The sequence below is a fragment of the Cyclopterus lumpus genome, chromosome 21 (assembly GCF_009769545.1).
Source record: "Cyclopterus lumpus isolate fCycLum1 chromosome 21, fCycLum1.pri, whole genome shotgun sequence".
Lineage (NCBI taxonomy): Eukaryota > Metazoa > Chordata > Actinopteri > Perciformes > Cyclopteridae > Cyclopterus > Cyclopterus lumpus.
Window position 1 is genome coordinate 18,020,630 of NC_046986.1, and position 144,179 is coordinate 18,164,808.

Consider the following 144,179-nt stretch of genomic DNA (forward strand, 5'->3'; position numbering starts at 1 on the left):
ACTATAACCAAATGGAAAGATTAACATCACCCTAAAGGACATTTCACAACCCCAAGTTTGCTTTCATTGATGACTTGGATTATTTTACAACCTATAAACCATCTATTAATTGTGTCATGGCTGATATTTATTTTAAAAGTACGATTGCTGGGGAATCCTAGTGACCTTTGGGGCCCCTGTTGTTGCACATAATCCTCTCATCTCTCTCTCTGTCCTCGTTTCCTGTCATCTCACTATTGTCTTGAAAATAAAAGGCATAAAAGGCCCCAACATATCTTTGTATTTTATGTCTCTGTGGACCTAAATAAAAGCAAACGCACTTTAATTCTTCAACTATGGCAAATTCCAAAGCCTCACTAGTGCATTTCGAACCAGCACAATCAAAGAAAGAATCGTTTTTTCAACAGAAGCAGTTATTTTTAGCGAACTTCGTTGCTGCAATTCACCTCGGCACCCGGGGGTGAGATTCTGGGCACCCCCTGATACCTGCATGCGGACGAGAAAACAATCTTGCTCGGAGTCTGGGAGTGGGAACATTTAATGGGAGATTGCAGACGATTTCACCGCTGAGGGAACTCGCCGCGGTATACGGTCGTGGGTGGATGGCGGTGAGCAGTTGCCTAGGCCACAGCTCCGAGTCCCCGGGCCCCACAACAGTGCCATCCGAATCCAATCCACGGTCTGACGGATTGGGAGGCAAATTGACAGTGTCAGATTTCATATCACATCAAGCTGCAGAGGGGCCAGGAGCAGGGATGTGGTCTAATAAAGAGAGGACAGAGTGTCTTAAAGTGATGGGGGAGCATGTGTGTGTGTGTGTGTGTGTGTGTGTGTGTGTGTGTGTGTGTGTGTGTGTGTGTGTGTGTGTGTGTGTGTGTGTGAGTGTGTGTGTGTGTGTGTGTGTGTGTGTGTGTGTGTGTGCAGTTGAATGCAGATGTATGGACGCTGACAGGAAATGGATAAAAACAGAAACCCCTGCACCACCGGGCCGCATGCAGGTGCAGTTACACAACCTTTGTGCAGACTGGGAAGCGGATGCAGTCAGAGCCTCGCAGCGTGGTAATACAAAGTGGTTGCAGTGACTAAGCCCGGTGTGTCAATCAGGGATTGTACCAGCCTCTGGCTACGAGCGCTCAGACGGGAGTGATGAGCGCAACGTGAGTGCCATATGTCAACCAGCACAACCAGCCTGGAGACAACATGACTAACCCCTGTTAAGGATTAATGTGACAGCGAAGCCTTCCTGCGCTGCGTCATGTGTGTTTGTGTGCACGTCATCAGCAATTAGCAACAAATAAGGGAATCGGGAGGAATATTTATACCAAAACACACACAACGTTGTGTGCGTGGGTGACAGTATTTCTCGTTTGCACAGCAGTCTGTACTCAGTGTGCATCGATGGTTGTCATCTGCCCCCTCGTGGATGCGCGGTAGACAGCGCCGCTTCAGACGCACGCGCACAGGAGCGGCGCGTTACCTCACCGTCGACGTCCCGATGCTGGCGCACAATGATGATCCATATTGATTTTACAATTCTGGAATTTATTGTGAATGGTCCCGCGGCGAGGAGCTCAAAGGGGGAGATTCGATTAAATACAGGAGAGATGAAAGAGGATCGGTCCTGGCAGGAAGCCACACACGCACACACACGCGCACACACGCACACGCACACAGAGTGCGGAGACTAAACTAAAGCTACAGGTTTTTAGTCTCAGAGAGAAGATCATCTGGGTGGACTAGGGTGAAAGGTCACATGGAGATTGACTTTCCTGACACAGGGATTGTTGGCTCTCTCCACGGCCCTGCTGCTTCACTTTGGTCTCCAAAGACACCGACTCCTGATCTGAACATCAGCTCTTTTGGGTTTGTTTGCCAGAAAGTTTGATGGCCTTCAGTTAATGCACATGTGCACACATACAGCAACTCTGTACACGGGGTCTCTCAGTGAGGCTGGAGGGACGTTAAAATTACACTAAATGAGTCCAATGTAAATCACTTATCCATCTGTCTTAATAACCTTTGGCTGCAGCTTTTCCACTACGACCCACTTCTGGCGATTTATCGTCTACCAGCTGCTTGTTGGCTGCTCTGTAAATTATACAACACTGCTCATAAAGAAAGGCTATAAAGTGTAATACGGCCACAAAGAACTCGGCACTAGAGAGGTCTCCTGATCGATGTCCAGCTTGAAATATATCAGCGACTATTGGATGGATCGACACAGAATGCTGAGCGGATATTTATGGTCCCCAGAGGATGAACCCGCTCTTTCCGGTAGTTTTTAGACGTGCATAAAAGTTATGAATATTCTCAGCTTTCAGTCACATTGCTCGTTAATGTCACACTCGGCTCAGTCCACCAATCAAATAAAGCAAGCTTTTCTACTTTACCATTTCCTTCCCGTTTTGATGTTATAAAAAGAATAATGAGCCTGTATGTTTTGGTTTAAATTAAAACATTGTTTATCCAGTTTGGTCAAGTTTGCATTCGAAGCAGAAATGGAACATATGTATGTTGTAATAAGTCTAAAATCACCTGAAACTAAGCAGTTAGAACGAGCCCTTCATATCTACATATGGGTTCACTCACAGAGTCCACCATGTTGCACCGCCATTTTCCTACAGGAGCCCAGAACGGACAAACCTGGATCTAGACGGAGCCTTTCTGAAGGTTTACGCTCAATGTGTTGTTAGTTGCATTTTGCAACACAAACAAAATGAACTGTGAAGAATAAAAAAGACAACGAATGTAACCGACAAAAAGCCATAAACCAACTTCCTCAATGGCGAGGAGTAACTGTGACTATAAACTTACTTAATTGCCTTTGTACAAGCCCTGTAAAGAAACAAGTCATTACATGCGTTATGAAGAAACGAAGGTCGAAGGTTACATCCTCGGTTGGTGGGAGGTGAATCCTGTGGAGTCAGCGTATTGTTACTGATCATTGCAACAATAAATATACTAAAAATCAGCCTCTCATCCAGTTCTACTCTTATTTCTGTAACTATATTTGTCTTTTTAGCTTATCATGACTTTTTACTTCTGTAATAAACTGAACTACTCCATAAATCTTTGCACAAGAACTGCAGTACTTTCACCACCTGATTGGGAATCAAGTGTACAGAACACATAATGATGCCCCCCACCCCAGAAAGACACAAAATGATGTTCGGTTCAAGACGAGTCATTTTAGTAGATTTATTTCACATTTTTATCAAGAGCTTTGTTTTGAGGAATCAAAGACATCAAATAACGGGGGTCACAGGAAGAGTCTCGAATGCACGGGGACGGAGGACCGGTCTCGGGTTCTCCACAAAAGAATTGAAGACGGATCGGATGCATTGTGTCGGCTGATGGCGCCGTAGTCCGGACGGACTGCGTTTGTTCACTGAAGTCAGAAACATTTCAGAGAAAATGTTTTCAAATGTGAGCGTATGTGCATGTGCTGGGATAAAGGGAGTGGGGGGGGGGGGGGGGGGGGAGACACATAGTGAAGCACTGCAATCACAATACAAAATACACACACACAGACTTGGCTTCACTGGAGATAAGCAGTTGGATCAACTCAACAGTCTGAGCTCCATTATTCACGTCTGACACCGTGTTCACACGCCTGGCTTTACCTGAGTCGAGTTTATACTGAGGACGTAACTCAGGTAATACAGGGGGATGCTTAGACATGGAGGGGTTATATTTTGGGAACACGAGGACAAAGAGGGACACGGGGTCGTCTTGCTCATCCCCGTGTATCGGTGGTTACGAGGATCAACCCGATGACCACGGTCAATCTGACCTCCGATCTCCAGTGCAGAGTCACACAGGCACTTGAGAGAAATGACAAAAAACACTTGGACTTCCATTAAGGCACGACAGAAAACGACAGACACACACACACACACACTGAAATCTAAGTGCAACTCATGGTGGATTGCTGTTGAAGCAACGTGGCCAACAATTACCATTTAGTGCAAGTAGTCTGTCGTGTTTTTTAAAATTGTGTTGCAAGAATTCCGTTTCTACAAAATGTCTGCATAATCTTTCTGAGAATGATCATCCGGTCCTTTTCTAAATGCCAAGAGGCTAATTTTCTGTGCTCGTTAACAAATTTTGAAATGTACTCGCACAGCTACATGAGCTACATCTTGCATGCTTTAAACTCGTTGTAAGTGGGACAGTGAAGCATCTGTTAGGCGCAATAATGTAAGTGTTAGTAACACTGTTATTTTTGAAGGCCTTCAGAGTGCTCGAAAATATCTTCCAATAATAAGATTTGAAACAAACGTAGCATTGTGCTGTTTAGATAGCTACAACACCCTCCACTGTGTTACTGTAATTATGAGAATGAGAAAAAGCAATGTTAGATAATGTTATCTAGTTTGAATAAAATACATTCGAATGCCTCCATTACATTTACGAAAAGATAACAGAGCAGCTTGGTAGAACTACATTACCCATAAATACAAGTTTTAATGAAAGGACAAGGCTTTTAGTGCATTTCTCTTATTCTTTTTCTCACTGCCAACAAATCCCATGTAAACTACAAATGAATTGTTTCCGTCCCTAAATACTTTCCAACATCCTGACCCTATCCGCCCCTCCTGAAGAAAAAACTGTTTTTGTACAGTCACTTCGGCTGTTGGGGGCGAATAAACACAACATTTGCATAAACTTTGCATTCCGAGTATTTACCACGGATACTGATTTGGGGGCATTATTGAGTATTTACGTGTGCGGGATTGACATAAAATAGTGCTCATGTTCATGTTCGTCACGATGTGCAACAGTGTGGGTCATTTATGTGCAATTAAAAAAGAAACTGAGCTCTGAGGCCCAGATGAAGAAGATAAAATCCGGTTTTGGATACACAGATGATACTGATGGGATTAGTTGACAAAAAGAAAAATATAGAAAAATCACCACCTTTTCATTCGCCCTCGTCTTTGATTTTGTGATGGGCAACAGCACCAGCCTCTTCTAGTCTGATGTTACTGGACCTCAACAACCAGCTACAGCTGCTCGGACAGAAGGAAGTAGCACCCATAACCAGCAGAGGTAGACACACCACACAGACACATACACACACACACACACACACACACACACACACACACACACACACACACACTTTGTACACAACTGAAACTCTCACTCGCAAATGCATGCTCACCAAAGCATGTGCGCATGCAAAGCTCACACACACAGAGAAAGCATGACGAGTCATTAAACTCACATGTAATCAGGAATGTGAATGTCATTGGCAATGTATGGAATAATCACTGTGCTGTGAGATATATATATATATATATATATATATATCCTTTTTAAAATTGATTCTGTTCTTTTTCCTTGATTGGTTTCACAAAAGCTGAATCTCAGATTATTTGTAGATTTAAACTGAAGTTCGGTCTTCTTTTCTCCTCTCTCTTAACTCTTAATCAGCACATCACTTTGTCTCACTCTCTCTTTCTTTTGAGAACAGACAGCGCACAGAGCGTTGGTGCATTAGTGTTACGTACGTGTGACCAGTGTTTCTTAAAGAACACAACCTATACTGGACATAGTTCACTGCTTTGAAGTGTGGGCCGTAAAGTAGTGCACTAGAGGTACAGGAGTGTCTGTGGAGATGTGCACCCTTGGAGATGCAGAGGAGTGAGAAGACGTCTGTGGGCCGTTTAACTCCGGGGGAGGAGGCCCTTCTTGTAGGCCACCAGGCCGGCTGCAGCGGCCACAGACAGGAAGCTGGAGAATCCCACGAGCTTGAGCAAGCCGCCGACTGAAGGCAAGTTTCTTTCCCAGAAGCTGGTGTCGAAGGGCAGCGCCGGGACTTCCTGTTGGAGGGGCGGAGGGAGGAGAAGAGTGTGAGTTACAATCGTTTGACTTTTGAGTTTAGTTTGGTCCCAACGACTATTCTTCAGAAAGATTTCCTCTCACCAGAGACTCAGGCTCCGTCTGCCAGATCTGACTCTGGTGAATTATATTCATAGCACACAGGACCTGCAACAGAGCACATTGCTTGTTCAGTCAGAGTCCTAAATATCGGTGGCTCTTTCCGGGTGTTTTGCGGTGACCTCTGACCTCTCTGGCTGCTCTCTCTCCGGCCTCCACGGCACCCTCCATGTAGCCACTCCACTCAGTGGCCGTCTCCGTGCCTGCAAAGTACAACCTACCGACCGGCTCCCTCAGCACCCTGCAGACAGGAAAAGACCGAGAGCATGAGAGGTTATCGAGTTTCAGACTATCTTTACTGTTTGAAAGTGGTCTTTCATTAAATTAGTCTCCACAGAGCACAACTACTGAATGAAACCAGATGCAAATACATTTTATTACAGCATTGAACTGTTTTGTGTGAATTAATCTTTCAGTCAAAGCCGCAGTTTCTTCTATCGGAACAAATGTGATGATGGATCAGCTGATTAAAAAACAAATAAAAAGCTTTAAACCCTGACTGAGTTTCATTGCTATGGGTTTTATTTTATTTTTTCATGGTCTTAAATCGCTCCACAACAACTTTTTTAAAAGATGAATGAAATTGCCATTTTTGAAAAAGACTTTAATTGGACAGAATAAACAATCTTTCAGTTTATCTGAAAACATGAAAATAAGTACACTTGAGGATTAAAGTTATCGGGACACACCACATCTGTGCGACTCACCTGCCGTACTGGGTCAGGATCCCTGGGGGGAAGTAGGCCGTGTAGCAGCCCCCGGAGTACTCCTCTTCACACCAGTTCTTCTCCACGTAGTGCACCGGCTGACGGACACAAGCGGACACGTGAAACGGTTAAACTAGACAACGCAGTTCCAGCGTGGGACGGTTTACTGGTCTGTATCCAGACTCACATGCAGAGCCTCCTCTGAGTCCAGCACTCTGGCGTAGATCTCGCAGATCTTCTTCAACCTAAAACGCAACACAGATTTGGAGGAAAGCCGCTCCCGCAGGTGGTGGGAGGGGATGAAAAGCTGCTGCGTTCACCTACCTCTCCTCTTTGGTCAGCACTGAAAGCTTTCTGCACTTGCGGGCGAGGATAAATCTGGAGGAGAGGGAGGTTGAGAAATATTATCCTTTAAAAATATATACGCCGGTGAAGTAGTGAATACACACTTCTAGTTACACACTGCGGATGCCACATGGCCAGATGTGGGCACACTGTCCTCTGTCTCTGTTCTTTTTGTTGTGTTCTATTGAAAGGAAGTCTTAACACAGCATAACGCCACATATTACATAGGTGTCGTGTTCAGGTGTCGACATACTTTTGGCCATGTGGTCCTTGGAGCGCAGTGATAACATTATCCTATTTGATATGATCACCCCATAATGCAGGGTTTGGTCCCATCAGCCTTGGTGTCGTCCAGGGTCAGGCCAATAGGAGCGTCTTCCTCTTCTATCGCCATGGTGCCACAGTAACCTGGTGACACCCGGGCGGAGAACAAAGAGTGTAAAACATAAAACACGTACTTCAGGGGTTTCCCTATTCTCCGTTCTCCTGCGTACCCTTATTCCTCCAGAAGTTCTCTTTGTAGTAGACCATGCACTTGATGACGGAGCCCATGGGGACGCGTTGGATCAGCTGGTTCCTCAGCGGGGGCAGCTCGGGGTTGAAGTGCATCTTCATGTTCAGGGAGGGAGGCGTGGCCAGGATCACGTACTTGGCCTGAGACAAAGACACACCCCAGAGAGAGGGAGGCGATGCAAACACAAACGGGAGAGGGAAGTGTGGGCTTGATCACATGGATGCAGGTTGGCAAGCAACCAGTAGATGGCAGCACAGCATAATATTGCCAGACTGCAGGTTGTGATTCAGACTGTTGGTGGAAGATCACTTAAATTCCTTCTCGCCTCTAAGGACTACATTATGTAGCGTGCAAAAACTGCATGTGTTATTACACCAATAAGTTTACAATGGTAGCAAATAAGTACCGTTACATTAATGTAAAAACATACAGTACAACATGTTCTTAAAGCATCAAAAGGAGAATGAAATATTTTGATATTCATGGTTAGTTGATACTGATTCAACTATGCATAAGTTTGGTTTTAGTTTAAACTGTTGAGAAGCTTTGTCCAGTGGTTCCCAACCTGAAGGTCAGGCCCCTCCAAAGGGCCACCACTTTAAATCTGAAAGGCCATAAAACGATGGAGGTGGTAGAAAAAACATAGTTCCATCCATCCATCCATTTTCAATACCGCTTATCCTCATTAGGGTCGCGGGGCGCTGGAGCCCATCCCAGCTGAAATAGGGCGAAGGCAGGGGACACCCTGGACAGGCCGCCAGTCCATCGAGGGCACATGTAGGGACATACAACCATTCACTCTCACATTCACACCTATGGGACATTTAGAGATCAATTAACCTGCAGCATGTCTTTGGACTGTGGGAGGAAGCCGGAGAGCCCGGAGAGAACCCACGCTGCCACGGGGAGAACATGCAAACTCCACACAGAAGGACCGCTCCGACCGGGAATTGAACCCGCGGCCCTCTTGCTGTGAGGCGACAGTGCTAGCCAGTGTAGTGAAAACATAGTTTTACTTTACAAATCTGTTTGGGGATTTTTCCTCAAATGTTTGCTTCATTGTGAAAGAATGGATTAAATGAGACGTTTAGAGAAAAAAGAGCTGACAACTGAAACGTTGGCAAGGGGGCCAAAACTAGTCTAAGACTTATGTTGTAAGAAATCACAAGGCAAACAAGTTGGTTCCTCCCCAACTCAAACATGGGTTTGGTGCTCGCTTTCGCTCGAGAGCCAACCCCATGTTCACTTTTTTTTAAATTATTATTTTTGTGTGCTCGCCATCTAGGAGGTGGATGCTCAGACACGCCCCCAAACTGAGCAACATGGGAAATATACACACACAGTGAGGATTGAGAGGGATCCTTTTTGTGCGAGTCTATATACAATGTTTTTCCAATAGAATCCTTCTCATTGTGACTTTAACAAAGTGTTGTATTTCATAACTGTACTATACGCTTTAAAAGTTGTATGTAAAATCTTGAAGTTAAGTAGAAGAATAAAGTAGCACAAAAAGGAAATACTGCAGTTCCTCTCCCGTCACATGCTTACTGTGTAGGTCTGCTTGTCCAGCGTCTCCACCACCACCACGTCTCCGCTCTGGTCGATCCGGTAGACCGGAGACTGCAGCTTCACTCGGTCTCCCAGCTCTCTGGCCATTCCCTCGCTGATCTGACCGGAGCCGCCGTTAAACTTCCTCTCCTGCAGAGGTGGACGGAGAGAGCAGCTTTTTTATATGCTCTACTTGCAAGTTTCATATTATATATTGGGTCAAATTGCTTCTATCCAGTATGATCAGACTAATACAAACTACATTTAGGATTAAAGCTGATAAGATCTATCGATTCATCCTTCTGTTTCATGCCGGTTAACCTCTATCCACACTCTCGCTCTCTCTTACGCTGCACATTTAAAACATCTGAAACCAAACGGGGGAAAAATGTGTTTTCAAAGCTGAGGCCAGCAACTGCTGAATGATGGAGAGGATCGAGGGGGTGGAGAGTAAGTGCTGCCAAAGCTCTGAAACAAAATGAAATAGACGGTGACCTTTCCCATATGGTTAGTGTCAACATCTCTCTGCTTTCCCTGGTTAGAAACACATTGTGCGCGCCACTGTGTGATTTGGATGAATCTGCCTGCCAGTCGCCATTGAACAGCCTGAGCTCAACACAAATGGGTCTTGGCAGTGAAACAAGGTGAGTCTGTGTTTGTCTCGTTTGATTAGAAAAGGGAGAGTTTTTCTTTTTTTTCTTTCAGCCTCAGAGGAAAATGTCTGGTTCGCCTGACACATATGTGTCGTGGCACGTTTTGTAATTGTACTCTGACAACAACAACAAAAAAACTCTCACAATATTGTCGCACTTTTTGATGAGGATGGTACTCAGGCCAAGGGGGTCAGTTTGAAATGTGCAACATGAAGGGTGCTCCCCTCTGGGTGCTTCTTTCTGCTCATTTCCTATCTTGCGTGTTTGTCTTCAACAGATGAAGGGGTTCATTAGTCTTTTTGATCAACCTCAGCTAACATTGTTTTAGTTTAGACAATCAGGCCGAGATCCATTCAGTCAAAGGATCGACCATAAGGGACTATAACTAACATGATTACACTATGCATTATCAGAGGATATCTCTAAAGTTGGTGTGCTAGCAATCGGGAAATGAGTGGTTTACCTCAACACAATCCAGAGCTCTGCACTCTTAGAAAGTAGGAAGACAGAATGTGCTGCCCCGAAAACAGCTTTTGTTCGGCTCATAACTATGCGAGGTTGATCGGCAGCAAACCGAGGTAAACTAAGCTAATAAAATGTTAGTGCTGACTTATGCTCAACGCCTCGGTTTGCATGAGTGAATGTAAGTCTGCAATGGCCTCTGATCACCTGGGATGTGTGTTGTTTTTTTGCAGATGTATTTTCTGGAAAGCTGACAGCTTAGTGGGTAATAAATTAAGAATGCTAATTGTGTGATCCAGTTTTTCCGCAAAAGCTGCATCTCGCATAAATGTCAGAAGCGACGTGGAACACAGTGCATGCACACAAAAGAGATACCTGTCCTCCGTTACTGGTGGAAAAGATCCTCATGGTTCCTCCGCACTGCTTCACGTACCAGAGGAACCACAGAGCCGACACCTCGTGGGGTTCAGAGGTCACGTTCACGTTGACAAACAGCTTGGCAAAGTTGAGAACGGATCTTAAGAGAGAGAGAGAGAGAGAGAGGGATTAAACCAACAATCATACACAAGTTTTTGATTCATAAACCATTAAATCTAGTTTGGAGCAAGTCCTTACTTACAATGTTGCACTATGTGAAACGTCTTTTTAAAGAGACAGCACCTCTTAAATCATTTCATATACACAGTAAACGTTGGAGATGAATTTGACTTTCTATAGAGATCGCTATAATATCGTTATCTTGAAATATTTTGGCCACAGTGGTCGTCAGGCATTATTATTATAATTATTGGTCGAGGAAGGTTCATCTGGTAGATGTTTTTCTGACTGAGGTATGTGCACCTGTGTGAACTGGGATGTGATGACTTGAGTCTTAGTTTTGGTTTTACTAATTTTTTATCGTCTGACACTTTGTTAAATGTGCTTTTGCTGTCTTGGCCAGGACACTCTTGTAAAGGAGATTTGTAATCTCAATGAGGCTTTTCCTGGTTAAATAAATGTAAATAAAAATAAATAAAATATGTAGGGGAGCGTAATATAATTCCGTCTTTTCTCTGCTACCTGGTCCAGCAAATCTTCTGAAACAGCTCCAGCATGGTCATCTTGTCCCACTCCTCAGCATGGGGAGCTCTCCAGGGGGCCTCTCTGGGAATCTGAAACACAGGAGGAAGAGGAGACTCAACACAAGTTGAGACTTAACGACTGGAGAGTAAAAGCAATAAACAACAAAAAGGGTGATTCTTGTTTACCTCCCTGCCCATGTCGTCCATTGTCCTCCACAGGTTGTTGAAGTCCAACAAGACGATGGGGTTATACACGGTAGGGAAGGAGCCTTTGTATGGGTAAGACTTCCCCTGTTGGACACAAGTCATCATCAATATAGGTGCTGTATATATATGTTCAAAGATAATCTTATAATCAGTTGAGTACATATGGAATCCACTGTTGGACACCTTTTGACGTCAGCGTTCGGCTTATATTGGCCTTTTAAGTTGGGTTTTGATGTTGGCAGTTACAGACGTTTCTTTCTGATTACAAGCAGTTCATAATAGGCAGGTTACACTTCTCAAAAGCATCTTTAAATATTTGTTTATTTGAAAGGCAGCATTGTAACCCTGAGTTCCTTATCCCACTAAATATGTAATATCAACGACCATCCAGCATTACAGAGCTGCCAACTCTGAAACTGAATGGTTTTCATGCTCTTATGTGGTTTTAAGGTCAAGCTGAGGACAAAACCTCAAACTTTAAAATATAGAAAAAAATGAAACTATTGCTATTTGCGCTTGGATACACCCTTAGCTGGTCTCCGGTGTGCTTAGTCAGCGTGACTGTGGACAGATTTTAAAGAGAGATGTGAAGAAAGGAATTGAACAGCTCATTCTAGTTGTGCAACATAATACAACCGATTAAAATATTTGTCAAGTCAACCACACGATTGATTTACAACTGCAGCAGTTCCAAAAGGACCAAGTTTACATCCAACTCTCAGATATGGACGTGCAGAACCGAGTTAGAGGTTGTTTTTTTTGGGGTTGCCGTGTAGCAATTATCTCGGACAATATCTGTTGAAGTACCCATGCATATTCTCTCTGGCCTTACATCACTGACATTTAGCTCGACAAGTACATTTGTTTCAAATCCCACTAAAGAACCAGACATCGGCTCCATATGGTGAGGCCTTTGTGCGAGTGCTCTCAGCCTCAAAGTGGAGCACTATTCTGCTGGAGCTGCAGGCCCGGAGCACGGGACGTCTGGTCACACTCTCATGCAGTTCTAATGGATCGGGCTGCACCAGTATTGAGCCAATAACGGCCTCTTATTGGATGCAATAAACTACTCTCCAACTATCGTAATCGACACTAAACTCAAGTCAAAGACAGCGGGAGAAAGATCAAGTGTCTCACAACGTACAGGCTCGCCCTGTGTAGCAACAGGTTTGTCACCATGGTGACGTCGGCCAAGGGGATGCAGAAACGGGAGGAGGAGGACGAGGAGGAGGCAGCATCTGTTTCCTCAGCGAGCAGTGCATCAGCCTCACAGAGGAGAAAGTACACACCAGATGCTGCGTGGAGACGCAGGTAACTGTGCTGCAGAATAGATCTGGAAGAACTGACACTCGTCTCCTTCCATGGGATTCCCACTCCAACCATATGCGCTGTGAACAAACATCTGTGTTGATCTGAAACGTATCATTGCGTATCATCCGGCAGACTTTCTTTGCCAGCTGGAACATTGTTTATTTGCACACACCACCCACACTGCAGCGATACGAGGTCCCCGTTGACCTGCGCTACGCGAGCTGCTCGGCAGCAGGCTGACAAAGCATCTGGTCAACAGTTGGTGGGGACCAAAACAGAGCTCAAATGAGAGTGAATATTCGACTTGCATTCATCATAAACACAGAACACTACTTCTCATGAATGCTTCTGTTGCCACATCATATTTTTTTAGAGATGATTTTAGTGCACAAACATTAATGAAGAAATAGAAAGTCTCCCTGGCTGATGGATGTTGGTGTGCTGGGTTTCATATTCCGATATTCGAGCACGAAAAGAACCAGAGAGAGAAATGGCGTTCTAAATTAATCTGCTTCTGATATCTCTAATGATGAATGTTATCTTTCTGAATTAAGATGACAGGCCACATGGAAACAGATAAGCGACCTACGTTCTACGCAACCACTGTTTTCTCCATCAGGGAGTATCATACACAGCACAGTCATCTGCCATTTCCCTCAGTGGTCCTGTGGATGTGTAAACATGCACGGCGAGCACGACATCCACACGGCTGCAGGAGCAATGGGACAATCCCACGCTCCCTTTCTCAATCTCTGATAACCAGGGAGAGTATTTAATCAAAGTCCGTTTCCCCATCTCTGATAGCAGTAGCTCATTAATAAATCCTGTGCTGAGAGCTGCAGTTTGCTGATAAGGGAAACCAGCACTGGCCTTCTGGATTACAATCTGCCAGAGAAAAGCTGATTAGCTACACAGTTTGCTTGAAAGCTAGCCCTTACACAATGGCTTGGCTCACATGCTGGTTTACTACTACTACTCTGCTGTCCTGTGAAGTGACGCTTTGTAATATCTATATTTAATCCAGCGTGTTTCCTCTGTTATTAACTTCAGATTTGCGCAGTGATCGGGACACTTGTACATGCTGCTTTGAGTTTATTCATCTGAATTGCTTCTTGGCTAATCCAAAAATAATCCAATCAAAAGACAGTGCAGTTACACTCACAGCAGCAACACACATGTTTAAAACCCATGTGGTGGAGTGCACGTAACGGCTGGATTTATTCTGTAATGCCGATGAGGACAAAAGATGCACAAATCAAAAGGTTGCATCTCCATGTGAACCAGCAGAACGGCCAGTTGCAGGATAACAGATTCAATAAGAAAGTATTGTTGCAGTTCTCTCACGTTTTACTGTCGCCTTCTTTTAAAAAATGTCTTATTTAACTATTAAACACAGACACAATTCGTAGAATATCAGCAGCCTCATTCTCTTCGTACTGCAGTGGGGATTACATAATGTATAATTGTTGCAACATTTTTGCTGACTCAGCTGTGAGATCAGTGGCTCCAGAAACATGAATGCACAGACAGGCAGGCAGGTAGACAAAAAGACAGACAGACAGGCAGACAGACAGACAGACAGACAGACAGCTATACCATCTGACACTGATAGAGGTGAGCAGCTTTTGATGAAGCATGCTTCCATGGAAACCAGCCAGGAAGCTACGAGTGTGTGTGTGTGTGTGTGTGTGTGTGTGTGTGTGTGTGTGTGTCTGTGTGTGCCTTTGAGTGGATCTTACAGCGATAGTAGCTAAGGAGATAGGAGCTGTGGACGGATTCAGAGCTCACGTAGTCGCTTCACATCACCGGGGCTTTGCAGTCGAGCCCTTCACTAAACCGCACAGTTTCTCGAATTTGCTGTCGGAGTCAAATGTCATGCAGCTGAAATTTCACAGCACTGCTGAAGTAGGTCAAGTCTAAAACACATCAGTGCTAAAAGACACAGTGGGGAGGTGACCTGCACACAATGAAACCAAGCTTCATCTGGATTGGACAGACGAATTAGGGAAGCCATAACAGAGATATTACTTTGTTATTAAGAAATGCATCTCCTAACCTGAGCAGTGCGCAGAGGTTTGTTGTGATCTGGTAACCTGCCTGTTGCTGTGGAGCTGGACTCCTTCACTGAGTGGACACAAAGTGTCACCTGCTTCACTTGGATGAGGTTGAATGACATCCATTTTATAGTCTACCTTCTATTGTATCAATTTAAGATTTCACTAAGTATATCGTTGATTTCTGTTAATGTATGGGGCAGTATGTTGTATGTAGTTCTGCTGAGTTGAATTATTTAGTATTTATAATACTCTGGTCCTTTCATGCACGTTGATGGAAGTCAGGGCGGTGCAACAGGCTTCTATGTAACGGAGTTAAAGGTGTAAGTTTGTGCCCTACACCCTCAGGAAAGAAGCTCAAAGTCCATGTCTAAAGTTACGATTGAATTACTTTAACACAGTCTATGCTGAGATAAGCTCTGATTATCTCTCTCACATGCACGCACACACACCCACACGCACGATTTACAGTAAGTTTGACCAGAGTACAAGGCTGCAGCGGCAAATCAAATCAGGTAGAAGAACACAACTGTGTTAAGGACATTGGTGCGCCAGCACACTAATGGGATATGGAGCAAAGAATAACAACGAAAAAGATGGCCTCTGCGTCTCTTCCTTCCTTTGTTCCTTCCTTCCTTTTTTTTTTTTTCCTTTGCTTTGCTGTCCATTCAACCACTCAGAGAAATGATGAACTGCATTACAGAAATCCCTCAGGCAAAGATGAGCATCTCCAGTCACTAATGCTGGAGAGAAGAGACGTTTGGTTTTCTTCTGCCAATACCTGTGTAGTCTCTGAGCTCCACGGGAGATGGTTTGAGCAGATGAGATTTGATAGACACATTTCTATTTTAGGTAGAGTCTAAGATTGGTGTAGTGGGTATTCACACTCGATGCGAACACACATTCAGTTGCCAGTTAAACCAACGCAGTTTAATATCACAGTCCTGCAATAATCCTAATGATGAAGGTTTTATTATTCAATTGTTGTTGGTAAGTGAGTGTATAGGAGTCACTAAAAATCAAACTAAAGGACACGGTTAGTGTGAACAGATATGGCATCAGCCAAAGCTGGGAGGAGAATATTATCCGCCATCCTAGAAAGACGCACACAAACGTTGCACTCACGTTGACATAATGCACCAGACTCTCCTCCTCGTTGACTTTGTAGGTGTCAATGCCGTACTCCTTGGCCAATCGGAGGATGCGGTTCTGAGTTGGTCCGACGTAAGCTCCGCCCACGTCAACCCACTTAACCTCCTTATTCTGAAAAAGATAAAAACACATCGGAACATAAACAGATGAATAAGAAAAGTTATCACAAAGGTTTTACTGATGTAAATGTATTTTACGAAGCTTTTTGTAACACCTCAGACTTTGACTACAGGGTTTTATATGCAGTGTCCCTTCTCAAATAAACTGAACTAAAGGTAGCCAATTAGACCACATCTTTTCTTTTGTCTCAATAACATAGATTCTCCTCACAAAGAACGGAGACTCTACATGGAGTACCACAAGGCTCTGGCCTGATTCCACTACTTCTCAGTCTTTATTTGTTGACACTATACTATAATCATCCATAAACCCATTAGCTATTTAACTGCTATGCAGGTGACACCTGACTCTACATAGCTGTTGATGCTGATAACTTGTCTCCCTTTTTACTCTTCCTTTCCTTTGTCAACAAGTTATCCATCACCCACACATTTGTCAAGTTGAACCAGGACAGAACAATGGTCCTTGTTGTCGGTCCAAAAGAGCAAAGTTCAGACATATGTATTACAGTACTCCAGCACATTACACCACCAGGCTGGAAATCTGAGGGTTATCTCAGATAAATTGCCAATGTCAGACCGTTTCTTCCTCCCAGAGAAGTAGAGCAGTTTGTGGCAGCTTTTATTATAAGTAGGCTCAACTACTGCGATGCACTTTAGAAATCAATTACAGCTTCTTAAATGTATATTTACATTCTAATCATTATTGTCTACATTTTGTGTATGAAAGGTGCAATAGTAATAGAATTTATTATAATCGTTGTTATTATTAATCATTTTAATAATAACAACTGAGGCACAACAGAATCCTACTGCACCAATACTGTGTTTTAATAGCAGCATCTGGAGTAGTGTTAGCTCTCCTGGTCTCACCCGCACAGTGAAGGTGCGACCGCCAACCCGATCCCTGGCCTCCAGGACCACAGGGCTCAGTCCATTGGCTTGCAACAGCTTGGCTGCACTCAAACCTGCAGACAGAGAAACAGAGATGTGAGGAAGGGCCCATGCAATGCACTCCCTGCACCACACACAAGCAACGTTACACTCGTGCATGATTGTCAAGTGCTGCTGTACAATGGTGTCTATTTGGAATGTGAAATATGTGGGACTGTGGGGAAGGTGCTACTCTTTTCGTTAGTCTTAAGTCCCTGTGTAGTGTTTTCACAGGTGCCGGTTACGGTCTGTACACTTTTATGACAGATTGGCGAAGTGCCACAAAATTGGAGAACATTGTTGTAGAGAAACAAATAGTGTAAGTCAGCCCACCATGTTACCACTGAGAGTTCAATATGTCGGTTTGATTTGCGTTCTTTCTTAATGTATAGAGTGAATCTTTTTAACTTCTCTTGTCTCTTGTGAAAAAGAAATGATTAGAGATAAAGAGGGGGAGAAACACTTTAACAACAAATGACCTGTTGATCATGTGAAGACTGACCCACAACAGAGTCTAAGAGAGAACAACAGCGTTTCACACACTGACCTCAGGCTATTCCTACCATAACTTAAATGCAATAGGACATGACGTAAACACACTTTGGCATGCGCACACACACACACACACGCAGAGGATCGGCGTGCAGCACATGGCTCCGGCGCGCTGGACCACGTCTGTGCTACAGATGTCTAAAAAGCACAGAAACCGCATAGAGCGATTTATAATGGATGAAGATGAGCGGTTACTTACCGGATGCCACTCACTGGTAATTTAATACATCAAATCATGGGCGTTAAATATGCAGCAATAACAGCCGTCACTCTTTTGGGAACGCTTTCTACAGCAGGGGTTTGATCCCAGGAGGCCCAGCTCGCAGTCAGAGATGCAACAGAGGTCGCGAGTGGGAGGAGCTGTTTGAACATTAAATGTTTCCTTCAATGCGACTGGAAATATAAACACAAGAGTTTCCTGGCTTATGTAAAAAACTTTAAAAGGTGTATATTATGGCCACCGCTTCTAATTACTTAAACTTAGTACGTCCTCGCTGAGGAGAAGAAGCCAGTCAGAGGGGAAGATAGTAGCTGAATTCATCCTAAATGCCAGCTTTTAGCACATGTTGTGTCCTTGTGGTTTAAATAACTCTGTTCAGTCTTCTTGACTGTTTAATAAGTAGCCACTGAACTGATTGCTAACTGGACTCTGACACAAAACATGTGATCCTTCTGATTTGTATCTTCCCAAGATACAATTCTTGCCTCTAATCTACTTAAAGTAACAGTGGTTTAATAAATCACTGATGCTTAGGCCTGGTGAGGCGTCAACTTAGGCCAAAGCACACAGGAAGAGTGAGGCCTCAACCTTCATTCCAGACTAGACTCTGTTATAACAGAGTTCCTGTATTCAGTTTCACAACAACCGACTCATTGTTAATTTCCCAGAGCACCCCCACACACTCGATGACAGACAAAGAGAATCTCTCTGAAACGTCTTCACTAACAGGCCTGGAGAGCTAAGTTCAAAGTATTTATACTTTTGCCTTGGTTTCCGCTGACCTTTCAAAGCGCAACCAATGAGATAACATTTGTTGGTATTATAGCTGCCATGCGCTTTGCCTGTTATTTAAAGGCGTATATATATATATATATATATATATATATATATATATATATATATATATATATATATATATACACATATGCAGAATTATGGAAATAAAACAGTTTCCTTCAACAATATTGATATATATTATTATTATTATATATATATATACACACATACATATAAACTGATTATAATAAGGTTATGCATAAGTATGTAAATATAACAGTTTCCTTCAATAATATTGATATTGTTAATAATGATGGGGCTACCACATCTGCAAGCAACCACATCTGTGCAAATATTTGCCTGAATTCCTTTCTTACCGTCCCCTCTCCTTTCAAATCGTGCTAAGATCTGCAAGCAAGTTTGTTTGAGTTTAAACAGTTTGTCCCGCATCGTCCAGCTTCAACCTGGGCCCGGTTTCTCATATGTGGTTCAACTAAGTCAATCAAATGTCCTATTATCCAGCTTAAATTAAGTCAGGCTATCTGGGTTTCTCAAAGTCTGATCCGACATATCAGACAAGTTAAATTAGTAATGCTGCGTTCACATGAATATTCACAAGGCCTTACTCACGTGAGTTTACGCTCAGACTATTTGTGGTTTATTCATTCAATTCATTCACTTCACTCGTGATGGAGAGGGGGCGTGGCTTATCTCTGTGGAAACGGTTTAACTTCCGCCATCCACCATGGAAGAAATAACCACTATTTCTGCTTTATTCTTGTTGTGGAAATCCCACAAACATTGGGACATCAAATGTCCTTGTGTTACCATTAATATCATATATATATATATATATATATATATATGTATACATAACATCACCCGTAGGCTCACACAGCTCGGTAACTTTCACCGACTATGTCTGAATAACTGGATGAAAATCCTCTTTATTCGCATCCATTCTACTCTCAACGCTTTTGGTGTGAACGCAGTTTAAGTGTTGGAAAATGTATCGGCAAATTTTAAGTGCCTCATCACCCCAATCCAGACAATTATATTTCTTTAAATGTGCCTGCTGGCAGTCGGCTTAATGGCATGCATCATCCAATGAGATCTAAAATAACTATTTCAACTCATTCAGAACAATTAGATAAAAACAAGCCCAAAGACTCTCTAATTAATACACATTAATAGATACTTATGAGGATATATGTACTGTATGCGCTTATGTATCCTGTACTATATATGTGTATATGTATGTGTAGATGACCATATAGAACTAGGAGTTTGAATATGTGTGTGCGAATCTGTGTATGGGCGGATCAGTATGTACAGTATGTATTATTCATAATCAGAAATTCAATCAATTGAAGCAGTGAAAATAAATTGTGTGTGATTCTCTCTCTTCTTCTCATGAGTCACCGTAATAATTTTCTACAATATTCTGGAGTCGTGGACGGAGCCTCAACATTTGTTATGAGACAGGTGGAGTCACAGATCATCTAAGATGTCATGAGTATTATACAGTACATGAGTATTGTACAGTACGTGAGTATTATACAGTACATGAGTATTGTACACATGGGTATTGTACAGTACATGGGTATTGTACAGTACATGGGTATTGTACACTACATGAGTATTGTACAGTACATGAATATTGTACAGTACATGGGTATTGTACACTACATGAGTATTGTACAGTACATGGGTATTGTACAGTACATGGGTATTGTACACTACATGAGTATTGTACAGTACATGAATATTGTACAGTACATGGGTATTGTACACTACATGAGTATTGTACAGTACATGGGTATTGTACAGTACATGGGTATTGTACACTACATGAGTATTGTACAGTACGTGATTAGCCGACAGCAAGCAATTGCGAGGTCCATGACCCCTATAGTCAAAGACATATGATTGTTTTTATAGCAATGTAATTTGAGGAAAATGATGTCATAAGTACCTGCACATTGATGCTATGAAAGCCTTTTCGATTGACAACATCTGAGAACTCTCTCCCTATGAAACGCTAATCTAACTAATATCGCTCCTTCATCAATGAGATCTCTGAGGAAGGGAGCTGCCAGCTTATCCAGCTAACTTCAGTTAGTCTGCACTGGAGCAGGTTCAAGTTTTTCGATGTGTTGCTATGGTGATTTTGCCAAACTTGCTTCGTGGAACCGAAAAGCCTGACTTATGTAATCTTATCTTAACTCAGTTAGCCAGTTACGAGGAACGGGGCCCTGCTCTCCTTGTACCAACACACCTTCCCCGGCAGGCTTTGGAGAAAGCATTAGCTTACCTGCACTCAGCTCCAAAGGTCAGTCTCTGACTTGGAAAAACAAAGAGCATCTGTCTGCATCTCTTGTTTATGCCCAGAGCAATCACAATCATATCAAGTAGCATCCTGTTGGGATAGCGCTTTGATCATAAAGCTGGTTTTGTCTTAATGGATACATAATTTAAAAAATGAAAGAAAAGAAATCTTGTATAAAAATGACAAATAGATTGGTATAAAGCTTTCATCACTTCAAAGACTTCGGACCAAGCTCCCTCTGGACTGTTTCTCTTGCTGCCGCTAGAAGAACTGCACAACGCCCTGTTCCTCTAAAAAAGGGTTTACGAGCAATGACAAATATGCCTGGGGGTTTACAAATATAAATTTTAAAAAAGCAGTCTTTGTTGGAAACCCCAGAGAATCAAGAGGGAGAACACCGACGTCTCCTCTTCCTCCCTATATGAGCCATATTTCCTATGCTGTCCAAGGCTTTCTGCACCTTAAAACAAGCTTGATATTTCATCTATGTCATCGTAGGCGCGGCTCGTGTGCATTCATGGACGTCTCCCTCCGTTGTACATCTGCATTAAGGAGGGGTCAGACAGCAGAAGGCAGGAGATATGATGAGCGAGGTCGGTCGCGCTGCACGTCTGCGGGTCACTAGTCTCATTGGTGCAGGTGCCTGTGAGTCTCAAGTGAAAGCCGGCCGACAAAAAAGTGTATATGAGAGAGTGAGAGTAAGACTCATGAAACATGAAGTTCACTGAGCTGCTAATAATGCAGCTTTTGTGGGTCCGTTTATATCTTAACATCTCATTTTCATTTCCGTAAAAGTGTGTTCAATGAGTTTTTTAAATTTCTGAACAGGAACGTATGGCCTGTGTAAATGTTGCTTCGTCAGCGGGTACGTCGGTAATTTCAGCTCCGATGTGGTCTCGTTTCTTCCCTGTTATCTCTTTCTTTATCTCTCCTTCTTCTCTTCCGATCCCCCCCCCCACACACACACACACACACACACTGCTCCCCTCCTCTCCTCTCCACCACAGCACCTTGGGGCTCTAGTTGACCTGATTGTCAAGTCTTTGACAGGAAAAAATAAATAAAACCATCCTGTAAAACTGTAATAAATTTCTTTTATTTAATTTTCAGAAACGCTTGGTTATTTATGCAGTTGTGAGTGAAGCTAGACACACTGCTTTCCACTTTCCGCCCCATGTGCTGGAAAAATAAAGAGGGGCAGACACCGTTTCCTTGACAACGGTAATTGATAAGATGGAGCCACTTGACAGGAACACACTCCATTTGCTTACTGTCTGTGTGTGTGTGTGTGTGTGTGTGTCTGCACTGAATCTCTGCTATCTTTGAATATATAATGATAACGCAATATGAACACACACATAGTTGCAGACGCTCAAACACTGTGGCGTCAAAATCTGCGGCGTCAAAATCTGCGAGCGTCCCCCGCTCAAACATTTATCAATAGAATTATTAGCTGACATTGATTATTGGCTCTATCGACCTATGAACCGAGTGATCACAGAGGAAGTCAGAGGCCAAAGAGAGTTGGATTTAGGTGGCGATGCATCAGACACACGTGCTGTTGTTGTGTGAAGATGATTTTAAATATGTTTAAATGAATGATTTAGTTTTTGAGGTTCCAGTTTTACAGAAGCGGTTCATCTGGAGCCGAGCTCTTGGAGAGCCTTTAAAAAAAATAGTGTTTGAATTTGGCCAAGTTAAATGTTTGATGTTCACAATCTGTGTCTGTGCTGTACATGTATGCAAGAGTGTGTTACATGCATTAGTTTCACCCAGTGCATGCTGGGAAACGAAACTGGATGTGCTCCCGGCTCCTGCGACCCTCAACAGAATACAGAAGAATGGCTGTATTGGGTGTTTGCATGAAATGTGGGTGTTATCAGTGTTTACATCTGCAGCAGTCTGGCTCCCCCGGTTTGTTGTTTTCTGATTGTCAGCCCCGATCATGTCATAACATAAATGTGTCTAACCGTGTAAAATGTAAGAATTTATCTCTTCACTGCCGCTCGGTTCCCTCGGTTTTCTCCCCGTTCCACGTCTGGCTTCCCACCTGCCATTCGTCTTTTCACTCCCAATGGCTCGTGCCATGTTTTGTCCCCCAGCGTTTCCCACTTGCGAGAGTGTCAATCACACGAGCGGCTTCACTGACAGCAGACCAGCGCTGACCTCCAACTTCAGCTCAGAATGCGCCACCAAATCCACAGATGGAAAGGCACTTATTCGTCATGCCTGTCCTTGAATCAAGGAGGCAAAACTTTGGATTTATTTTTGGACCAATACGCAACCTTTTTATAACCGACATGACTGACAGCAGCAACGCTAAATGCATCATCAGCTGCAGTGAATGCGTTTAAAAAGCTTTTCAACTTGTATTCAAGCTATACAAATCTTTTTAACAGTGGATTTCAAACTTTACATAGAACTCCTACTTAAAATAAAGGCTATCTTGGCTCAAGCTGACATCCCTACAACACTGTACCTTCCATGTGTCATACAGAGATGAGAAAACAAACAAGCACATGTCAAACTATTCCTACAAATGAATTTCAGGTCATGCAATCTGATAACAGCTGAAAAGTCATTTTGTCCGACAAACACTGAACAGAAATAGGAAAACAGGAACATTTCCCACGAAGAGACGAGGACTTTGCAAACATCCGTCAGCTTCGTGTGGTTTTTCACCACCATCAGTGTCATCCTTTATCATTTTAACCCAGATGAGATTATAGCTGCACAGTTCTCATGGCTTTACCTGCCACACACAAACACACACACAAACGACAAATACTGAGGCCTAGGCACGCAAAAATAATTAGAAATGGAAACAAACACAAGAGGTTCATCTAACGATTATATGTGGCAGCTCAGCAAACAGGTTCCCGTGTTTGCACAGCTGGCTAGAGAAAGTGGTGTTCTAGGTTGCAGACATGTTGATGGTGTCTGAGGAGGTGAGTTCAGCTTAACCTACAGGGATGTTGGATTTGAGTTTGGTTTTCCGGGTACCTCCAGTGGTTATTTGAGTGGGTTCCCAATAAAATGTGTGCTGTTTTACTGAAAATAAGGAACAACGCTGATCCTGTAAAGCCGAGTAGGTCTTTATTCTCTGTTAGAATCATTAAAAAGCGAGAGCAGCATGCGTGTACCTGTGCTCGATTACAAGAAGCTCACTAATTCGAGATATAAGTGTGTCATTCGCTTCATTTGTAGAAATGCGCAAGCCATGAGGGCAAGAAGTTGACAAGTAACAATGCTGTTGATTTCTGGAAAGAAGTGAGAGTTCTTAACAACTGTAAATCATCTTTGCACTGTTGATGGAATTTCAGGAACAGACAATATTGCTGAGTTATGGCGACAGCATTATAGTACCTTATTCAACTGTATCAAAAGTGACTTACATAAAGGTGGACGATATTGAGAGTAATGTGCCAATGACGATTATGTCTCATGAGTTATAAATGAGCTATAAATAAGATGGCTGATGGCAAAGCAAGTGGTTTATACCATATTACTGCTGAACACCTTAAATACGCTCGTCCGAGGATAGCTCCTCTTCTTGCCATTTGTTTTACCGGCTTTGTGACACATGGCTTGTTACCAGACTCAATGCTGTCTGTTCTGTTAGTGCCCGTCATTAAAAACAGAGCCGGTAAAGTAGGGAGCCTAGATAATTACGGGCCCATTGCTTTGGCCAACATCCTGTCAAAGTCCTAGAAAGAATCCTGTTGAACAGAATAAATGAGTTTATTCACTCCTCATATAACCAGTTTGGCTTCCAAGCCAAACATGGTAAGGAAATTGTCAACAAATATAACTCATGTGTTTTATTGATGCCTCCAAGCTTTTGATCGTGTTAATCATGGAAAGTTGTTTGTAAAATTGAGTCAAAGAGGTGTCCCCCAACACATTGTGAGAGTTCTGGCTTCCTGGTATGCCCACCAGACTATGCAAGTTAAATGGGGCCAAAGTGTTTCAGCCCCATTTGAGGTCAGCAATGGGGTCCGACAAGAGGGGATCTTGTCCCCAGTTCTGTTTAATCTATATATTGATGATCCGTCAAATCAGTTGAAAGCCTGTAATACTGGGTGCATGTTTGGTAATACTTTAGTTAATCATATTATGTATGCAGATGAACTTGATTGAACGTGATTCTTAGTGCTCGTCTCCAGTAGCTCATTACTGTATGTACTGTCTATGGTGTGGAACAGGATATAAAATACAAAAGCCAGTAAGAGTGTCATGTTGATCTGTAGAACCAAAGAGGACAAAAGTCTTAAATTCCCTGACTTAAAATGGTCTGATAATTACCTTGGTGTCAGTGATAAGGTAAACATATCTTGGACATTTTAATACAGAACAGGTTTTCAATAGGCAATGTCGTAGGATGTATGCATAAGCAAACATCCCAGTTTAGTATGGGTACAGATGGAGTGAAGATGTCTGTAGGCAATGTCGTAGGATGTATGCATAAGCAAACATTCTCTCACGCAGGTTTAGTATGGGTACAGATGTCTTTTTTTAGAGCATATTGCACACCTCTCTATACAAAGACTTGTGGTCTAATTACAAAAAAACAAGCTTCCAGAGACTCCATGAGAATATTACTGAAGTGCCAGTGAAATGTTTGTGGCTGCAGGAGTTAATACTTTCCAAACTGTTTTAAGAAAGCTTATCTATACATTTATATGCCGGGTTATTGACTCAGAAAATGAAATAATCATGGTTTTATCAAACATAAAGTTTAGTTCTACAGACATTGGTACAGCTGTCTCTTTATAAGGCATTCGTAGGTCTATTTTACCTGTGATTGTGTATGTATTTGATTCTGTTTAATGTTTTGTAATATCTGGACCTTGAGTCTGAAATAAAAGTTTGATTGATTGATTGTACATAAAGTAGGAGCCATCAGAAGCTAGCATAGCAAAAGCTATTTAATGATGTGCTACATTCTCTGCTAACGTTAGCTCCAGAGGTTTTTTTAAGTAACGTAGACGTCTTTCTCCTCTCCAGGTAACGGGGATCACTGTTACACAACGTTGAACCATGGCGTCCTCCAGAAATCCACAAAACCATCCTGAAAATAAAGAAAATCTGACACCACTGCAAGAGAGGCCGCGGCGCGGAGCCCGGTAGCCGTTGGACCCTCGTCAGACCTGGCCAATGCTACGCTACGATTGGCCAGTCTGCATATGAGGGGGTGGGACAGAATTCTGTGTCCATGTCCTGGGAGCAACGCCCTGTTATCTTCCTGTACAAACAACTCTGAACAAAGTTAATAAAAAGGCCAGTGCAGAGCAGGCAGCGCCTCAGTGCTCACATGCCACAGAAAAGCAACAGTTTTACAACGTTCACTCCACCGCCACTACTTCATGTGCTTGTATAGGCACCGAGTCAACCTTAAATTATGTAAATCAAGTTTTAATCTTGTGATTGTGCTGCCTTAATTAAGTTGTAATTATGATTTTATATTAGTGGTCATTTTCTCGACATGGATGCTATGCACAGTCCCTGTCAAATAAATAAAAGAGAAATAAAAAAGGTGTGGACACCAAAGTTAAGACTACATGCCCTTGTCTTTGCACAATACATTTGGTTCACAAATGTAATTTGTCACTGCATGCATGGAAAATGTCCTCCAGAGAACTTGCCCTTCATTTCCATTAAGCATGTCCTAATTTAATAGACTATTAACTTTACGGCCGACGTATCAGGCTGATGGTCTGTGGAGAGGAGGAATCCAGCAGAGCTTATAAAAGGCCCAGCAAGTCTGGCCAAGTTCTCTAAATAATCTGCTGCACAGTTCATTGGGGATAAATACATTATGGGCCCAATCAAGTCGGGACAAAAAGTCCCAGCAGCCACTAACTTTTTGCACTGCACTGAATAGATCCTCTTCCCATTTCCTTAATTACTCTCCTTGCGAGCACTCATTTATTTTTTTCTCTTCCCGCAATCATCAGACACTCTTTCCCTTTCCTCCTATCTTTGCCTTATTCAATTTCCCACATTCACAGCTGCTGGGTCATAAAAGGAAGAAGTGGTTTCCTCCTTCTCTTCGCCATGTTTTCACCCCCGGTTTTCCGCACTCTCGCCTTCCCCCCCCTCTTCCTCTCTGCTGCTGGTTTGATAACAGAAGTTGTCAGAAGTGTTTAATGTTTTCTCAGAAAAGTGCCGGTTGCCCCTCCAGGGCCACAGTCCTGCTGGGGGGGCGGCTGGCAGGCGGGAAAATTACAATTGCATTTCCAGGCCGACGGAGAAACAAAGCTCTCAGGAGAGAGGGTGATTCATAGGGAAGCATAGGGAGGAGAGAGCTCTCCCTCTCCCCCATGTTTCATCCGTCCTCTGATTGGACAGTGATTGTTATATGTGGACCTCATTGCGGGCCAGTAAAGGGCAGCAGTATAAACAAATGGTGTAATTACAAGACCCTAATGTGACACGGGGGAGGGGGAGGAGGGGCAGAGGGGGGCTGTCTGCCGGTTTTATTCAATTAACTCTTTTTTCTGTATTTGTTTGGCCTGTTTGACTCTTATTTGAACTGACACTGAGCTACATTCTTCACCGTCTGACACACAGCCGGACGTGCAGGCAGGCCAGCAGTCAATTGATCCGTCAGTCGAATAAAAAGGAGGACAGCGGCCCAGCATGGGGGGGGGGTGACGATAGGACAGGACAGGGGGCGACTCCTCTGGTTGCAAAAAGAAGTCTGATTGTATAAAACGATTGCACTTCTCAGTAAACCTTATAAACATGAGTTTATGGTCTCAATTGCTAGTTTCAAGTCTTCTTCAAGACATGATGTTCATTTTGACCATAAAGCAGGTTATGCTTTAGGGCGGGGCTAACTTGTGATTGACAGGTTGCCACCTCTACAACTTGAACCCTTTCCCAGTGCATTTTCAGTTCATGAAAGTTAATTGTAGTATTTTAGAAGTCTAAAAATGTCTTATTCAGCGTTCTGTATTTGGCTCCACCCGCTCATGACACTTCTTTTTGCAAAAAAGAAATAAGAAATAAGATGCACAAAAATACAAACTCTAGGCTTCAAAACGGAAGTTCACAAACCAATGGGTGACGTAACGGGGGACTACTTCCACTTCTAAAATAAAGTCTATGCTTGTATTCAACACAATCTTCATGCTTCATTTATTCTGCAAACCAATATTCTCTACACACCAAGTTGACAGGCTTTAAATCCTCCTGCTGCCCGTTGACCCTAAAAGACTGACTGCTTATCGTAACTTGAGTTGTCGAGCTATAAAGGGAGTGTAGCTGCCTGTATAGCTCTAACTTGATAAGATCAAGTTATGCAAGACCACATTGCAACTCTGTGATCCAACACACAGATTCTTAATCCCACAGCTGCAACACGTTAACCTTATTATTCTGTTGCAGGCCTCCTGCTCAGATTTTGTCACAAGTGTCATGAGAAATAAGAAAAAACATCACACTAAACCAAAGAGAAAGACAAAATGTTGCACAGGGAAAAACTAAAACACAAAACTGAAGTATTGCAAATATGAATTTTTGCTTATGCGGCATTTTGACTATGAAAGCTGTGAAATAACAGGAACAATTATGTTGCATTCTGTGATCTATTATAAAAAAACAGAGAGACAATCTGTAATTTAGACAATGGGGACATTCATACAGTTTGTTAATATTTCCATTCCAGGATGTTAAATAAAATCAGCATGCTTTCAAATAGGCCATGGATAGTATATTAATATTGACTAGATATCGTCCTACGTGCCGTAATCTCGTCATGTGGCATTTCTGTTGTTTTTGCATGGTTTTAACGGCTGCATTACAGTAAAGAATAATGTAGTTTAGACTCCTTAGACTAATCGCTGTTATATTATTTGCCTCTACTTAGCCATGATATCCTCTTTACTGACATCAAATCACAATCGCATTGCGCACATCTTTTGTGAACGGTCTACCCAACAAATATCACTGCATTATTGATTTCACTGCATTTGGCTGTAAATATTATGATGTTTGATTGGTATTCACACCAGAAACCAGAGGGCACATTAGCACCAATAGTGTTATTGTTGGGGGATAATACAGCCATGGTGAGCTTGTTATTAGCATCTACCAACTCAATAGCCTATTATACATATGACATGTTATTGTGAGGAAGAAGAAGAAGTGGGACAGGCAGCATCATCAGCAATGTGTGCAGCCCATGCATTAAACATATCGGCAGCTGAAAGTAGAACCGATGATGCTGCAGCAGCTGCAGCTCACGTCTCTATTGGGCTCAGAGGCTAAATACAAACAAGCATGGAGCTGTTATGAGAAGCACACATACAAGTGAAGTCATGTCCGATTTACAGATACAAAGAATCATGCATCAGACCCCCCTCCCTCCTCCTCCTCCTCCTCCTCCTCCTCCTCTTATGTAATACAAAGTATGCTGTCTGATTAGCCGTTACTAACGTGCACCGCTGCGCTGGTACACGGTGCGGAGGAGAGGAGAGGAGGACGCCTCACGGACGCGAACGCGGAGAAAATGGATGTCACGCCGGGGGAGAAGAACGAAAGGAAACAAACAAAAAAAATAAACCTCTGTAAATGTAACGTCTCGCCTCGCCGACCAACGCACGAGCAGCCCTTGTGCAACAGTTGTCCCGGGTCACCTCACGCGAAAACGAAAGGCGGGGGGCTCGTTTAGATGCGAGCAGCTCTACTTTGACTCCATCGCACGCCGCGCATGGCGCGCCACTAAAGTTGACCTACCCGATAACCCTCCGCCGACCACGATCACGTCGTAGGTGTTGCCCGGTGCCGTCATGGTGCTGTTTGGTCCGTGTCTTCCCCCCGCACTGCAGTGTCGGGAGCGCATGGAGGTGCGCATCTGTATTAAAAGCGCCGGGCAGGCCCACTCCCTCCGGACTCCGCCCACCGATAGTAGAGCAGCTCACCGCCTCACAGGGAGGTGCCCAATGATTATTGTTTTTTTTTTACAGGGGCGTAAATATAGGACGTGCAGGCAGTGCGGTGGGGGGCTCGGAGAGGGGACACTGCAACAATGTGTTGGACGGGAATTGGTAGTTGTTGGTGGGTTAGTATAATCATCGCGGGTATAAGACAGATTTATTTTGCAAATTTTTTTTCTAATACAATCAGTCGCAATCTAGAAAGAAATTATCCAAATTATATAATAAACTATAAATATCCTTTTAACAATGTCTTATGCTGCATTCACACCAAAAGCGTTGCAAATTTTTTTCGGGCAAAGTCAATGCATATACGCGAATGGATGCTAATAAATTTCCGCCATGATAGCGTGCACTGGGCCGCTATGATAGCGTGCACTGGGCCGCCATGATAGCGTGCACTAGGGCCCTTCAAAACTACCTTTCACCTCAGTTATTCAGCCTTTTCCAGTGGAGGACACCGACTTTGTCCCTACTGTTGGTGATATAATTGTCTGGCTCCGGGTATTCTCTTATCAATTAGATAGTATTCAGTAGTAAAAGCCCGTCCTGCCTCCGAGTTCTGGCTCTCAATAACCAGGCCTGTACAGCACAGTACAAACAAAGTCGATACAGAGTAGCCTATTAAAAAACAACAACATCTGATGCCAAAACAATAAGAATGAAAGAACGGTCCCTCCTGAGAGTTACAGCCACACTCAGTCACCATATCAGTGATGTAGTTTAGGAAACACGAGCACCTTACATACGGGATAATAGAAGTCTCAAGCCCAATTCACGCGATCTATTTCTCCAGTCGCTCACTTGTTAAGTCCTGACTGTGCAGGCAATAACTCAAAGGCTTTGTCCTCCTCCTCTCATAATATTCTCAGCATGAACCGGCTGCACTTTTGGATTCTTCAGTTTCTGCTGCCCTCTTGTGGTAGGTGAGTTAAAGCCAGTTAAGAGCTGATCTTTGCACGTGCTGAATGATGTACAGTATATATACTTGACATAACTATTCAAAGCCACATTAGACACATTTGCAACATGTTCCTAACTGCACAGTCTGCATGTTATCCACCTGGTTGATTTATTACCCCATACATATGTGTTTTGCTCTTTGCTTCTTTGTAACATGATCTGATTCAATAACGTATTCAGGAACGTCTTCTGATCTTGAGCGTCAGCAATAAAACGTGATTTACGAACATCTTTTTTCCGATGCAAACGTTCAGGTGGGCTGACAGTGAATGGAGAGACCACTAGTGGATTAATCTAACCATGATTGTGGTTAACTCTAATCCTCATTTGATCCAATTTATGGAATAAGCCACTAAAGTCCCACGCTAGCACATCCCCGTCCTTACTGGGACGAGGGCAGCGTGGAAGAGAGGGGAGGTAAGGGTGCCAATGATTACACACTCCACGTTACCAGTTAGACACCAGTACGGTCTAATGTAATCCCACACAACGGGCTCTGTTATAAATCCTATCTTTGTCAAGTACTTCGTGTCAGAGAGACGTTACTGTAATGCCCCGCTGTGGTCATTTATAAGGCTGTGTACTTGCTTTGTATATATTATTTATATATAATAACTAAACATGTCTTGGTCTGGAATCAGTTTTAAGAGCTCATGTCAGGAGGAAAATACATTGTAGTGTAATTACGATAATGTGCTGCAGACATTATTGTGGTGATGTACCGAGGATGATGTGTGACAGCAGTTAATAGCACAAACAAGACTTTAAAGTATTTATTAATGTTAATACTTACTTAACCTCCTCCCTTCCACGTGTTTCCTCATTGGAGGCGTATCTTCTTTTTGTCTGACGCAAGAAATAATCTAATGTGTGTCATTATTATATGTCAGTAAGGACAGAAGCAAATACAATATTTATCTATTGTAAAGTATCAGGTAAGGCACACCTTTAAACAGGATGTATCAGGTTCATTGGACCTGGCTGTGTCTGAAGCTGGTCCTGGCTCCTGGGTCCTGACTCCTTGCCCCTGCTTCCTGCATCCAGCCCCTGGCCTGGGCCTGGCCTCCTTCCCAATGGCCCTGCCTCCTTCTTTGTGCCTCCTGCCTCAAAGGCCTGGCCTCATTGGTCCGGCCTCCTTTGCGATGCCTCGTGCCTGGTGTGCCGGCCTCCTGCCTCCGTGGCAATATGTGTGCAATACGATTGTGAATGTGTTGTAACTATGTAACGCTGTTCATCTGTACACATGACATCTATTGCTTCTGTCCATCCGGGGAGAGGGATCCTCCTCTGTTGCTCTCCTGAAGGTTGTGGCAGGTGGGTGTGGTTAGACTCAGGTGTAGAGTGGGTGGAGCGGGGGTGTGGTTCAGGGAACAGTGCCGGGATGATGTCTAATCAGTCTCAGCTGGGGCTGAGGGTTAATCAGGCTGAGGGTTAATCAGCCTCAGCTGGGGTTGATCTGGGTGTCTCTCCCCAAATAGGAGGAGGAGGGAAAGAGCGAGAAGCGTGACCGAGCCTGTATGTGTGTTTGTCGGTAATAAAAGCATTTTGAACTACCTCAAGCTGTGTGCTGCCTCTGTGCAAGTCCGAGACTCACCGGGTGACAGGGAAACCTGTTACAAAGGTTTCTTTCCTTTTTTCCCTGTGAAAGTTTTTTTCCCATTTTTTTGAGGGAGTTTTTCCTGATCCGATGTGAGGTCCTGGGACAGGGATGTCGTATGTGTACAGATTGCCCTCTGAGGCGAGTTTGTAATTTGTGATTTTTGTGCTATATAATATAATAAACTGAATTGAATTGAATCGTGAAACTGAAAAGGACCAACAGCGCTTCCTGTTCTCTGCAGCCTGGAGCGAGATAGGCTGGTCCCAGTTTCTTAAGAGCATTCTGAAACGTAGTGAAATGGTGTTTGACATTTCTCACTCAGCTAGATTTGATAATGTCAATTAGTTTAATGTGTTTTAAAAGTGTTTTACAGTGTTTGCATGTACAGTATGTTGTCTGGAATGATGTGTGTTTATTTTACCTGTTTGAACTGTTTGCTTATGAATCATTTAATACACTGCATTGCTGAATAAAGGTTTATTAATAATAACAATATATCTAGATAGATAGATAGATAGATAGATAAAGACACCCAATCTGGCTTCGTTATTATTGCCCAATGCTTCCACAAAAAGGTTATCACCAATTTTGTGTTTGGGGATTTTGTTTGTCGTGCTTCTTCTCATATGACCGTCTTTAACATGCTATAATAAGACACTTTGCACACATTACCGACGACACTGCAAGATGATTCTGCTTTATTACCAAATCCCAAGAATGTGCATGTTTGCATCTTCAACCGGCCTCTTGAGGCTCAACAGAGCGTTATTATCTTTATCAGGGGAGGAGGTGCAGATGTGGAGGCTGACAGCTGGTGTGATGGTGAACAGGTGAACAGCTGGACTGGTGGACAGGTGGACGCTCACAAACACTGGAGACCGAGGGGGCGGGCGCAGACGTCGTCAAGACAACGTGTTGTATGTTTGTGTAGGAGGTGAAGCTCAGAAACCTAGTTTAGAATCAACAAGAGAGCACATTGTTTGGTTTGGTGCTGGGTTTTTATCCAAGACTCAGCGGGAGACCAACACCCAGCGTCACAGAGTATATGAGTGGGTAGAGGAAGGGATACTGGTCCTGTACACTCCCCCATCAGCAGAGATTCCTCTCACTGGGAGATAGACACTACTGTGGCTTGTCAGCAGAGGGCAGCAAAAGCCTGGACTTCACAACACGTTGTGGTCTCTTAGACAAATGTTTTTCTTTTCCAGGTAGTATTGTTATATTCTCTGGATAAACGAAAAAAGAAAGTTCACTCTCATAAAAAGTGTTGTGTGTTTGTGGGGTAAAAAAGAAAAAGAGAAGCTTTTAAAAGAGTTAATAAGTGGAAGATATTTCTAAGTGATCACCGAGGTTTTTGCTCCTCGACAATGTGAGCAAAACACCATGTTTTCCCGCTGCTTACAAACACTGACAGATAATTACATCAGATGATTAGGCCCGATGTTTAAGTTGTGATGCGGAGACGCAGTCTAGAGAGAGAGAGAGAGAGATATTCATGAATATTTGTCCTTCCATCGTTGATATGCAGAAGCTCCGGTTCAAAATGAGACCGAACATATACATGGAAGTCAGATTTTGAGCCGCAACATAGAGCCAAAATGTGGCCTGCAAAAGACGAGTGAAGGCCATGCAGCTTCATTCGCCCTTTGGCCACTGAAGCAGTCGCTGATCAGTTGCACCACAAATTGAGACAACGTTGTCCTCTTCGTCCTCTTCGTCATCGATGGGCCGGAGAGCAATCATCTGAAAAATGCACTTTTTTGAGAATAAAACCAACATGCTGTTTTCTTGCAGAATGCTATTTGTTAAGGATACCCAACACAAAAACAATAAGAAAGATACAGAGAGTGCAGTAAAGGAGGTTTTTCACTTTGCCCGTCTGTTAATTGTTATCTCAGAAGTACAGATTTTACATTCCATATTGACGTTTCACTGTCAATCAAAGAACACGCACACACACACACACACACACACACGCACACGCACACGCACACGCACACGCACACGCACACGCACACACACGCACACACACACACACACACACGTCTATATACAGTTTACTGTATCAAATAAAAAACATGAACAATGTTCCTGCCGAGGAGTTTTATTGTGTGAGTGACCGTTCAGACTGTTGAAGCCCCACTGACATTATTGGACAGTAAAGTACGTGCTGACAGCTCGATCTAAAACCTCAGCGCCACACAAACAAGGAGCCGGTGAATAGTCGTATAGCCAACCCTCCTTTCACGTCTGGCACTTTAATGGAAGGCCAAAACTCACAGATGTCAGTTTCTCCTGAACAAGGAGGCGCCTATATAAGGCCGTCCAATTTTCTAAGATTTCTATTCAAGGCCTGGATGGTTCTGATTAGCATTTAGGACGAAGAAACGTGTGTGTGAAGTCTGCTGTTGTGAAGGGGTATAAAAATAAAAAAAGGCCACATGTGTCTGTTTACACCTGGAAATAATAATACACCTCCTGCTTCATGTCACAAAAGGCCTCCTCTCCACTAATGTGTGTGTGTGTGTGTGTGTGTGTGTGTGAGTGTGTGTTGACGAAGGAGAGACGCAGTGAGAGGAGACGGCAGAGAAAGTCAGATTAATCTCTGGAGTGGAAAGGGAACCCGTTTTTTGTGTGTGTGTTTTTTAAATGTTTTTTGAACTGGGTTCACGTGTGAAGCAGCCGGCCGTGCTGTCAGTCGTAGTCGGGATTGAAACGTCCACGGAGGAGCATATTGTGCTGTTTTCACATGGAGTGGGTGGGTGGGGGGAGTGGGGGTCACGTTTCAGCTCCCAACACAACAACAAAGACATCTGTGCAGGGTTTTATAGAGAGCATGTGAGAGCCATAAAGAGCTCTCTGCACTGCTGGCTGTGTCACGCGCTCACATACATTGTGAGAAGGTTTGTTTTTTAATGGGTTACTTAATTAATCCACACAGGGAAAGACAGTTTTTTCAAATCCTCCTCAGGGTCGACAGCATCTGATTCCGTGTCTCCCTCACTTTAGATTCTGGATTCATCACTTTTACGAGGTCTTATCTCCAATTTTCTTTATTTCTTTACTTCTTTTGTCAGTGAAGGACTGGTTTTAAATTAGTCGTCCACGATTTCAAAACTGCCACGCTCATTAGCCCGAAATCATATAAGAATGGTCTCCTGCTGATCTACTTTATTTTTATAGCTTTATTTTCTCATGCTTGGTTGGCTCCGGTGAAAACCCTACGGATGAGAAAAAAAAAGAAAAAAACACAGCTGTATTTACAAAGTTTTAACTACTACTTCTAATCCCAAAGATTTTCATGAAATCAAACCTCACTCGCCCGCTCAATGTATTTTCATTAAACATTAGCTGGAGTGCACACATGCCTTCACATGCACAAGGTGGTCTCAGGAAATGATGCATGTTGTAATGACTTAAAGAATTTAGACTCTACTCAGAGTCAGGAAACCAGGCAGGGAAATAAAGAAGTATAGTCCAGTGTAAACTTGTTGTGTTCCTCTTTCTCTCTGTTTACTGTTCACCTTTGAGTTGAGCTGCTTCAAGCTGCATGTAGCACCGATTGCATTGAAATATCATGTTTTTTAAAACACATATGTATATGGTTTGCACTCTCTTCGTTTGGTGTTTAATTTTTTCCCTGGCTCACACATTCAGAAAATTCAAAGTTTCTGACACTTTGAGTCGAATCTGAACTTTTGTTTCATGGGTCACTTTTTGCTTGGTTCGAGTCATCCAGATTTTCTTTGACCTTTCAGTTGAATTTTTAGATCAGAATTTGAGCAATTTGAAAATATATATATATTTAAATATATATAGCGAAATTTGAAATTGACGTTCAATCCCCCATAAAATCTGTAAGTTATTTCAGTGGTATTTAAATTTCAACATTAAATGGTAGTGGTTCAATAAAAAAAAGGCATTCAGTTTCTGATAAAGTCAAAGTTATTGCTTCCATAAAATCTCCCACTATTTTGATCAAATAAAAAAAATATATGCACATTTTTGTGGTGAGAGAAGAAACCACAACTGGTACAACGTGACCGAGCTGTTCACTTTTTAATTCAGATTAACTGACCACAAGCACTGATGGAGCATTAGACGTGTTCAAGCCTGACACACACACACACACACACACACACACACACACACACACACACACACACACACACACAAATCCCTTGTGAGTTTGAAGGTCTGTATTCAGACGTACGCAGAGCAACCGTAGCGCAGTTTTGACAGGAGGCAAAACACAAGTAACAATACACGACAGGCAAAAGCGGCACTTTTTCCTAAAATCCGGCGGCTGCCGTTTTCAATAATGTTGACGGGAGCGTCACGAAGAATTCAAATATGATAGATTACATTTAAACCGAAACACTGAGGGCCTTGATGGTCCATTGACAGCCCACACGACCACCCAGGCGCTGGCTGAGCCTTCACCCTCCCCGGAGCTCCTCTCACACACGTCTTCCTCCACTCTGATGCAGTTCACCTGATGAGCCCTGCTGTCAGCATCGCTCATGTTCAACACAGCTAGATGAAAGTCCGCGGGGAGTGCGTAAAATGTTATTGGGTGGATAAGCACGACGCGGGTGCCTCTCTATAGGTCTGCCACATGTCGAGCCTCGTCCTTTCCCATGCCGCTTTTCAACGAGGCGTGTTGTTTTGTTGTCAAATGCACGGTGGAAGTTTATTTTTATATATATATATATTTTTTTTTTTATGGAGCTGACAGAAAGCTGTTACAGATATTCTTAACGAGCTCTCGTACTGTGGTCCGTGAGCATGTGTGTTATGAATTACGCAGGCCTGTAATGAGTGCAGTGCGTCTCCTCAGCGAGGAGGCGCTCCAAGTGGCCCATGGGAGCAGCAGTTTGTGGTGTCTGGCCTCGTGTGCTGGAGAAATGCACGGTTTGTACTGATTGAATGCACATAATGGAGCGGGTATAGTATGATCTGTCCCAGAGGCTGCGGGTCAATTTCTGTGTGAGGGTGGTACGATCGCTCCAAACTATCACTCCCAAGATAACAACGAGCGTCTCGAGCCGCTGTCCTCCCGGGGAAATCCTCCGATCCAATAATCAACCAAAATTCTCTGGACAGCTTGAGAGTCAGGCCCGAGGCCAAGAGGATCTCGAGAGTCTTGAGGCTGCGGGAGGATGCCGCTCCCCGCTCAGCTGCACTCCTCACAGTTGCAGGCGAGGATGTATCTGTAAGTGGCCGTGATGCGGGTCCCGCCGGCGCAGCGCAGCCTCACCGCCTTCAGCTTGGAGGTGTGCGGCCGGCAGCAGGAGCAGGTGCTCTTGAAGGGCTGTTTGAGCACCGAGCTGAAGGAGATGAGGGGGTCGGAGCGGGTCGTGTGGCTGCAGTGGCCCTCGCAGCGCGCCAGCAGCACCATCTGGAACACAGCGTGCAGAAGAAGACAAAAGGAAAAAAAGAAAAACGCTTTAAGAGTTAAGAAAGCACAGACAGATTCACGACGTCCGGGCCGCAGCGAGCGGTCTGTCTGTCTCCTCCCAGCCTCGGCCTTGCACCTGCAAACTGGGAGATAGCAAAGAGACCAGTCGCTCACTCCTCACACCTGCAGCCGCTCGGAGCTCAGGGTCAAAAACCACTGTATCAAGCTTTCGCCAAGTCAGATCACACACACACACACGCGCACACACACACATCACTGGCCTGATTAGTGTGCTGACCGTCCGACTGGCATTCCTCTGTGGGTCACCACATTCCTGTCGCCTCCCTAAACAGACTCCTGTGTCATGTCCTTCTGTCAGCTGCTGTGTGTCGCCACCCATGTACCCACTTTGACAAAAGCCTGTCTGGGGCCATGGCAGGGTGACACACACACACACACACACACACACACACACACACACACTCAGGAGCGTTGTCGCCACTTTAAGACCACTTGTCTTTATACTAGCTGAGGATCAAGCTGTCAAACAGCGACAATTCCTCTCCCGTGATGCCCCTTTGCTCCTCCACACTTCTTTCCTGCTCCTCCTTTCATTCATGACCAGCTGGATGAAAAACATTTAAAAAGCTGATACAGCGGTTATCTAATCACGGGACATAAAGTGGTTTCCCCTACAGCTAGTGTCAGGTTGAGGCGTTAATACAATAATCAGATTGTGGATACATTTTAGATGAGTTGAACTGCACGTTGTTATTATTAGTTTTAATGTCACATTATTTTTCATACATACATATTGTTGCTTTTTATCTATCTTTTAATGTTTTCGCAGATTGTTATTATTATTATTATCATTGTTATACTCTTCCTAATTATACAATTAATACTTACTATTACTCTTGTCATCACAATTATTATTTATCTAAATACTTTTCCTTTCTGTATGTGTACATTTATTTTATTTCCATGGTGTGTACAATCCTGGACGAGGGACTTTGCCGCTGAGGCTCATGGGTATTTAAGAGACATTCCTCATAAGTCTCTAACAGACATTTGTTAAACATCAAGATACAATAAAAACTCCTGCACACAGTCAGTTTATTGAACAATAATGTTTTGGAGCTTTGTTATTCTTGTTCCTTCATATAGGATTGATTGTTATTCTTTTTAATGATGTACTATATATATATATATATATGAGCTTATTTAGTGGTGGAATGTAGCTAAGTACTTTTATTTAAGTACAGTTATTATATGTATTTATGCTACTTTCTACTTTATTTAGGAAGAACATATTGTCCTTTTTACTCCACTGCATTTATTTTAAATGATTAATAGAAAATATGAATCATCTCATAATGATGATTATACTGTTACAGGTTAAACTACCCAGCGTTATATAAAGTTGGTCAAATCAGCCTGAACGTGACCAGCTGCAACATTAATGTAACACATTAATACAATAAATAATTGTGATCCAATAGTATTATATAACATTAATTATTCTTAAATTCTGCTCAATGAGCACTTCTACTTTTGGTATATAAAGTTTATTTTGATGCTTGTGTACTTTTACTGAAGCGCATTCTGTTCTGAAACACACGTCGTCGATACAAATATTGTCTGAGTTGAGATGATTTGTGTCGCTTATTCTCCTGAAGAGACACACACACACACACGCACACGCACAAACACACACACACACACACACACACACACATTGCAGGTGGATTCTGTGTGACCTGGACATACTGAGGTGTAACAGGAGCACATGCTCTCTGTACTGTAATAGAAAGCCTCGCTCATGCTGTGAGTGAGTTCAGGCCTGACTTCCCCCGAGCGGAGCTGTGGTTTGGCCACCTGCTCGGCGCACTCAGAGTCAGAATATTAAAAAAAGACCAAAGAACCGGGCTGCTTACGCAAGCTGCAACACATGCACGACAAAAGGAGAGTGGACATTTGACCGCCACGTGATTCAACGGGTCATCGGCCTCTCAACATAAAGGGGATGCGTCTGAGTCACTTAAGGAGAAAAGGAAAAAGGAAATGCCGCATAACTTTTCTTTTTTCTCTCCACAGCCCATCGCTCTCCTTTGCAGAGGCCGGAGAGAGCCGACTGACGGGGAGGCGACCACTTCAGCCAAATCTGCGTCCCAGCTGAGGTGCAGGATATGTCTGCAGCGTGGCCCGCGTCCAGCACCACACACACACACACCCACACACACACACACACACACACACACACACACTGAGAAACGAGGCGAGACCCGTCTAAATGAAGGAGAGGTGGAGATAAAGTGAGAGGAGGAGATGGCTAAATGGAGGAGGCTTTTGAGGGGCAACAAGAGTAATGCTCGTAGAAAGAGACATGTGAGTCCGAGACAAATTGAGTTTGGGGTTTTTGACCGGTGCTCTGTGGGTTTTCTTTGTGTCTCCGAGGCATTGTTTTTGGAGCAAATTGTTCCGTAACAAATGAGTTAATTTGTCAGGTGACAACTGGCCCGGTTATCTTAAACAACTTGCTACCAAAAGAAAGCGCGTGGGTCACGTCTCACCTTGGAGTTGCACTTGTAAATCGGGTGCGTGATGGTCTCCACGAAGTGGTGCCTCATGCAGCGCTCTGGGTCGGCGTCTCCCAGGTGTGGGTGTCCCTTATCGCTGGCCTTGTTGCTGCTGGCGGACTGGACCAAGCCCAGCAGCGGGCAGCACATCAGGACCAGCAGCAGGCCAGAGGGGGGGCCCGCAGAGATGAAAGGTTTCATGATAGGACCACCCCGAGGCTGTTGATCTCCTTTTTATTCCTCTCTCTTACTGTCTTTCTTGACAGTTCTTTCCGCCTTGCATCCGAGTTCTCTTTTTCTCAGCGGTCTCTCTCTTGGTCCTGCTAGTGCAGCGGCGGCTCAAGGTCAGCGAGTTGTAGGGAGAAAGGTGGGAGGAGGGTCGCTCCGTCGGGCCGCTCCATCCCCCACTGTCTGGATCCACCACAGTCTGTGAGAGGGAGACAGGAAAGCATGCACTGATAAAGAAACAATATTGTGTGTGCGTGTGTGTGGGCAGTATGTTTTGTCTATTTGTACATCCCAGGGAGTTACTTTAAGCGCTGTAGAAAAGATCACATGACTCCCCGTGGCGGATGGAGCTGCCTCCAGACTGATTCTCATAGATATTTTTGCCAGTTGTCGGGTGATTGACTGATTGATGAGCGTGCGTGTGTGCGTGCGTGTGAGTCTCCGAACCTGGCTGCCTACTTTGTCTCCTTTATTCCACGGTCTCCCCTGCACACCCACACAGTGCACACACACAGTGCACACACACACACACGTCCCGGTGCTTTTATTACACAGGAGAAACTTAAGCCATGCACAAACAGCCTGCAGCCCGGCCCTTTCCTCTCCCCAGGAATGACTTTTTCATTAAAAACAAATCGCTCTCCCAACAAGCCCTCTCATGACTGCAAACCCTCTGCCAGTCCCGCAGCATATTTTCACATGTATTTACTTCATAGTTTTATTGTGCTCCTGACAATAGGGTTCGTGTTAAGAGGGAGCTCGGTGCTGGCTGAGGCAGGTTCGCTAACAGGCAATGTGCTGTGAATTAGGTGTGTGCGTGTGCGTGTGTGTGTGTGTGTGTGTGTGTGTGTGTGTGTGTGCGTCTGTGTCGGGGGTCACGGTGTGAGAAAGGAGTGTAATGATCGTGGTTTAAAGTTCAAGATTTATTTCACACTGTTCACCCAATATTTATATAAATATGCGATCAAGGCTTTTTATGTTGCGTGGTCTGTAAATGTAAGTTCTTAAGCTTGATTACTACTTGGCCGCTAAGTAGTTTACATTCGGACTCTGTTGCGCCAGTAAAACTCAAGACTTATATTTCAGTTGTGTGTCAACATCTACAGGGATGTCCAACTAAAAAAAATGTCACTTGAGCATAACTTCCCTGTAATATTACAATTTTAAGGTGGAAAGCTGCTATAATTTATCGGCCGACACTTCATCAATGTGGATATTATTTTGTTTTCTTAAGAAGCGCATCCAAGGAGAAATGTGTTTTTCGGAGTAAGTGTTCACACAGCTTACGGCGAGCAGGAAATATCACATTGTGCTAAACCCATCTGACCTGTTTTGGTCATTCTGTCTGATGTTGGTGACGTGCAGTTTTTGTAATTTGAGATATTTGTGTTATTTCTCTTGCCTGATGTCCAGACCTTTGAATCTGCCCCCTCTTCAGTCCAGTTGACTGAAGATGGAAACGGAGCGTAACCAGTTGACGTTCCAAAAATATATAGCAACAGGTTACACATTATTAACAGCATTAAATAACATTTTGGGTCAGACGTGTCGACCACATGAAGAAAAATCCTCACGTAAGAACTAGTTTTATTATTATTAATCTGCGATTAGTGAACGGTTACACTATCACTAGGCCGAGTTAGGAAGATGTGTCTATAAGTGTCTCAAGTGGTTACCCGTGCTAGAACATGAGAGGGTGCATGTGAACGTGGATGTGAACGTGGCAGTCACTACACTCCTGAGCGGGACTCTTGCTCAGTGAACGCAGAGGAAATGAGTAAAATACTGCGTTCTATCAAAGTTCCCTCTTTAAACTGAAATCACAGAGATGCATCAAGTTCCCCCCCCCCCCCCCCCATCCCCCTCCTCCGCCCCCCGATTCCAGACCCAATGTTTTTCTTTCTAAGGGGAATCATTTAACCTTAACAGTCCTCTTGAGAGAAGGTATCATTTGGCCTGTTAAAATAAATACTCCCCGAGATGTTTTGTTGGCCCGCTGAACATGAGCTGCAGGGTTTACGTACAGGCCTTCCTCCCACAGCCAGCACCCATCAGCACGGAGCTGGCGGGGACTGTTATCCCCATCATTCATGCTGCTGCTGCTGTTATCAGTATGTGCATCTTCTCTGCTGTTGTTATCAGCATCTGCATCTTCTCTGCTGTTGTTATCAGCATCTGCATCTTCTCTGCTGTTGTTATCAGCATCTGCATCTTCTCTGCTGTTGTTATCAGCATCTGCATCATCCGCGTGATCTTCGTGAGGACAATTTTAGTTTTTTTTTACATGTATCTACATGTTCACCGCCACCTCTTTGAGGACATGGAGGCACGGCACGAGTAGCTCATTCCAAGCCACTAAATAAGCTTGTCGAGCATTGTTGAATTATAATTGTTTTTAACTCTAAAAAGGCCAAATGAATGACTTTCATGCTTTCTGTTCATCACCCACCAAACGGTCTCAACACTATGGCACTCATTGAGAGAGGGGTACCTCTTACACAAACCTATATGGTTTATATTTATATATACATACCGGTATATTTTTTTTGAGCAGTAAAATAAATCTCTCTATATTTATACATATATGTATATATAAATATAAATAAATGTATATATGTATATATATATATATACATATATATATATATTTATTTTACTGCTCAAAAAGATGATGCCAAAGTATCTTTGTGTGCGTATTAGACGATGGTGATGTATTTTATATACATGCATCTTGTAGTCTATCATGCTGCCTTTGCGGTTGGTAACTGGTGAAAGCTTCTGTGCACATCAATGTGAGTAATATGAAATGATTCAATGGACTTTATTGTGTTTAAAGAGAAAAAACTGAAATGTTTTGTTAGAAAAGCGTTACTGGGTAAATCAATGCACATATCCAGTTGAGTCCAGAATGTCACACTAACATGTTTAGTATGAAAACACTACTATAAAATTGTGAAATATTACATTATGCAAACACTGAATACTACATTGGCATCAATATCCAACAATGCATTGCGGTAGTGATGACAATGGACAGTTCTGTATGGTATATGTAAGTTTAAGTATAAGTATAAAAAAGTATATATATCATTCTGCAAACAACACACGGCAGCTTCATTATATGCCAAGAGACCCAGTGCTGCTATTTCTGATGGTCAGTTTAGTCTGGTACACAATATGAATATGCACCATGTGAGCATATTATAGGCCGAAGCAATGAAAACAAGATTAAGAAGAACAGTGTTTTAACATTGAAATGAGAAAAAGCTCTAAAGACCCACTGTCCACTACCTGCTCTGCACCAAACAGGAGACAGAACATCACGCTATCTTTCCTTCAGGAGTTGGTGGTGACCAAAACAGAGCTCAAAGGAGAGTGAATATTGGACTTACATTCGCCAGGCGGTCAGAGACGAGACTACAAACGAATGCCAACGTTGCTGCATGTCGGAGTTTGGGTTCGTGAAACACACTGGGATTTCACTTCCGGGTGCAAATTGTCTCTCAACTCTGCACATGCCGTGAATTTAGGAATTCTGGCGCTCAGCGGCAGTTGCCCAGATGGTAATCCAGCTTTGCCGGGAGGTTCAGACGATATGTGCGATCGTAGTATCCTCTGAACTTTAAACGCCTGCAAGGGTTTCATAAAGTGAAAACATGTTAAATCAATTCAGATCAAACGCGGGAATGGAACGGTGTTCACGGGCACACAGGAAAAGCATCCTCAGCATTTCCTCGTAAATCACCAGTCGCCCACTAGAACATGTGTTTTTGTCCTCCAGTCGGGCCAGGACAACAGGTCCTGGCCCGACTGGAGGAAAGCAAACAAAGACAGTGACAGGAGTGATCCGCCGAGTAAACGCCACGACAAGCCAAATAAACTGGATTTGACCGCAAATGTTGTACATTTGGTCGACAGCCAGCGCTGTCCTCCCTGATTAACGATTAGTGGAGCGAGCCAATCATTCCCACTATGTCATCTTTTTATGTACCCCAAAGTGATTATTTTCTATTGATTGCCGTCTGCCCGTTGAGCAGCCAGCTGAAAGCGGCTCCGCTCTCACTGCATTGCAATGCAAACAGGGGATGTCCCTCACTACAAGGTGACTACCCATCATAATTACTGTCTCTTCTGGAGACTCGCTGCTTGAGCTTTGAAAGCTGGTGATATCAATACATGGCTATGAATGGCAGCTGAGTCAGATAATGGGGGCTTTCGGGATTAATAGATGGAGACACTATCTGTGTGAGTGAGCTCATTACTGCCCGTGAGCGCTTAATCGTGTGTGTCTGCGATGCCTGCCGGCCTCCCGGCTGGAGCAGAAGTGAAGCAAAGGTCAGGAGGTGTGGGGCAGGGTAGAGGCCCGGTGTGGCCTCCTCTCCCCCAGCTCACCCACACCTGCCCTGGACTGAGATTTATAGAGCCCTGGGTGTTCACAAACAGCAGCTGGATCCACCCATCCACTCCCCCCCCCCCCCCCCCCCCTTTCCCCCCCACGCCCATCTCATCAAAGTATAATAGCAAAAACCCTGAATTGTTACGCTCCGTGTCTCTCCTGGATCTGTCGTTTGGAATCGACCACATCGACCCAAGGTTGTCTTTCTGATACAAATACAAAAACTAATCCCCCATTGAGCTCCACTTATACGTGCAGCCTTCCTCCTCTACTGGTGTCCTCCCCATGTTTCGGCTGCCATCCCTTCCTCCTTTATCCCCAACACCGCTCTGTTGCAACCCTCAGGTCTGATCTATGTTTGGGAGTGTTGGATTAAAACGCACCACGTCGCCTTGAGGCTTTGCTGTTTTCATAACAAATAGCAGCTCCGTTGGCAGCGGAGCTCCATCAAACACAACGAGTTGATTCATTCCGAATTACCCGTGAAGTTTCCGCTCAATCAAAGTGAATAAGTCGAAGGCTATTGTAGAAAACCTGGTGCGAGGCCAGGCTCCAACCAGTAGAACTATACGGAGAAAATCACATTTTCTGTCTGACAAGGAGAGGGATTTTTGGGAAAGCAAAGCCGTATCTCTGTTAAAACACATTCAGGGATCGTATGTGGACTGGGACAAGAAAGTGAGGTCATGGTTATAACTTTAGATAGTCTGTTGTGCGGAGGCCCGAGGAGTAACGAGACATCCAGAAATTAGCAATCACAGCCTTCCCATAATTGTGTTGTGCATCCAACCGAATTGGTGCCTTTATTTATCAGAGGGGAGGGATAAGGCCGTAGGGGACTGGAGAAACGCCATAAAAGACCAAAAAACTGGACCTATAGAAGTTTGATTCTATAAGAGCTGCAACAAAAAATATGTATTTTATTAGCATTAATTATCCACATGAGTTCTTCCCTTCAGACAGATCCAGGCTTCTCATTTCTAGCCGACAATCGCTGAATTTTCCGCCTGAAATGACAAACTGTCACTCGCAGATTGATAAGCTCGGGACCCCGAGGAAGATGCTAAATAAAGAGCCTTGTTCTTTCGCTGCAGCGTAGAGCTAGTTGGTATTAAAAGTATCAGTTAATACTGAAGACTGTAAGCTAGTTAGCCGGACATGTTAACAAATGTGTCTCTAAATACTGTGTTACATTTTTGCTCTTGTATTTCTTTGTTTTGGAAAGGTAAACAAAAAAGACAACGGTAAACTCTTTAATTGCAGAGTATCATGCACCCTGCTCTGAAAGTAGAGAAACCAAAGAGCTCAACAAGCACATAACTTCAATAATTAGGCTCGACGACCCAAAAACCAGAGTTCCTGGTCCTCAAAAACTAATTAGAGAGCCAAAGCTGGAGGCCCGCGGGTGGATGAAATCATTAAACAACATGCATTATATGTAACTACACACATATTAAGAGTGGAGTGTACTGGTTATTAAAAGACATATCGTATGTCATAGGGCAAATCAAATTGAGTAAATTCCACTTGTTTTTTGTAGATACAGCTTTAGCAGCATCGCCATGGGGCCGATCGCTAAAGAAGGGCCTAATATCTGAGAATATCTGGGGAGCCAAACCGCACAACCACAATACAATCCCTCTTTACGTCCCACAATCCTCTCTGCTTTGGAGCTTTAGGACTTTGGGAGTTATGCAGATATTGTGATGTTTCTCTTTGAGGCTACGGTGGGAAAGATGCCCCCCCCCCCCCCCCCCCCCCCCCACACACACACACACACACACACCACTGTGTTACTTAATAATTCTACAGCTCAGAAGGAAATATTGTATTTCTTTATACTACAATTATTGTAAATCTATAATTATTAGTTACTTTGTGGATAATTATGTGATGATATAAATATAATATGACATATAATCAAACAACACTGAAGAGGGCCATTCTAGTGCATAATATCGACTTTTATTGTTGACTGCTGAAATATGTTTTTGAATTGTTGTATTGCTCCATTTACTTAAGAAAATAATCTGAATAATTCTTCCACCACTGGGAAAAGTGAAAGTTTAATAATGAATTGTTGCTCCGGGCGCTGAAATAATAAGTTGATTTATCAATATGTATGTCCATCAACATGCAAGGAATTGACAATTATTGTGATCCCAAATTAAATATGAGTAATATAAATATTATTTAATAAATCCGGAAACATTAATTTGTTCAAGCTTTTAAAAGGGTTTTCTCGTGAATTAAATATCTTTGGATTTTCTTAACTGTCGGTCAGACAGAAGAAGTCGTTTGGAGACTTCCCCTTTGGACTGGACAGTTATGATTTTTAACAGTTCAATAATGGAAATAGCACACTGAAGCTAATGCCCAAAAGATCGGAGGAGCACAAATAAGTCATAATGAGGGCTTTTGTTCAAGAGGTAAAAGTGAAACAGTGACATCATCTCAGAATCTGTTATGAGAAGTGACACCACAAAGCCTCCCAACTGTTCCAGCCATATGTTGCGCAGAACAGAATTTCTCGACCCGCCTCGCCACGTCTTGTTCTGAGCAGTGGGGCGCATGTATAAATACCCCCCGCCCACCTCTCAGTTCTCAGACACGTACACGTGTGCAGATACACAGCACGTGGAGGCCTGATGGTGCTGACGCTCTGGGGCCCGAAATTGCTGGGATGCTGGTGTGTGTGTGTGTGTGTGTGTGTGTGTGTGTGTGGACCGTGGCAGAGGAGCCAGATCTTCAGAGGGATCCTCCGCTTTGTCACCCGGGCCAGCCGGCAGCTGAGTACACAGTTGTTGTCCAGAGACGGGTCTGTCTGCGGTAGCGGCGGGCCGCTGTGGAGCCCCCCCAGAAAACAGGTGCATCAAACGACACCAGAGGAGGGGGGTATTAGGGAGAAATGACAGGTACAGAAGGGGGGGGAGTATAATGTTTTGAGCCCTCATGAATACCTCTCTCTATCTCTTCCCCTCCCTCTCTTCATCTTTCTAACTACATCATCGCGCTGCGTTCTGATTTGCTCCAGTGCTTCACCGTGGCTCCCCTCCTCCTCAACCTCACCACCCTCCATTGTTTCACCAGCTTTTAATAAACTAAAGGGCAGATTCCTGACTGGAGTGTGTGTGTGTGCGTGTGTGTGTGGGAGTGTATGTGTAGAGGGCGCAGACTCACAGACCTGTCCTCCAACCACACACACATATACAGTACATGCACACACACACACGCACGCACGCACGCACGCACGCACGCACGCACGCACGCACGCACACACACACACACACACACACACACACACACACACACACACACACACACAGTTTGGCATGCAGCATGCCAATCTCTTCCCCTGTCTACTGACGCCAGCTCCTGAAACACACACACAAATGTACCCTTTCCTCTCTCTCACACACACACACACGCACACACACGCACACACACACACACACACACACACACACAGACACTCACTCACACACACACACACACACATACACAAACACACACACTCTCTCTCTCTCTTTTACCCTCCCCACGTGCCAGCCTCCTAAAAGCTAAGCTCCCCACTAAATATATCCCCCCCAGTAAAGATAAGACAAACAGTGTGGATTTGAGAGCAGTGTTCAGCCAATGACAGGCAGCCATGTGAGCCGCGGCTAAGCTCGTGTTAGCTTTACAATTTGGGCTTCTCTGAAACGGTGGTGCGATGGAGACAGAGCGGGAAGACACAGAGGACATATATGCATGAATATTCTCCGATTTCTATTTCTTTCTGACTAATGTTCAGTGTGTGTTACATGTGCTTTCATGTGTGACCCCCCCCCCCCCCACCAACCTGGCAGGGTCACACATGCACTTCAAATCCTAAATCGGCCTCCTCTGTTTTCTCCATCCTCGTCAGAAAAAGAAGAAGAAAAAAACAAACAACCGACGAGCTTCAGGCTAAAACCAGTGCTCGAAAACCAGATCAATCCTCCAGTCAACCGCGAGCCTTAAGGCGCTCTCGGAAAAACAGAGCGAACGAAAGGAGTCGTGGGCGTGTTGGTTTTATCGCGTTGGACCCGGTTTCCGCGGGCAGCCGAGATCTGTCACATGCTTGTCTGGCGGGGCGGCGTTAAGGATCTTCCCGATGGCCTGCGGTTCGTACGGAGCATCCATTTGTCAGAAGCGCATTCCTGCGGCGGTGAGACATTGTGAACTGCCTATTGAAAGCTTCAACACTGTCCAAATAAACACACTCACAATGGGCCCCTGTGTGTGTGTGTGTGTGTGTGTGTGTGTGTGTGTGTGTGTGTGTATGTGTGTGCGTGTGTGTGTGTGTGCGTGTTTGCATGTGTGAGAATATGAAACACGAGAGCAGAGACACAAAACCAGCCACACACTGCTCTGCCAGAGCATTGCTGTCTATCTGCACCTGGCTGAATGTGCGAATGCTTCAAACACACCACCTACTCCTCTTCCTCACCTTCCTCCCTCTCTCTCTTCCTCTCTCTCTCTCTCTCTCTCTCTCTCTCTCTCTGAACGGATCAAAAGGTGACTCTTTGGTCGGCGCACGCAAGAAACAATTTCCTCGCCGCGCAAACCGTTTCTCATCTGGCGTCAGTGGAAGTGGAGAGAGGCGTCTGGAGGTGATGTTTGCCTCGCACTCTCGATCTCTTTTTTTTCTTCCCCTCCCATTGTGTCAGACTGTCTGTCACTCTCACCTCTCTCTCTGCTCTTTCCTCCCTCTCTCACACATCTCAGTTTCATTCTGTTTCTCCTATTTATTGTGTCCTTCTCTGGCACCGCCTGTCCTCCAAAGGGTTCCCGGTTCCCGTCTCTTCCTCAGATGTTTTTTTTTTCTTTCTTTTTCCTCCCACTTGGACGTCCTTCTCTTGCCCCTCTCATTATCCCCCACTCTTTCGTAGCCACTTCGTTTTTCATTTAAACACCTTCCCCGCCTCTCTCTTTCCCACGTACGCCTCTGTTTCTCGGCTAGATGGAAGTGGTAGCTCGTCGTTGTCTCCTCCTCCTCCTCCTCCTCCTCCTCTTCCTCTTTCTACCTACCACAGAGCCTATTATATCTGTCATCATCTCCTTCTAGCATAAGCCAGCAGCCTCGGGGTCCAACGGACCAGGCCAAGTCAATCATACACTCACGGACATAAACGCACGCACCTGTAAAACATATATCCACATATCCAAAGTTATTCACGCTGCTATTAACCTTGTATACACACACACACACACACACATGCACACACACACACACACACACACACATGCACACACACACACACACACACACATGCACACACACACACACATACGCGCGCACACACACACACACACACACACACACTCTGCTATATCCTTACAGCATCACTGTCACTGCCTGATTAGCGAATCCACCGGCGCCAACACAAACATGTTTCCTCCTATTACACATCATGTCACGCTGTTTCCTAATCACAACCACTTGCAGTCTCCGGACACGTGCGGGAGCCCCCGAAAAACCTGCACTAAAAGAGGAATGTGCACCTGAGCTTTCAGTGTGCGGCAGAGGAAAAGTGTGCGGAAGTTAGGCTGGAACTCGCTCGTGGCCGTGGATCACGCACGCACTGCGGTGTAATAATGCATGTGAACACATCCCGAGGTAGGTCACACTGAATTATTCTCTCGCCTGTCAAAGAGTAGCGAGGGAATAGAATAAATCCTTGACAAATTCGGACGTTAAAAACAGTAAGACGGGATCCCCCTGTGGCTGTGAGTGTGCTGATCCTGATCGGTGACACCGCGGCCGGTGGTCTTACCTTCAAGCGCCCGGCAGCAGAACGACAGCAGAGGTATCCAGAGGGAGGCTGAGATCAACAACACTGGATTTGTTGTTCAACTATTGTTTCCCAGCCAGCTCCTCTCTCCTCCTGTTTCTACCTCTCTCTCTCTCTCTCACACAGATTGTCTGAGCGCTATTCTCTCCTCCCTCTGTCTCTCTTACCTCCCCTCTGTCTTCTCTCTCTCTCTCCTCTCCTTTCTCTCTCTCTCTCTCTCTCTCCTGTCCCACAGTCGCACTCTCTCACTTTCTCTTCAGCAGGGAAATCACCAGAACGAGGGAGCAGCCTGGATGCTCTAGCTGTGAGGACGGTCGTCACATGTGGATCGTGACACAGCAATCGTAAATCATACGCCCTTTCTCGCTCTCTGTCGCTGTCTTTCTCTCGCACAAACACACACACACACACACACGCACACACACACACACACACCAGCTGACGTACCGACACGCTCCACAGCGGCAAATGAGAATTCCAGCCCTGGTCCCATCAGGAGAGAGCTGACCAAAAGCTGCAGCCAGTTTTACGAGGTCAGGGTTATAAAACTGTTAGCAGATTTGGCTTATTTAAAAACAACTGGCCCCCGTGGCCTTCCTCTTCACGCGCTTTCTTCAACCATGACATGAGGGGCTGGGGGTGCGCGCAGGTGGGGTGCGTGGGGAAAAAAGGAGAGGAGTTAAATAACTCACCTCGGCAATCTCCTCCTGATGGGAGCATCTGTGCTTTAAGTAGTTAACGCAGTTGAGGCCGTGACATCCTCCACCTGCAAGTTACAGTATTTACACGTTAAATACATCGGCGTAGGGAAAGCAAACGGCGTGCGGCATGTTCAACTTCACTCGTCATTAAAGTTTTACAAATGTCCAAAATTACTTACAAATGTCCAGGTCATTTCTCAAACACTATAAAGAAGAAGAAGAAAAAAGAAGCTCTCACTTTTTAAAAAACATACAGGACCCAGCGGGTCAACTGTTAGTACAACAATCACTCTGCGGATATTTCATTTGGGAGTATTTGTCTTCATCTGTAAACAATTACATGATGATGCTCTCTGCCTGTACGATTGGAAACGGCGACGGAGCCCCAAACTGCAGCGTCCTTATCCATCTTTCTCCCGTGGCTCAACGTCCCCTCTCTATTCTCTCTCAGCATTTCTGGAATCTTAACGGATTTTGTGGGTTTATTCTGAACAGTTTGAGTTACCAAAATGAGCTGAGTGCGTTCAGGAAAGCGACACTGATGGCGAAGGTGTCATCCAAAAGGAAAGAAGAACACGCAGCCGGTGCCTGAGCTGCATTCTTTCAACATGCCTCACACAGACGAGGAGGGGTGGGGGAGGTAGGGGGGTTGGGGGTGTGGGGGTGTAGGGGGGGGGGGGGGGGGGGGGGGGGGCAGTAGCAGGTTACTAACGTATCTTTATAGCCTGATTAAATTAGGAAAGTACAGTCAAACTCTGTGGGTAGGACAATGAGTGCCGTGCCAAAATAGGTGAAAAAGAACAACACGAGCTGTGTGAGGCTGACCGCATATGTTCAGACACTATGTGTGTGTATCAAAAACACACACACATAAACACACACACAAACACACACACACACACACACACATGTCCTGGTATGCAGAGTCAAAACTCTCGGGGGAAATAAGGGGAGCAAGCACCACACTAAGTAGGGCTTAGTGGGTCAAAAGTTTAAGAAGCACAATTACCTGAAAGACCTCGGCTGACCCCCAAATTTCTCACCTTCTGTTCCCTCTCTCTCACACACACACACACACACACACACACACACACACACACACACACACACACACACACACACACACCTTCGACAGCAGCGATTTACAGCCAGCAGCAGGAGAGGTTGAGCACGTATACGCCACCAACAGGCTCCTAAAGAGAAGAGAGAGAGCACAGTTTGAGTTTTGAGGACCCTTTCAGACGTTGTAAATGATCACCACTGCGAACAGTGTCAAATGAAACAGCCATTACTCACCTGCACAGAATCTGACCGCCCCTCCTTGGCTTACTCAGCTTGTGTCCACAAGAAGGGTGGTGACAGGGAGTAAATGGCTTCAGATAATGTATCATAATATCACATTAAGGAAATGGTCAGCGCGGCCAAATGTGAATCCCATATGCGGCGGGAGGAGGGTGGGAAGGGAGGCACAGAGCGGGGGAAGAGAAAAGAAAAAGCCAGGAGACAGAAGACATATTGAGCGAAAGGAGGGGATTCACTCAGATGACATACCACCGCAAAAGCAGCTCCCGGACAACTTGTAGAGGCGCGTTCACTTTCTGGGTAAATGGACAGCAACACAATGCAAAGTAGTGTCGTCCCCGTACGTGACTGCTGCCGAAAGGTTCCGTCAGATTACGATAAACCCTTTACTTCCTCTATCCCACATTTCAACCAGGATACAAGTCTGACTGCCTAGTTAGCATTTTGGAGCCAGCGTCCATTCGCGCGAGGGGTCAGGCCAAAGGTCAGGTCGGGTTGCCGCCCTCGTTTCATCAGCGCGTATAAGCCGGCGACTATAAAAAGTGCGCTGTGGCAGTTGCCCCCCCCCCGTCTCGATCGAGTCCCACCTTGGCTGTAGGCAGTCGAACATAATATGCGCCGGCAACGGAGATGTGACTGGACCTGACGTGACACGAGTCATCAACTCATCAGAAGATTAGCGAGGGCGGGGTCAAAAGCACACCTGAGCTGCACGCTCTGCCGGCCTCTCGGCACGGGCGGTGCGACACCAGCCACGTTGAGCTTTAGTTTTCCATTTGGGCTGACCCAATAGTAGTAACTCTGGAGAGTTAAATATCTCTCTCTGTCAGTTTTTAACTAAAGCACTCTGTTCTCTCCTTTAGCGCAGCAAAGCCTAAATACTGACCGATGGTGCACCGGACATATTCCGTCTTCATTTGGATGATTGATCACTAGATTTATTTTAAGCAACATGAAAAAAAGGGGCTATAGTTTTGGAAGATTTATGTAAAGAAAAACACCGTGTTTGCCTCAAAAATGGTCTCCGCCGGGAGCCAAAAGCCTGACAGAAAAAAGTCCCATAGTTGTAATTTACAACCGGTGTAGAATAACTTTCTCTTTCCTTGACCAGGTAAAGTATTGTCACAGCAGCTGCCAAAGACAACGGATGTTTGATGAGTGTACCAGGTCTGTTTCTGGAGTTGAGGGGGGAGGGGAACACAGATAGCCAGTGCAAGGGCTCAGAATCAGGGGATAATGTCTAGTGCGGGATAAAACACCGGCATCAAAGAGAGGCGGAGCTTGTCGAGACGGCGCTGAGGACACGGTGCGGATCACAGTGTAGCTGATGACCGTAACACTCGTTTTATGACGAGAGAAAGGGATGAAAGAGAGAAAGTGAAACAATTCAGAGACGGAGATAGAGGGAGATATGGAATAATGAGAGAGCAGCTAAGTGGTTCCCCATGTGCACCTGGGGCAGTGGCTGACCCTGTAAAGCGGGGTAAGCCTTAGCCCTCTCTCCCTCCACCCCCCTGCTCAGTGCCAATGCCCCATAGGCACTGAGGAATCACTGGAATGACGGAGAGCGGCCAAAAACAGTCTGCTAAACTCTCTTCATGTCTATAAGTAAGTACGTGCCGTTACGGAGGGCCTCCAGTTGCAGACGGAGAACACTTAGCGGGCTGCTCCATCTCTTCAACAGCCCTCCTGGGACACTGACGGTCTCCGACTGACTGACTTCTCCATGTGAGACGCCAACAGGTAGGTAGACGCCAATGTATTCAAGACTTTGTGTCAGCCAAAATCAAGACATCAATTGGAACCAGTTTTCACCCCCAGATTGATTGACAGGTTTTCATCTCATTGGCAAACACAACTAAAAGTAAAGTAAGTAATATTGATGCTGTTAAATTTGTGTTGCCAGGCCGATATCTTCGAATTAAGTTACTCCTGGTTTTCCCTGCGTTTTCCCACGAAAGCCAGCAACACAAGTTAATTTCCGCTCGTCACACGAGTACACTCTTTCAAAATAAACTTCCGCCTTCACAGGAAACAACTCCGTTGGGTTTAGGCAACAAAACGACTTCCTTAGGTTTAGGAAAGAAATTGCGGTTTGGGTTTAAATATCCACTGAAGTTCTGGTCTCCTGCCTGAAAAATGTGTGTTTGTTGGACCCAGCCACCATCTCTCCATCCACCATCTCTCCCGCTCGCCCTGTGTGGGCTTTTTTGGTGGACTTTATACTTCCTCATTCATGATTACGTGGATAATAAACGAGATCATTTCGTGGGATATCTATGAATTACGGCACTTTTATTTTTCGTAGGTGTGGCTACGAACGCTGGAGGAGACCATCCTGCTTTTGTCCGGAGTTAAATACTACTACGACTATCGGATTGATTCCCATTAAATCTTGTTGAGATTATTCATGGTTTCCAGAGGATGAATCCCACTGACTTTGTTCTTTTCATCTAGCATCATGGTCAAAATTACAATTTGGTTTGTGGCCAAAATGAATGACATAAGCTTCAGCTTGTCCTTTGTGTCGGTGGCAATTATCAAATGTTAGCATTTGAAAATGCAAAACTAAGATGTTAAACATCACACCTGCTCCACACCAGTATTGTAGCATCGCCATTGTGAGCATATGGTTGGTTGTTGGATGTGCACGGACAGGTGACACCCCAGTGAACTACGTGACGTCAGCGAATGCGGCAAGCAAACATCTTGCTTCAGTCTGGTCAATTATTCATCAATCCTTTCTGTTTTGAAGGAGGAAATGCATCGCAGATATAGACCCCGAAAACAATCCCAAATGAGGGTTTCAAATTGTGTAACAATCAACTGAAGCAGCCAAATTAAACCATGAGACTTACACCGTGATATCAACTGACAGAAGCTTATTCAGAGTGAACCGTAGGGCCAAAAACTGCTGCTCTGGGGGAACAGTTCTGAGAAAACCCTCTGAACGCAGGTGCTCGGTGTGTGTGTGTGTGTTTGTGTGTCTGCGTGCTTCCAGCTTTAGGATTTGTTGTCATGAGACAAGTAAGGCACGCAGCCAGTAAACAGACGTTTCCCCTCTTGTTCTCAGATATCTGTTTAGACTTCATAGATTAGCCAGGTCTCCATCAGACTTGCATTAGGTGCTCACACGCCTGCACACACACACTCACACACATTCACACACACACACACACACTCTCGCAAGTGTACACGAAACACACCCAGACCCTCTTGACCCCCAGAGACATATATGAACTTCCCGTGTATCAGCTTTTAACGTGCGGTGGTCCCGCGCAAGACAGCAGTAAAGTGGAACGAGGAGAAAACAAGAGAAGCTTTAAAACAAGCCTCCGTGTTCTGCTTCTGCCGAGTAGAGACAGCAGAGAGCAGGAAAAAAGCGTGAAAGGCTGAGAGACGTCATCAGGGAGGGTGATTCATGACAGCTTTATCCCCTCGTTGGGTGCAAAGTTCGATTCCCAAGTCAGTCAACGTGGTGGTTGAGTTTTCGACAAATTACTTCTGTAAATTACGCTGACAGAAGATGCCAATGGCCTGTCTGGCAGCATGTAGGCCGGTATCAATTACAAGCAAATGAAAGCAATGAAATGTTGTACCACAATTGTTGAAGGTCTTTCCCTTCTTCTTCACATTATAAAATATACACATGAATATTATGCATGGCATTTTTTCCACCCGTGCAAATATTCATCTTGTTTTTTAAAGGGCCGATCATCTGCATTCTGTTCCGAGTTTTTTCCAAATAAAAAACGTCCACTCTGCAATTTGCAAAAAGCAGCGACGCGGGGTTATTAAAGTATGCCCGTCAATAAGTGAATAATGTGAAGGCTAGCCCTTGCTGAGTCAGCGTTAGGGAGCTAAACTGGTAAATAACAGAAAGGGTTAGTTTGGATTTTTGTATGTATGAGAGGAGAAGGTACTTTTCTTTTGTCATTGGAGTCTAGTGCCTGGGGGTTCAGTTTCTTGCTCAAGGACACTTCGACATGCAACTATGGGGAGAGCGGGGATCGAACCGGCTACCTTGTGGTTACGGGACGACCGTGAGCTACAGCCAACCCGACACCTATGTCAGGTCAGGTGGTAAAACGTTTTTAGAAGGGCTAAGGAAAACTGCATTTAGATGAAAAGGGAACACCACTGGGAAGCTATAGAATTATATTTGTAAATATTTTTTTTAAATGAATACAAAATTAAGCCACCATTTAATAAAGACCAAAAGAGGGTCCAAAACTAAAAGTATTGTGTATGTATCAAAGCTTGACATATTGTATTCCTCTGTGCCATTTGGAACTCCATTGATGTCTAAAAACTATTTGAAAACCCATCCGTGAGTCACACTGCTGCACCGTCTGGCCTTGATCGGTGTTTTTTTAAATGGGATTTCGTGACCTTTTAACACCATATATGAAAATCAATATACTATTTGTCTGAACCTGAAGGATGCTCTGTACATGACACCTTAAGGACCATAATCAAAAACCGATGACGAGGTTGCAAACTCATTCAGTCTGCTGTTGCTGTGCCACAGAGCATGACGGTGCAGAAAATGGGATGTGTGGGCGCAAGGAGACGGCTGACAGGAGGAAAAGGAGCGGTGGACGAGGAGGTGTCGAAGTTCCTCCCTCGCTGTCCTCCCTCTCCCGCCACATGCTCCACAGGGCAACAAAAAGGCCAAGTACGCACTGCAGAAGCTCCCTGCCACCCCCGATCGCACCGACGTCACCCTCTGTGTTTTGGCAGTGGGTGACTGGGGAAGCTAATATGTTAGTATGTGCGAGAGCAGACAGAGAAGACCTGATAATGCCCGCGGTGATGTAATGCATTGTTTCTGGGCTCCGTGTGAAGGGGGAGAGGCTGGACGGGTGCGCGTGAGGGATGTGTGTGCCGGTTACAGAGAGAGGACCGGCTGGTTGATTACCTAATGTTTGACTCATCCCATTACAACGCAGGCTCTGATTACAGTGGCGCCTGAACCTGACCAACCTGTGCCTTTTTATAGTCGAACACTGCCACACACAGATAGCCAAGCACATACCGGGGGTTGTAGTTCCTTATGAATTAGACCCAGTTAGTAGGAATCATAGGAAATAGTAGGAATCCAAAAAGGACATAAAAAAACTTTTTCGACCTTAACATGTCAGATTTAGCCCTGATGATGAGGCCTGGAAACACTTCCTGCTGCCCGTCGTCTGTATGGTTCCTCAACTATTGGCTTCTGTCTTGTTGGTGGAGCCATCGTAAAGTCACCATGTAGCACTGATCATGCATTCCAAGGACCCCCCCCCCCCCACCCATCTACACTCAGCACAGTGTTGGAGGATACAGCAGAACACTGTGTCATCATAATGTGTGTGTGTGTGCGCACGCTGCCCAGAGCGGAAATATGGTTCTGCTTTAACACCACCTGTCTTCCGCCATGTCTCACAGGGATTCACGCCAACTCGTGTAAACACAAAAACACGTCACAGAAGCGTCTCGGAAAGTGTTCTCAGAACTCAGAAATGTTCCAGTTTTGTGTCAGCCAACGCTTGAGGAGACCATTACCGCCAAATTATTCACATACAAGAGAACAAAACAATTCAGCTTCATCACGGCACACAGTGAAAACACAGACGCTGGTTAGCAGACACACCGTGATCTTTAATTACCGGAACAAGCAGTGTGTGTGTGTGTGTGTGTGTGTGTGTGTGTGTGTGTGTGTGTGTGTGTGTGCGTGTGTGTGTGTTCGAAAGGCAGAATCGTTTCACCTCCCAGCTTGTGCCTAGGTTGTGGTGGAGATTGTTGGGTCAGCGCTGTTGGAGGGAAAGCTGAATACATCCCTCAGAAGGGAAGAGTAGTTGACGTTTCTCCCTGCAGCCTCACCGGCGCCAGACCTCGCGTTCACATCCAACTGGAGACGACAGGAGTACACAAGTCACTGCACAACTCTGGCTACATTCAAATGTTTTGTTAGTCAGTGTTGCCAATCCTTTATTCTTTCATACTCCACTTTTGTTTCACAATTGGTTGCTCTCCTTTTTTTTTATTGCTTCTATGTGATAAATATCTCCTTTATTTTGCCTACTGTGTTTTATGTCCTTTATACCACTTGAAAAGCACCTGAAGCTGTGGCTGTGTAACGAACGTGCTGTGTAATTAACACTGTTTTGCTTAAAGTTTCAGGAATTAGGATTTGGAACCAAAACAACTTTTTTTTAATGTATTACAGAACAAATGCAATTTAGCTATTTCTTTTGAGCAGGCTTTTTTTTAATTGCTCCCAAGATTGTTGGATGTATTGAATAAGGTTAAAAAAAGGAAACAATAGATGTAGTAATGAGAGGTAGTAAGCCTTAGGATTGCAGCAAAGGCCAGAAAGGCAAAAAGAAAAAAGGGAAGGCAAAGAGCAGCTGGACACCGTGACAGAGGAAAATGGAGATTTAAGTAAGCACTGCATCGGCATCGACACACACTCACACAGCCAAACACACACGCACACACACACACATAGTCCACTGTGCAAGCAGGCCTCCCTTTGTTGTCGTGCCACGGTGGATATCTCTCCTGCTCACCTGTTTCTGCTTAGATGTGGCTGTGGCAAAGCATGCTAAATCAGCATTACATCGGAAAGATACAAATGCAAGAGAGAAGAACAAAGGAGCTACTTCCTTCCTTTTTGGAACACCTCTGTGTGTGTGTGTGTGTGTGTGTGTGTGTGTGTGTGTGTACGTGTCTCTCCTTCAAGTCATTTTCTGTGCACAATAAACTGTCCATTTGAACATTCCTTCCCACTCACTTGATTCTGCTTTTGGCTCACTTATCCATCGCAGGTAGGGGTAAAATGTAGATTGATTTTCAATAACAACTATTTAAGAATCCGTGCACACGCTGAGAAAGCACAGACTGTGCACTTTCATCCAAAAAGCACACACACACACACACTTTCTGCTGCTCTTGTTTTGTATGTTCTGCGGCCGCTCTGCTCTCTTACCTTTAACGCGTCTTCGGGCATGACCGGGGGAGCGAGGTGCTCTACCCAATTAATGCCAGCCAGGAAGGCATGGTAGTCAATCTCGTCCCCCTCTGCAAACCTGCAGCAGATTTGAGACAGGTGCGTACTATTTAGAGCTTCCGCTTGAATTAAATGAAGCCATTTTGCTCCACTTCCAATACATCATCTTTTAGTGGTATTCTGACTAAATGCTGATTCAGAGATTTTTCAACTAAGCCAAGAAACAGTTCTTCACATTACAACGAATGACTTCTTCGTTCTGAAAATGCAGTGTAACCTTGAACAGTTCTACCCTGAATTCTGCTGTGATCGGTGGGCTCTTACTTGCTGAGCAGACCCCCCAGCAGCTTCTCGGGCAGGGGAAGGTGGAAGGCCTTACAGATGGTCCTCGTCTCTTTGGTGGAGAGACGGCCGCTCCTGGAGACACAAAGAGAAGCAGAGACATCGGTATCAAACTGGGGGTTTGGACCATAGACTGTATATAAAGGATGACGTTGCTTCACTTATGCACTCATAAACGTCATCCATGTGTACATACAGTCAATGTTTGGATCCGCATCTGGCCACTGGCCTACTTGTAGTAGGTTACTTGAATAAAGCTCCAGAAAAAGGCTTGAGTCTCACATAAGAACAGAGCAAATAGGTCATCAGCGGCAGATGAGTTGACCCTTGTTGTGCTTTTGAAAAAGCTATAATCCTTTATATAAATACATTATTGAGATAAAGAAATGCTCAAACTGAATTTGGATGAAAACCGTGTGTGTGTGTGTGTGTGTGTGAAACAGAAGTTGCTTGTCCTCTATGACCAGAGGTTTTTTTGTACACGCAGCCACATGAACATACAAGTCACCTTAACCTTGTGGCACTGTTGGCCATCCATTTCAGCTGACCTCGCCCAAGTTAGATAGATAGATAGATAGATAGATAGATAGATAGATAGATAGATAGATAGATAGATAGATAGATAGATAGATAGATAGATAGATAGTTACTTTCTATCTATCGTGTGTGTGTGTTAAAGGTCTACTACGTATGGATGGCTGGGTCCATGGAGCATACGGGCATTAAACATGTGATTTTGGCCACAAATAAAGAAGGAAGGCACAAAGGCAGCAAGTGTGTGTGTGTGTGTGTCCTCTGGTTTGCAGGGCTACGTGCCATACAGGTCTTCGGGGTCCATCTGGTTCCAATGCTCCAATCTCACACTACTGGAACTAATCGTTGCTCTGAGATATGGGGCCACTGACTGCACGATTGATGTCTTGTTGTGACGCTGCCTGTGTGTGTGTTTCTGCTACAGTATTTTGTCTTGAGCTAAGATCTGTGTGTGTGTGTGTGTGTGTGTGTGTGTGTTCTTGTGTGTGTGCGACCACCTACTTGTGTTGGTCGCGGTATGTGAAGGCTCTGTCCATGTCAGGGAACTCTACAAAGTGCTTCTTCTTGAGGAAGTCCTGGGCCACAGCCAGCATCAGGCCCACGTCCGCCTCAGGCTGCTTGCGCTCCGAGAAGTTTCGGCCCAGCACCAGCACCTCGTGCTCCGACAGTCCGCAGCCTAGACCGGTTAGCAGGCCCCTGTGGTGCACACAGGCTCATAAATATATTGACACACAAAAACCAATAGGACATAACCACATCTCACAGTCCTAACTTTAAACAAAGAACATATAGAATTTCTCTTTGCTTCCTTTTGTCACTTCCTCTCGTAATATTAAGATAAGATAAGAGATAAGATAAGATAAAATAATCCTTTATTAGTCCCTCAGTGGGGAAATTACAGGATTACAGCAGCATTGCTCACAGTAATAAGTAAAAAACAAGTAGTATAATAACAGAATTAAGATAAGAGTAAAAACAAGAAGAATATTATATATACAGACGGAGTAGAAATAGAATAAAGTGAATAAAGTGTATAAAAAAATTAAAAAAAATTAAAAAAGTACTTAAACGTATTAGTATTGCACAACTGGGCAACTGGGCTAAAGTGCTGTTCAGTGCGAAGTCCAAAGTGTTCAAGTGTTTGTGGCCTACTGGGAGCTCAGCTCAGCTTGTTTTATTCAGCTCAGCTTGTTGTGCAGCATGACAGCATTAACATCCTTTATTGTAATCCCCAGATATTATTTGTATCTCAGCAAGTATAACACTATCTAAGCTTCCTGACACCTGTTCTATTTGTTCTTTCTGGTTATACACAGGATCGTTACCATTATAATGTTCACAGGATTTACACTTCATGATCAGATCTTACATATCTACAGGTGGCCTTACATTTGAGTTATTGCTCTATTTCAGTAGACTCATATTACTGCAACGTGGTGGGTACTGCACACATTGGCTGTATTACTGTACCTGAACGACTCATAGGAAATGAAGCCGGTGTTGCTGGGGTCACTAAGAGTCAGAAACCTCCTGATCTCACTCTGTTTCTCCTCCGGAATAGATCGTAGTTTGCTGAGGATGTTTCCCACGTTGGCTTTGGGGAACTATAGACAGTCACACACAAACATGCAACAAGGTATAGCATTACGTAACAGCGCGGATCAAGGGCTATGTAATCATGGTTGCTCTTGCAACCCGCTCTGAAGACCACCACTGTTTGTACCAAAACCTTTGATACAAAACCCCGCATGAAGCTTCGCAAACCACAGGAAAGCAATAGCCCTGCTGCAGTTCCCTTCTTACCTCCTCAGCATGCTGCTCCATGTAGTTGAAGGTGCATTCATCCGCATCCAGAACCTGGAAGTGGTTACCGCCGAGGCACAGGGTAGCGCCAACGTACAGATCCTGAGCTTTATAGTACTCGGACAGCTCTATCTTAAACAGCTCCTGGCCGGGCTTTTTTACACGGCCACGCTTCAGGAACTTTCCACCGAGCACACCTGGTGCACGATGTGTGAGAGAGGGAAGGGAGATGTTAAAACGTTACTCATTTTATCGTCTTCACTGACGATCAACTTGACAAGTAACTTGATCCTTGGGCCACAGTTTGAATGCTTTGGCCTTTATTTTTCATGTTGCTTTGGTACTTTTAAAATCAAATTCAAATTTAAATTGAATCACGACTCACAATGTTGCATCAAGTTACATCATGTCCACGGTTGGATAACTCATTTTGGAGCCAGGCTGAACAGTCCTTGAACCCATGACTCAAAAAATACTGTCAAATACTGATTTACAATGATGGGAATCTCCATCCCTGAAAGAAATAGGTCTATAATCTACACGTCACGTTTGGAAATGAGTCTGACAAACCTAATGTTTACCACAAGAGTCATAGATGTGTATCTGAAGTCCTGGGAGCAGTTGTGGTGCAGCTCTGGGTCAAACTTCTTTTTTATTTTACCTGAGTTCTTCTGTGGCTGTTCAAACACACAGATGGAGTCATCGCAGAGATAGAAGTAGATGATGAACACTCTGTCTCTGTCAACTGGATCGGTGGTGACCATCTTGGCACGCAAATTCAGCACGCTGATGACGTCGCATCTGGGGGGAAATAGGGGGGTGGGGGGCAGATAGAAAGCAGAGTTGAGGACTGCCACTAACACACACAGTGTGTAATTTGATTGTCCGGACCTGTCGTTCTCCATAAACTTGTGGAAATCTTTCTGTGGGGGCTTGGGCAGCAGGCCCTGGCAGGAGCATAGTGAGTCCTCCTCTGAGCCAAAGCCAGTGTAGGGGGGCATGACCCTCGGGGGCTTAGGGGCTGGGGGAGCTTTGTACACCACTGGGGGGAAGTCCTCTGAATGGAGGAAGGAGAAATAAAAGATAAAACACTTAAAAGAAGAAAGGAACCCAGGAGGAGCGCTGAAATGATCAGAGGGCAGCAGGTAATCCATCCATGCAGGAGCACAGCAGCCCGGGTCCGACTGTAACCCTGAGCTGACCTCTAACTGCTCAGAGTCAGACAGGACCCTCCATCACAGTGGCCTGTCACTGGGGGCTCTGCCTGGTTTACTACCGTGACTAATGCAGCAAGCCCTGAAACCTGCCCAGGGTGGCAGACACATCCAGGTCCAGCTTGGGTTTCTCCTGCTGGGGAGCTATTGTGGTCCCCAGTGCCTTTAACTGTGGAGGCATGGAGAAACAGTATCTGATGACACTAGAATTGACTCTTACATATCCTTTGAACCAAGTAGTGACCGAAATAATATTATATAGGTGTGAGCTCATTCAGTTATTAAAGGACAAATCTAAATATTTGAGTTGCACTGACTATACAGATACAAATACTTCATCCTCTGAACAAGAGTCTGCCATTAGTCGCAGGAATCAATATTGTAGGAAGGTAACAGCTCTTGATGGTGTTTGCTCTTACTGCCCCTGAGTGTTCAGATTAATGTATTGCAGGCATGAGCAACAAATAACGGAAGATTAAATCCTTTCAAACGTATGACTACTTGAAATACCATAGTGTCATTTGAAAAGGAAAAGCCAGAGTGAATGCATATAATATTCAATTAAGTACCTAAGATCAGGTTCTTGTTGGACAGACCAAACACTTTGCCAACAATCAATCTATTTGAATAATAATTTAGTCCCTAAAAATAACACAATATGCCCTTTAAAATAGTGTTTTAAGCTATTTCACCTGAAACAGTTCACACGTTTGAAGCACAACTGAAAAAACCACAACAATACCCTCGGTTACCTATGCTGTATTTGGAGCGGTAGTAGTCTTTGGTGAAGTTGTCACAGTCAGTGACGATCACTCTCCTGCCCCATACATTCACCTCAGAGCCCAGAGTCAGATCGCAGTCCTTATAAAACTCATCATGGACAGCTCCTGTCTGCAAGAGAGAGAGAGCGGAGAATGAGATGACGGAACGACCACAAATGGGCCATTACTTTTTGAATGGAGCTAAAAATTGTACATTTAGCACCGTTCAGACTAGTTCATGAACCCGGTGGAGTCACACTGGCCACCGTTTAGTGTCAGTCAGAATGGTGTTTAGGTACAAGCTCATATAATTCTACACCAAACGCAGAAAAACATTACTTTATGGATTCATGTTTTTTTGCACAGGGGAAGCAATTTGCTGAAACAGGAAAGGCCCTTCCCCGAACTGTTAAAATATCATTATATGCACTAGCGTTAAAAGATGTCAGTGCTGCAACCTCTTGGTTACAGTCTGCCTCACTGCAGGCCGCTTTGTGCGTATTCAACTTTTCAACTCTTCTTTCTACTTCTTATTGTCATATCAGCGTGGTTGTGATGTGAGTGTGGCCGAGGCAGGACGTACTTTGAGGCTGTCCAGCATGTAGCGCTTCTTCTGACTCGTGGGGGCGAACACATTGAGCACTGTGCGGTCCGTGATCTGTCCGGGCAGCTTCATTTGGGCTGAATGCTACGGAGAAATAAAAAGAGCGACACTCTGAATGCAAATATCGATGCACACATCTGAGGAGACAGCTAGAGAGAGAGAGGTGGTGAGGGGGGTGGGGGGGAGGCGGGAGGGAGTCTAATAGAATTAAGAGACAGAGGAAAGAAGGGATCTGTCTTAATGGACGTGGTGGAATCCCATTGGATGGGGGATTCTGGTCCACCTTTAGGGCTGACATTTAATAAAAGGCATCAGGACAAACAAAATTACTGGACTGAAAAAAAACACACACACACACACACACACACACACACACATGATTGAGGCCTGGCTGTCTTTCAAGATGAATTAGGCTTCAGTCAGTAACTGGAGGAGAAAGCCAAAATGCTTGAGGGAGACTGGAGGCTGCAGCAGTCCTGTCAGACTGAATGAGGTCTGGGTGAATGAAGGGACGGTGGGAGAAAGACGCAAAGAAGCCACCCAACCAGGAAAAGAAGTCACTGCAAGCCTGTAGTTTTGAAATAACTAGCTATACGTAAAACATGCAGATGGACATGGACATTTAACACACTAAATGCACGAGACAAACTGTGAGACACAATCTGTTACATTTATGTACTCCCTAAATGTTCCCTTGAGAATTTCTCAATTTCTCTGAAATTTCTCAATTTCTCTGTCTATATTAAAGAAAATTCTGCAATTTCCATTATCCTGTGGGATCTGTTTTTTTTTTCTTCTTTTTTCCTCTGACAGCGAATGTAGCCCTTGTCTCCTCTCCCACGGCCACTTGATGAACATATAGTATCCCACGCCTCACCTTGGGTAGTTTGCCGCGGCGTAGGAACTTGGGCACAGTATCCCTCCCAGAGTTTGGGGAAATGACCTCCAGGATCTCGATGGTGTCGTCAGCCAGGTAGTAGTGCAGCAGGAGCTCCCGCTGGTCTCCGAACACATTCTCCGTGTCGTCCCAGAGGCAGTTGAAGCGCAGGACATCGCGGTCGTGGTCCAGGAACTGCTTCAGTGTGTCGCACCTCTCGTATGGACGAAGTGGCTTCATGCTTTTCTCAATCTGGACGAGGGACCATGTGGTATAAAAACAATCAATACATATTATCACATGTGCAAGGGGGATATTTTAGTTTTGTCAAGTAAATTCTTCAAGGGTGAGTATCAGTGATTTGTAATTGGGAACCAGCACCATCAACTGGGCAGCAGTGTTGAGTACATGATTACTTAATCCCAATAATATGAAGTGCAAACACATATGTAACAGCCCTCCATGCAATACTGGATTTTATCATTATTATTTTCAAAAGTCAAACTCAAAGTCAGCTTTATTTTCACTTCTTCCATTTGTGCAAACATACAGAAGATGTGAAAGTACGTTTCTATCTCGTCCAACATGAAGTGATTGTAGTAATAATAATAATAAAGTAAAGTAATAAAGTTCAAAACAGATAACAACAACAAATAACACGTAGACAACATATTAATTAAGAACTATGAAAAACTATAAAAAATGTTAAGTTTGTATTATAACAGCAGTCAGACATGGAGTGTTAGCAGCATTTCATTTTGTGTCTAAAAGAGGAGTGGGAGAGTTTTGTATAAATTTCTTAAAGAAAATTAAGAACCTGAGTCCTACCTCTTCCCGGTGTTTGCTGTAGGGGTCATCGGGTACACTGGCAGGGTTATTGAGGCGCACCCCAAGCTTGGAGAGAAAGTTTTGTGTAAAAGAATCACAGTTGGTCACAGTGAACGTGCGTGAGTACAGCACCATCTGTTGGTTGATGTTGAAATGATAAACGTGGTAGAACTGGTCATCATTTGGGGCAGGCAGTGAGACACGTTGGCGACGAATGAGTGTTCCTGTCACAGGAAACAACAACACAGCATTACTCATCACATGTCAGTGAGGTGCATTGTCTGTTGGCCTTGTGTCATGGATCCTTTGGCCAAATGGAGTCTTGAATGCATAAAATGAAAACATTTTCACTTGAGCTACGTTGACATGACCTTTCCTGTGACACACACCTTGAGGGATGCCGCTGTTCTTGTACTCTGGCTCCACCACCTGGATGGTATCATCTTCCAGGTAGAAGTAGATCTTACACCTCCGGATCCTGTACGTCTCGTCTTGTGCCTCAGGCACAGCTTCCTGGAAGAATGCTTCAAAACACAGAGCCTGGAGGAGCAAAATGGCATTTTGTGAATGAGGTTCATAAAATCATGTCTCTTTGCGACATAACTGATCGTTTTCTTTAATGATGTAACAGAAGTGTACAAATTCAAGTGAAGCATTGGTAAAAAATGCTATAAACTAAACAATCAATACTAATAGCCAATAGAAGTGTTGTACTATACTAAGAGACACAATAAACAATAGAGAACATTAGCTGTGCTTTATGCAACATATTCCCTTGTAAAGCCACTGCTGAAATTGTTTAATATGACCTCCATGTAACCAGTCAACTATTAGGGACAATACTATATGTATGTATAACTGGATAAAACTGATCAAGTAACCTGTTTGTCAAAGGCTATCCATGATGGTAATTCACTGCCCTGTCCTTTGGGGTAGACAGAGTACTTTGGTTTGATGGTCTGGCCCACGAGCGGCTCTCCTCCGATGCCCGGTTTCTCAGATCCCGCCAGCATTGGGAATTGATTGTAATATTCAAAATGTTGGGATTTGTGGAACCTCTCCTTCCCCAGCTGTAGTACACGAAAGAGAGAAAGTGTCTCTACTCAGCTGTCCACCTTAAAATAATCACTGTAATATGGCGGTACTATGGTACACAATCATGACATCACACTAATTACTTGATGTATATATAATGATAATCTATGAACAGGTCAAGTGCACACAAAGCAGGCATTTATGTAGAGCTAATTTTAAAAGGATTTTCTGCTGCATACAATAAAGTGTAATTTGCACAAAGGTAGCCTGGAGTGATATATTTAGGTTACTGGAAATTACACTTCTGATATTACATAGTAAGTGGTGCATTAGTATCAAGCTCAAAAAATTAAAAGAGTGTGGATAAAGTTAAATTCCACTACAGCCTGAGTACAACTTATTGTATTGTTTACTAGCTAGTTCTTCAATGTGGAAAGTAACAAGTAACGTTAGCTAACTATAACTGTCAAAGAAATGCAGTTTCCCTCTGAACTGAAGATGAAATATAAAGTAGCTTGAATGGTAATACTCAAGTAGCTAAAGTAGCGTTACAATACTTAACGTTACTACTTAAGCTAACAGTTAAAGTAAATAAAATAAAACTATATTTATGTATCCTAACGGGTATGCGTGTGACTTCAACTTACATCTCAAAGTATTCGTAGAATCAGCCAGCTGCCCACATAACTAGGTTAGCTAACGTTAGTTAACTAGCTTACATTAAGGCAGTTGGTTACATTGCTGAGCGCACCATTAGCTCGTTACAGCTAACCTCTGGCTCACTAATGGAGTAAAGTTACCCAAACTAGAGCTAAAGTGAAGCCGTGTGTGCGAGGTCCGAGGTCCACTGAATGCAGCACTCTTACTTGTTTATTGGGAGAATTCCCAGGTAGAAAAGGTAACGTCATGGTTTGATTAGTTATCGATCTCCTTCGTGGAGCGGTGGCTTTTCAACGGGCTGTTGCTGTTGGTTACCGCGTCTTGTTTCGGTAGTTGCGTTTCTTAGCGACGTTCACGGGACAATGTTGAGACCCACGTTATATTTTATACTCCTTTAAAACCTCCACTCCATTGCATTGTGCAGGCAGATACAGCTATTTGACATTAGTTAATGGATACTTTGTGGATACATATTACAAATTAAAAATACAAACCAACAAATAAGATTATAAGAGGTTATTATAGGTGAATATATTAAGTAATTAAAAGCACCCTCACTTTTACCAGCTGCAACATTAAAGTAATTTAGGCCATTGTGCATTAAGAGTACTGATACTATTGTTGTACTTCTACTTAATTACCATGTATGCAGTTTGTTCACACTTTAATATTGTTAAACGATCTGAATACTAATTTCACCACTGCTGTAAACTAGAGGCATGTATACTTTCACTAACTCTTTCATTATGGCCACAGAAATATGTAGTACACTGCAAGCTAAAGTAAAACCAAGTTCAGATAATAAACACTTAACAAATGACTCTCTCATCCAACACTCACGGTGAGAGTGAAAAGGCATACTTGTATCATTGTAAAGAAATTGTCATAAAATACAAGAGAGAAAGAATTTCAACCGAGTGTGTCATTTTTATTTGTCCATCAAACTTACATAATATACACACCATATACTTCTGTACTTAAAGCATCAATGTATTGCTACACAAATTACATTTAAAAAAAGAGATGCAGGGGAGGCAGACATAACCCATCAAACATGTGGCACCTCTCAGTAAAGGCAGAACAATCTCTTATCCATCAGCAAGATGATTAAGCACAATGTCTGGAATTGAAAAATATAACACTGGCATCCAGTGGACACCACCTGCCGTGTGAAGGTGAAGGTTGAAATCTACTTGCACTCAGCCGCACCATGCTTGGCTTAATTGTGCGCAACAAGGCAAAGATAACGATACATATTCATTCATTGTTTCACAATGACAGTTTGGTAAAAATAAATACATAAAAAACATTCTGATAGCCTTTACACTTTCTTTTTAAAAATAATGTAATATTTGAAGAGGGTCATTCATCCAAAGATCGGATCAACCATTGTGGATCTGGGAAGAAAGCCTGATGGCCAAAAACATCATCTGAATAAAATAGAAATGCATATGACGCCAGAGTGTGCAACACCTACTTTACTTCCTGTGATCAGCACCTCATTACAACTCTTGGTGTGCGTTACTTTTCCAGAGCTCTATCCCAGAAGTCCCGCATAGGAATCGACAGTGCTAGTCACATGTACAATATTAAAGTAGACAAAAGGATGTGCGGCTTGTGTAGAAACAGGGAGCTACAAGCTAATCTTAAATAGGACGCTCGCTGTTGAAACCCTTTAACACCCTCCAGCAATGACTTGTAATGTCTCCCTATAGTTTCTCACGACACCAATAGGAACACAGACCCTAGGACACCAGGCCTATCAGGAATCCTCCAATGAAACCACTTGTGACAACAATGTTTTTCTTCACGAACACTGTGGACTGAAGAAGACAGAAAATGTGTTGCAGTATATAATAAGTACAGTTACAAACTGACATTCATTTTCAAAAGCAGGGACAGCGTGAGTTAGGAAAATATGTTTTTCATAACAAGTATAAACAAGTATAACATTAAAAAGCAGCATGTTTATCTTACTGCAAATGTTTCTGTAACTCATCATTTGAAGGAGAGTACACACATTTTTCAATCGAATTTGACAGTGAGTAAATTGGTTACTTGTTGTTTTAAAAGATACTTCTTACATTTTTTATTGTAATTAATGTAGATACTGATAGGAAATAGGAAACATGGTGAAAAAGACAAAAGGGGTACGACATGCTATTAGGGTCGAGCCTTTTGACGATAAAGCCGCCACAACGTCCCAACTGTAATCTATATTCCCCGGCCAGATAATGGAAGTTCTGATCTCCATTTGTGTGACAATCAAAACTAAAAACAGCACACGAAAGTCTTACCTTCTCAACAAACGTGTTTATCTCTGGGCCCGCTTTATCGGTGCCCTTCTTTAAATGCTTCTTCGCTTTGTTGACATCCTTCTCCACCCTCTTCCAGTCCACTTGGATGTAGCCACTATTGTTGGCTATCTAAAGAGAAAGATTTGCAGCAAAATGAAACATAGGTGAGTGGCAGATTCACCATAAAGATTTATTTATTCATAGTGTTGCAAGAATACCTGCAACAGCAGAAGACCTCCTCCTACGGATGTAGCAGCAACTTTTCCGACCTTCTGGAAGAGATATCCTGCACACCTAAAATTAATTGTGACAGACACATGATGATTAATCTAAATAATTACTCCAACAGCCTTTAAATGAATCATGAGCATTCTGTACTAAACACAAAATCTTAATACTGTACAAACAACCCCACCGAGATTGAGCTCTACCGTTAACCAGTTTATATTTTTATGATCTATACTGTATTTATTTTGGTTTTGCACCTCATTGTTAACTTAGACTTGTATGCGTGTGCTCTGTATATTTGCACAATTCCCACTTTGCATAGCAACCGGTGCACAGCAATTACCCTCTGGATGGATGATGTTTTATCTTATCTCAAAGTGACCACTGTCAGTTTTGCATGACAGTGAATAGCTTAACAGTTTAAAGTATACATATATATACATATTGTTAAATATGATACACCAAGTGTACACTTCTATAAAAGGGATAGAAAGGATGGGCTTTGTTTTCACGACTGATGTCAAAAAAGGGATTTATTTTTCTTAGTTTCATAGTGAGTGCATACTGTATATTCTAACAGACATTCAGAAGAAATAACAGGGGCGATAGAGGAGGGACCAGATGAAGGAAAGATACATCCAAGGCTCCAAGGACCATGTGTGACACCGCTTATTATTTAGGCTTATTTTAATGAGGAGCACCTGAAGGCGACACAATACATATACAAGAAGCATATTTACCATCCACTCGCTCCCCCTATGGCTAACTGTGTGGCCACGGAGTATTTCTCCGCTAAGGGCCCGGAGTTCTTCCCAAAGAGGCGGTTCCACCATCGCTGACGTTTGGCGTATTCCGTCAGGTCCACGACCTTGTCGTAAATCTCCTCTTCCAGCTCTTATAAGCAAACAAAAGCAAACAAAAGCAGACAGACAGCAGCATATATTAGCAACAACGAGATGATATGCAGCAGTGACTTGCTAAAAAAACAACATTTTTTTAACGCAGTGCCGCCATAACTTAGTAATAAACATGAACAGTTCCTGTTTACGTTACATGGGGTTCAATATGGTTGCTAAGGAGAACTATTGTCGTAACTTAGTGAAGTTCTGAGGCCTGACAACAGGTCAGCTTCACACTGGTAACGCTGAAGCTAACCAACGTTGGAAAGTTAACGTGAGCTATAAATAGGTGTGTCCGCGAGAGGGAACCGATAAAGATAAAGATGCCCAAATATGTAAAATATGACGTTTTTAAAACACAAACAGCCACTTCGAGTGTTCTCCTGCTTAGAGCAGACGGTGTCCTGGACCGGGTAAAAATGTAATTAGTTTACAGGCCTGCTTACCCTTGTCGCGGTTCGCCATTTTGGAGTGCGTTGGTGTGTGTCCTCAGATGCCATCCGGTGGAGGTCCCGCCTCTAAGAGAGGAGCTGCGCCTCGTCTGGACAGTGGACGAGACGACAACTAGGGCTCCTGTTACAGGTCTGAGGTCTGTGGGGCTCAAATAGAGACGAGAGGCTCTAAATAATACACAAGAAGTCACAGAAATATTGACATCCTGTATGGAGTAGCGAATGGTGATTACAAAATATATAATATATATAACATATATAACATATATATATATATATATATATATATATATATATATATATATATATATATATATATACAATATTATGTTGCACTTGCACCGCTATGTAATGTTTGGGCTAGCTGCTTTATTTATTTATGTGTGTATATATATACACACGCTCATGTTCCTAATTTGAGTATGTCATATAGTGGGTCCTTGATTGGGTATTCTTACATTTTTTTGAATTCTGTAAATCTTTAAATTTGGAAATAACTTTCCAAGTGCTGTATAAATAAAATTATTATTATTATTATTATTATTATTATTACCACACTAGTTGGCTACTTATGTCTACTTACTCAAAAGAAAACACTAAACAACGTACAATCACTGCAGGCTCTGGATGAGGATGGACTTTGTGTGTGTAGCAAACTGATGGGATCCAGTCCCGGAAGAGGACAACAGGAGCCCGTCTCCCGCCAGCACTTTTTTGCCTGTCCTGCAGGTGTCGCTGTTGAAGCATTTTAGTCAGAATTTCAAAAATGGAATCCAGAGAAGAGAGAAAAATATCAATGATATTGAGATGTCCTTTAGTCTTACTCTTTTCTAAATTGTGAGGCCTTCTTTTTGCTGTCCACCCTTTGGGCGGGACCTCTTATAGACATTAAAAGCTTGGGTTGGTGATCTAGCAGTACACTGTATTTGTTTTTATTATCCGACCCAAAACACCAAGTCCAGTGTTGGCTCAAAAAGCTGCTAAAGACAACCCAACCATTCAACAACAGTCATGGCTATAGTGTTAGTACTCACAGCTGACATTAAATTAGGGTCGAAAGTAATGATTGGACAGATGTATGACAGTCCTGCAGCGGCCAAAGAAACTAGATTTTGTTTCCGTTTGAGTCATTGCTGTGGGGATGTAATGAGAATTTCAACAAATATAAGAAACATGTTTATGAAGCAGATTACCAGCCTTTAATATAAAACATTTTTTAATGCCAATCTGTGATTGGCCAAAACAGTTAAATGACGCCATCCTCCCTTGGGGTCTTTAGCAATCAGCAACCAGAAAAAAATAGTGATGTCATGAGCAATTGCAATTTTTGTCATTAATTCTCTACCCCTGTTTATTAGAGATAAACTGTCAGTGAGGCACACATTTGCTTCTGAGGGCTTTATAATCTGTCCAGTATACAACGTCCTCTTTCCTTGGACCCTCGAATTGAAAAAGGAAAGATTTCCCTCCACAAAAAAACACGGGAAACAAAAGGATGAAACCTCAGGGAGCGCAACTGAGCAGAAGGGCAATAGTTGTTGTCTGTGCAGAATGAACATAATCAAATGAGATCCAAGTCAACAAATATCCATACCCATCTTGTGAATTTAAGTGTCTTAAAAAAGGTTGTTGCTAACTAGTGGCTGAATGAGAAAACCAAACGTCATCATGCCAATTACGCTCACAGCCTCTTTGTGTGCTTGTGGTAATACGACCGTGGTGAAGTTCTTTGAAGCCTAATACTAGCTCTTTACTTTAGCAATTGTATTTATGCTTCAAAAATTCAGTTGTGAAGATTATCTTTGCTGAAGAAAACGTGTCGGTATCATACACTTGTTTTTGCCACAGAGTTTTTATTCTGGAAGTCCAATGAAAGAAATCACATCGCTTTCTGACGAGGGAACAAGTGTGATGCTAACGTACGGTGCTGGCCCACAACAATAGGTCATTCCTACACTTTATTAAGTCCAACCTTTGGAATTGCTCTAAAGTTTCAGAACATCAGAGCAAGAAAGAAGCAGTTTTCTGACATTTGATTTATTGTGCATTAGGTTTAGAAAACAAAGTTCTTACTTTGTGTCAGCGACAATAAAAGTGAACATTGTTTGTCACATGTCATTTGCAATAAATGCAGTCTTTTTTAACACATTTAAAAGTAAAATGAATTAACAAAATAACACGATCACACTAACAATATTTTGTAGTTTTAAAAGTTTAGCAATTATGCTTATAGAATTGAATGTATATAATTGGAAAACTCATGATTGTACCAAGTAAGAAATTGAATGAAAGACTTTCATCTAAACAATGTAAAATGGTTATATTTAAAATTCTAAAAATGAATACGTATGTGTGTATACAATTTCATTACATACTTTTTACAACATGTTCATAATTTTGTTTAAAAAACACATTTGATTGTAGTGTGGTGTAAATGACCATTTCCTCTTAATGTTAATAAAAAAATGATATATTATTTGAACTACTTCATCACAGCCACTATTAGGAAGTATATATAACAGACCGGACAGTGTGCATAACTTGTTTTATAGTATAATAATGAAATTGGGATTAACAGTTTCGTAATATAGTAATTTATATCAAATATAGTTGTTGCTTGCTATCTATCTACCTATCTATCTATCTATTTATCTATCCATCCATCCATCTATCTATCTATGCAACGTTGCAACAAACATACGTGACAGCTATTCTGACCAATAGACTTGCGTTACAATACAGTTACGTAATCATAATATAACGTGCGGAACCAATCGCAGGCCTTGAGGCGGGTCTTAGGAAGTGCACACTAATGTGTGCGCGCGCGTGTACGCCCGCGTGTTCGCGACACATCAACTGGAGACCGTCACGTGGCTGCGCACAATGGCCACCGATTGGACGGGGTGAACAGAGGGCGTGCCGACAGTGGCGGCGTGCGTTTGCCTATGTGACACAATTACAACAACTTTGAGCCGATGGTTGGGGAAGTTTGCGACATTACCAAGTAACCCTCACTCCTAAAACCCAACATTACAGCAACTTCATGCATACATTGGCACTGGAATAGACGCTGTGTTTTGATGTACAATGAGGAGGGTGGAAGGTAACTTGAAGGGATTATTTCCTTGAGGATTTGGCAAGAATTACGCTACGCCCCGTTTTAGTCCTGGATAACGTTAGGTGTGCAACACTTTCGTTGTTACTGCGTTTTTCCGGAGTTACTCGGTCCCGTCGATCTTCACATTTATTTCCCATGAAATCGTGCGGAGTGTCGCTCACCGCCGCCGCATCTGCTGCCGCCCGGAGTCTCGGTGTTGCTGGTAATGACGAGGAGAAAATGGCGTCGGGAACAGCGACTGATATCGAAGAGGACTTTCCGAAGCTAACAGCGCAAGAAAAAGAGAGCTTGGTCGGAACTGACAGGTTAGACTATCTGCTATGTAAACAGTCTCACCCACTTCTTTTTTTAGACAAAACATATTGTTCTACGTGCAGTTTTAAATAAACAAATATGACTGCCCCCCCCCCCCCTCCACCCCCAAGTAACACGGAACCGCCTGTGTGTTGTCTGTCCTCTACTTGCAGTTCACTGTTTGGATTTCATAGGCTTCAAGAAGATGGCGCCAGAACGAAGGCCTTGCTGTTAAAGGTATGCCACAGAATAGGAACACATCTCCCGATTAGTGCGCATCCCACCTGAAAGAAATGCTATGGACCTCCCAACGGCTCCCTTGCCAGCACGCGACACACACGAGCCCCAATTTCCCCAACTTTGAGGCTGAACCAACGGCTGACCGTTTTTAAAAAAGAAGAAAAAAGCCCTTTCACTTTGGATGTTATAATTACACATGAGATGATACACACATAATAAAACGACTGCAGTACATTAATGTGATTTATTAATATTAATGTAGCACAAACGGTACAATTGCTGGACGATATATGAAGAACAAAATCGGTGGTGTCATCGGTTCAAAAGCGAATAGGTACAATGCTACGTTTCCAACGGTCGCTTTGTACCGACCGTTGGCAGCGTGTTGGTTATGTCCTTTAAACACAATGGGCCTGGAGAGACAGGTATGTGTGTGTGTGTGTGTGAGGGGAAGAAAGCACGTTGTTGTTCAGACTGTTGTTACTTTGCTTGTTCGCTGTATAACGTTGGTCGAGCTTAAACTGAGGGGATGTTTTAACACCTTGTCACCCAACTGTTTATGTCGCGTTCAAAAAGTGTGACAATGGGCCCCGGACGAGGGTTAAATAAATGCTCACTTTACTCAACGAGATTAAAGTGACGGGAATAGTTGGTTATCCCATTGAACCGTCCGTCCCGTTCTCGATAACGGCTGCTCGAGAGTTTGGGGTCGTGCGTCAGCTCGCTCTGGGAGCGTGTAGCGGCCAACTGCCCGGCGGGTTTCCTCCCTCCTCGCTCGCACACCCAGCTAACTCTGCACACTCCAACAACTGACACTAACGATGGAGAAACACACACAAGTCGTGGTAGTTTAGGGTTTACAAATAAAGAATGGCTAGTATACTTGGTCCAAGATGGCGGGGGGTCGGGGGGGACGTTATGCTAGCCAACTAGCAGGGTTGCTAAGCTAATCACCATTTGTAATAACATTATTATTATTATTATTATTTTTTTAAAGCCGTATCACGACGAAGACGTTCGGTGTTTGAAACAAAGGTGACCAATTATAAAGCGGAAGCCAGTCCGTTAACTTCAGCGAGTGTGTAGCGCTCTAGGTGCACACGACGCCACCCGGCTGGTGCAGCCAGTGTTCCCAGCGTTACGCCGCTTGTGTTTGATCTGTGGCTTCAACATGTGGCTTCTTAAGGAAGGGGCTGGCTGGTAACGTTGGTTTGTTAAGCGTGCACTTTCTGATGAGGCACAGCCACGCACTCAGTTATTGCCTTTTTCATATTTTTTTAAATGTCTGTCAGTGTCCTCCATACTCTGCTGGATACCTGGCCAGCACAGGCGGGCCTACCCAGTACGAGAACGTTACATTGTATAAGATCTGATGGTGTGTTTTTCTTCTACTTGAAAACATTCACATGCATAAGGCACACAAAATAATTTTGTGGCATAAATCAATATTGATGCGAAGTTCCCCTTTACATTCTCACTCTTCCATTTTAAATTGTGGGGGGAAGGGAGATAATTAGTTCACCATGAGGTACTGTTTAAACTGATAGAGTCCACTCAGCCTAAACATAAGGCTATTCACTAATTTAAGTCCCATCTCAATATTATACTTTGTTTCATAATAGGTGTATATGTATTGTTTAAATTGCTGAATCACACAGTCTCTGCAGGCTGTACCTAGCCCCTGTGGCACAATTCATACGCTTGGCATTATGCCAGCACTTCAGACGTGTGTAGTAATAATGCATGGTTGCTATCTGCTGCATGGAAGTGTGAAAAAAGGCACATTTGTTTGTTATACCTTTCCTTACAAGAAGCTCTAGCTGGAGTTAAATTGCAAAAGGATTCGAGTTTGATTGTTTCAGCAAAGACTTGTCATAACATCAAATGCAACATTGATGTTTATCCATTAAATTAAATGTCGTAGGCTTTCCAGCGATGAATGATGCGTGCATGTTTTATTACAAGCCCAACTGTGGTTCATCTCGTCACTTACAACTACATTGTTCCGCGGTGTACAGAATATTTTTGTAAAGATAACCATTTCAAAATGACTTAAATAATGCTCATTCTTGAATTTTTTTGCAATGTATAAAAGAGATGATTACCAATTGGCTAGCAAATCAAATCCTCAATATCCACCTATGGGTCTGTGCAGTGAGGGATGTTCTCTTGCTCACTAGATGGAAAAATGTCCTACAAAATTGTCTAAAGTTATGATGAAAAAAGCCAGAATAAATGTTCTGAAAATATGCCGTTTCAAAATCTCTGGGGGAAAAAAACAATTATTTAAACCTCTGTTAAAATATATTTTTGTTAAATTATGCAATAGTTTGTCTGTTTGACATGGCCGAAGAGCATTTGCATGTTCTTCAAATAAACATCAGTAATGGTTTAATCGAGATGGCGATGCTGTGTCATTCAGAACAATCAGATGTTACTTTCAACTTTTTCAAACCAAAAAGCAAATATAAGAAACACGATCATTGCTTCTGCAAGCAATTCTTGCATGAGCATCGCAGACGTCTATAACCAAATAACTGAACGTGGCAATGGTTTAGGGTTCATATGCGAGAGAGTGAGAGAGAGATCTTCATCTTCTTTTGTATTATTAGATACCAGAGTTCATCACTTCCCATGTTTCAAACACAAACATATTTTTAATGTTACTAACGGGACCAAAACGGTCAGGGTGTCTTCAGAATGAACTGTGCAATAAAATAATGTACCGTTCTAGAATCAGTACGTCACAGCACAATGATTTAATTTCACTCAGTCCTTTTTCCCTAGGCCTTCACACTTTAGTACATTTCTGAATCATTTGATTCTTAGAAATGTGTAGTTTGTGTCTATTTTGTTTCAGTGATGTCAGGGCTTAACAATTCAATTCAGTTTATTATGTATAGCCCAAAATCACAAATTACAAATTTGCCTCAGAGGGCTTTACAATCTGTACACATACGACATCCCTGTCGTAAACCTTCAGGAGAGCAACAGAGGAGGATCCCTCTCCCCGGATGGACAGAAGCAATAGATGTCATGTGTACAGATGAACAGCGTTAACAAGAACAAGAATAGTATATGCTGAAGGCGATGCTCTATTCAACTCAAAAATACCCAATTATTTTTATTCATCTGAATATTTGTTTTAATATTATTACATATTGCATTCAACAGAATGATTTTGTGTCTCGGACACACGGATGCACACACTCCATCATTCCTCTTCAGTGGCTGCCGTGTGGGCTAGCAAGAGTCATTTGTTTAGACGTTGTTTAAATGCTGACTGACGAGGTCTGTGTTTGGGCATTCAGTTGGCTCTATGCAAAGAAGACTTGGTAATGCATCCCTTTGGTATTATATCGTCAGCTGTGTGTGATCGTCACCTCTAATAAACCTAAGCGGTCGGTCATATAAACCCTTTTATAACTAAATGTTTTTGTGTAATATGCATAGGATCTTTTAACCATTTAAATCTGTAACCTCCATTGCAGCTGCGTTGCGCCCCTTTAACTCTACATTGCTATTGCTCTTTCGTTTAGGCTGTTAGCTGCTACGATGCCCTCATCCTGAAAGCAGAGGGGAAAGTGGACCCTGACATTTTCTGCCAGCTGGGCCATTTCAACCTCCTGCTAGAGGATTATCCAAAAGGTGAGAGTCTCAACGAGTGAATCCTCCAGACAATTTAATTTTTTTTTTACCCACTGTCTGTCTCTCAAATCTGCAGGATCATTTGGTTATTTTCTGTCCTTTTTATATAATTTTGATAATTGTGTGATTTAAAAAAAATAATTCCTTCATTTTTTAAAAATAGTTTATTTCTATGTGGACCCCCAGGAAGACGAGGGACCGCTTTTTGGAAGCTAATGGGGATCCAAATGAATAAACAATTGATAACTATTTTTTCATGTTTAGTCATTTGATGTGCGCCGTTGCCGCTCTTGTTTTTATACCTTTGGTTCATCCTGCTAAAAGCTTCTAACAGAAGATTATTCTGATTTGACATTGCACGCTTGTCTGGACAACCTTCCTGCTTGAAAGCGTTCAAGTGTAGCCGAGTTGAATATCTTAAGCATTTAACATTGTCACTAACTGTTCATTCTCTCCTTTTGTGTGTCTCTCCTCTTTCTGTGTCACATTCTTTGATTCATCACACCATTTTCTCAGCATTATCTGCATACCAGAGGTACTTCAGTTCACAGCCAGACTACTGGAAGGTGAGTTGCTATAAAACATCCAATGCTGACTGCACTATTTTAGAGTTGTTAGTGTCTTCATTCAAAAATCACTGTCCTAATACCTGTAAGAGCAACAACACCTGGAATGCACACCAAGTGGACTCCTGTACTGTGGCTTAAGTGCTGTGCGCACAAGAAGGTTGTGCTGGTTGTCAGCCCATTCTATGTATTTGATTTCTTTAGGACACATGGATGTGTTACACTGTTGAGTGCATGTGAGGCCACGGAGAGGGCCTGTACATTATGTGAGAGAAGTGAGGGCACAGCCCCAGATTCTCAAGAGTTTCGTTAGGGCTTCACATGTGGCCTATTGTAACAGGGGGCATATACAGAATAATGCAAATCTTCAGGTTACCAGTAAATAAGAGCCTCACAGAGTAACCTACTGTTTCCGATGCAGATTAAGTGAAATGGATTACATAGCAGCCATTGGGACCCCTGCAATGGACCACATTGGTGGTTACTGCTCTACTTGTTTTTCTTGCACGCTGTTACATGTTCATACGTCAATACTGCTGCCTTGAAACTTGTTTCTACTAAGGTCACGCTGGAAATGATTATTTTTGTATAAATTATTTTGCGGTACCCCACAATAGGTTTGTGGATACCTCTGAATACCTTTGCATTCCCTTTGATCCATTGGGGAAGGCTAATCTGTATTATGATATAGTATTAAGTCATAGAAGAAAAAAAGCTAGGTTGTTAGGTAGCCCAGCTCTCTCGCCGACTGCTGGTTGCATTATTGAGACAAACTGTTTAATTGTTGCTGCAGCCATTGGCGGTGCTTTGGGTTTGGCTAGCTGAGCGTTGTATTGAAACTGCTGTTATTGCTGAACTACTGCAGTTTATGCTTCCATGGCCAATGCTGAGTGTAAACTCAGTACAGACACCGTAGCCACATGCGTAGCACCGTATATTCAACCACCACTGCAGCCGTGGTCCAAGCAACAACCAAATCCAAAGTCACTCCAACCAGACAGAGCGGCTGCAGATGTGCTCACAGCCAGTGACCGAGGCACCGAGCACTACCGGAGCGCCGCCTTTTTTGAAAAGAGCATTCGATGTGTAATGTAAAGTGTTGTATCATCCTTCTGCAGAGAGTTTCCTCAAACTGGCCTATGGATCAAATGCACAACCTAAAGGGAATGCTAAAGTAGTTCAGATCCCATGTGATCCTTCATGGGCTCCAACGGTTTTTACCACTCCACAGTATCCAGTACAGCCATACAGGTTCCCAGTTAATCTGGCTGAGATTAATCGAGTGACTTCTTCCTGTTAGCTTTGAACCTGTTGGGTCGGAACACATTGCACCTTTTATCATTCCTATTGGTAGATGGTGATTTGTGATCTAATACATTCCCATCAAAGCTCTGGCCCAACCTGAGCAGAGGTCTAATCACTCAGAATAACTGGAAACCCTTGTATGGGTGTACATTAGAGTATTAGTCTTTAATTTCTCTAATAGTTGAGTTTGTGTCATTCCAATGGGTTTATGAGGATGATATTGTATACTGTGGATGTGACGACGTTTTAGATTTCTTTTGCAGAAATATTTGCCTCTGTTTAGATTGCCTACAGTTCCTGCTCATGGCCTGGAGTTAAATTGTCCAATCAGCTGTGATAGAATGGCGGTCAGCCTTTGCGCTCTTTCTGTGGTTGAATAGGCCCATTTTGGTTTGATGCTTCAGTGTTTGGATAACCGTTAAACGGCAGGGGCTGAGGGTTGCATTGCGTTCGGACCTGACAGCTTTGGGGTGCTCGGAGTTCCAGATTGCCACATTGAAGTGAGGGTGTGAGGTCAGACGCTCTGCTCGATAATGGTGCGCTGCAGTTTACTTCTCTTGGTAGCAGTAGTGATGTAGAAAAAAACACAGGGCTTTTATTGTCCAGGACTGGGGCGGTTAACCAAATAACGGTCTAAATGGAAGAGGGATACTTTAAGGACAGGAAAGATGTGTCAACATCATTATGTTGATAATGGACAAGGCATTAATTTAGACTCGGTGTGTTGGTGTTTCTCACTGGCTGAGTCTCTCTCCCGACTCTAATCTTTGCTTGATGTTTTATGCCCGTTATCTGGTTGTTCACTTGAATTAAATTCTACTGTTTATAGAAACTTAAAAAAGAAAGGAAAATCCAATTGAACTGCCCATCTGCGACACACCACATAGTGTGTGACATAGTAACAGCGGATGCTGACTCAAATGATCACTTGTTTGCAAAAAAATGAGAAAAAGACAATTCTCATTTTGTATTGATTAACTGATTAAGATGTCTTAGCTAATTGTTGATCTTCAACAGGGTATAATGTAATTCTGGTGACATTGATCAGTCCATTATGTCTTTGTAGTTATGCTATCATGTTCATCAATACCTTGACGTATGTTGCTCAGTACTGCCCACTCCTTTCAGCTTGATTGGTTCAAACATTTGTTTATGTGGCTTGCAAAGAGGGAAACAAATTCACCTGTACTGCATATGCCAATAGTTGAATTCTCAAATCGGTTCACTAGCATTGAGTTAGCAGGTTGTGTCTTGAATGGCTTCTTCTACTAGAAAATGGTTTCTTGCATGAATTTAAAACTTTGTATACATACAGTATTGTAGAGGTTATCAAGCAAAACAAATGAATGAATATGTAATTCTGTGTGCAGCTCTTAATTGGTGCAGATGTATGTAATGAACATACACTCTTTAATATAGGAATATGCCACGACACCATCACGTTTACCAACTGCTAGCTTTTAGCTCCATATCAAGTTGTGAACAATAATCATTACAATGTGCTGAAGAGGTTTTATACTTCTGTTTGTAACAACTTTCCAACACTTTCTTTTTCCCAGAATGCTGCCTTTTTATATGGCCTTGGCATGGTTTACTTCCATTACAACGCATTTCAGTGGTAAGTGCCTTTAATGAACTACATTGCATGCATGGCGTCTGCCAGTTCTACGATGATTATTGTCTTTGGTAATGGTCAATCAAAGGTTTAGTCTGCACAAATACTGTAAACGGGGGGAGGTGGGGTGACTGCAAGCCTTGCTTCCTAAACGTTGAAATTCCTCCACAGCTCTCGTAGTTGCATATGTGATATACATATTATATTTGTTTATTTCTCTGGTTTACACATGCACAATTAATCCATTGTGTCTGAACTAGCAGTCAGATGAAATGTCAGCTTTTTACCGGCCATCAACGGCTGTTTCTAACGGTGAAGATGCCAGCTGTGCATGCTTTTAATGTAAGAACCCAGTACCTTTCTTGGACGTATTGTTAACTAGCGAACTGGTTCCCCCGGCAGTCTGCTAGGTTAAACATAATTCAAAGATTACATTTGTATTCACTCGTATTCAAATTCAGGGAAAACTTTATGGCTTCCCGTCCTGTTCATGGAACATGAGTCCCGTTTCAGTTTGACCCTTGAAACATCTCTGTTATTGAATTCCGTCGGCTCTTTGTGTTGCGTGTCAAGACAGAATTGAAGATGAGGATCTCATTTACATGCCTAATTAGAACCCTGTAAGTACGAACAGCAACACAAACTAAATATCCACAAGGAGAGCTAGGACCTTCAAGCTAAATAGTTTGTGGTCATGTGAGACTTCTTTCCAGGCTGAAGGCTGCTTTCATTTGCCGAGTTGATGAGCAGGAAAAGGCATTAGGGAATGTGTTGTCATGAAGATAAGATGACATTATATTTATCTGGAGGACAATTCCTGTGCAGCAGTTGCAATATGACTCGGAGCGTCGCTCTCTCGGCTCTCGTTTAACATCGTCGTGACTGATTTGCTGGTTATATGCTCAAACAGTCTTGACTATTTTTGACTATCTTTATGACTTGTTAGGAGAGATACAGGGTCGTTGAGCGTTTCCTACTATTTGTTCATATTATTGGTGGTCCCCCATGGCGTGCTCTGGGGTTGCTGTTGTTTTACCAAGAAGTGAGGAGCTGAGACATCCATCGCGCTGAGAACTGGTTGCAAAACGGCAGCAGGGAGATCCGTTTGTGTGACAGCTCTCATCAAAACACGGCGACTACTGATTGTATGGTAAGCGGCGCGCGTAGTGAAGTGTCCTCAAATTAACCCCGCAGCCAAAGTACTAGTGATGGAAGAGACGTCTCTCCAGTATGTCAAACTGGAGTTGCTGCCCCGGCATTTACTGTCTGCCTTGTGCTTGTTGAGCACGATATTTTTTCTTTCTACTTTGATAAGCTAACCAAAACAGAACATTTCTTTGGTCTGTTTTCTTAGCCGAGTCTTTTATGATTTAAAATCATGGCCTTCATTTAAACGTGGTTGTCGTTCTAATTTTGTCCATGCCACATCGGTCTGCTCGGTAGAAGCCCAGGTGAAAGCTTTACCCACTGGGGCTGAGTTTCCTGAGGGGACGTGTTCTTTTAATCATACAGATTTAGAGGGGTCATTTTGGTACCACATCATGTGCAGTGAGCCCCATCTCTTTGCCCCATAGGGACCAGAGCATTACTGCCTTTTGACAGCTTTACTAACGTCCTTTTCTTCTTCTTCTTCTTTCCTACTACCACTAAAAGCTAGACTTGGTTTGATGAGCAACACAATGTTTTTTTCTTCTAATTACATTGCGCTTTCATGAAGTGAGCCGTCAACATTTCAGTCTTCTACCTCTGCACAGCCGGACACGCAAAATGCTTTTTGAAATCCAGCTGCTTAATAAGTGGACATTTTACTTTGTTTACTTGGTTTACTACTTAACCCCACGTGTTTTTGTGTGTATACTTCTGGCTGACGACATTGATTAGAGAGGAAATTGTACTTTTGGAGACATTATACAGCTCGGGATTGGGTGCAGTCTGCACATTTTAGGGCACGTTTACCATTTCATTCCTGTGTCAGGCTTTGTTTGTGGTAGTCGCTTGGCCAGCTAGGATCTCGCACAAAGGCGTTAATGCTCACGCCGCTGTCGGTTGCATTATTTTCTGAAGCGCCAGAGGGCGTACAAACTAAATATACTGCGAAGAAGCAAGAAGACAACAAGTGTAACTTGCGAAACGCCATAAACAACCTCCACAATGTTGAAGACGAATTGTAATTAACAGTAAAGTTGTATATCTCGTATTCGAAGACCCCTGTTACGAAAGGAGTCATTTATTACATGCATTATTATAGAGTATCCTGAAAATTTGATTTGGCTGTCAAAATATTTACTCAAATGTAGATTTTTAGCTTGGATCACGTGGCATTTACCAAATGATTACATCATTTTCTGGCGCACGTGCCGGCTAAACTCAACTTTGAGCTGTTTGCTCCAGCAGTGGCAGGTGTAGAACATGCCCGCCCTGTTTCCGAACCGAACCCCCCCCACCCCCGGTTCTGAAACCTCCCTTGCCTCTTCCGGCTCGCGGTGACCTTTCCCCTCAGTTTGTCCTGCTGCCGCCCCGCTACCTCATCCGTGACCTTGAAGGCCTCTTGTGTTGTTGCCTTGCCAAGTTTGTATGTCGCCATCACGGAAGCCTGTGGAATGTATTAGTGGGGGGAAGGGGAGCGTGTCAAGTTGGGTTCACGAGGAGGGATTACGTCACCCTGAGGCCGAGGCCCAAAAGGAATGCTGAGCTGTCAAATGGTGCATGTTACTTCACTGAAGTGGCGCTCACCCGGAGAAACGCTGTCCACAGGAGCTCGTGACAGTAATAAAATTCATCCAAAACAAGTGACGCTGCAAGACAATGTCACCTGCAAATGTGAATGTAGCACATGAAGATCTCAAATGGAGCCAATTGCCGTTTCTTGCCTGGCCTGTTTGAAGTGTGCAGTTGTTTTGCCGTCAGGTGCCCTTTTCTAAAGGAGAGAGGCGTTCTTCGTTCACCGTTTGGCTGGAGTTAACCCGTTCTGTAGAAGATCTGTGCTCTCGAAGCATTCCCGTTTGATTCGGCCAGGGAGGGGGAGAGAGAGAGAGAGAGGGAGAGAGGGAGAGAGAGAGAGAGAGGGAGAGAGAGAGAGGGAGAGAGAGAGAGAGGGAGAGAGAGAGAGGGAGAGAGAGAGAGAGGGAGAGAGAGGGAGAGGGAGAGGGAGAGGGAGAGAGAGGGAGAGAGAGAGAGAGGGAGAGAGAGAGAGGGAGAGAGAGGGAGAGAGAGAAGGAGAGGGAGAGGGAGAGAGGGAGAGAGAGAGGGAGAGAGGGAGAGAGAGGGAGGGAGGGAGGGAGGGAGAGAGAGAGAGAGAGAGAGAGAGAGAGAGAGAGAGAGAGAGAGAGAGAGAGAGAGAGAGAGAGAGAGAGAGAGAGAGAGAGAGAGAGAGAGAGAGAGAGAGAGAGAGAGAGAGAGAGAGGACCAGATAAACGGCGCAGGGAGATGGGAATGGGGGCAATGAGTTCTCTCTCTGTGTGTGTGTGTGCGCGCTGCCACATTACAGGAAAAAGGCTTCATGCTGACATGCATCTTCTATTGTTGTCATAGCTACACAGTGAGTGGGTTCAATTGAAAATGTGCGTTTGTTTTAATAAACCCCCTTTAGAGGAGAAGAGAGTTTACTGCAGCCCTTTCAGCATTTCAGCTCTTACCAACCGTATACTTAACTTTTGAAGCCAGCCATGCGGCCACAGACTAGGTGTACTTTGCAGACACTGGATCATTTATTTTGGCCAATGAATTACAAAATTTAAGTCCCTTGCTGAAATGTGGACGCAATACTTGCTTCACCAAATGTCACTGGGGCACTATAACAGACTTAACAGTTTTTTTTAACAGGCTGTAATTATCGGGTGACTGGATTTTTGCAGACAATATTAACAGAGGTCATCCACAAACTCTTGACTAGGTATTGCTCTGTTTGTTTGCTGTTGACTACCTTTCAGTTCAAATAAGTGATGCAGTCATAAAGCTACTTCCTAGCGATCGAGCTGATGGTTCACATCGTGTTGACCATCTCTAATGACAGCTGGTCGTTAGGGGAATCTTCCAGTTAAACTTTTAAGCACATCATAGCACTCTTATAAGCCTAGCACCGAAAAACGCCCTGAAATCAAGACTTGCAGGGATTCGGGACTGTGAAGTAATTGTTCATTCAGACTGGGAAGCTAAAATTAGCTCAAGTGCAAAGTCGATCATGAAATAAAATCTGCTCTAAATCCAGGTTTTGGACATGTGTCTTCAGTTTTCTATTTTCGTCCGTAGATTTTTAAGCACATCATCGCAGTTATCCACTAACATGTCAGGTTCCATGTATTCCGTAATTGTGGACTGTCGATTTAGTAAAAAGACAAGTTGAACCATTCACCTGGGGACCATGGTTGTTGGTTCATGTACCAGCTCCACCTTCCGAATTTGCATTTAGTCTAAACAGGCAAGCCAAATTAAAATAACGACAACAATTACCAGGTGTAATGCAAATTCCCAGATATTATCATGCATACAAAGCATCCAGATACAGATTCACATGTTGATATCAGGCCTAAATGGGTTCAAAGGCTCCTGAGCAAAAACTATTGCATTTCCCTATTAATAGTTTGTGGTATTAATGTTGTATAATAACAAAAAAGTAAACTTTACCCGAGAAGTAAGCAACTGGGACTGTCTGAATCACCTCGTGTCTACAGCAAGGGAATCAAACGCTTATCTTATTTGGTTGATCTACCTACTTGAACTTTAAATACTGTCTGCAGGCATCAATAGGCCCCCATTGGTCCATTTGTCTCGTACGCAAATACATTTTGGGTGTGATTTTAATATCTGTTTATGTGCTAGCGTCTCCGTGAGCCGAATCACAACTCTGATTGGATTTGTCTTTTCATTTTGCTCCATGATTGTCTGGGTTAGTCCTACTTCAGTATTAATGTCTATTTTCATGAAACACACTTTTTTCTGTGTTTTGTTTTTTTATCCCCAGGGCAATCAAGGCGTTCCAAGAGGTGCTTTACATCGACCCCGGCTTCTCAAGAGCTAAAGAGATTCACCTGAGACTGGGACTCATGTTTAAAGGCAACACGGACTACGAGTCAAGCTTAAAGGTAAACCCGGTTGGACATATTCTCAGATTGTGTAATAGACGCAATGGAAATCTTGATGATTATTTTGGTCCAGGTCTGGTCAAGCAGAAACTTATAGTACGGTCGTTGTTTTTTCACGAGCTTTCACACTGCTTTTTTCATGCAGTGATTCCAGGTTAACCCAGTGGAATCATTTTCCATTTATGCCAGTCTGTATTGTATACTTCATAGAAGCCTCCTTCCTGCCGAAACAGACTTGACCTCCCTAGTCCTCGGATTAACAAAGGCTGGTGGATCATCTGTCCCGTCTGTCTGAGCTAAACCCGTCTACGAGCCTATCTCCTGACACCTCTGAGCCATAGATGTCCAGGCAGTGACGAAAGGGCTTTCTGAAGGATCCTATGGATCTATTGTTGTCTGAGAGTGCCGGTTACCTTTGGAGACAGACTATCAGATCCTGGACGTTGTGCTACTCCAGATATTCTGTCACAGTAGTTTTGGCTTTTGAAGGCATTAGCATATAATTGAGCCTCAAAGAGCATTGTTTGTTTTTGTTTTAAACTCGTATGCTAAATGTTGAATGGTTGATTCTCGACTTCTGTTACTGAATTAAAGTAGTATGTAATATCATTATTGAATACAAACAATACGTGTTTGTGTGTGTGTGCGTGTTGATGCTGGAGCTGGTACAGTATTGAGCTAAACATGCTGCACGTGCTGCACGTCCTCATTCTGTCTTGGACGTGTCCCTCCCGCTTGGTCCTGGCTCGTTGCCAGCAACACACACACGTGAAAACACACTGCACACATGACTGCTCAATATACCTACAGGGAGGGGTGGGTGCACGTTTTAGAGGATCAGAGATTGAATGAATGTAGAAGAGGGAGAAATGTGAGAAGGGAAATGGAAGGGGGGGGGGGGGGGGACAGGAAATTGTCGGCAGAGACAGTTTGCTACAGATGACGAATGTCGGGGATAAAAGAAACGTCAAGATTTCTGTGAAGGATGCATGTTTCGTGGTGCTTTCGCTCCCCTTTTTCCTTTGGACCACATTGGATAGAGGAAGAGATTGAGAGGCATTGAAGTGATGGAAAGATGCTGGCAGTTTCTGAGAATACACTGTAATCTAATTAGGAACCAGCCACTGCAGTTTTGCTTGTAATCGCACCAAACTGCTTTTTTAACTACGAAAAACACAGACAACTTCAGGCTACTAGTGGCTGCAAATTTAGCCTTAAGTGGAAGAGGAAATGAAATTGGCACCAGAGCGCTTGTGCGCTGCATATTGGTACGGTGATGAGTTGGCGGTCTCCGTAGAGCCATGCAGCCATAGAGAAGAGCTGCGAAAGGAGGTGAGACAGAGGGAGGGAGGGGGAGACAGAGGTGGTGCGTGCTGCCTGTTCCAGCTTTGAGGTATTGTGTGTCATCTCTCTGCACTCTCCACTGCAGCTGTCTGCTGAATAGTAATCAGTGACACCAGGATAGAAGGGGGGGGGGGGAAGAAAGAAGGATAGCAGAGAGACGGGGAGAGAGAGAGTGAGAAAGGCGAGACATGGGGAGGGAGGTGGAATGCCAAGCTGACAATCCTGCTGCATTAACTGCCTGGTGGCAGAGCAAGTGTGGAAGGGAAGGATAGGAGAGATCTACTGGAGGATGCAGTGGGGTTCCAGGAGGAGTATGGTGTGCCAGCGATCTAGGTAACGCATTTGTGTGTGTGTGTGTGTGCGCAGCTCTTTTGCCTCAGCATGCATTGCAGATATTGACATTTAGCTATACAGGTCTTTTTTTTTTTTAAACCCCGTAAGAAACCCTCTCCAGCTGACCAGTGGAGTACGACAGCACCAGCAGAACAGTCTGTTCTCAAACTGTGTGCTAGATTCTTGTGTGCAGTTCCTGCTTCAGGAGGCACTAGAAGCTGACCCAGTTAAGAAACACATCTGGTGCCTTTTTTTTTTTTTTAAATGCATGAATCTGCGTGTGGCTGCATTGGTTTCACGGTGCAGCTTTTAGCAACAGCACCTGTCACCTTGAAGCCACCTATGGGTGTCCGAGTACTCTCTTTACAGATTCACAGGATCCGACACCTCGCTTGGAATTTGATATTTCCCCACTCTAATATTTAATTTTAATTTGTAACTGCTTGTAGGTGTATCTAAATCTGCTCTGCACATTTCTGATGCACTACAATGAAACATAAGGTCAGAACACTGGTTGGCGTAGCAACATGTCAACACACGAGGGAAGTGATAGAGTTGTATGGCAACCCTAAAGGGGGTCAGGAGAAAGCTGGAAGAAGAAAAAATACTGTTGCCTCTGTAAGTGTGTGATCTACTCGTGGGATATCTGTTCAATGACTCTGGATGGAGATATTGCCTTGTAGCATGCCACGCCTTGGCAGCACAGGCTTAGCTTCTGCAGACATCTGTCTTACCCGGCAACACCGTCTGTAGTTCACATGACGGGGGCAGGATGCCAGTGTAACGACTGGACGTCAGTGTCTTCTATTGAGGACGGTGTCGTCCGGTTGCACACGAGGAAGGAGGGAAGATGAGTGACCCCGAGACAGGAGTCACTGAGACTCAGCCCTCCAGCTATCGCTGTGCTCTCATGTTACGGTCAACAGGGTTCATCCATGGTTTGTTGTGGATCGTTAGCAGATTTGATGAAGGAGATTAAGAATGTCTGATTTCTCTACCAACCGTCATTGCTAGTATAAATTAAGGGATGTTTATTTTTCTATTCTGCTATCACTTTTTGTAGAAGTACAACATGAAGGCAGACAGTTGATTGCTTAAAAGGTTATATTAATAAAATCCCCCCCCCCCCCGCCTCTGTCCGCAGCATTTTCAGCTGGCTTTGATCGACTCCAATCTCTGCACTTTGTCCAAAGCTGAAAGTAAGTACTATTGTTATAATTACCAAAGGGTCACATGGAAACCAGCCATACACTGCCGTATAATGCAATATTAGATTTGATGTACCAGCCTGTCGGAGCTAGATGCCACATATTGAAACGACACAGGAATATTTCTACGGAGCAATTTCTTTCCCTCTCTGATGCCGTTTCCCTGCTGACTCTGCCCAAGACTGGGGTTGCCTAGGAGACAGCACATGGAGGAAGATATGGAAGTGCATGCACATACACACTGTGATTTCAGATTACATGTACGCTCTGGGGAAACTGTCCTACTCCCCCTCCCATCTGTGCTCCATACTGTTTGCAATCTGTACCCACCGAGGTCCACGGGGGGACTTTGTAATATTGTTGATCACAAACCCTTAACGCTTCCTTTCTCTGCTTATCCTTCACAGTTCAATTCCACATCGCTCATTTATATGAGATCCAGGTAAGAAATGTACAATTTCTTTTTTCTTTATTTTTACATTTGTGCAGTGTGAATTCGTATCTTACGTTGTTGAACAAACTGTTGCACAGGCAGCTCTGGAGGTTAAAGCAAGCATGGTTTCTATTTTTTCTCTCAAAGTCTGTGACTTCTTTTTGCTCTCGGAGCCTGACGAGGCTTATCAGATCTATTTTGTTATTAATGCTTTGGAGCAAAATAGTGTTTTTCTCTTAGATCTTCAAAACGGCCACTGTCCTGTGGTTAAATGGTGGTTAAAAAGAAGTTGCCTATTATTAGCAGTACTTTATCTTGCCTTGACATATGGACATGCTCTCGCACGCATTAGCTGTTGCTCCACTGTCTCTTTGTTTCATAAAGATGAGCCTTTCGAGTTGGTACACTCTGATCTGTCATCTTTCTTTGAGTTGATGTAAAGTTTAAATTGTACACGAGGAAGGGGAAGGTTATTAATTGCCTTCTCATGGGTGTTCAAATGAAAAGCTTGTGTATGGGTGAAGTTTACAGGTGGCGTTCAGCCAACAAGTTGCCACAGATGTTTGACCAATGGAAACTATTTTATTGTGACTGGCTGTAAATACATATTCAATGCTACATTTAAAAGACAGACACACAAAATGCTAATTGCATATAGATGTGGGGTGGAAATCGATTCTTGGATGCATTGCTATTCTCTCTTAAAAAAATTGTCTCGGTGCAGACAACTCTAAGTCGAAGTTTAGAAGTCAATTGTCAACGTTATTGATCGCCTGTAACGATTCTGTAACTCTGGGCTGTCCGTTACTTACCCCTTAACGCAACAGACATGAAACGCATGCGTCTTGTTTATATTCTACACTAAACTAAATACTAGTGGCGTATCGATGAGGGTGGCGGAGCTACGACTACAATCCAACCGACACCCCGCTGGCTTTTCCCCCCGTCCGACCGACTCTGAAAGGCGACACAAATCACAAAAGTAGATGGCAACTTGTATTGCCGACAACCAGTGTTTTGGCGCTACGTTGCACATTGTGTTCCCGAGATGCAACATTCCATCTCAACATTTTGCCCGTAACGAGAGGATTTGGTTGACGAGAAGTCTATATTACTATATTTATTTCTGAATATAATATTTTCTTCAATAAACCCTGATGATAAGCAGCCCACGGACTGAAGCTACCTTGCCCGGACAAGGGAAACCGGGGCACCCTCCCGGAGCCAGACCCAGGAGGGGAGCTCGTCGGCGAGCGTCTGGTGGCCGGGCTTTCGCCCATGGGGCCCGGTCGGGCTCAGCCCGAAAAAACATCATGGAGCAGCAGTCACCCTGTGGACCCACCACCCGCAGGGAGAATTATCGGGGTCTGGTGCTATGTAGACCGGGCGGCGGGCCAGGCGGGAGACCTGGGCGGGCCGATCGCTGGCGGCATAGACTAGCTCTAGGGACGTGGAACGTCACCTCACTAGCGGGGAAAGAGCCGGAGCTGGTGCAGGAGGTGGAGCGGTACCAGCTAGATATAATTGGACTCACCTCCACGCACAGCATGGGCTCTGGAACTAAGCTCCTGGAGAAGGGTTGGACTTTGTCCTTTTCTGGAGTTGCCCAGGGTGAGAGGCGCCGGGCGGGAGTGGGGATACTCACGAGCCCCCGGCTGAGCGCCGCTGTGTTGGAGTTTTCCCCGGGGAACGAGAGGGTCGCCTCCCTGCGCCTACGGGTTGCGGGGAGTAAGGCTCTGACTGTTTGTGCTTATGCACCGAACAGCATTTTGGAGTATCCGGCCTTCTGGGAGTCGGTGGGAGGGGTCCTGGAAAGGGCGCCGCCTGCCGACTCCATAGTTCCCCCGGGGAGACTTCAACGCTCACGTGGGCAATGACAGAGAAACCTGGCGGGGCGTGATTGGGAGGAACGGCTTGCCCGATCTAAACCCGAATGGTGTTTTGTTGTTGGACTTCTGTGCTAGCCACAGTTTGTCCATAACGAACACCATGTTCGAACATAAGGTGGCTCATAAGTGTACCTGGTACCAGAACACCTTAGGCCGGAGATCAATGATCGACTTTGTAATCGTATCATCTGATCTGCGGCCGTATGTCTTGGACACTCGGGCGAAGAGAGGAGCAGAGCTGTCAACTGATCACCACCTGGTGGTGAGTTGGATCAGATGGCGGGGGACTCGGCTAGAAAGACCTGGCAAGCCCAAACGTGTAGTGAGGGTGAACTGGGAACGTCTGGCAGAAGATCCTGTCCGGGAGGTCTTCAACTCCCACCTCCGGAAGAACTTCTCACAAATCCCGAGGGAGGCTGGGGACATGGAATCCGAGTGGACCTTGTTCAAAGCCTCTATTGTGGACGCGGCTGCTCGGGGCTGTGGCCGGAAGGTCATCGGTGCCTGTCGTGGCGGCAACCTGAGAACCCGGTGGTGGACACCGGGGGTGAGGGAAGCCGTCAAACTGAAGAAGGAGGCCTTTCGGGGCCTGGCTGGCCCAGGGGTCTCCTGAAGCAGCTGACGGGTACCGGCGGGCCAGAAGGGCTGCAGTGGCGATGGTCGCGGAGGCTAAAACTCGGGCATGGGAGGAGTTCGGGGAGGCCATGGAGAAGGACTTTCGGTTGGCCTCAAGGAAGTTCTGGCAAACCATCCGACGGCTCAGGAAGGGAAAGCAGGGTCTACCCCAGGCTGTTCTCAGCAGGGGGGGGGGGGGGGGAACTGCTGACCCGGACGGGGGACATCGTCGGGCGGTGGAAAGAGCACTTTGAGGAACTCCTAAACCCGGCCAACATGTCCCCCGGAGAGGGGGCAGCGCCAGAAGACTTTGGGGTGGATTCACCCATATCCCTGGCAGAGGTCGCTAAGGTAGTCAAAAAGCTCCTTGGTGGCAAGGCGCCAGGGGTGGATGAGATCCGCCCTGAGATGCTGAAAGCGCTGGACATTATTGGGCTGTCTTGGTTGACACGCCTTTTCAGTGTTGCATGGGGGTCGGGAACAGTGCCCATGGACTGGCAGACCGGGGTGGTGGTTCCCATCTTCAAGAAGGGGGACCGGAGAGTGTGCTCGAACTATCGTGGTATCACACTGCTCAGCCTCCCGGGAAAAGCTTATGCCAGGGTGCTGGAGAGGAGGCTCCAACCGCTTGTCGAACCTCAGATTCAAGACGAACAGTGCGGATTCCGTCCCGGTCGTGGAACAGTGGACCAGCTCTTTACCCTCGCAAGATTACTGGAGGGGTCCTGGGAGTTTGCCCAACCAGTTTACATGTGCTTTGTAGACCTGGAGAAGGCTTTCGACCGGGTCCCTCTGGGTTTTTTGTGGGGGGTGCTGCGGGAGTATGGGCCATCCGGTCTCTGTACGCCTGCATTAGGAGCTGTGTTTGTCTCCTCTGTAGTAAGTCAGACACGTTCCCGGTGGGTGTTGGCCTCCGCCAGGGCTGCCCTTTATCACCGGTCCTGTTCGTGACCTTCACGGACAGGATATCTAGGCGCAGCCAGGGGGCGGCGAGGATCCGGTTCGGGAGTCTCGGGATCGCCTCTCTGCTGTTTGCGGATGATGTGGTCCTGTTTGCCTCCTCGGACCGTGACCTCCAGCATTCACTGGGGCGTTTTGCAGCCGAGTGCGAAGCGGCAGGGATGAGAGTTAGCACCTCCAAATCTGAGGCCATGGTGCTCTGCCGGAAACCGGCGGATTGCTCCCTCCAGGTGGGGGCAAACTGCCTACCCCAAGCGAAGGAGTTCAAGTATCTCGGGGTCTTGTTCACGAGTGAGGGTAAGGTGGAGCGGGGAGAACGACAGGCGGATCGGTGCGGCTGCAGCAGTAAAACAGGCGCTGTACCGGTCCGTCTTGGTGAAGAGGGAGCTGAGCCGGAAGGCAAAGCTCTCCATTTACTGGTCGGTCTACGTTCCAACCCTCACCTATGGTCATGAACTCTGGGTCGTGACCGAAAGAACGAGATCTCGGATACAAGCGGCCGAAATGAGCTTCCTCCGTAGGGTGGCCGGGCTCAGCCTTAGAGATAGGGTAAGGAGCTCGGACATCAGGGGGGAGCTTGGAGTCGAGTCGCTGCTCCTTCGTGTCGAAAGGAGTCAGCTGAGGTGGTTCGGGCATCTAGTCAGGATGCCTCCTGGACGCCTCCCATTAGAGGTTTTCCGGGCACGTCCAACTGGTAGGAGGCCCCGGGGAAGACCGAGGACACGCTGGAGGGATTATATCTCCCGGCTGGCCTTGGAACGCCTCGGGATCCCCCAGAATGAGCTGGAAAGTGTTGCGGGTGAGAGGGACCCGACCCCGGATAAGCGGGTGATAATGGATGGATGGATGGATTTCTGAATACGGTCAGCTTTCGATGTCAAAGGATTCAAAACATGGTTCTCTTGGCAATGCTGGGGAATATGTTGAGAAATGTAACCGTTCAATTGACACATCTCTTTTATTAGTTACTAATATTGTATGAATACGAGATAATGGAAGTAAATGTAGTAAATGCATCAGTTTTTTTACATTATGAATCATTACAAATATGCGTTTTAGAGATAGTAGTCACAGTGACGAAATAAATATCATGTATAGAAATTATAATGTTGATGCATCAAGATCGTAGCCCTCTGAATCAGAATCAATTTGAACCGCAAGATGCCTTCAGATTCCTAAACAACCCTACGCTGGAAGCTGATGCTGGAGAGAGTTAACTACTTAAAGTAGTTTGGCTTAATCTTCATCTGCAACTGTGCAGCAATACCGGCTTTAAACAGAATAACGAGAGGTGCACAAATACAAAATGAGAAGCTGCGCAACATTCGATTGTTGAGATTTTTCTGTTTTTCTGTCAACGTTTATAAACGAAGCTTCGATCATTCGGTGCAGCCCTACGGTTTACACACAACCTCCCATTCTTGCTGGTGTGACCATGATTTTAATGCAGTTATGCATTACAAAGTGTCCCAAGACGAAACAAATACTGGACATGGCAGGCGGTCTTTGCACCTCGTCCATTATTCTGGAAAATGTGCCATCCAGGAAAAAGTCTGCAGCAGCATCTCTATTCAAAACTATGAACATCAAATCCAAAACACTTGAAGAGATGTTCTGCTCTAGAAGAATGTTAGCTCTTTACTTGAGTCTTTATTTCAGTGAGTCTTTACTGGTGAGTCAGATATCAGTGTTTGTCATCTGGCTTCATGACGATCATTAATCCAAGCAGGAAGGAACCACTAAGAGCCTCTCATTTATGTGCCCCAAGTGTCGGTGTTTACCCTGAGGTGTTTTTAGTGTGTGCAGACAGGAAGAGTTCAGGACGTGTGTGTGTGTGTGTGTGTGTGTGTGTGTGTGTGTGTGTGTGTGTGTGTGTGTGTGTGTGTGTGTGTGTGTGTGTGTGTGTGTGTGTGTGTGTGTGTGTGTGTGTGTGTGTGTGTGTGTGTGTGTGTGTGTGTGTGTGTGTGTGTGTGTGTGTGTGTGTGTGTGTGTGTGTGTGTGTGTGTGTGTGTGTGTGTGTGTGTGTGTGTGTGTGTGTGTGTGTGTGTGTTTCCTCACACCCGCATGGGCATTTAGAGCTGCAGAGTCTGAGATGTGGGCGGCTTGCTTTCAAGAAGACTTGTGTTTGAGCTGATAAGAACATTCAGTCCACACACACACACACAAACAAACCTTGACGTATGGGTCCAGACCCAAGGTCAGCAAGGTCGTCAAGTTAAAACAAACAGTGGGCTCATCTCCGACTAGCCGGGCTCAGGTTTCCCCAAAAATATAAAGTGTGCACTTCCGTGGACACGCACACATGCACCTAAACGCAGACACACACGCACTTAAACCTGCCAGACGTGTTGAGTCCGGCCTGTCCTCTTTCACAATGACCCTCCCCCGTGTGTGTGTATGTTGTGTTGTGTGTGTGTGTGTCTGTCTGTCTGGCTGGCCATTACGAGTGTGAGGAGGTCTTAAGACTCTTTGTGTCTGTGCAGATAGAACCATAAAACACACTGACCCTCTTGTCTGGCTTAAACAACCTCTCTGTCTCTCTCTCTCCTCGTGTTCTGCCTGCAGAAGAAATACAGAGCGGCAAAGGAAGCGTATGAAAATCTGTTGCAGACCGAAAATCTTCCTGCACAGGTGAAGGCGACCACACTGCAACAACTTGGTGAGTGTACCTTGCCAATACTCTCCCTTTTGGGCCATCATGTGGTTCAATGAGACTTATGTCTGCACAACGCAAACTACTTTTCTGCTACTTTCTACCTGTTTCAAAGTGCTGGTTTGAGCGTGTGCGCTGCAAGGGAGCATTGTTTTCTCCTGTTTTCCTCCCCCGCCCCCACCACCGGGCGTAGACGCACACACGTGCACTCAAATGCAAAGCCTTGTTGTGTTTGAGATGATAGAAAGCTACTTTTGCAGTATTGTGAAACAGAAACGTCACTCTGTAGTCCCACTGCTATGATTAGAGGAAATTTTAAACGTTTGAAGTTCCATTACACACGTTTCAAGCTGATTTAAAGTGTTGCTGCAATGGTAGTCCAAGAAAAACATCTATATTGCAAATGTGAATTCAGTGTTTCCCCACATAATCTTGCGAAACTATGGTGGTTGAGCCTATTTAGTACATTTTAAAGTTAAACGCATCAATCTGGTGCACTTTGAGGGATAAACCTAAGGTGCTAGATAAGAACATAATGCTCTTGTAACCAAAGTGTAGGTCAAATGCAACACATTGGCATTGGTTTACAGTTTTGTGTTTATTGCCAAGAAAGTTTGGTTTGCCTGACGGTACTCAATAAAATGGATCTCCAAGCGAAATTTACCTGTGTTTTCTCATTTAGCAGATATTCTCCTGCTCTGCTTGTTCTCATATTGTAGTCTGCTCTCGTACTGGAAATGTGCTTTCAGAAAGAACAGGGTTTGCTTTTGTGCCAATTAATCAATGAAGCTTTTAAGATCACCTTCAAGTTCACAGCTTTGAAAGTGTAGCGGCAGCCACAATGTTAGATTTACGCCTTTTCAACACGTTTTTTTTCTTTCTTCTGTGCAAACACGGAGAGGGAGTTCCATTTTCTTCCCCCCCCGCGCAGTTGTAAAACCCATTCCAAGTCTAGCCTGCTGAGGTTGTCATGGTGACCTGTGGAGCTTGCCACAGGTGTATAGGAGACGAACGAGGGAAGGCGTGCATGTGTGAGTTGTTTGTAAATGCTGGTTCATATGAGAGCTTTTGAAGTGTGTGTGTTTGAGAAGAACACCCCCTCCCTCCCCCTCTTTGTCTGCCTCTTTCCTCCCTACCCACTTCGACTGAGAACTGTGGAAGGACAAGCCATTTGTTTGATTCTCCCTCCATTTGAACATCAGGCAGTAGTCTCATCTATTTAATTGGACATCGTGTCTTTGGCTTCAGGTGCTCAACCTGTGTTTAAAAAAAAAAGAAAATTAGACATTATTCAAAATCCAACAGTGCTCTTAATTCTGCGACACAGTGCTCTGGTGCTAGCTCAGGAGCGAGGGAAGAGCCAGCTGTCCGAGGTGTTTTCTAATCTGGAATACTCACCCCCAGATCTTTTTGCTCCGCTCCTCCAGGCTGGATGCATCACACGGTGGAACAGCTGGGGGATAAAGGCACGAAGGACAGCTATGCCATCCAGTGTCTACAGAAGTCTTTAGAAGCAGACCCGAACTCTGGCCAGTCCTGGTACTTTCTCGGCAGGTAAGACAAACAAGGGTGCGGGTGTGTATTTTGCAGGGCTAGCCTCTAACCTGTGGGCGCCTGGGACGTTTAGCGAGTCCAGAGTAGACTGTTTGTTTGTTTTTACCTCAAAGCCATCTGCCAGTGTGCTATGATAATCATCTTGGCTACATGAGCTTTGTGTTGGTTGAATAGAGTCTGTAGTGGGTTCTCCTTGGGCCAAATAGGCAGCCTAAAAGCACACAGGTGTTGGCGCAGATGAGCATACAACCCCCTCCCTCCCCTTGAGATCCACGCTGTCCCTTTTTAGTTTAAAGCTAGACCTGGCCATTAAAAAGCTGTCTGCGTGCAACCATGTCAGTGGTTTTCTGTTCTTCTTAGGTTTGCATGATTTTCGCAAAATTTCTGATCACTGTTATTCATTTATTTTAGAGGCAAACATTTTCTTTGCACTTTCACATTTAAAGAAATGGAGCTTTCATTTCCATGTTGTGCTACATTTCTGCTGACGCACAAATTAGGGCAGCACAATATTTTTGCTGCCATATGAAAAATGCAGGAATTTTTTCCCCTTAATTTTATAGGCTACATTTGAAAGTTAAATCAATCTGGTGCACTCCGAGGTCAAAAGGAAGAGGTGAACAATGTTAGCCGCAGACCCTTTGCACTGACGACCTTCTTGTCTTTATTTTTCCCTTCATCTTCTCCCCTTCCAGGTGCTACTCCAGTATTGGGAAGGTGCAGGATGCCTTCATCTCTTACCGTCAGTCCATCGATAAGTCAGAGGCCAGCGCTGACACCTGGTGCTCCATAGGGTAAGAACAGAACTCAGTAGTAGTATATTTTTATACTGAAATGCATAGTAAATGTCAAAAGCACAAAGGGTTAGGGCTTGGTACTGGAACAACACTATCCGGAAGGAAAAGAAACACCATTTGTATGGTTTCGCTTGAAGCCAATCGCCGCAAGAATTCTACCATTTAATGGGAAGTGTGATTGGCCCACTAGATTAGCAGTTACAACCCACACAGCCCCATATATGACAGAATTGGCTTTTCAGCAGGCCGAGATGCCACCAAAACTTTCAAAAGTACGGCTGTACCACACACCTGTGGCGTCTGATGAAATAAATGCTTCCGTTCACATGATGGGTATTGAATGAAGTAGAAGAAATTGATCAAATCAAGCACACTGTTGGTATCGGTATCACTTTAGGGGCGATAGGGGTGCTAACATTTTGACTGGTTTATAGCCGTTCATCTGTTCAAGGGTGCTTTGTGCTCACGGCGTCGGTGGCTGTCAAAGCACCTCGTGGAGATGCACTGACTGCAGTGCGACAGAGGACATGGGGAGAGGGTAGATAGCCGTAGGGGATTCAGACCAGATCTATAGATAGATGTATAAAGGGTAGCGTATGTCCTCTGAGAGTTGGGATGGCTCAGAACAATAAAGGCCTAAACCCAGGAAGATGGAAAGTGAATAATTCCTCTCTCCCCCCCCCCCCCCCCCCTTGCCTCCAGGGTGCTCTACCAGCAGCAGAACCAGCCTATGGATGCACTGCAGGCCTACATCTGTGCTGTTCAACTGGACCACAGCCACGCGGCCGCCTGGATGGACCTGGGCACCCTCTACGAATCCTGCGGCCAGCCGCATGACGCTATCAAGTGTTACATCAATGCCACGCGCAGCAAGGCCTGCCTCAACACTGCTGCACTCACACAACGCATCAAGCTGCTGCAGGTAGGCCTGGCCTTTACATTAAGCCCCAACATCCAACCCCCCCTTTTGTTAGATGTTGTGCAGTATTTTGGTGTGTGTGTGTGTGTATATTAAAGTGCTGCGTTCAGCAATCAGCTTTTTTTCTTTTTAAAATGCAGATTGTGCTTTTGTCATTTTTATTTCTGATCACTAAGATATGAATGCTAATTCATATTGGTGTGTTTAAAAAAACAAACATTTTTCTCACTTGTAATTGTAAAGCATACCTTCATGGCATTGAACATTTGTTTTTATATTCTGTATGCAGTTACCTAAATCACCACCTCCAAGTAAGCAGTAGTCTTTGCAGTGGCTTTCTTGTAAAACCCACGCTCAGCACTAAAGTTTGTCTTACACAATTTCTCCTAGGCTCAGTTGTGTAACCTACAGCCAGGTAGTCTGCAGAATAAGAGTAAAATGCTTCCTAGTATTGAGGAGGCATGGAGCCTACCCATTCCTGCTGAGCTCACGTCCAGGCAAGGGGCCTTGAACACTGCACAAGCACAGCAGGTGAGATCCAGTTCATACAAGAGACTACAGCCTCTTGGAAATTACTTGAACAAAACATTCACGTGGACTAAAAGCTGGGGCCTCGCTCTCATACTTTCAGACGTTGAAACTCTGGTTCGCAACTTTCACTTTGCATTCGTTGCCAACGTCTGGGCCGCAAGACGAAAGAGGACATACGGTCTGAAGGAATCGGAACGAGGCCCATATTCCAATAATCTAATTACCAGAGTGTAGTCGACCTTCATTGTGCCTCCCCGTGTCACATGACAAGTGTTGAAATTAATAAGCAGAGCTACAACGGGGCTCGTTATGTCCCACAGCGCTCGTCCTCAATGCGAAGACGCACAAATCATGTGCAGCAATGACAAATATATTTGGCAAACGGCAAGGCTGAAAATGAATGCTTAATGGACACAGTTTATTAAGTATAAAGAATGCATGTATTTTGTGTGCCATGTATTTGACACATGCATAGCTGATATTTCCTTCTTATTTTCTAATTATAAAAAGGCTTAAAAGTTGCATAAATAGTTTTTTACACAAGGCATATCTCAGTCATGCACATTACATCTGAATGCTGACCCCACCATCAACATATCAGTTTTATTTAGTCCTTATGTTGCTCGTCCAATTTGTTCTCATGCAGTTTTGTATTATAATGGTATTCATGATCTTTAACATTGACATCATCCTCTTTTGATGACGATTAACATCCTTTACATTATTCGCACTTTGCTTGATCTGCTCCATCACCAAACATGCACATAAGCAGGAGCAACTGAAATGTAGTTTTTAATAACTATTAATATACATTTTTAGCTCATTCAGTATTGCGGTTTGAGATGTGATTGAGTAACGTAACCCAAAGTTATCCGTAAGCATAATTGATGTTAAGAATGTGTAAACCAGAACACGTGGTCTGCATGTCCACACAACCCTCCACTAATGTAACTAATGTTGCATTATCCCACATTTAACCACAGCATGAATACTCTGATTATGACCTCAATCCACCTCTTTCAATTGGATTAAGGTGATAACACAAATCCTTTTTCAATCGGAGTATTGCCCATCATGCAACGTTTGAATGCACACATTGTTGTCCATGTATCTGTAGTATCAAGTTTATCCTCCAACATCACTGCGCAGAAAAGTTTTAATTAATATTAGTTTGTCCTACCTTAGAGCTCACTTTTAACTGGTTTACTACCAAGCTTTGCTGTTATTGTTTGTCCAGCGTGTCCTCACAAGCTGTGTCTATATGCTGGCTCTCTAGGCCTGTAAGGGGGAGGCAGGCCAGCCCGCCACCAATCACACAGAGCCTCAGGCCAGTCCTGCCAAGAAGAAACGCACCGCCAGTCCTGCTAAGGTAGACCTACGAATATTAACAATACTATTCTGCGGGACAATCAAGAAGGCGAGACGGGGTCCACATTGTTTTGTCCTACTTACAGGGTGTGGCAGACTCGTGGGCGAACAGCCCCAATGCGCAGCAGCAGATCCCCAGCTGGTACCTAACGCCACAGAAGCTCCAGGTAGGGAAAAAGTTTCAGTATTTATGGTCTTTATTTATTTATTTTTTTGCAAAGAAACGTTTCTAATTGAGTCAGATATGTTTTTACATGTTTAATTGAACATTTGCTCAGTGCAAATCATAAGCGAGGGTTAGTCTGTCACAGCTAAAGCTGGATTCACACTTTGTAGAAAGTCGTTTTAGCATGTAGCCTAAATGTAGCTACGCTGAAACTGCATCTCGATATTTTTTCCTCCTTGATATTCATGTTGTTTTGGGACTTTTAGGTTTTGTTAGGTAGAGCAAGGAATAAGGGAGAAAGGGTTTAACAAAGGTTCCTAATTGGAACGAACCAGAGATGTTGGTTGGCGTCTATTTTTACTATGTTTTTTTTTGTCTTACTGACCTATAGGGACCACACTTAGTATTAATTGGTCCCGTATTGAAGCAGAAGGCAACAGTTAAAAGGGCTGCGGTGTAATCATATCGGGCAATTCCTCAGTCGATTTACATTCACTAAAAGTGCTTGTTTTGCACAAATTGTTATTAGACGTGTCTGAAAACATGATGTCGTGCTCCGAGGAGTTTCGGTCTGAAATTGCATCGTCAGAATCATCTAAATATTGAGCCACGACATTCTTTTAGATGACACTAAGCAACGCTTTCTGTACCTCACAAATACAAACTGGCAACAGCGTCACTCCTCTCCAATGCTTTCTCCCGCTTCCACCGTTGTCCTCAGGCAACATGACACCAGAGCAAACAGAAAGTGAAAGGTGAAGAAAAGAGGTTCCATTTCTGTAAGGTCCTTTCCATAATGTTGTCAGGCACTTGAGCAACAACCTTAGCCTGCCGGTGGCAAAACAACCCAGAAAACCTGCTTTTAGTGGCCGTATACTGACGGCAAGGAATTGCACTTTATGATTACACTACATTGTTCTCCCTCAATACTGGACCAATTTCCAACATAATTATCCCCATTAGTCCTTTTGACATAGAAAACTGTAAGTGGCTGATTCAATACAACCCTGTTGTTTATTGTGCAGCACCTGGATCACTTGCGGACGAATCGAGCAAGCCTCAAGCCCCCCCAGGTGCAGATGCTGGAGCAGCTGGAGGACCAGTTCTCCCTCATGCAGCAGCATAAGCAGCAGCAGGTACACACACACATACACACGCAACGTTGCGATTATACCAAACTGCGGTTACAATAGTATACGTCCTGCGCAAAGCTCCGGGTTTGAATCTGCTCTTCTCCCCCGTGTCAGATGAGGCAGCAGGCAGCGGCGAGCGGCCATCCGCGGCCTGGCCTTCCCAACGGTCCTTTGGCTGAATCCTCTCACCACCATGCAGGCCTCTCCCGCATCTCCCCGCTCAACCACACATCCATCCGGCCCCCGTGTGTCACCCAGCCCACAGCCAACGGATCCTGTTCATCGAGTACCTCGGCGGGGCCGCTGGCACATCTGGACAAAAATCACACCCTGGGACTGGGAGGTGGTGCCGCGAGCAACGGAAACGTGCCTTACCCGCAGCAGAACTCTCTACCTCACAACTGCACAGCCGCCAGTCACCCCAGCACCAGCAGCACTACCAGTAGTCCCAGTCATGCAGATGAGACTTGGAGGAGCCAACAACGCAACACTACCACTCAGGTATCCCACCGCTTCTTCAGACGTTTCTCTGTGATTTAAATAGCCTCTCATTTGGCCCTCTGTGCATTGTAACTGAACGCGTTTGTCATTGTGTATTTGTTTTGCTCTTCCTCTCGATCCAGGGGCTTCAAAAGGGTCCAGGTTCACATTCGGCAGGTCCAAATGGAGAACCCCTTTTCTCTTCCTCCTCCTCCTCCCCTCACACCTCGTTCTCTTCCTCTGGCATTCTGAATCAGGTTGGACATTCCTCTGGGCCCTGCACTGCCTCCTCCTCAGCCTCCTCTTTATCCCCCACGTCTCCCCAGACCACACCCAACCACTTCTCCTCGCCTCCCCATGCCGCTACTACCTCAGGGGTCCACACCAAAGACACCACGCCTTCAGGGGGCAAAAGCTGCAGCAACGGTGCCACTTTGCCATCAGGTCCGGAGTCTGCTGTCAGGCATTCCACAGGGACACCCCAAAGTCCCAGCACCACCCCCGCGCAGGGATTGACTAATCACATCCAGCCGCGGGTGGCGGAAGGCTCTGCTAGCCTGTCTCGGCCCAGATCTCCTGCCCCCGGCGTGCTCTCTTCAGACAATCCTCAGCTCTCCGCCTTGTTAAAGGGAAAAGCCAATGCTACCAGTAACGACGATAACAATAACAGTAACCATGGAGGGCCTTCCTCAGTGAAAATCAACAACGTCCACCCGGGTCTCCACGGTGCCGCCAAGCCAACGTCGGAAAAGTTGGCGGCATCATCGCCACTTCTCGCCGCCGCTGCTGCTCCCTCTGCACGTTCAGCAGGCCCTCACACCACCAACAGCCTCTCCTGCCTTAACAGTCCGTCCAACACCAACAGCCAGGGACCCACAATTAATGGGAAGGGGCCGGAGGACTCCCAGAGCCCACTGAAGGTCGAGCCTTCTGAAGGAGCTCAGAGACACACGGTTCATGGTGGTCTGGCACCCTGGTCCTCGGTTTCCATCTACCCCAGCTCCAGCGAGGTGCTCAAAGCATGCAGGTGAGAAGCCTGCACGGCAGCAGGTGTGTGTGTGTGTGTGTGTGTGTGTGTGTGTGTGTGTGTGTGTGTGTGTGTGTGTGTGTGTGTGTGTGTGTGTGTGTGTGTGTGTGTGTGTGTGTGTGTGTGTGTGTGTGTGTGTGTGTGTGTGTGTGTGTGTGTGTGTGTGTGTGTGTGTGTGTGTGTGTGTGTGTGTGTGTGTGTGTGTGTGTGTGTGTGTGAGAAATTGGGAATCTGAAAAGAGACTTGTTGACAGTTTTGAAACCACTGGCTCATGTGAGTTGAGTTTGCAGCTTTAAAAAAAAAAAGCCCCTGAGTCAGGGAGTTTGGAAGCTGTGTAAATTGAACGAGGTGTGTGCAAAAAACTGCTCACACAAAAGACGCCATCGTGTGACACTAAACACTTGTGGCGCTGACGCAGCAGCGTTCCTTTTGCGACACACCACGTGTAAAAGTGAGTAATGTGTTGATTCTTTGCAGCACTCAGGGTGTGGGAGGGATATGTCACAGCCTTTTAACCCCACGCCATGTGCCGGTTGTTTTCACCGTTGTCTTGTTTGGAGGGAAACTGACATGTGTCTTTTGAGGCTGAATTGGATAACTTTCCCCATGAGCTGATATCAGACTCAGATTGGAGTTCATCTTGCGATGTGTGGCTGAAGCTGCTTGCATTTTGAATCTGGTAGGAAGCTGTCACGATGCTCTAAATTTGGTCTCGTCACTTGAGTCTCTTTTTTAATTTTTTATGTTGTTTTAGGCTAATCTTCATGCAGTGAACAGTGGCTGCAGAGCCTCCATCACTGGGATACGCATCTAAATGTATCCAATATTAACTCTGATCAGTTCTGATTTTTCAAAGGATCTATACGTTAAAAACGTGAACCGAAACAAAAGTCGCTGATCTGGGTCTCATTTTAAATGGTGTAAATACAATGTGAACTACTTTGCACATGATGTGTGTACAGCTCCTAAGCAGGAATAACCAGAAGTCTTTCCATTCTGCAGACGATTCATGAATGTAGCTTTAGGCATGTGTTGGTGTGCAGAAGTTGAAAAATACTGACTCCAGTATTTAGTCAGGCAAAATATAGCAGAATTGATTTATTTACAAAAGCTTTAATCGGCTCTGAATATTCCTGTTTGGTAGGAAGAACGTTCCCTGTAAAGGGTAACCTTGGTCTCGGAGTGTTTCTCCAAGTCCTGATTCTGTAGACCAATCTAATCCCAAATGTTTTGTTAGTTGTGTTGAAGCTCAGTGAAGTGACGTAACATAGTTCTGTGGACGGGGGGAGGATTCATGGGGCAAACTGTGCACTGTGGTGGCCTGATCTTCATACCACATTGTGTCTAGTTGTTTATTGTCAGTGACAAGTGGCTCATCTTTTACCAGAGCTGGTGAACTGACTGGTCTCTCTCTCTCCCCCCATTCCCTCTCCCTCCCCCCGCTCCGGCTGCAGGAACCTGGGGAAGAATGGCCTGTCGACGAGCAGCATCCTCCTGGACAAGTGTCCTCCGCCGCGACCCCCTCGCCCGCCCTCTCCTCCACTGCCAAAGGACAAGCTCAATCCCCCGACACCCAGTATTTATGTGAGTGCAGCCGCACCATAGAAGGGAGAAGTATTTGTGCCGTTATCGTGTGCGATGTTGGATGAACAGTACCTCGGCCCCGGCAACAAATGCAAACACGTCGCTCCTCTTTGATTCTGGGTTTGGTCCATGTTGCCTGACCCGTCCTGTGTTTCCTCTCTCATACAGCTTGAAAACAAGAGGGACGCCTTCTTCCCACCCCTCCATCAGTTCTGCACCAACCCTTCCAACCCGGTCACCGTCATCAGAGGACTGGCCGGAGCACTCAAACTAGGTAGGAGGCTGTGTTTCAAGCATCTAAATGTGTTTTGATTTTACATGTGATTTGTGAAGGCAGCTGTGAGCATGTGCAACTGGATTGTGTGTGTGTGTGTGTGTGTGTGTGTGTGTGTGTGTGTGTGTGTGTGTGTGTGTGTGTGTGTGTGTGTGTGTGTGTGTGTGTGTGTGTGTGTGTGTGTGTGTGTGTGTGTGTGTGTGTGTGTGTGTGTGTGTGTGTGTGTGTGTGTGTGTGTGTGTGTGTGTGTGTGTGTGTGTGTGTGTGTGTGTGTGTGTGTGTGTGTGTGTGTGTGTGTGTGTGTGTGTGTGTGTGTGTGTGTGTGTGTGTGTGTGTGTGTGTGTGTGTGTGTGTGTGTGTGTGTGTGTGTGTGTGTGTGTGTGTGTGTGTGTGTGTGTGTGTGTGTGTGTGTGTGTGTGTGTGTGTGTGTGTGTGTGTGTGGGGGGTTTGACATGTATGACAACAGCACCACCTGCAAGTGGAAAATGTTACTGCACGTCTTTGCTGTTAGGAGAACTAGTTAGCTTTGCCAAGAATTTACAAACATCTGCGCCTCTATTAGAATTACATTCTGCCCTATTATGTAATACCCTCATCTGGCAGATTAATCTGTGCTTATTTGTGGAGTTATGTGGCCAAAGTTTTAGAAAGACAAAATAAACATGGAAGCACACGGCACAGCGTCTAACCCTGCTACACTGCAGGTGTGAGGTTGACCTCGAATCTTGCCGTCTCCCCTCGCTATCCTTTTTAATCAGAAGATCAAGTGTTTGAAAGTTTATATATGAATGTCAAGGAAAAGTATTAAAAAAAATTGAAAGCTTGAATGGAAGAAATCTCCTTTTTCTCTCAAGTTAACTTTTAAAACTAATACTTAACTCGCCTCTAACTGCCCTCCTTCATTGGCTCCACTCTCTCGCCATCCTCCACGCACAGATCTGGGCCTGTTCTCTACCAAGACGTTGGTGGAGGCCAACCCAGACCATCTGGTGGAGGTGCGGACCCAGTTGGCCCAGCCCACTGACGAGAACTGGGACCCCAGTGGCAGCAGGAAGATGTGGCGCTGCGAGAGCAGCCGCTCCCACACCACCGTCATCAAGTATGCCCAGTACCAGGCCTCATCCTTCCAGGAGTCTCTGCGGGTCAGTGGGAGACACACACACACACACACACTCTCTCTAATACTATGTACTGGAAAACTGATCTGTGCAACAGATAAACCAGAGTTGAACCAGTGTCACATAAACCTTTGAATGACTTGATGTATCCGTGATGCAGTGCACACAAAGTGGTTACCAGAGAGAGATTATAGAACCTAAAATAATACAAAAGGACTATTTTTACCAGTTGATTTTGATCAATTATTGTTGTTGTTGGTGGTGGTGTGATGCTTCTGAGGACATTCTCCAAAAGTGTCTTAATTCTTAATGCTTTTTATTTGTGGCAGGAGGAGAATGAGAAGAAGAAGGAGCCGGAAACAGAAGCAGGTTCTTCGGACAGGTGAGTTGTTTTTTTCTTTTCTTTCTCCCTTTCCGTCTCCTCAGATTTCAATTCTCAGTGTTCATCTTTTCCCTTCATGTCATCCTTCTAACTATATTCAACTCTCATCCGCTCCCAGTGCGATGCGTCGAAGGAAGGGGTCTTTCAAACACATTAAGTTTGGCACCAACATCGACCTCTCCGATGAAAAGAAGTGAGTGAACCGTTGAATGTATTGGACCGCATGAACCACCACATTAGGTGTTTTTTGATTCAGGTCGTTGGGAATAAGGAATATAACATTAGTATTTGTGCAACAGGTGGAAACAGCAGCTTCAGGAGTTGTCCAAACTGCCAGCTTTTGCCCGAGTGGTGTCAGCCGGTAACCTGCTCAGCCACGTAGGACACACCATCCTGGGCATGAACACCGTCCAGCTCTACATGAAGGTGCCAGGGAGCAGGACTCCAGGTATTCATGGACAGAATAAGTACTGTGGCTGGCAACATTTGAATGACATTTGAGTATTTGCTCATAAATTACACACAAGTTACTTTTTTTTTAGCGCATTGTCTGACCTTGAGCGACGTAACGCTGCATGCAAACTGTCGCACGCCCTGTTTCTATTTCTTATTTACTCCTGATTCGGGAAGATGAAACGAAGAGTAATCTATAGGGTACTTGGTATGGTGGCAGCGGGTAGTTTCCTTCTTGCTGCTGTTTTAATTGTATTACATTCGCAGTAAACATCACTATAGGATGTTTTTAAGTCACGTCTCCAGTCTGATGTGGAGCGCACAGGTGCTGGTACGTGGTTTGTTTACATGATGTAATGCAGCGCTTGGCGTTGCGACACGGCGTCGCTCTGCGGACGAGTTCTCTGCCAACATCGCGGCTGTTGTTGAATTATTCATTGTTCAGCTTGGCCTAGCGATACTTTTCATTTTAAATTAATTAAAGTGAGGTTGTGCTCGCGAGGCAGACGGCAGCGGCGGGTGCTGCTTTCTATTTTCTTTTAAATATATATTTATATTAATCGCATCCTTTTTATTATTTGTTTTTTGCAGGTCACCAAGAGAACAACAATTTCTGTTCAGTCAACATCAACATCGGTCCTGGGGACTGCGAGTGGTTCGCCGTGCCTGAAACGTACTGGGGCGTCATCAACGACTTCTGCGAAAAGTGAGCGACTTGAGAGCTTCTTGGCCAATCTCCGGAGACGACACCGATGGCGTGTCTTTTTAAAACTCAACTCTTCCTCCTCTTGCAGGAACAACATCAACTTCCTGATGGGCTCCTGGTGGCCCAACCTGGAGGACCTGTACGAGACCAACGTGCCTGTTTATCGGTTCATCCAGCGTCCCGGAGACTTGGTGTGGCTCAACACGGGCACGATTCACTGGGTTCAGGCCATCGGCTGGTGCAACAATATTGCGTGGAATGTCGGACCCCTCACAGGTGAGAAAAGTAAACTAATTATTAGGTTATGCATGTGTTCATGGTGATTACCTGCTGAGATGAAGCAAAGCCTCGGACGGAAATTATAATTCCTCCAGACTTTCAGGACAACCTCTAGGTGCATGAATATGACACAAAGTCAGTGAGCTTTGTAGAGCTCAGCTGGATAAACGCACGTTCCCACCGACGTACAGATTAAATGAAGAGCGCCTCTTGTGTTTGTTATTTGTCTACAGCGCATCAGTACAAGCTGGCGGTGGAGCGCTACGAGTGGAACAAACTGCAGAGTGTCAAATCCATCGTTCCCATGATCCATCTCTCCTGGAACATGGCCAGGAACATCAAAGTGTCGGACCACCGGCTCTTTGAGATGATCAAGTGAGGACTCTCTGAAATCATAGAACCAAATAGCTGATGGGACTGTTAGGGACGAACTCTCCCAACACGTGTGTTTCTGTCCGGCAGGTATTGTTTGCTCCGGACGCTGAAGCAGTGTCAGATGCAGCGGGAACTGCTGCAGGCATCTGGGGGAGAACTGGTGTGGCACGGGAGGAACCAGAGCGAGCCGGCTCATTACTGCAGCATCTGTGAGGTGAGCACTCGCTTCCTAAACTACCTCGCCTACATGACTTTTGCATTTCTGTCATCGACACTTGAAACTCCTCTCGGTCGACCTCTCGTCCAGGTGGAGGTGTTCGACCTGCTGTTTGTGACCACGGAGAGCAACAGCAGGAAGACATATGTGGTGCACTGCCAGGACTGTGCCCGTAGGGGGAGTGCTAACTTGGACAACTTTGTGGTGCTAGAGCAGTACAAGATTGAGGACCTCATGCAGGTCTATGACCAGTTCACCCTGGTAAGTATCCGCACAAAGCTACCAGCTGCACCCGTCTCATTCAGAACTAGAGGGGATCAGTTAAAACACAGAAAACTTAGTGGCATAACTTAATATCCTTCGGCGAAGGAGGTCTGTGGTGAATTTTCTGGAAAAAAAGAATCTAAAAGCTAAGCCCTCGGCACACACAATTCCATTTGTTTTCACTTAAATACAAATTATCGATCAACCAGGACTGAAATCTGAAGGATTGCCTCTTTTTAATCATGCGTTTGTGTTCGAGTTCCAAGAGTTTTGTCTGCAGAGCTCAGTGTGTTCTTCCTGTATCTGTCTCCAGGCGAGTCCCCTGCCTTCTTCCTCTTGATGCTGTTTGATTGAACACTTGTTCTGAGGACACTTAGAACCACAATGGACTTAATCGGAAACTCTCCGGAAACCTCTTTTTATTTTTTTCTGATATTCAGGAAGTAAGCCAGCAGTCCTCAAACGGCGCTCTGTAGCTATCCCATAAGGCAGCTGTGTGAAAGCTGTGTGTCTATGCAACCTGCCCCAGAGTGGTGTGCCTCCCCCCGGTGGACTGGAGGGGGGTGGCAGCGCCTCCTGTCGTCATGACCAGACTGTTCTACTGCTGGCCCAGCTGGACTCCCAAGATCCCACACAAACAAAAAACAAACAAAAAAAAGATGAATCAAAGTTTTGTACATAATGTTTTAACTGGCAACACCGTCACGCCAAGACTACTGACTTGATAGTTTTTCTTTTTTCCATTTTTGTATTCTGTTTGTGAGTTTGACACGAGCGCTTTGCTCCCTCCCCTCCATGAGATGAGTCGTTAGCATAGCCGGCCTTTTGTATGTTAGATAGACGTCTCCGTGGTCAGGACAACCACATAAAAAACAGTTTTTGTAATGTGAAAAGTTCAGAGACATTCATTGTCCCCCCCCCATTTCTTTTTCTTTTTTTACATCAAAACATTTTGATTTCATTTTGATGGAACTATGAGATTTTGATGACTTTATGTTGGGGGAGAGGAAATCATGTAGAAGAACAGCCAAGTCACAGAAAAAGGGTTGCACATAGATGAGTGAACTTTAATTAATTTTTGTATTATTTTGATGTAAATTTACACTATTTATAAATGCATATTTATTGCTTGAAAATGTTTGTTGATGGAATGCTGTAATTTCTTTCCAGAGTACCTGCCATTAAATTTGAAGGAGCCTCGTGATTTTAAGCTTGGCCCCTCATACGTTTTCTATAAACATAAAACTGCTTAGTAAGCATTGTACAGAGACCTGACCTGGAAACAGGTTTATTGTTTGAAGGATGTTTTATGAGTCAATAAACAAGAACTGTCTTTATTTACTTCTGCAGCTCTGTTGCACTTATTGTTGGTTGCTGTTGATTGGTGCTCGGCCAGCAGGAGAAGAGCTCCGGGTTGTGGGAAGACGGTCAGGGGTCAGGGGTCGACCTCGGGGAAGGAAAGTTTACAGTCTGGAAACGTTAAACTTCAAAACACAATAGCGATGCAGATAGTACGATACAAATGCAGTCAATCCGACATAAATAATAATATTTTAACTCATAATAAATAATGAGTTAAAATAAAAGATGTGAGATTCATACAGGTCTATTGTGGTTAAATGACCACTAATGCTTCTTCCATAGTAACTAGTTTTCAAACCGTCAATTGTCACCACTTTTTTTTTTGGACCAAAATCCCGGTGTAGTCGGATTTCCCCAAAACCACACACGAAACACTTTATATCATGTTTACAATTTCCTTCATTATTCACAACTTCATGCTTTTTAACATTGTGGTGTTTGTTCCTCTTATACATATTTCTGATTAATCTGAGCTCCCTGGATTCAGAAAGAGATTTATCCAACTGATGCTGCGAGAGTGTGTGACCTCACAGAAAGGTCTCCAACATTTTGTGTATTGCTATATTGACGTAACACGTGGAATCAAAAATAAAATGTAGCCTTTCTTTTCGTTTTAGGATTGGGTTGTCTTCAACAATGAGGAGGGTAATGATTAAAATGTCCAACACAGAGGCGCTGGCACATTAACGGCTCAGTCGGGAGGGAATCAAACGCTGCCAAATGGATCCCTTCAATCTTTCTTAAATTGTTTCAAGTGGTTATGGAAATATCTCGGCAGTGGATCAGTCAGGGTATAGCTTAAAATGTATAATTAGTAACCGTGGAAACACGACACCAGCATGTCTTTGATTTTGGCCCAAAGACATGTAGAAAATCAAAGTCCACTGCTGTTGGATCGGAACCAGAACGGTTCTGGCCGAGTGGGAACAATGCAGATGGCGGAGCGCAGATGAAACATTCGTGATCCAAGAGGCTTCACATGTTCCAGCCGCTTGAGATTTAAAAGAGAAAAGATGATGTGCACGCTGTTGGTGTATTAAGGAGTTAATAATGGCTGACTGATGCAGAGAGTCGAGTCAAGACAAAGAACACAGGTTCACGTTCAAAGAGCAACAGGCTTATTTTAATGTCTTTTTCATTATTTTATCCACACAGCCAAAGTATCCTTTGCTGTTTTTGTGTGTGCAATGCATTCTGGGTAGCCTGTTATCCCTGCAAATTGCACCACATACAATATGCCACGGTCAGATCCTGCACCATAACAAGGACGTAATGCCTCATTAAAGGCCCACATGGTGCATCCAGTTGACCGGGTTCCCGGTAGCGGTCTATTTCTATTTGAATAGAGTCCACAAGCAACAGAGGGGGGAAATATAATGAGTCAGAACAAAGTCGCTGTGAGAAATCAAAGGCTTTTCTGATGTTCCTGACTAATCAATACATTCTGCGCTGGGCACGGACTCGGTCGGTAATTCAGTTTTAAGGTTCTGCAGCACAAGATTTACTGTACAGCCTTCTAACAAGAAAGAGAAAAAAGACCAGAATGAAGCCACGTTTTACGGGAGGTGAAAAGAGGAACTCTGAAAATGGTCGGTTTGTAAAAGAGGAACAGAAAGCATTTAGCTTCCTCTGCAGTTGAGTGGATGATACAAAAATAATAATGCAACATGCCTCACGAATAAGGAATAATCGAGGGGATCTCTGTTTCCTTTTGCGGCTGTTGGTGGCCGACGTGTAACAGTGCTCTGCCATGCTGGATTCAGTCCGACACGGTCACCGTGCTGGGATGTAACAACTGGAGAATGGACATGAATTGGGTCCCAATGAGAGTGTTGTTAGCCATGTGGGGCTCTAATGGGGGTGTTGGTTAACGATAGCTAACTGTGCTGATTGGTTTCTAATTGCTGCTAATGCTGCATAATGGAATCCTGCTTATATTGAACCTGAACCTGAACCTGAACCACCAGATGCTCATGTGGCTGTCAACTGTCAGATTCAAGTGTGAAAAACCTTTTACATGAACACTTGGTCAGCGGGTGTGAAATGCATGAATAATGACGCATATAATGCGACTGAATTTAGACTCTTTGGTCATTTATGGAGCCGGAATCATTCGACAAAACGATCCCTTCACGTCAACCTTTTTTTTTTTTTCACTAAACTTTATAAAAAGTGTATAATGGAGGATGTCATTGTGCTCGCTGACATCCATTGTACCAAATGAGTGCGGGATCGTTCTCCGGTTCATCAATTACACCTTTGTGCTCGACAGTTACTTCCTAATCACAACCACAGGTGGCTGCATCGGCCTGATGGACTGACAACCACTTCCACCAAAACACCTTTCATTTATTCATGAGCTCTTTTGAATGTTCAGGTTGACTTTCTTTTCTCTCGCCCACTTGCAAGTGAGAGTTGGGGAGGAGGTTGACATTTAAGAACATATCAGGGCTGGGAGCTGAAGCTGCCTCGCGTTTCATAGAGACACAGTTTCTAACTCGCTTGGTTTATCCTTTTGCCTCTTTGCATAGGGATGTATTCATGAGCTTCAAGTTTGCAACATAAAATATGTTAATACACTGGGTTTGGCATCTGCAGTAGAATATTAATATTGTTGTTCCCATTGTGTTGTTATTATTAGAGAAATGCACTGAAGTCTAACGGACCAGCACCAAAGGGCAGACACACAAAGTGTGTGAACAAATGTCTACAAGGTTATCTTCTCAGAGTTGTTGCAAAATAGATCTAAAAGAAAGTGATTATTGTCCTGAATCCTTAAATGTGACTTGCAGCCCAACGAATTTATTAAACTTTTTTTTTTATTTTTTTTAAATGAGCATGATTTTGCAGGTGTGCAATGTTTGAGGAGATTTTTAAAATGTTTTTTAAAGCATATTGCCTTTCGTAGTTTCTGTTGGTGTTGATGCGGTTCACAAGTTAAAGCAGCCGCTGTGTCTTGTCTTAGTTTCACCAATCAGGGAACTCTGCCCCCCAAAAGTTGCCTGACCTTTATGGAAGTAACCCTAACCCAGGAGACTTTTAGTAAACAATCCTTGCTTCAGTCGGTAGGCTGTTTAGTTGAGTTCCTCAAAACCCCAGGAAGTTCATTTATATCAATGTCTCCTCTCATTTCCTGTTAGCTCTCCACTCTCACTGTTTAATAAAGGCCAAACTGACATTTATATTGGTGTCCAGTTAAAATATTCTTTAATTTGTACTTTTTACAATTTTACTCTTAAAATATAAAGGAGTTTTTTCTTTTATTGTAAAACCACGAGGCATAATTGAACTGAATGCTTTAATCTCATCTGGGAATTTCAAACAAGAGCCCAGCAGATGTCACTGTAGCTATAAGAGATGGGTGCTAACACGCGCACGCACACACACACACACACACACACACACACACACACACACACACACACACAAACACACACACACACACTCTTTCTCTATTAAAGAGGATCAAAGCCGTTCCTAAATCCTGAAGGTGTATTCCAGATGTCTTAGTCACTGTGTGACTCAGCTTGTATTTGTTTCTCTTTAAAACCAAAGTGAGTCACACTTGTGTTGACAGAGGAAACACATATGCGAGTATTTTGGAACAGGAAGTGGATGTACAGAAGGGCACACATTATATTTCTTGAACCGTGCGGATCAAGTGCGTCCGGCAGCGGAGAGGAAACCACAAGGGAATGTGTGTGAGAGGAGCGCGAGGACCACGTGTCTGAAGTCTGACTGCGACTCACCAACACTCTGAGTCGACCTCATCTTTCTCACCCATCCCAATTCAGGTTCCTTCGTTATTTAGAGAAATTAAGATACTTTTGGTATTTAAAAAAAAATTGATTTATTTCATTGGATATTGGACCCTAGAAATTTTTATATTTCTATGGATAAAGCTATTTAATCAAAGATATGTAAAGCACTTTACAGTGATGTCACAGGGAACAGAAACACGGTGATATCAAAGTATCCAGAAGCAGTGTCCGATTCATGTGATAATACATTTAAATTAAATTCAAAGGATTCTATTAAATGCAAAGGTCAAAGAGTGACGTTTTCACACCTTCAAATGCTGCACTTCACGAGAGAGAGATTCACACTTATATATGTAATGTTATTGATTAGTATTGTTTTAACAGTTTGTGGCAATTACAACATTTACAAAAACAATTCTTTCACATGAATCAATAATTGAACATTTTCAAATAAGCATCCTCCTCCCTGAGCTCTTTATGTCCTGATAATCACCCATTTGAGTGATTCTTTAATACCTCCTTTTCCCCTAAATAAACTAGAGTTTGAGACATGACTCGCCCCTGTCGGTATGAATAGGGCGCGTGCTCACGGAGCCCGGGGAGTCTTTATACGGCCCAGGAATAGGCGGCCGCAACCCCGGTGCGGTCCGGTGACTCAGCAGGACCGCGCGCACGTCGCTGTGGGTCGCGCGCGCGCCTCGCATGTCGGGATGAATAAGCGGCGTAAAGTGCCAAGGAACGAAAGAATACAGATATCCGGCATTTAAAACCATTCCTGAAATTATTATCAAGTGTGGAAAGAGTCCCGACATGAGTAATCAAAATTGTGACTCATTTCCGGTGGAAGTTGTGAGTTATTTATGAGTTGAATCCTTAGATTAACAATGGGGGGGAAATACTGGATGAAGCAAAAGCAAATAAGTGAATGAAAAAATGCACTTCATTATATAAACATTTTTTTACTCATCAGAGTGCTTAAAATCTCCCAAAGGTGGAGGCATGCTGTTTGTGGCAGGCAAGAAAAACAATAACATCTTCTGCTTTGACTTCAACTGAACTGGTGGAGAAGAATCTCTACAACTCTTTAGAAAGAGACAACTGCACATTTTCAAGATCCATTTATCCCAAAAAATGATATTCAATAACCGACAGCAGTTTTAATTTGAGACCAGTTTATAGTACAATATTTCTCAAATTCAGCCTCTTACGTGCAAAATCCCAAAACAAAGAATTGAGCCTTGTTAATTGAGTATTAAGCTCATCAGAGTATCTGCATCTTCCCTATAGTTTTTATGAATGCAACTTTCAATATCCAGGCAATATTTGTCCTCTGTTCCCTCATAACCTACTACTTGTCTACTATTTAAAGTCCTGCATTCAGAATGTAAGAATTATATACATCTGATACAAAATGGCATATACCTTTCTGAATGTTATCCTAGCATGTCATATAGTAGATTATTATGCATTAAGGTGTAAGCAGTATTTTAATGTTGTATAGAGGCAACGTTATCGAACTATAAACACATATTGGGCTCTAGGCACGTCATTTGTTTTCCAAATCTGTATTTGTAAAACTTACAATGTTTCCCTCTAAGATGTGGAGTATAAGTATAAAGTAGATGAAAATGGAAATTCTCAATGAAAGTACCCGAGAGTACTTAAGTGCAGTACTTATAAGTGTATTTTGCTCCACTGCTGCTGAATGTCACAGCTGAAAGGCAGAAGGGAGGGAAGAGGCACACGTGGTCTGCAGGCATCGTGAGATTCATCTTTTTGTAATGATTTTATTTACTTCTTTTTTTGTGGCAAAAATAAAAGCAGAGCACACCCGTCCTGTATTTTTCATTTTCAAGCGACACACAAAGGAATGCAGGGCACGTGACGTCCATCTTCACGAGCAGATGGTCAGCGCTGTATCCCGCTGCACCTGCGACGCAGGACGCTCCTTCCCCTGCGTCCCCCACATTCACACATTCACACACATTCACACGTATTCACACATTCACGCGTTCGCACGTGCCGATGCAACAACAAGGTCTCCATATGGAAGAAGAAGTCCCCTAGATTCCTCTCGCATGAGTCCGAGGGTTCTGGAGCTGTGAGTCACAGGAAGCATCGGGTTAACTTCATGAGTGTCTTGTGATCTTGTACACACACACACACACGCACACACGCACACGCGCGCACACACACACGCACGCACACACACCGGTTGTGAAAGGAGAAGTCAACGTTGATTAGTTCTTCTGTAACTTTATTTTAACCCAAACCCTCTTCTCCTCATCCTCTGGTTATCATCTCATGAGCGACCTCATCGCCTCGCATTCATATTGTTAGCCGCTGCATTGTTATTGTGAACAAAATATTGTTTTGTTTTATGAGCCTCTTTGAGCAATGTCCCCAAGAGCCTCGCTAATTGATCCGCACACCCTAAAGAACTGAATGGAAGCAACATGGCTGCATAACTCCAGTTCATATTAATTATACCGTGAGATGAATATGATTAGCAGGAGATGATTTTACTCCTGCGGAACTGAAATGGGCAGCGAAGAAATTTCTAATTGATAATTCGGCAATAAGACTGAAGAATGTTGGACGAGATTATTTTGATGCATGACATTAAAAAGCTGATTAGTTTTCAGAGCAATTTGACTCGCTGTCATTCACAGCCCCGAAAACATGCTAAATAAATGAGCATCCATTACTATTAATATCTATACATGATCTCATATTGACCATGTAAAAAGGGATTAGCAGGATATCACATGTTCGCCATCACAGCTCTGCAGTTATTTCCCCTCCAGAAAAACATGCATGTATTTATTGTTTGAAATATAAATTGTTGCATTTATCATTGAGACTGAATGACACAAACTCTTTCTGATATAACCTTTTATATTTAGTATCACTTGTTTGTTGCTCCATTCCAATCCTTTCTATTATCTATAATGCATTATAAACATACTTCTATTTTGTTAATAATTTGCTTATAGCACTGGATAATTACAATAATAAGCAAGACTAAAAGTAACCTGGACGAGAACCTGTGCCGCCTTCTGGGTGAGAAGCAGGCCCGTAGAGATCACCCCCGCATGGCAATTTTTTTTTTAAATCCAACACTAGCCAGCGCACTCCGCCGTATTGCGGCTAAGTGTCGGCTGACTCGGCTGTGTTCCGGCTCGATGCGGCCAAATGTGAGCCACCTTTGGCACATTTCACTGTTGCCATGTCTGGCCCAGGTGTAGCTGTTACGGACATGGGCAGATTCTGTCTGAGACATGGCAACCGGTTTATCGGCTGCCGAATCTGGGCCGAATAATGTAATAAATAAATAATATTACATTACGTAATAACATTAAGATATCCCTCAAAGTTGTCTCTCTCATATAAAGCTACACAATAAAAAAAATATTTTAAACTGGCGTTATAAGTTTTAAATAATAGTTGTAAAGGCAATCGTAACAGGCAACCACTAGGGCCTCCTGCTACGCGGACTGGTGTTATTGTTGGGCCGCGGTGCATTCTGGGAGAACTACGAGGACATTTCTCTTGAGGAAAAATGAAACGCACATTTAAAAGTGGTGCCCAAAAGCGGCATTCAAAACAGGACATTTCTGAATTAAATGCCAAACTTCCCAAAATTACAAGTCTTTTTCGACCAGCTGGTGAAGGATGCACTCATCTGCCAGAAGAAACAGGTATTGTACTGTTTGCTATAGCTAACATTACCACGTAGCTAACGTTATACTTTGACAGCTGTACTGCTCTGTCTATGTGTTGTGCTTGAAAATACATTAATCTTATTAAACCTATGCTCTCATGCGCCCATTATCGGACACGTTTCCTTAATTATCTCCACAACCACATCGTTGTTTAACTTCATTTCACGTTGTCCAACACTGCAACCCTTTTGAGAAGACAACGGCTCTGTACAAAATAATAAAAATAACCGTTAAGTAAGAAAGGTCATTTTCCAAGCTAAAACTGATCAAAACATATCTCAGAAGCTCCATGTCACAAGAGAGGCTGTCCGGTCTGGCCATCCTTAGCATAGAGAATAAACGTCAGTTTAGATGTAAAGAGCGTGGTTAAAGACTTTGCACACAGATTTGCTAAAAGACGTGCACATGTGTATTCAAATGCAAACTTGTAGAAAGTAGTCTACCGGTGTATCGACTATATGTAGGCATATTTGTTATGTTGTTGTAACATATGTTCTGTTTCAGCTGTTTGATAGGCCCTAGCATATGTTTTGTTTCTGTTGGAATACATTTGTTCTCTGTTTGAGCTGTTTTTTCTGATTGAATAAATTTCCCTCAAAAGAAAAGCTTGGGTCCTGTTCATTTATCTTTGGATAATGACCGCCGGATAATACATTATCCCTTACATATGGGGAGGAGGGGGGGGCCCTCTCAGGGTTATTCTGCAGGGGGGCCTCATGTGTTTCCGTTACGGCACTGGTGAAAAGAGGTCGTATTCTCCTGATGTTGTATAGCATGGACCTACAGGAGCGTGTTGTTGCGGTAATGTTGGCAGTCAGGGAGAGTTGACTGTCGAGTGTCACACCGAGGTTCCTGGCAGTCGGAGTCGGGGCCAACACTGAGTTGTTGAAGGTGATAGTCAGGTCGTGGGTGGTCAGGTTGTGGGTGAGAGTAGTTCAGTCGTTTAGAATGCTTCATAACAATAATCAATTCACATTATAAAGCATTTTCTAAAGACGTCAAGTATCATACATTAACACATCATACTTTTTATTGCAATGATCATAGTGTATTATAATTCCCTATAATATTTTTTACATTGGATTATATTAGGATTATAAATTACTCCAAGTGGTCATTATTGGCTTCAAGTAAAAATTGATTTGGTTTATTTTCCACGTTTATTTTTTCCACTTTGCTGAAAGCAAACAATTACCACTTAGAGTAACTTATCATCACATTATAATGCATAATTAAGGGATACATCAATGGGAATTATAATATACTATGACACTTGCAAATATCATGGGTGACCAGCAATTATGAAGTACTATGAAACTTGAGCTATATATAAGTTATTATTAAATGCTTTATAATGTGTCATGACCATAGTCATCAAGTATTATGCATACTTATGAGCGCTTATAACTATAATTATACAGTGCTAGAAGCAGATCACAACACATTATTAATATATATATATATAATGCATTATAGAAATGGTGTCAAACAGCTTAGTCCTTTGGTTGAGAGCTGCCTGTTGGCTGCATGGAGCTCTCCGGTTGGGCAGGGGAGCCACATGGTGGCAGTGTCCACAAATACTGCCGGCTCGTCTTCGGCGGCCACATGAAGAGTGGCCCTTCCCTGGAGGTGCTAGTCCTCCAGCTGACACGTCTCTCTCACAGGGGCACACTTGGAATGAGAGGCCTCTGCAAAATGCAGATGGCAACCCAATTTTGGTAACTTCATAGAAAAAATAACTATAGGGGAAAGGTCAACGCTCTGAATATGAGTGATACAGATGAGTAATGATGACTTCATTGATGAGGTCAACGCTCAATATGCTATAATCAGAGCTATATATGTGTGTGTGTGTGTGTGTGTTTTTTCCCTAACAGGAACCTGTTTGTTCAAGTCATAAAGCAACGTTCCTCCTGACAGATGCTCCACTACCTGCGAGGGAAACTCCACCAACGGACGCATCTTTTCTTTCACCTGCCCCCGGACTCAGAAGGGCCAGTGCGCTCTCATGTTCATACCCGCGCTGCGGAGCATTGTTCCTGGGTGACTCACGGCTGACCTGGCCTCATCCTTCAAGAGTTGATTTAAAGAGGGGGGAAAAAAATGAACACAAAGCTTGGTCTCACTTGTACTGCACGGTATTGATCATCCTCTCAGTGTGTGTGTGTGTGTGTGTGTGTGTGTGAATTTGGGGTTGTGTTACTTCCTTTTACAAACATACCACAATATTTGGTCATCTGAAGTGCCTCCGACAGTCATCCGATTATCTGTCCTCGCCGGGCAGCGCGGTGCTTTCCACCCACTAATGCAGTATAAGTCACCGGCCCTTGACTAACCAGCAGCACTGCACCGCGGCCTCCATGTGACAGATGTTGTTTAGAGGTTGACCAGCCGGCTCTCGGCTTCGACCTGCTGTTGTCCCGGTGCAGAGTGACGCAGGTATTGCGCAACATTTTCCTTGGCCGTGACGGTGTCACATCGCCGGCTCCTTAGTGCTCGCTGATTCCCAGTTCCCTTGACACGCGTGAGGCTGCCACACACTAGCAATCGCACTGTTGTGTGTAAACACCGACAAACAACTCAACACGCACACACACACACAACACACACACACACACAACACACACACACACACTGCCTCAGGTTCGGCTGTATCCAGGCTGGCACCTGTCACACGTGACGTCACATTTGAGTCAGGTGAATGCATGCGTGTGTGTGTGTGTATGTGTGTGTAATGGCTCCTGCTGGCTGTGGGATGTTTGCATAATCAGCAGCACAGCAGCAGACCTTGGTCACAAGGTACACTTTCCACTGTGCTCTGAGAAAAAGACCTCCGCTTCACACTTGAGTAGTCAGAGAATGGTCGACTTTTAGGGATGGGGCTGAGGGAGGTGGAAGGTAGCAGAGAGAGAGAGAGAGAGGGGCACCGGGGTCTCATTGTCTATATGATGCCTGCATCCACAGTGGGTAACATGTAAAAGGGGCTCTTCACAGTTATATTTATAGTAATAGTTGGGTTCCAACGAACCTGCATGTTCTTTTGTGTCCCAGTAAAGTCCAAAATCATTATTATTACTTGAGGAGACTTTTATTTAAAGTTGCACTTCAAGGCTTTTTTGAAATGCTTTATTTTCTTTATTAAGATGGGAAGATAACTCCACTTGTGTCTATGGTAAATACACAGCAACATCCAGCTGCTTAGTTTAGCTTAGCATAAAGACTGGGAACAGTGGGAAATAGCTAGCATGGCTCTATCCAAAGTTAACAAAATTCCCCTTCCAGCTCGACTAAAGGTCATTCTTAATCCATACAAACTGTAACAACAGCAAGTTACAATTTTACGTTTAGGTTTATGTGTTGTTATGTTTCCCTGTTGCTACCTTTTAGAGAGAGCTAAGCTGGCTGGTTGTCCCTGTTTCCAGGGATTTTCTTTATGCTAAGCTAACCATCTTCATGTATATATGTTATGAGTGGTATTGATCTTCTCATTTAACTCTCGGCAAGAAAGCAAATACACATTTGTACATTTACTGCGTTGGGTATTGTGTTCAGCTAATTTCACAGAGGACATAATTACATTGTGGAACATATTTGAACAGTGCCGGTCTGATCAGGATATTCCATATAAATCTGCTTCGAGAGTCTTCTCCATTGTCAAAGTCAACGAAGAGATGAGGACCTCTTTGCCGATCAGAATCTTATTTATATTCAGTTTTTAAGGCTGACTTTTGTAAAATCTTACCAGGGACGACAGATAAAGAATGTCCTCTTGGCTAACTTGCTTTGTTTATGTGCGCTGTCCCTAAAATATAACTCATCATGTTGAGATGGTTATTCAGGATGCCGCATTAGTGCATGTTGACTCTACTTTATATATCAATTAAGTACCCCGTGTAACCTTGAATTCTACAGTGTCCGCTGTGAACCCATCGATGAGTTGAAGTAAACAGGGTCCAGATTTAACTGCAGCAAAACCTCCATAAATCCACTTAAAAACTCTCACAACATTTATAGATTAATAATCAATGCAGTTTTAATAGTTAAAAAATAATTAATTAAAATTAAACACCATAAATATCCTATGAAGTGAAATAGACCAATTTGAATGTGAAATGTATGCCTTTGTAAATCAAACAAATTAGGTTAAAGTTTTAAGGGGAAGTTGTAATATAACGAAGTAATATATAATATGTTCTTCACTCGTTGGAGTTCTGAATCAAGGATCCACAAATGACAGTTAGTAGAAAAGCCTTTCTGTAAATTAAAATATCAGTTCACACACATTTCAAAAGGGAAAATCATATTTTCTCACTTGATCTGCAGATGCTTTTAGTTTTATTTGATTAAGTAATTTATAAGTGAGATATTTTCTTTGATGCCTCAACACAATAGAGGGAAATGGAATTTGGCCATTGGAGCTAAAAGCATTGAAATGTGAAACGTGTGTCCTTCAAAAATAAATATCTTGGTTCTGTACATCTCCCTGTGAAGGGCTTCATACGAGACATCGTCCCAAAGTCTGTTTTAGGTCAACATACTTTCTGGAAAGACAACGTTTAATTCAATGAATTACATTTTTCAGTGCAACGAAGGACCGCAAATAAAATTCTTCTCGCCTCCATTGACGGGGTAAAAAAAAATCTAAAACTCGCTCGTCTCCAAAACGTGGACAAATAATATAAAACTATCTGTGCGGCTTGAAATCATGCACAGGTGAATTTAAATATGCAATAGAATGTAAATGATCAGATTCTGTAAGAACTCGATGAATCTGTCGCCGGCTTTATTAAATAAGAGTTGAACTGCGGTTCACCTGCACACGAGACGTTAATGGTGGACCGGTTGTTAGCTTGAGCAACAGAGACCCATCTGTTCTGCTCCAATGAATGATCATAAGGCCAGACTGAAGCATCTAAATATAGACAGGGCAAATTAAATTCAAATGACTCAGATGCCTGATGACTGAGACGAGTGACTTATCCCTCCGCACTGGCCCGCTTCAGTCGGTCAGCAAACATACACGTGCCCGTCGAGCCGGGAGTCACTTGTTCCACTCGAACCTTAAACTGTGAGAGGAAGGAGGTCGGGCGGTTGGGGTTGTGGAGTGAAAGGAAGATGGGTGGAGGGGAGGGGCTAAATCAGTTGGAGGAGGAGAGGAAGCTGTGTCATATCCAGGAGGAAGTGTGAGTCAGTGCTCGTACATTCTTGGGGGCTGATTCAGCGCTGCACAGGAAGTGGGAAACGCTTACTGCTGAGCTTTAACACCAGGAGGGAAAGAACCTCGTCTGGAGTGGTGTTACCTTGAAAAGAGTCCCCCCCACCCCCACCCCCTTCCCATCTCCTGGCAAACAAGACAACCAAACACACACACACACAAACAAACACCTTGTCGCAGGTGGTGTCGAGTCTTTTTCGGCTGCTTCCGAGCTCGGAGAAGCTTCATTAAAGCCGTTTATTACAGAGAAAGAGAGCAGAAAGGAGAAGAACTGCTTTGCTACCGGCAGAGAGGCAAAGGGGTAATCTTTCCACCCCCCACCCAGAAATCCCCCCTTCCTTCTCCCTCTCCCGTCACTTCTCAGATTTCACAGTTCCAGCTATGGCAACTTAACCCTTTGCTTTCCTGTAAGAGTAAAGCAGCTCCATCTGAGAGCACTCAGAGGAAGGAGGAAGTGACGAGAGGTCTGGCCCAGAAATAAGACTTATGCTCATATGTGTATTGTCATTATTGAATTTTTCTCAAACGTTTGTCCCGATCAAGTTTGGATTTTGTGGCGAAGTTTTCCAGATCGCGACCTACATTTTAGCCACAGGTCCGGGTTGGTGACATCATGGTGGCCATGTGGGTGGTGGTGGGTGTTTGGAGGATGTTCATGCCCCACTTCTACGCCCACGGACAGTTTGTCCCACCCAGACTCTCATGGTCACTGCCTCTGTCCTCGTGATAAAACACCAGCTTATCACCAGTTTCCATTCAGCGTCTTTGCGCTTATGTAACGTCAAACCCGGGGAGGAAGTGCTGTCCGCTGTGGATGAAGAATGTGTGTGTGTGTGTGTGTGTGTTTGAGAAAAGAGGAAAACAAGAGAAGAGTTAGACAACGCGTGGAACAGGTTTCCACATGAGAGTAAACACAAGCAGATCAACCCGTTCCCAAAGTCTCTCACACTTCTTACGCACACATCACTCTCACACTGTGTCTCTGTCTCACACAAAACCATGTTGTATTGTACGGGTTGTTGCTAGGAGACAAACTAATTCCAAACCTCTTGAAACAGAGGGACTTACTCCTCATTTCTAAGCCAGGGAGAGAAAAGGGAGAGGGGAGAGGAGGGAAGGGGTGAGGGGGGAAGGGGGTGAGGAAGGGGGCTGTAAGAAGACAAGAGAGCAACTCTCCCACGCAGAAAAAAAGCTTTCACTCTCAGCAGGTCCACGGACTCATCGGCCTCTCGGTTCGACGTCGACTCCGCTCCTAGAAAACGCACAAGATCCCACAGCAAAATGGCTGTTCAGTGCTCCTCTTCCTCACGCAGCCACTTCAATAAAGGAATATGAGAGTGACAGCTGTGGCCTTCATATAGGAAAATGTAATTGTGGTCCATTATATTTTGGAGGGAATGCCTTATAGAGTCATTGTGTGCTCTCCAACTCCGACACAAAGGACTGCATTAAATCGGAATATCCGGTTGTAGCCGCAGGGCCGCGCATATGTGTGTGTGTGTGTGCGTGTGTGTCTGTGCATATGTGTGTGTGTGTGTGCATGTGTGTGTGTGTGTGTGGGGGGGGGCAAAGCAGGGAGGCAGATATAACGCCAATGACACACATAGCTGGAGAGGTTAAAGTCGTTGTGTGTGTATTTATATACACACTACGGCATGGCATTTAGGGAATAATTTAATAGAAAGCTCAATGGAAAACTGAGTGAATGTAATATTGATCTCTGGACCAGCAGGACAAATATGAGTATTTTTTCCCACTACACCCCCCGCACTGCTCCCAGTGAAACTGCCAAACAAAAAGGCCGCGTTGGGCGAGCTGCTGGGAAAGTGCAGTGAGATAAGCGACCTGTCACTCATCATTACTCCGCCCCCAGAGAGACGTAGCAAGTCGTTTGACGACATCAAAGTCAAGTCAGGTCCCTTCATACAAAAATGAGTATATATAAACTATATTATGAGTGTGTATACAGGCCTTACATAAATTATACAATAATTTAATAGACGCTTCCTCCATGCTGTCCTGAGAACTGGAGTTAAGAATAGTAACCTTGTGGCGCAGGCTTTCGGCACGCGGTGGAAATTGCTTTTCTTTAATTCTTTTTTTATTTTCTTCTTCCTGGAGTGAGGTCTGCCACTATTTGATGTCATTACCAAGGTTAATGGGGCCTCAATATTCTTCAGTACACACACACACACACACACACACACACACACACACACACACACACACACACACACACACACACACACACACACACACACACACACACACACACACACACACACACACACAGAAGAAATGGTGCAGACAGACACTTCCAACCTCCTGTCATGTGCTCTTCATTTCCATCATGCCATCTCTGCTATTCTCTGCTGGTTCCCTCGCTCCCCCTCTAGTCCCTGCATCCTCTCTCTCTCTCTCTCTCTCTCTCTCTCTCTCCCTGTTCCCCACATTGTGAAATTCTGAAGCTAAAGGGGGGAGAAATAGAGATCTCCCAGTGGTTTCACAACGCCGTCCCCTTGTCACATGCCGCGTGAGGTCAGCTGCCTGTCCGTCCATCTGTCTGACCCGACAGGGAACGCGCTGTGTCAGGGTTTTTTACTGCGGATAGGCTTCAGCGGGATGGAGTCCAACAAGTACAGTGTTCAGAACTTGCACGACGCTAGAGACAACGATTCATTTATAAAATATGACACACCAGTGGAGCTCCAAGTAGCAATCCTTTCAATTCAAATTAGAATACATTTCTTTTGCGCGGCTTGGCCAAAGCAGAATCGGCTCAGGTTTACATTTTTTAAGGATTGTACTTAGATGTGTGCACATTCCTCTCGAGCAACATGCTCCGGCAACACTCATGGGCAGATCATGAGACAACGGGGCCCCTGGGCACAGACGAGTAAAAGGCCCTCAGTCCCATCTGCGAGACTCAAAGAAGCACAAAAACATCAAGAGAAACACAAGAAGTTGGCCTGTGCTCGGCAAAGCCTGTTCACATTCTCCGTAAATGTGACAAACGTTAAGAGCTCTTATCATCACATTCAATTCAATTAAATTCAGTTTATTTTGTACAAATTACAAATTTGCCTCAGAGGGCTTTACAATCTGTACACATACGACATCCCTGTCCCAGGACCTCACATCGGATCAGGAAAAACTCCCCAAAAATAACCTTTCACAGGGAAAAAAGGGAAGAACCCGTCAGGAGAGCAACAGAGGAGGATCCCTCTCCCCGGATGGTCAGATGCAATAGATGTCATGTGTACAGAATGAACAGCATTACAGAGTTACATAAACACATTACATCAATATGACAATGTATGAATGGACCTCCACAATCCATAAAACAGAAGGAGGTAGAGAGGAGGGGGGGCGGCTCACCAGGCATCAGACACCTCCAGGTCCAATGGACCCTATGAGACGTGAAGTCACAACGACTCTGGGGTGGAAGCAGAGTTAATAAGGTGCAATGGAGAGATGTAAATTCATCCATAAGGAGAGCGAGAAGAGGAGATAGGTGCTCAGTGTATCCTAAAACATCCCCTAGCAGCTTATAAGCCTATAGCAGCATATCAAGGAGCTCGACCAGGGCAAACCTGATTCAGCCCTAACTATAAGCACTAAATTAAAGAGGAAAGTCTTAAGTCTATTCTTGAATGAGGTCACTGTGTCTACCTCCCGGACTTAAAGTGGAAGCTGGTTCCATAAAAGAGGAGCTTGATAACTGAAGGCTCTGACTCTCTGGTCTCTGTAATAGGATGTCATAGTCAATGGTGTCAAACGCAGCACTAAGGTCTAATAATACCAGTACAGAGATGACTCCTTTATCTGATGCAATTAGGAGGTCATTTGTAATTTTCACCAGTGCTGTCTCTGTGCTGTGGTGTTTTCTAAATCCTGACTGAAACTCCTCAAATAAACTATTATGATGTAGAAAGTCACACAACTGATTTGCGACTACTTTCTCAAGGATCTTAGAGAGGAAGGGAAGGTTAGAGATCGGTCTGTAGTTAACCAACACCTCTGGATCAAGAGTGGGCTTCTTCAGGAGAGGTTTAATTACAGCTACTTTGAAGGAATGTGGTACATGGCCTGTTAGCAAAGACACATTAACAATATCCAATAGAGAGGTGCCAATTAAAGGCAACACGTCTTTAAGCAGCCAGGATTTTCTTTTGTCATTTGTATCATTACACAACGCGATCTTAAAGTTACTACGAGGAACTTTCCTTTTGTGGTGATTTTGACGGATGAAAGTGGGAGTGTTTCCCGGCACCAGAGTGCCGTTTAGAAAGCCAGTACTTTTACTTCAGCAGGGTCTGACGGTCTGCACAGCTCAGTACTGGTTCTACTGGTTCTACCAGCAAGGAGAGGCTCTGCTTGGTCCGTCAGTGGTGGGCTGGTCGCTTCTGGAGGCCTCGCTGGAGTCTGAGCTGAAGGAGTTTCTGCTGAACGCGCATGATTTCATCTAATTTCATGCAGAATCCAACCAGGGGACGCCGATGTCGGGCATTGAGAATATATTCTTTTACTGAATCTTTTCACTGATGGTGCTGTTTACTTATGTCGGTCGTGAAGAGGCACCGGTATTAAAGTAAAAATGTACGTCAAAGAATCCTCACGGTAACTAAAAGAGGTTTCTTTTCTATCCCGAAGAGTTTTGGCTTCACCCTCGATGAGCAATCACAGTAGCATCCATTGCTTGAAGAGTATTGTCCAAGAAGAAGAGCCGGGTTGGGTCGGGCCAGTCACACCAAAACTCTGCGGCGGGCCAAGGAGCACCTCCTCTGCCTGCTGAGTCACCAGGCCTGGTATGAGATGAATGGTGAACTGCTGTGATCTGCCTCGCTCGACAACGGCTTGAATTTCTGGCGGTCGCGTCCCAACGGTGTAATTACTGGCCTCTCCGGTTTATAATCCGGGGCGATCGTCTTCCCAGAGACGTTTAGTCACCGGTTTTGACTTCAGTAACGGTCGTGATTCAGCATTCGTCACCGAATAATTCATGCAGATGTGGTCAGCCATGTTTGTTTACCTTTCAATCCTTTTCTTTTTTTGGCTGCGTTGTCATCTGTGATGCTAGGATGTGTGTGTGTGTGTGTGTGTGTGTGTGTGCGTGGAGCAAAGACGGAGATGGAAGAGTCTATAAGCTTAAAATAGAAATGAAATAAAAACCTTATTGGGAATTGTATGCTTTTAACGACAGATCCCAGAAATAAGTAAAAGCAACAAGAGGTGCATTAACTCTTCCTTGGGGGGTTTGTGAATTCTTTGTAAAACGTTATTTTACAGATCCGTAGTTTATATATAATTTCCTAATATTAAATTTAAGTTTTCTGGGAAGAATGTCATGTGCTACTTATTATTAAGGAAAAGAGACACATTCTGTTCATTCTGTACTCATGACATCTATTGCTTCTGTCCATCCGGGGAGAGGGATCCTCCTTTGTTGCTCCCTTTTTTCCCTTGAAAGGGTTTTTTCTGTTTTTTTGGGGAGTTTTTCCTGATCCGATGTGAGGCCCTGGGACAGGGATGTCGTGTGTAAAGTTTGTAAAGCCCTCTGAGGGGAGTTTGTAATTTGTGATTTTGGGCTATACAAAATTCAAAAAAACTGAATTCAATTGAATTCAATTAGTACATTTCCTAATTAATTGATTCAAATAAATTGCTTGCATAAACTAGCAAGTCTTTGAGAAATACAGCTCCACATAAAGCATTACCACTCTAATGCATTTAATGCATGTGATAAATGAAAAAAAGAAAAAGAAAGAAAAAGATCTAAATATTAATATTACAATAATGTTCTCTAACACAATAAAAACACTTCCTCGTCGTAGGCGTGGTCTCTCCCCGGACGATGGAAGCCGACTCGTTACTTCCTTCCTGTGATTATCAGAGAGGACTGGAGCTTTAAAAGGAGCCTGCATTTCAGCCAAAACTCAGCTCAGGTTTTTATCACCGACAGTTAAACGTGAAAGCCGATCTGTGTTTGTTAATCCTCTAACCTCGCTTATTACAAAACAAAGAGAGCCTCCGTGGCATCGGAAACTTTACTGGAATAAAGTAGTCATTTAAAAAGAAAACCGACCTCTAAAATATCAGCACAACGAGAAATGTGACTCGCAAAACCTTCGGGGGCGTCCAAGGCCAGAGATGTGTGAGGGGTCGTGAGTTCATCCCTCGGACTGGGTCCACCTGAGAAAAATCTACGTAAATGACAATTTGCAAGGGAAGAAGTATTACTGAGCCGAGAGACGACCTAAAGATGATATATATATATATAACACTTTATTATTTTCTTCTTCTTCTATGTGTGTGAGGAAGACAGATGGCTCCATCTCTATTTTTTTCTCCACAGTTTTTCTCATCATCATCATCATCATCATCATCATCATCATCATCATCATCATCATCATCCCTCGTTTTCTCAGCACTCCTGCTGTTTTACACTCTGACTGAAGCATGCAGTCCTCACACCACGCGCGTCACCGATGAGCTCATCAAAGCAACCATAAACCTCCCACACAACCCTCCCATTACGGACCATTAGCAACTCTTTAGCATTGTTGGGGTCCTTAAAGCTGGTCCCAATGGGAGTCGCTCGGCCCGCGGAATATTTTCCGATTGGCTGAACTTGAGGGCTCGGGGTGCGAGACGCAGACAAGACCATGTATTGGTCATCGGGTTGATTCTGTGGGGGGTGGGGCGTGGTTGTGGTGGTGGTGGGGGGGGGGGGGGGGGGGTAGAGCGAATTCACCATAACAACAAATCCATTGTGATCATAAGTGCCTGAGGTCATATCTGCTGTAACTACGACGCTATGGTGTCTGTTTATGGAATATACGCATTCACAAGATGCTTGATGAAGTTAGATTTAAAGTATTCCAACATGCATGACAGAAATATATGAATTCACTGTTGACATTTACAGAAACATTCACTTAACGTGTAAGTGTTTGTGCAGCTCGTGTTTTTACTATTGAAAACCGCACATGTACGTACATTAGAGGAGCCCCTGGGGGCTGTGATTGTTCCCTCTGTAGTCAAATCAAGTGGATATACATTTGAAAATGAAAGTCTTTTAAGTGCATATTTGGCTCTTTGTGTGACAGTGACACACACGGTGCATAACTTTTGTATTTAAAGGTTCACAGCTTAGTGAGTTTGCCTCATATTCAGCACAGCAACTAACGGTCATGTCGTCGTGTTTCAGTGTCGACGTCGACCGACGAGCCGGAAAAAAATGAGAAAAGCAGCAAAGAATTCACACGTTGTACAAGAAGCCGGAACCTTGAATGTTTGTTTTGTAAATAATGACTTCTGTGGAGAGAACAATGGCAGTGAGCGGCGACCCCATCGGCGTCTTTTTGTCTCAGAACTTTATTCAAAAGGCTTTTGTGAGAATGTTTCTATTCTGGAGACTCGTTTTATTTTCACCAGCACATCCAAGACGAGACCTGGACAGCGCAGCTGGCTCCCCGCTAAATAAACAGTAAATTCCTTGATTTTCTGGTGTAGAACCAAGTCCACCTTTATTAATATTTTCAGTTTCTCGTATGGCGCCGCAATGCCATTTATGTTTGCAGTGCCAGCTCAACCTGCCTCTGCCTTTTTTTTCTCCATTTATTTAGCTAATTCTTTTTCAAGCTTTTTATTAAACATCGAAATTTAACAACAAGTAAACTCAGACATGTCCAGAAGTGAAAGTAAATAGATTGATTGGAAATGAATAAATAGATGAAATAAAACGATAGCAATAAGTAAAATAAAATGGTAAAATGGCTACTAGTCTCGAGCAAGGGCCATGAAAGATTAGGTGTTACCAACTCTCATGGGAGAAGAAAAATGTTTCAGACGGTCTAATAATTGTTTATTAACACACATTGTGTGTGTGTGTGTCGAGAGAAGACTCCCCACCGACCATCAGAAATAATCAGACAGAAACACACCAAATGACCGTTTATTTGCGTGCACCTTTTCCTCCAAATGTGCAGTAAAATGAAAACAAACACGCAAGTGTAGAAGTTGCTTTTGGGTTCCACGGCCTTTGTGTGAAAGTTTCACAGGTGCACACGAGGTACAGGACGCACTATGTCTTCAAGCATTGTTGCTCTGTGTGAAGTTCTTGGTATAATCCCAGGTGTGTCAGTCTGTGTGTGTCTGTGTGTGTGTGTGTGTGTGTGTGTGTTTGCTGTATAGGAGACAGTGCTGTCCCACTAATAAGGAGCCCGTCTGACAGCAGTCTGACAACCTCCTGACAGACAACGAGCCGGCTTTGTGCTGAGCTACTAGAATATTCCTGGCATCTCTTGCTCGGGGTTAACTCCTGGGACGCTGGAGCAACACTGAATCAATTTAGATTCAGCAGATTCCAGATTCTGCTGAGATTTTATTTTGTATCCCCCCCTCTCCTCTTCTCTTCAAATATTTTTCATTTTTCAGTCTGACAAATGACAGCACGCATCACTCAGTAGCATTAATGAAAAAATATTTCTTTTTTATTGGATTGTCAGAGGCATTTGAGGCACATTAACATTAATAAATGAATACTTACCTTTTTGTGCACCGGAGGGTTATATAAATATATAAATGCTGCTTATGTGACTAGCCAGAAACCCAGCAGACAATGTAGCTGTAGAATTGAACCACACAGAAATCTACATTGTATGCCAGGTTCAGGACAGCGCAAAGGCACATATATGAGAGAGAGAGAGAGAGAGAGAGAGAGAGAGAGAGAGAGAGAGAGAGAGAGAGAGAGAGTTAAAAGAATGGCGGAAGAGGAAGGAGTGAAAGAAACACAAAAAGCCCCTTGTGGAGTTGTGACACAGAGAACATCCTGTCTGTGGGGGTCACAGGATGGAGCCCCCCCACACACACACACACCCGACTTTGCAGCCAATCAGAGGATTGGAATGTGCCACCAGCCAATGGGAGTGGACCGGGCAACGCTGGACCAGGAAGTAGAGGCAGAGCCGTCGGAGACCCAGTAGCCAGATGTAGCTGCTGATGGCTACACAGGATCTACACTGCCTACTGAGCATCTGACAGCGGCCACAGAGCCGTGAGCCGCGAAGGCCTCGGCGGGAAGTCTCCTCATGGCAGAGTCCACTGAGGAGAGAGAACAAATAGCCCCATTATTAACACATCCAGAGGTCCGAAGAGGGAGCAGTGTGAGACGGGAAAGGGCAAAGAAAATGATGAGGAAGAGGAGAGAGGAATGACGACGACGGCGAGCAGAATGGGAAGGAGATCAAGCATGAAAGGGCTATGAGCCCGAGGGAAGGGAAGGATATGGGAGATTATCTGCTGACGAACATCTCCAAGCATGGCGTTATCAGTCGCAGATTCCTGTCATTCTTTCCCTTTAACCCTGAGGCGCGACATAACTCGCCTGTCGCATAATGGGAGCACTGACCCGATCTTAATGAATTACGGCCCGTACAGGTGACTGCAGCAGCGGGGAGGAGAGGGAGGACACAGCCCCTCTCTGTGGGCTGCATACCTGAGGCCCCATGACCATATTGATCAAACATAGTGTGACCAGCTGATGGTCACTTGACTCCAATTTATTTTTATTAAGGGAAATGTGCTCTCTCCTCCCTTATCCCACCCCTCCTGTCCTCCTCCCACCCTCACATTCTAGCTGACCTCTCTGTGTTTGTGTCTTCCTTCGTCTCACTGTCCTTTCTTTCTACATGCTGGTTTGGTACCACGTGGCTTCTTCTGATTGACTGATTCTATTCTATTTTATAGAGGGGCATTTGAAGAGGTATAAAGGGAGGTGGCCTCTGTTCTTCGCTGGAGGGAGAACGGCGAGAGAGAGAGCGAGAGAGAGAGAGAGAGAAGTGGCGATGTGGGTCACGAGAGTAAAGAGGTGACGATCTATCTATGAGTGATGTTCCTTACCTCTCCTTGGACTGGCTTTGGGAACACGTGGATGTTCGGCGGTGTTTCTGGAATAATTTGTGCAGAATCGGGCCAACCTGAAAAATACAGAAAAGAAATACTTGAGTTGAACAGGAATACAAATGAAATAAGTTTCACCGGATGTCGCAGAGCTGTATTTTAAAGCCGTCCACGGCCCTATAAGTGCACGTGTGATATTAACAAGTCCAGACCGGAGAGCCTGAGTAAGCTCACAGAGCGAGAGAGATAAGGTGATAAGGTCCTCTATGTCTTATCTCTGTCTTTTTTCCATGCTTTGGTGATGCTGCCACCGCCACTGGGCAGAGGAGGTCGAACGCACGCAAAGCAATCAGCGGGTGTTTTCTTTCTTTTTTTTCTTTGGTGTGTGAAAGCAGGACAAGGTCAGAGGGCTGATGCAGACACGGGACGACACAGGAAGTGAAAACCAGGGGGTTTTCACTGAAGTGATACCAGCTGATACCAGTCAGAATGATGTAGTCGCAGGTCGTGGCGCCGTAGTGGCCGTGTTCGCCACAGGGATCGTGTTCTCGGCACCATGCATGTGGATGACTTCTCCATTGTCAATGCAGAATCTATCGGAGGCACTCGGGTGTCCGTCTGTAGTCTGAATAGTATGGTTTGGGTGCATGCAGATAAACAAGCCGTGTAGCCTCACGACGATTATGCTTTTTATTAGCTTAAAAATGTTTTCAAAACTATCAACTGGGTGTAAACTGGCTACTTGTGAAACATTCTGTTGCTCAACTCCAACTCCATTCTCGAGTTTTAAGTTGCTAATGTGACTATAAACAAAGAACAGAAGGAAGAGGAAGTCTGGGGCCAGAAATCCGTTATCCGAATATCCCCCATAAATACAGCCCCTTGACCCCCAGAAGCTAACTGGTTGACAGCTGGAGGGCGGTGAGCTCGCGAGGGACTGTAAGGGGAGGGATGGCATGAACGTCCTGCAGCACAAAACAGAACGGCTGAAGGGATTCCACAAGGAGTCTTTGGTGAAGGGTGCAGTGGACCAGAGGCCGAGGAGGCCTAAGGACGGGTGAGCCGGTGTGAGGGAAGTTGGGGTGGGGGTGGCTGGGTGAGGCCCGGCGTGCCATTCATTCCTGCCTGCACTGGGCTTGTCTATTCCTAGAGTGTGGTGTATGGCAGTTGATGTGGGTTTCCTCTTAGCTGCCTGGAAGATGACTGGGCCTGACCACATCCACATTCACACACACACACACACACACACACACACACACACACACACACACACACACACACACACACACACACACACACACAAAACACATTCACAACGTGACAACTGTGGACACATATACAGCATATACAACCCAACTTGTACACACAGACCTGCACACACACATGCATCCATCTTCACAAAAACACACACACACACACACACATTCTGAGGGGAGCAAAGAGGAACTGAACCATTACCCTGCCTCAAAGTAGGTGGTGACCACTGAACAAGTGTGTGTGTGTGTGCGTGTGTCTGTGTGTGTGTGTGTGTGTGTGTGTACTTGTGCAAAGAACCATTGCACTTCTGCAGTAGGCAACATTGGTTCATTGGTTGTGTGCATGTGCCGTTTGTTGCTCAAGTATGTGTGGGTGGGAGTGTAGGATGTGTGAGAATGGGTGTGGATGCATTCCCTCTCAATGTCTGTGTGTGTGTGTGTGTGTGTGTGTGTGTCTCACTCCAGATTTAAAGTCCCCTATACGGTTCCAGCTCAAAACTTGTTATCTTCAAAAAAGAAGATCTGGAAAAGTATCATTGCTTTTGAAAAACAAAGCAATTACATTTAAATAATAATCCAAATCATTTTTATAAATCTGAAAATTGGATGCGAGAAATACTATTCACATTCCACTTTCATATTTTCTGAGCCTTGTCACTGTCGGTCGACGTCTTTTGCAGCAAGAAACTTTTGGACGTGTTTGGACATAAAGTCTGCGTGAAAGTCGTATTGGAGACATATTTTCACCAAAAAGCAACGCTCATACTAAATTGCTGATGGTAAGTAAGAATATTTAAGCTTACTTCCACACAGTTCTTTGGGGTTCATCAGACTTTGCACCAATCAGTGTGGTTTCACTGGCATAAAGAGATGCCCAGTCTGCAAGATGAGACAAGCCAACAGCTCACCAACAGCTTGCCGCCAATTAAGTCGTTCCACGAGGCCAGCGGCCAATCAGATATCAGTTCTCAGCTCCCCGGGTTCCATCAGACCCCAGCCCGAGAGTCTGATTGGTTGTGATGGGGGAGTGAAAGCGTGGAAGCCAATAGCTCAGATTCTGCGGAGACAGAGGTTATGGAAGCTCAGTCTTCTCTGCCACCTCTGTTCGTTATCCAAAGTCCTTCCCTGTCCCAGAATATTCTCCCGGCTATCCAACCGGCACTCGCTGCCAGAAAGACTGCTGAAGTCACTTTCTCCCCCTCCTCCCGGGTCTTTTCGCCTCCTCTCACTTTCTATCCGTATTATAAACGGAGGAGATGAAACAGAGTTTGCATGTAAAGCGATCCCAAATGCTTCCTTTGGGTGCTGCTAGGTAGCTGTCACTTGAGATGAAGACTGGATCCAGGCCTAGAGACCGGAGAGCCAAAACGCTTCTCCAGAGGGGGACCCGGCCTCAAAACCGTACCCCGGCCCCAGGCTCAGCCCCCGGCCGAGAGAGAGGGGTGTCTGCAGGCTCTTCCAGGGGGCTGGACTGATGGGAAAGAGCTGGCAAGGTGACCAAGGAAAGCGAACTCCCTTCTCAAGCTGCTTTATGAAGGCCTGGCAAATGTGCAGAGCGAGAGCAAAGAAAGCAGGCGGCAGAAGAAGAAAAAAATAGGGGAGAAAAACAGAAATATATATATATATATATATACATATATATATATAGTAAGTATATATATATATAGTATATAGTAAGAGGAGGGATAGAAGGTTGAAAAGTGTCCCAAGTCAGCTCAAGGGCAGTCCGGTGTTCCCCCCCCGTCTGTCCCCGTTTTGCGGGGTCACTGGGTTTAAGGAGAACTTGCGCTGCACCCTGGCAAACACCGCCGTAAATCTGCTTCATTAGCCCCAAACACAAGGCAACGTTGAGGGTGTAACGTTATAATGTCGGCTCTGTTTGAGAGCGCTGAGACCTGGCCACTGATACCTGAACTGCCTCCACCCTAAATACTAACACACTCGTGGATCATTAGCCCGGAGACTCACTGTTTTAGGACGTTTCAATAATGTGAAACTATCAGACCCCCCCCGCCCCCACACCTATCTTTTAATCAAGAGTGTGATTCTTTAATGTATTAATCCCACTGATCCACAGGGAATTACAGAGATTTATTTCTTGTTGCATTCAGCTTGTACAATAGCTGCACAGCCTCAGTTCCTTATTGACGCACTCTTACAGCAGACACTTTGAATAATCAGCCAGGCTGAGTCATTGTGTTAACTGATTACCTTTGGAAAACAAAAGGAACACCTTAAAAGCGCAGCTACTGCGGGCCTTGCCCATTGATCCTACTTTTCCATGACGTGCATCCGTCTCTACAGCCTCTTCCTTGCACACATACTGCCACTTATTGGAATTCAGAGTGGGGCCCAGGTAGGGGAAGCTTTGCCCATATATGAGCAGGGGAGGAAACGGGCCAGGTGTGTGTGGTTAGCACACCGTTGGAACGAGCGTTCTTGAGTACACACACACACACACACACACACACACACACACACACGTACACGAGACTAATGCACGCACACAAACGGGCTTCATCCACCTCGACCGAACTGCATTCAGCTCCGGTGACGTCTGAGTTACGCCGCTGAGCTCTTAACTGTACAATCAACCCGCCAACGGCCGACTTGTGAGAGTGACTCGTTGCTGTGTAAACAAAGACGAGTCATGCGACAAGGAAAGAAGAAAAAGAAGGAGAAAAAAAAGGAAAGTGTGGAAATGAGAAGAGGGAATGAGTCAAGTGATAGTTAAGGATCGCTCCTGTGCCGTTCAGCCCGGTTTTAGTTGCATAACTGTGTCGATGTCGGAATCACTATGTCACAATGTCTTACCGCCTGACAGCAGCCTGTGAGTGTGAGTGTGTGTGTTTCTATTACAGCAAAGAATGTGCTTCAGACTAAACCTAGGGGCACCTGTGACTTAATAGCTTAACTCCCTTCAGCCTTTCCCACCTCCCTGAATCCTCAGCCACCTGTCATGATGCAGACCTCCCCGCGATGACTCAGTGGGACACGATTGGTAGAGTGGACGTTTGCTACTAACAAGCCGCTCGTCGCTGACTGCCTCCTTTCCTACTTTCCTCCTTTCCTCCACACTGCCATGTCCAGTCACTCCTGGAGGGTTTTTGTTTGTTTCACACCTATGGGACTGTAGAAAAAGGAAGCAAGTGCCTCTTCTGTCCAGTTGACGGAGCCAACGTCCATCAGTGACGGCTCGTGTGACCTTTTCACCACGTGCCAATAACAAGAAAAAGAGTTTTATAAATGCAACAGGAGCTTTATATTCTCCTTTTTATTGTGATTGGTAGAAAAAGACTGCAGCCTCAATAAAACAGTACACATGGTCTGCCATTATCCGGTCTTTTCTAAACGTACAGCAAGGAACACCTCAGGAAGAGGAAGTTAATATAATGTCCATCCAGTCGTTCCCTTCAGGTTGCAGTCTTCCATTGCAAATCCAAACCCGATCTGAATTCTTATATATGAGCGCATTTCAACTCTGGTCCCCATTGCAACGATTTCATAATAATCAGGACATTAATAACGGCGGGATTGAAAATAGCAATTGTGTCTTTTTAGCAAATGGTTTATTTGCCCCAGAAGTGTTGTTCCTCCCCGCTCCGCATGCTTCCTGCCAAGTAGGACAGGGCAGGGTTCACTCTGTCGGCGGCGTGATAAGGCAGAGGGCAGATTCCACGCTAATCTCGCGGCAGGGAATTTAATCTCCCTCATCTCGATACCTGCGATGCATCTCACCGCCGCTATCACGCTCTCCTGCCGGAAACGCTGCCTTGATAAGAGCCGATAGATCCTCGCGCTCCAACGCCACAGTTTACGGCTGGCTCCTTATCACCTCTCCACACACACACACACACACACACACACAGTGCCATAAACTACAGAGTTAAGTCGTGCTGGAGTTGCCTCCAACGGGGCAGTAAAGGAGCTGCAGTAATCTTTGGTGGAGCTGAAGGAGCGGCTATCACCGTGCTGCAAGTAAAACAAAGAGGCCGTCTCGGCCCCACATGCATGCTCACTGTGTGGCTTCAGGCTGCTTGTGGGAATGGGCTCTCGTGACCACACACACACACACTTACACACACACACACACACACACACACACACACACACACGGCCCTGCAGTCCCTCGTATTTTCCGTCTGTGAGAGCTAGTGACTCTTTCAAAGATGAAGCTTGTTATATCTCAACATCTCGATGGGATCCACGGATTGACAGTAATCGGTTATTTTTTGTTTGCAGAAATGTAAAAACGCAGAAGAAATCAGTCTCTGGAGTTGTGTCACACTGATTCAGCGTTGTGACGTATTGAAGCTGGAGACTTGGCCTCCCATCACAGGACAAGTGAGTACGAGTCATGATAGTTGGAGAGAGCAGCGCCTTAGTCAGAGAGAGTGGGAGATCGTTTGAAGAACAACAGCTGACTGGAGAGCCACAACTTTTTAAAAGACACGCACGCACACACACACACACACACACACACACACACACACACACACACACACACACACACACACACACACACACACACACACACACCACTGTCCAGAGTGTGACTAAGCCCGCTTAGACAAACACATGTAACCCACTAGCACTGATTCACACAATCTCTCAAACACTCTCTCTCAGTGTCTCACATGCACACACACACACACGCACACACCTCACACACACACACACACACACACACACACACTTTAAGCGCTTTAAGAGCCGGTAACCAGGAGAGACAGCGGCGACAGCAAAGTTTGGAATGAATCCAAACATCAAGTCCCGGCTCTGCAGCCGTCAGTCGTCACTAGCAGCCAATCACATCAGCCGGCTGCCATGTCCATTCATAAAGAAGCTGCGCGGCACTGTCCGGGCTGTGCTATACTGTACCCCCCCCCCCCCCCACACACACACCAATACGCTCAGTTCATTCATGCCCTCTGCTGCGTAGCAGAAGGAGTGGACTGAGCTATCTGTGTCAAATGAAAGAGGAGGGAGGTGGGGGGAGAACAGCGTGACTGAAGCAGAGAAAGAGGAAGTGGTGCCTCTGTATGAAGCAAGAAAAAACTAAAAAGAAGCCCATTAACCACAAAGGCCTATTTTTACAGCGTTGACAGTAGCACAGCCCTACATTGTAGCTCCCATCTAATCCTGCAGCAGTACTGTAAGCCCCGCAGCAGAGCGTGAGCCAGACAAGTGGACTATCACAGTGAATCAGCTCCTGTAACGCGATCACACTGTGAGGCAACGCTGCCTCCACCACAACTCAGACTCGACCGGCCGATCACTCCCCCGGCTTCATGGACCAAAGAGACTTAAGATTTAAGAACTTCACATTCAGGCGTTGTCCTCGCACACTCTTCTGTAAAGAAACGCCAGTCGCTCCATCTCCAGACCGCTGACGGTCAGGATCTGGGAGCAGTTTCTCAACCTTAACTTGAAACATATGATATCCATCAACAGCAGTGGCTCCGCTTTCTGGGAGTATTTTCCCTTTCTTTCTTTCTTTCTGTTTTTTTTTTTTTCACTTACCCGTCTGGGTGAGAGTAGTGTTTCCTCCACGGCGTTCAGCTTGGAATGAGGGAACCCCCCCCCCCCCCACCCTTACACACACACACACACACACACACACACACACACACACACACACACACACACACACACACACACACACACACACACACACACACACACACACACACACACACACACACAGCTCCTCAGTTTCTTCATCTGTGTCTTTCTTATAGTTTTTACTCCATTCCTGGATGTCCTCAGCTCTGTCTCTGCTTCAAAGAGGGATCCCGGCTTCCCCTTCACGTTCACTTTGCTTTCCAACAGAGAGAGAGAGAGAGACTATTGGGCAACAGCTTCTCACCCACGTCACTGTCCACGGCTGTGAGGGCAAGCCACCCAAAACTTGCCGGAGCTCAAATCCTAAAAGATTTCAACCTTACATGTCTCCTCATCTCTCTTCTTTTTCCTTTTTTTCCTTTTTTCCTCCTCCCGTTGCATTCTTCTGAGTGTAATCAGTAACAGGCTTAAAGTGACAGCAGCAGCCCTACATAGCCGGCTCTCACACACACACACACATCCACACACACACACACACACACACACACACACACACACACACACACACACACACACAGACAGTGTGTGAGGCTCCCTCTGGGCTAAAGGTGCTTTCCCAGAGCTCCAGAGACACCACAGCCGTTAAACTCCCTCTAAGCCCCCAAAGTTGTGCTATCACATGTTTCACAGCAGTCTCCCTCTCTTGCATCTCCTTTCTCTCTCACCCTTCGTCCTCCCGTCCTTTCCTCGGCCGCTGACTGACACTGACGGACATACCCTCTCACACACACTCAGGAGCGACGCTGCTCTCTCTTATAGTGTGGCTGTTAAAGAGGGGGGCCGAGCCTATTCCAGCGGAGGGCAGTGTCCTGTTACACAGCTCTCAATTGAGGTTAGAGAGAGGACATCCATTCAGAAAAAAGAGAGGAGGGAAGAGGGAGGAGAAACAAAAAAAGTAAGGGCAGTCTCTCTCTCTCTCTCTGTGTGTGTGTGTGTGTGCCTGGGGTCTTCAAAAGCAGGAAACTCCCCTACCAGAGAGCTGGGGCGTCTGTAGAAAAAGGAGGCAGGGACTTAGGCGGCGGCCCCCCCACACTGAAAACACACACACTGCGGCCACAGTAGAGGGGTCTTTATGACTTCCAGCCTCACTGGCAGCACTTCACTCTCCACACACACACACACCCACACACACACACACACACACACACACACACACACACACACACATGCTCTATCTCGCAAAAAAAAAAAAAAAAAAAGGAAAAGAAAGAAAATAGAATAATGAATAGAAACATTTCTGGTGACATTTTGTGATGAAATAGACCGACTGATTGTGACCACAAAGAGAAAGTACCCGAGTTTACGGCCCGTAAACAAGCGAGTAACCCCGTGGCAAAAAAATAAATAAAAAAATTACCTGAGTACCGGCAACCACAAAAAAAGCGACAGGTGTCATAGTCATCTGTTGACCCCTGACTTCGAGCTACTCACCTCTAATTCTGACCTGGCGGTGCCCTCTCCGTGGCTCACCACGATGTTCTCACCTACATCCTGCACCCCCCCACTCCCATTCTATCCCCTGCCACGCCATCCCTGCCAACCACACCTATCAACAGTCCCGTCCTGACCCACCCTGCCCCGCCCTCTTCCCTCCTCCTCTTCCTCCCTCATGGCGTTTTTTCCGGGGCGAGGGTGGGCTGGTGTTTTTCAATGGGAGTCTCAAGCTTCAGGAATTGCATAGCTGGTTTCTTACTCACAGGACGCCGCGTGACTCATCAAAAGCCATGCTGCACCCATGCTACGCTCCCACTACACACATGTGGCACGCTAACACACGCACGCGCGCGTGTTCTCGCTTCGCCACCTTGGGGAGAGATCTCATTCAGCAGCAGCTTGGACTTCTAAGACACCCACCCATACGGCCCCTGTGGTCGCTCTGTGTGTGGACAGAGAGCGAGTGGGTGTGGGTGAATCACGGCCCAGTGAATGGCTTTTCTGTGTGCCTCTCGTTGTGTTGTGCGGGTGCCGGTGAGCCGCGGCGGCAGGCTGGGCTCTAGCGGAGGATGAGTCAGGGTCGAAGTGGGTAACTGACTCCAGACCTGCCGCCATAACCTGCA

The 144,179-nt window shown here is 44.5% G+C and overlaps 5 protein-coding genes across 7 annotated transcripts; 1 reads left to right on the forward strand and 4 right to left on the reverse strand.

Moving 5' to 3' along the window:
• Nucleotides 1-3,191: 3,191 nt before the first annotated feature.
• mao (monoamine oxidase) lies at nt 3,192-29,739 on the reverse strand. Its single transcript, XM_034562541.1, has 15 exons — nt 29,633-29,739; nt 16,953-17,047; nt 15,934-16,071; nt 11,423-11,527; nt 11,235-11,326; nt 10,551-10,692; nt 9,061-9,210; nt 7,493-7,652; nt 7,310-7,406; nt 6,978-7,031; nt 6,841-6,898; nt 6,654-6,751; nt 6,076-6,187; nt 5,932-5,994; nt 3,192-5,828 (listed from the first exon to the last, which is right to left on the reverse strand). The coding sequence occupies exons 1-15, from the start codon at nt 29,736-29,738 to the stop codon at nt 5,673-5,675; spliced, it is 1,626 nt and encodes a 541-aa protein (XP_034418432.1). The 5' UTR covers nt 29,739; the 3' UTR covers nt 3,192-5,672.
• Nucleotides 29,740-37,571: 7,832 nt separating this feature from the next.
• Nucleotides 37,572-40,576, reverse strand: ndp (norrin cystine knot growth factor NDP). Its single transcript, XM_034562220.1, has 2 exons — nt 40,370-40,576; nt 37,572-37,796 (listed from the first exon to the last, which is right to left on the reverse strand). Exons 1-2 carry the CDS (start codon nt 40,574-40,576, stop codon nt 37,572-37,574), a joined length of 432 nt encoding a protein of 143 aa, XP_034418111.1.
• A 17,977-nt stretch (nt 40,577-58,553) lies between these two features.
• On the reverse strand, nt 58,554-68,780 carry efhc2 (EF-hand domain (C-terminal) containing 2). Its single transcript, XM_034561783.1, has 15 exons — nt 68,677-68,780; nt 67,657-67,845; nt 67,165-67,315; nt 66,776-66,999; nt 65,948-66,199; nt 65,050-65,154; nt 64,458-64,596; nt 63,383-63,548; nt 63,153-63,277; nt 62,492-62,688; nt 62,159-62,292; nt 61,190-61,384; nt 60,137-60,229; nt 59,792-59,891; nt 58,554-58,711 (listed from the first exon to the last, which is right to left on the reverse strand). Exons 1-15 carry the CDS (start codon nt 68,716-68,718, stop codon nt 58,583-58,585), a joined length of 2,241 nt encoding a protein of 746 aa, XP_034417674.1. The 5' UTR covers nt 68,719-68,780; the 3' UTR covers nt 58,554-58,582.
• A 597-nt stretch (nt 68,781-69,377) lies between these two features.
• Nucleotides 69,378-72,480, reverse strand: fundc1 (FUN14 domain containing 1). The gene is made up of 5 exons (XM_034562536.1): nt 72,341-72,480; nt 71,736-71,889; nt 70,986-71,061; nt 70,768-70,896; nt 69,378-70,293 (listed from the first exon to the last, which is right to left on the reverse strand). The coding sequence occupies exons 1-5, from the start codon at nt 72,357-72,359 to the stop codon at nt 70,216-70,218; spliced, it is 456 nt and encodes a 151-aa protein (XP_034418427.1). The 5' UTR covers nt 72,360-72,480; the 3' UTR covers nt 69,378-70,215.
• Nucleotides 72,481-75,265: 2,785 nt separating this feature from the next.
• On the forward strand, nt 75,266-112,616 carry kdm6a (lysine (K)-specific demethylase 6A). Of its 3 annotated transcripts, none has more exons than XM_034562537.1 (30): nt 75,266-75,769; nt 75,932-75,995; nt 79,538-79,646; nt 80,163-80,212; nt 83,077-83,135; nt 88,093-88,213; nt 91,035-91,089; nt 91,506-91,540; nt 97,561-97,654; nt 99,076-99,202; nt 99,898-99,996; nt 100,702-100,921; nt 101,309-101,449; nt 102,726-102,818; nt 102,904-102,984; nt 104,009-104,119; nt 104,231-104,617; nt 104,740-105,623; nt 107,078-107,207; nt 107,376-107,481; nt 108,418-108,623; nt 108,929-108,981; nt 109,100-109,174; nt 109,281-109,429; nt 110,026-110,140; nt 110,229-110,416; nt 110,653-110,794; nt 110,882-111,008; nt 111,102-111,272; nt 111,716-112,616. In XM_034562537.1, exons 1-30 carry the CDS (start codon nt 75,600-75,602, stop codon nt 111,749-111,751), a joined length of 4,398 nt encoding a protein of 1,465 aa, XP_034418428.1. In that variant the 5' UTR covers nt 75,266-75,599; the 3' UTR covers nt 111,752-112,616. The 3 variants fall into 3 exon arrangements, with proteins under 3 accessions (XP_034418428.1, XP_034418430.1, XP_034418431.1); XM_034562539.1 differs by having other exon boundaries at nt 75,600-75,769; nt 111,589-112,615; XM_034562540.1 differs by lacking the exons at nt 75,266-75,769; nt 75,932-75,995; nt 79,538-79,646; nt 80,163-80,212; nt 83,077-83,135 and adding an exon at nt 84,043-84,282.
• The last annotated feature ends 31,563 nt before the right edge of the window (nt 112,617-144,179 follow it).

Excerpts from the sequence above, each read along its gene's own strand:
- ndp (XM_034562220.1), bottom strand. The coding sequence starts at position 40,576 with ATGAAACCTTTCATCTCTGCGGGCCCCCCCTCTGGCCTGCTGCTGGTC. Across the intron at positions 37,797-40,369 it reads TTTACAAGTGCAACTCCAAG|ATGGTGCTGCTGGCGCGCTG; the intron begins GTGAGACGTGAC and ends GCTGTGTTCCAG.
- mao (XM_034562541.1), bottom strand. The coding sequence starts at position 29,738 with ATGCGCTCCCGACACTGCAGTGCGGGGGGAAGACACGGACCAAACAGC. Across the intron at positions 6,752-6,840 it reads ACTCAGAGGAGGCTCTGCAT|CCGGTGCACTACGTGGAGAA; the intron begins GTGAGTCTGGAT and ends TGTGTCCGTCAG. Across the intron at positions 6,188-6,653 it reads ATCCTGACCCAGTACGGCAG|GGTGCTGAGGGAGCCGGTCG; the intron begins GTGAGTCGCACA and ends TCCTGTCTGCAG.
- fundc1 (XM_034562536.1), bottom strand. Across the intron at positions 71,062-71,735 it reads ATAGGGGGAGCGAGTGGATG|GTGTGCAGGATATCTCTTCC; the intron begins GTAAATATGCTT and ends AATTAATTTTAG. Across the intron at positions 70,294-70,767 it reads TAAACACGTTTGTTGAGAAG|TCCACAGTGTTCGTGAAGAA; the intron begins GTAAGACTTTCG and ends TGTCTTCTTCAG.
- kdm6a (XM_034562537.1), top strand. The coding sequence starts at position 75,600 with ATGAAATCGTGCGGAGTGTCGCTCACCGCCGCCGCATCTGCTGCCGCC. Across the intron at positions 88,214-91,034 it reads ACTACGAGTCAAGCTTAAAG|CATTTTCAGCTGGCTTTGAT; the intron begins GTAAACCCGGTT and ends CTCTGTCCGCAG. Across the intron at positions 105,624-107,077 it reads GAGGTGCTCAAAGCATGCAG|GAACCTGGGGAAGAATGGCC; the intron begins GTGAGAAGCCTG and ends CTCCGGCTGCAG.
- efhc2 (XM_034561783.1), bottom strand. The coding sequence starts at position 68,718 with ATGACGTTACCTTTTCTACCTGGGAATTCTCCCAATAAACAA. Across the intron at positions 65,155-65,947 it reads GCCGCGGCAAACTACCCAAG|CATTCAGCCCAAATGAAGCT; the intron begins GTGAGGCGTGGG and ends ATTTCTCCGTAG. Across the intron at positions 58,712-59,791 it reads TGCCCGAAGACGCGTTAAAG|TTGGATGTGAACGCGAGGTC; the intron begins GTAAGAGAGCAG and ends TGTCGTCTCCAG.